The sequence below is a fragment of the Phyllopteryx taeniolatus genome, chromosome 3 (assembly GCF_024500385.1).
Source record: "Phyllopteryx taeniolatus isolate TA_2022b chromosome 3, UOR_Ptae_1.2, whole genome shotgun sequence".
NCBI classification, from domain to species: Eukaryota; Metazoa; Chordata; class Actinopteri; order Syngnathiformes; family Syngnathidae; genus Phyllopteryx; species Phyllopteryx taeniolatus.
The window spans coordinates 26,363,195-26,507,373 of record NC_084504.1 but is presented as its reverse complement, the minus strand read 5'-3'; the positions used below and the strand labels follow the sequence as shown (position 1 = coordinate 26,507,373).

General features: G+C 40.6%; 3 protein-coding genes across 20 annotated transcripts in view; 2 read left to right on the top strand and 1 right to left on the bottom strand.

Annotated features, from left to right (window-relative positions):
• The window catches only part of agtpbp1 (ATP/GTP binding carboxypeptidase 1), a 33,754-nt gene extending 11,490 nt beyond the window's left edge, over positions 1–22,264 (top strand). The window contains exons 1-25 of one of the 7 annotated variants that reach the window (XM_061767956.1): positions 643–963; positions 2,224–2,291; positions 2,945–3,008; positions 3,337–3,483; positions 4,604–4,735; positions 4,834–4,927; positions 5,097–5,134; positions 5,673–5,881; positions 6,720–6,897; positions 7,014–7,055; positions 7,952–8,052; positions 8,147–8,263; positions 8,504–9,126; positions 9,493–9,576; positions 9,667–9,756; positions 9,819–9,967; positions 10,850–10,937; positions 11,869–12,013; positions 12,094–12,244; positions 13,485–13,665; positions 13,744–13,873; positions 15,450–15,581; positions 15,648–15,824; positions 16,881–17,032; positions 19,757–22,264. In XM_061767956.1, coding sequence (XP_061623940.1) covers positions 912–963; positions 2,224–2,291; positions 2,945–3,008; positions 3,337–3,483; positions 4,604–4,735; positions 4,834–4,927; positions 5,097–5,134; positions 5,673–5,881; positions 6,720–6,897; positions 7,014–7,055; positions 7,952–8,052; positions 8,147–8,263; positions 8,504–9,126; positions 9,493–9,576; positions 9,667–9,756; positions 9,819–9,967; positions 10,850–10,937; positions 11,869–12,013; positions 12,094–12,244; positions 13,485–13,665; positions 13,744–13,873; positions 15,450–15,581; positions 15,648–15,824; positions 16,881–17,032; positions 19,757–19,982 — 3,570 coding nt within the window. In that variant the 5' untranslated portion in view covers positions 643–911 and the 3' untranslated portion in view covers positions 19,983–22,264. Of the gene's footprint in view, positions 1–642; positions 964–2,223; positions 2,292–2,944; positions 3,009–3,336; positions 3,484–4,603; positions 4,736–4,833; positions 4,928–5,096; positions 5,135–5,672; positions 5,882–6,719; positions 6,898–7,013; positions 7,056–7,951; positions 8,053–8,146; positions 8,264–8,503; positions 9,127–9,492; positions 9,577–9,666; positions 9,757–9,818; positions 9,968–10,849; positions 10,938–11,868; positions 12,014–12,093; positions 12,245–13,484; positions 13,666–13,743; positions 13,917–15,195; positions 15,242–15,449; positions 15,582–15,647; positions 15,825–16,374; positions 16,468–16,880; positions 17,033–19,756 lie in introns of those variants that run through there. The other 6 variants (XM_061767954.1, XM_061767953.1, XM_061767957.1 and 3 more) reach the window with 6 other exon arrangements.
• A 16,928-nt stretch (positions 22,265–39,192) lies between these two features.
• ntrk2a (neurotrophic tyrosine kinase, receptor, type 2a) lies at positions 39,193–109,521 on the bottom strand. 12 transcript variants are annotated; one of them, XM_061767939.1, is made up of 20 exons: positions 108,948–109,521; positions 106,166–106,240; positions 104,494–104,565; positions 103,231–103,299; positions 102,831–102,979; positions 96,771–96,904; positions 96,126–96,258; positions 95,878–95,949; positions 94,553–94,801; positions 94,374–94,403; positions 92,783–92,794; positions 92,631–92,668; positions 92,460–92,559; positions 71,016–71,204; positions 65,876–66,006; positions 58,174–58,346; positions 57,624–57,779; positions 54,206–54,296; positions 44,936–45,094; positions 39,193–43,147 (listed from the first exon to the last, which is right to left on the bottom strand). In XM_061767939.1, the coding sequence occupies exons 1-20, from the start codon at positions 109,184–109,186 to the stop codon at positions 42,962–42,964; spliced, it is 2,457 nt and encodes an 818-aa protein (XP_061623923.1). In that variant the 5' UTR covers positions 109,187–109,521; the 3' UTR covers positions 39,193–42,961. The 12 variants fall into 12 exon arrangements, with proteins under 12 accessions (XP_061623923.1, XP_061623924.1, XP_061623929.1 ...); XM_061767940.1 differs by having other exon boundaries at positions 94,374–94,400; XM_061767945.1 differs by having other exon boundaries at positions 94,374–94,400; positions 94,574–94,801.
• A 3,853-nt stretch (positions 109,522–113,374) lies between these two features.
• On the top strand, positions 113,375–126,185 carry LOC133474938 (solute carrier family 28 member 3-like). The gene is given in 16 exon segments (XM_061767124.1): positions 113,375–113,546; positions 115,047–115,123; positions 116,666–116,757; positions 116,868–117,057; positions 117,839–117,983; positions 119,948–120,061; positions 121,127–121,204; positions 121,289–121,369; positions 121,466–121,546; positions 121,633–121,679; positions 122,329–122,497; positions 122,577–122,774; positions 123,870–123,951; positions 124,024–124,122; positions 125,115–125,229; positions 125,933–126,185. Coding segments are annotated over 16 exon segments (1,767 nt in total). The 5' UTR covers positions 113,375–113,468; the 3' UTR covers positions 126,054–126,185.
• The last annotated feature ends 17,994 nt before the right edge of the window (positions 126,186–144,179 follow it).

The following is a 144,179-nucleotide window of genomic DNA, read 5'->3' as shown; positions in this document are numbered from 1 at the left end:
TATTTAGTATTCATTTATGTATTATTACAATTTATTTTTATTTTACAAATCATTGTGCAAAAATTACACTTTTCATAACAATTCTTAAATTATTACTCTTTTCTAAGTGCTATCACCACAAAAAAAGCACAACACACTTGTGGAGTTAACTATTTAGATGCCAATGAAGTCTCACACACAATAGCCTAACCTGTTTTAAAATTTTGTGTGTTTTTTTTTTCCCCTTTGAAAATTTTGGTTGAATTTGTAGAACCTTTTAGGTTTAGGTTAATGTAGTAGAAGATGGTGATCAAAGACGCTGCTCAGTTCTTGGATGTGTTCAAATGGGACATTTTGAGCCCTAAAGGACACCATCGCACTTGTCACTTTTCCTGAACATCGTCATACCGCCCTCCCATGACGAATGGGCGCCGCAGAATGCGTGTCTGTCACCCCCATTTACTCCCCCACACCATCTTTCAGCTGTTCCTCTCAGCTGCAACACACTCACACACACACACACACACACACACACACACATAAATACAGCAACACACCCCGAGCAGGGTGTGTGATGCGGGTACTGATCCGTCCAGTGGTAACTAAACCCCGGGCTGGGCTCATGTTTAAAGTGTGCGAGGCTCAGAGGGCAAGAACAAGGGCGGCAGTGGGCACTTACAGTGAGAGTTTTTTTCTTTAGTGGACCATCTCACACCATCTTTCAACTCGTTTCCCATTTTATTCCCCCTCCTCCTGTTCCTCGGTGCTGATTGGGAAAAATGTGTGAAGTTATGTTGTCGGTTTTCTATAGCAACGCGTGGTATATTTTGTGCAGGGGTGATTACATGGGTCGTAGTGTTCTGTGCACAGTGTCGGGCACGCCACTTTGGAAATACAATTAGCAAAAAAATAAAGTGTTTGAGGACCTATAAATGGAGCACCGCTACACCGGAAACAACTCCAGCGATGGCCAAGATTTTCCAGGTAGAGCTAGATTTAACTGGATTTCTACAAAATGTGTGACAGTCACAGATGATTTATTGTCCTCTTGTAAGGTGACGAGAAAGACCAGTGTCAATTGAAAAGAAATAGTAATACAATAATACAAACTGTATTGTTTTTTTTTTTTTTTTTTTTTTTGGTACAACCTCACAATCAAGACCTATATATATATATATATATATATATATATATATATATATATATATATATATATATATATAAATATAAATGCCTTTACTCAGAAAATAATGTGTTAGTGTCAAAGGCAGATGCAGTGGGTTGTGAAATGAGCAGTTTCCCCAAACATTTCCAAAGTTGGTAGTTCGAACTGCATTCGTGCATGATCCTCAGATCAGTGAACATCAAAGGTTCGACTCTGTACGTTTGGGCTTGTATTAAGTGCTTTAAGGGCAGCTAGTTTATTTTTACACTTGTATGAGAATTCTGAAATTGCCTGTACCATTTTAAGGTTTTATGATGCTGACAGTTTGACTCCGGAACATATTCATGTCGCTGAGATTCTTTTAGTTGTCTAATCACACGATGCATGCAATTGCTGCCACGGCATGCCTCTCAGGCTATATGCTTTGTTTTGTATTGCTTGTGTACGTGTGTGTGAGTGCTTCCCCCTTGTTTTTTTTTCTTTTTTTTGTTCCAAAAGTCTGCATGACTGAAGTGCTCCAAAAGGTCAACGCACGGAGGCTGCGAGTGTTTCCACACGTCAGTTGTGCTCCTCGTTGTTAGTGAGGCTTTCACATACTTTGTGGGGCACACCCCTTGGTAAATGTAATATCACACTGGGTTGCTCATCGGAGTGGGCAAAGCCTCACACTAAAAGCCCAATCAAATAGCTCAAGTGTGAATGGAAATACGTGGTAGCAATTAAAAATGCAAAAAAAAAAAAAAATTAAACAAAATATAAAATGTAATATAATATCTCAACATTATTGTTTATTATTATAACAATTTGGAATTTGGGTACAGATTTTAGCAAAATCGCGGGCCGCATAAAATGATGTGGTGGGCCGCATCTGGCCCCCGGGCCTTGATTTTGACGCCTATGTCTTAGGGCAAGGACCGAATGATGTCATAAAAGCAAAAGGAGCTTCAACTATGTAGCTGAATTAGGGTGTAAACGTTCTCTCCTCTGTGGACCCAAAAATGTTCTTCTGGATGAATGGACAAAAAGCCAAATTTCCCAAAACTTTTGTCCAAATAGTGTGTATCATGCGTGTCTTGCAGAGAAGACGTCGAAGGAGGTGATGTCCAAAGGCACCAGCGGCATGGAGGTCATTCTTTCTTCACTGGAGGTCGGTCGGCACCACTTGATGCACCTGAGTCTGTCTGCCGTTTTGTCTGTCTGTCTGTCTGTCTGTCTGTCTGTCTGTCTACCGAGCGAACTACCTACCTACCTACCTACAAAGCCTAAACTACCTACCCTATCTTCCTAACCCACTTACCTAACCTACTGTATTTATTATCTTGCCCAAAGAGTGAACCTGTTATCCGGCCCGGGCACCTGAGCTCTCTCGCTTTCAGTACGTTGGGCAAGCCGGCTGACGTGCCAATGTTCACGTGGGAGGTGGAAAGTACCTCCGTAAAGCCGCAGTGTCAAAACTAAACACTAGGGTGGATCACAGCCTCATTACTTAAACACATAACATAGGGTTAGATGAGTTGTAGTATTTTAAATGTGAACCTAATAGAATGTCAACTTTGAAATCACAGGATTTAAAACTAATGTATTAATTTTCTAAAACACATATAGCTCATTTCCTTGTGAAGGAATTTTCTAACTTTTACTATACCTGTGTATAATATGCACTATTGACTTTTGAAGATTTTCTTAAGAAAAAAATACTTATTATACAAAAGAAATTACGGTATTATTGACATTAACACAAACTTATAGCTAACTATGCACATTTTGGTAGCTGATTTATGATAATATGACTCTTGACAGAGCACCCGGGACATCCCAACAATCCTGAACATCCTTTGCATACTGAGTGAGCTGCTGACCTTGGGTGAGTACAGTTGGATGTTTTTTTTCTATCCTCCTATCCATTTCCTATAGTTTGTGTCGGTGAGCTGAGACGTGGCACGCCCAGGGCACCTATGGACAAGCAAGAATAAGCTTTTATCATACATATAATAAACAATTGGAGGATGCCTGGTGGGATCATTTGTGATCCATTTCTAATTAGTAATGTCTTCTGCTACTGGTCATGCCGCAGCATTTTACACTGGGTTTTTCCATCTCTCGCGACCTTTTTATAGACTATGTTTCACCGTTACTAGTTATTATGATTCAAACATTGTTTTTAACTTGCTGTTGTTTTTTTGCTGGTTTAGGCAAAGGACGCAGGGTGGGGGTCTTCGTATCGAAGGGAGGAACAGCAGTGTTACTCCGCATTCTAATCAGTGCCAACAAAGAGTTTCCCCCCAACGAGGAGCTCATGTTGCAGGTTCACTCCCTACTGGCCAAGGTGGGCCCAAAAGGTAGGACATACACTCAATATGCATGCCATAATTTCCCTTGTATAATACATTCTCAAGTATTATACGCACCCCCGAAATCGCCCTTCCGCGCCAGGATTTTCCCTCTATATATGTATAATATGCACCTTAGAATTGCTGGTATCCATGCTCAAAAAATGAAGTATTATCCGTAATATATTTTCAAATAAATATTCAATTATAATGGTGACCCTGGTCCTTCTACACTGCAGATTGCGCAGCTGCTTGCCCTCCGTTATGCTATTATCTCCTGCAGCTCCTTCTCCTTCTCCTTCTCCATCTCTGGAAACTGGGCCACTTTCCCATGTTCTGAAGCTCTTGAATGTGGTTTTTCTTGCAGGAGCTTCTCCTTGGATTTCCTCCAGAATCTCACATTAGCTTCTTTATGTCGAACTGCCGAGCTGCTTCACAGTTCGTAACTTATTCAGCACGTTTTTCTTAAAAGCTGGAGAGTTACTTGCACTTTTATTCCACATGTTTTACCCTAGGTGTAAGGTATATTAGAAATTCTCGTGTGAGCATTTCCACCATCCGGTAGACTAAGACACTTAATTCGATGCCCTCAAACAGACGCGGTAGCAACAGAATATGATATGATAACTGATATCAATAAGGCGGCGCCTGCGAGGCCATCATGACTCTAGGTGAGCAGTGAAAATTATGTTACCGTATTATATATAAATTTGTAACATTAGACCTCGCTTATATATTGAAATGAACGTACACCTTTTTTTACAACCCCCAGGTATACATCTATACAACGTGACAAACATTTTTCATTTTCCTTCTACCTATGTATAATACGCACCTTTGATTTTTAATGAAAATTTTAGGGGTAAAAATGCATATTATACACAAGAAATTACGTAGTGGTTGTAGTAGTACTATACTGCATTGTAATTTTGTGTTTTGCAAAGACCATACCGTGAACCCCTCGTCGATCGTGGGGGATATGTTCCAGACCAACACACAATAGGTGAAAATGACCAAAAGTATTAGAACAGAAAGATAAATTCCTTTGTTTTTGTTGTATACTGAAGCCATTTGGGTTTCAGATCATGTGCGTGTGTGTGTGCATGTGCGTGTGTGCGTGTGTCTTCAGACAGGAAGTTGGGCGTGAAGGCACGTCTGACTGGCGCTCTGAACGTCACGATAAACCTGATCAAGAAGAACCTCCAAAACGTCAAGCTGCTCCTGCCCTGCTTGCAGGTTCTCAGGGTTTACTCGGCTAACAGTAAGTCAAAGACAACTTTGCTTAATTGTCATTCATTATCCACAAAAAAAAACAACAACATCATGTTTCATATCTGTTTTTACCTGCACTCTGTGAAGTGGTGAACGCCATATCCCTGGGTAATAGCGGCGCTATAGAGCTGATGTTCAAGATTGTGGCACCGTACAGCAAGAAGAATACAAGTCTGATCAAGTACGTACATGCAAGAAAGACACTTAAAGGAGACAAATAATATAATTTTTTTGCTTATATACAAATAGTTGGGCCTGCACAGTGCCAATATATTGTAATATGGCTCTTTTAAAAGTAGAAACAACAAGCTAGCTGCATTTGTAATTATCTTCGCTGTGTTTGACTGCAGGGTCTCTGTGGATGCACTCGTTGCTCTGCTGAAATCCAGTGAGTATTGATTATACCGGGTGCACTGCTTTGATTATCATGCCGCTGTAGCGTGACAGTCTGACGTCAAGCTGTTCTGGACTGGGACTGGGCTTTCTAAGCAATTTCCTTGATCGATAATTAGGACAAAATTGATACAGTAAATAAGAATCACTGTTACCGGTTTTCTGCATTTCTGGATAATTGCTCTTCTTACCATGACTTACTGGAGTCTCAAGGCATTGAAAATGGTCTTATTAGCTTTTTCAAACAGATTGATTTCAATCACTTTGATTGTCATTTGTTCCTGAATTTCTTTTGTTTTTGAGATCTTGTAGCCTACTTCATTTTATATGACCAGTACTATATTAGCGTTTTCTTGATTCAACAAATCTGATGTTAATCAGACCTGGGTGTGGCCAGTGAAATTGGACTCGGCTGTCCTGGGTGTTGATTTGAGTTAGGTATATTATTGAACAAGGAGTTCCGAAATCAGGAACTGAGAAATTAGTTTTTCATGGCACTATATCTTATTCGTATCCTCTCATCCTCCATCCAGAGACAAATGCTCGGCGGGCGGTGGAGGGCAGCTATGTGTCCACCCTGCTGGCCCTGTACTTGGACTGGCACCGCAACGACACGTGGCATCGTCACACGGTGATCCGTAAGGGGCTGCTGGCCTGCCTGCGCAACGTCACCAACATCAAGCTGGGCAGGCGGGCGTTCACCAAGGCTGATGGCATGCGCATTCTGTACAACTCTTCAAGTGTGAGTAGGAGCGAATGAATGACAACACATGCTATTGCCTGCAACCTACACTATGCACAAAAAGTTAGGGATACAGCAAACCCTCGTTTGTTGCGGGGGTTTATGTTCCTGAAAACCACCGCTATAAATGAAACCTGCGAAGTATCGACCAATTTTTTGTAAATGTATGAGTTTTTTAAGTTTCATATATGCAATTCAATGGCAATATGTGAAAATCTAGAGGGTTGAATGTATTTTATATGTGCACTTGAGGTCACCATCCACACACTTTACACAAGCACATGATTATTAAAGGCGCTACTTGCAAACATGGTGTGAATAGGTGATTTCCTGCCCTAAACACTGGCTTCGTCCCTCACACTGACGGTCCTGGCAATGTAGTCGGAGAAAAGCATTATGGGAACCCAGAATTCATTGCGGTGATGTTGTTAACTACAGTACTATAGTTCAAGAAAATCTAACTAAACATTCCTTTTTACTTCTATTTGTTCCTGTTGATATTGTTATGAGTGTGTACAATAGCTATTTGTCGGGCTAAGGTTGGTGTTTGTGAATTTATTCATTCATTCATTCATCTTCCGTTCCGCTTATCCTCACTAGGGTCGCGGGCGTGCTGGAGCCTATCCCAGCTATCTCCCGGCAAGAGGTGGGGTACACCTTGAACTGGTCGCCAGCCAATCGCAGGGCACCTATAAATTAATTCGTAATGTTAGAGGTCAAATGAAGTTCACTTGTAAAGGTTATAGTGCATTTTCAGTTCATCCTGAAATGTTACCCGAAAGCCGAACATCCCTAACTTTCTTGGACTAGTGTTACTTCCACCGTGGTATTTTTCCAGGAGTGTCTCTCGGTGCGCACCCTGGATCCTCTTGTCAACGCCTCAAGTCTCATCATGAGGAAGTGCTTCCCAAAAAACCGCTTGCCTCTGCCTACCATCAAGTCGGCCTTCCATTACCAGCTGGAGCACGTGCTGGCTTCAGGGCCGGTCGCACAGCTCTACAGCCAACCACCTGGAGGTGAGAAACATGCGCAAAAGCATCACATAAGGGGGTTGACATCGATTTCAACACCTCATTGCACGGACACACACACGCACTCGAATAATGCTTCTCACACACTGCTACACTTACAGGAAGAACACAGGCTCAGCTCTGCAGCGAGCCCTTAAAGAAGGGTAAGACTATTCCAGACAAGCAGAGAATAACATTTTCCGTTCATCACACGAGCATGACTAATCACTAAACAAGCATTACACATGCATCATATAATGCTTGTTTCATCCTCTCAAAGATAATTTCCGCATCAAACATTGCAGTGTAAAATTGATAATGAACACTGGTCTTCACTCAAAGACTCCTTTTATGGATCTTGGTGGATGTATCGATACATTGATCTAAAACCATAAACAGGTACAGTATCTGTAATAACAAGCATTAATGCAAATAGCAAAGACAGACAAAGTTATTGGGTGACCACTCGAGTCTTTTTGAATGCAAGTCTGTGTAACTTGCTCTGTATAGATGACCTGAGATGCTCCTCTGACAGGTTTTATGATCTACATTCAACAGTAAGGCAAAAGTTATGTGTTTATTTAGAAATCTTTTAACCATTTTACACTCAGTCCAAGGCTCTTAAAGTGGGGATTAAGATGCATTTTGCACACTGGAACAGTGGGCAGCTTTATAGCAGCCACAGAGAACAAAAAGAGGGAGTTGGATGCCCTGATCAAGGACACCAAAGATTCACTAACACAATCGAAACTGTGGCTCCTAAAATAGCTCAGCAGATATCAAATTTCTATTGGTATTAATTTAATCAGGAGGACAGTGACATCATCATTTTCCTACTAGTAGTCAGTCATGTTAGTCATCATCATTGTGATGTACTTGAAGAAATGTTCCCCTTTCTTCAAAAAATATCATTTGATCATGGTTGCTTGGTCTTTGTGTTAAGAGACTTCCTGGTGTGATAATCCCTCATAGGAATAATATATTCACGTAGAGAAACAAATAAAGATGTACCAATTTTAAGGGTAATAATTGATGTGCTGTGTGCGTGGGTGCCCCCCAGTGGACGACGTGGTGGATGACAGTGACGATAACGAGGACACAGAGGCAGACACGGAGAACGATACGGAGAACGAGGAAGATGAGAAGGACTGCCGCTCCCCGGTAACTCTCGCACTTGAATGTTTTTTTTGGTCTTGCTTCTACATATTTAAATTAGTGTTTTTGCCCACATACTGCATGTATGTCATTGAAACAGAATGACGACATTGAAAAGGATATAAACAAGCTCCACCCGCAAAAGATCCCGAGCCGACCTTACGAAGAGTTAAGAGTCTATGAGAAGTTTTTTGTGGAGCTGTCTGAAGACTTCCAGGTCCGTATGTCAATCGCAATGTAATCTTTGGACAGAACATGATAAGACATTTAAGGACGACACAATTATATACATCCAATATTTTCACAGTCACAAAATTCCACCTTCATAATGAAAATACTACTTCAATTTAAACTTAGTCACGTAGCTCCCTAGAACACGATGAACACAGAGGAGGGAGAACAACATTGTGGAGTGACCACGTGAGAGTAACATTGTCCACATGTTCCTCCTCTCTAGGGCTATAACTTTGAATCCCCCACCACATCTTCACCGGCTCAATCCGCTCAGCCCATCGTCGTGCCCACACCTCAGGCGCTGTCCCCGAATCACGTCACTGCGCCCACAGCTCAGAACGTCAGCAACGCCTCTGCTCCCGCGCCCACCATTCCTCCTCTTCAGCTGGAGACTAGCCAGTTTGGCAAGGACTTCAACAAAAAGGAGGAGGCACATAATCAACCAGCGGAGCAGGAATGGTCACAAGCACCTGAATATGGCGCCCTAAATGCGGATGAGATGAGAGTCAAACAAAAAGCATCTCCCATCAGTGCACCGAAGCCCACGCAGTCCCCTCTGCTTTTAGAGGGCATCGCCATTCGCTGTTTAGCAGCAGGAGGAGCAGGAGGAGGAGGATCAGACTGTGGCTCTGAGGGCGGCGAGGATGAAGGCGGCGAAGGAGCTGTCCTGGAGGTGCCCGACACGGCTCAGCTTCTCCCGCTGCATGACCTGGACCTTTATGTGGAAATGGTCAAGGGGACAAAGTCTGTGCCGCACTACACCGAGGTGGCCTATCCGGACTACTTTGGACACGTGGCCCCCACGTATCGGGAGTCCCTTTTGGAGAGGTTGTACGGGGTACAGAGGTGAGCAAACGCAGTTGGTGAAAATAGTTTGACAATTTTAGTACAAATGTTGTAATCCATAGGTAACACAAAAATCCATTCTCTGCATATGTACCTCCTTTCTATTAAACAAGGCTTTGGCTTGACTCCTGCCTTCACGTCAACCTAGTTCCTTGGCACCAACGTGATGCCAAAGCAATATTTCTATATTAGACACAGCTTTGGCCTGAGCACAAAACCAGCAACTAAGTGAGCTTTTCAGCGAATAATGGAGGATAGGTTCCTGCGCAAATCAGCAAATATGTTAATTTGCAAATGCTAAATTGCAAAAATGTGACCCTTGAGTTAAGATAAACACTTCATAAATCTGCTCATGTAACCATGCAGGTCTAAGATTTTCCAGGATATTGAGAGGTTGATTCACCCAAACAACATCATGGATAAAGTTGTTTACGACCTTGACATGCCCAGGTTCGTTTTTATTCTAAATCTCATATCTTTTTTTTTAGGTCAATTCTGAATGTCATATTTTATGTTTTTTCCCCCCAAAATTTTTTGCAGCTGTCCCGTGATTGAAAGCGATGGCGAGTCACTGAGGTTCAACTCGAAGTTTGAGTCCGGCAACCTCAGGAAGGCCATCCAGATCCGGAAGTAAGTGTGGGGAAAAAAAATCATTGTGACGAAAAGGTGTTCTGACGCAAATTTGTGCGCAGGTACGAGTACGATCTGATTCTGAACTCGGACATCAACAGCAACCACCACCACCAGTGGTTCTACTTCGAAGTGAGCGGCATGCGCGTGGGAACCATGTACCGCTTCAACATCATCAACTGTGAAAAGTCCAACAGCCAGTTCAACTATGGTGAGATTGCCACCATATCCCGTCTTATTGTGAAATAAAGGCATAGCACTAAATATATATACAGTGGTGCCCTGAGATACAGGTTTAATTCGTTCCGTGACGACACTTGTAACTCAGAACACTCAACAACAATCATCTTTCCCCATTGAAATGAATGAAAATGCAATCATTCCTTTCCAGCCACCCCAAAAAAACAACAATTTCAAGAAAAAAGAAAAATAGAACTGGATAATATTTTACTTTATAAAAACATTATGATATAGAATGCAAAGAATGAGACATTTTTTTGCTTCAATTCAATGGACATTTTGCTGCCTCTTTTGGTGTGTGTGCCATGGCCACCTGGGGGCAGTGTAACACCGACATATGGATATACATGGAAAGGGTATATGCCTGTGAGTATTGTTATATTAACTGTCAGCATGCGTTGCTCGTCTTTAAATATCTGTTGCTTAAAGGGTTCTAACACCGGGACACCAATGTAATTCTTCCATTGCGTTTTGCATTGTTTGTCAGCATTAAGCGAAACTGACTTCACCGAGGCGAATCTATGTGGCTGTTTTCAATATGCAATGTGTAATTCTGTGTTTTATGCAATGTGTTTTATGTTTGGTTCGACAGTCGACTTGAACTGGGCCAGAGCGATAAACAGCTTGAAGCCTCTTTTTTGAAGAGTTATTCACTATCTGCCGACCTGCTGGTTGTTGTTCGTCGATTTCACTCACTACCAACATATAGCAGTCATATCTCAAATTTTTGCTCGCATGTTAAAGGAAAATAGTCGACTTAACGAGGAACCACTGTGTATATATGTGTGTGTTTATGTGTGTATGTTGATGCGTGTATGTTAATGTACGTGTGTGTGTGTGTGTGTGTGTTTAGGCATGCAGGCGCTGATGTACTCGGTTCAGGAGGCCATCAGTGGCAGGCCTCGCTGGGTCAGAACAGGAACAGACATCTGTTACTATAAGTAGGTCGGATTCATATCGAACAGAATACAGTGACAGAAATCAGTTTGTTAACCCACCACCACTTTTGGTACATGTGCACAATAACTTTATTTGGCCAAAAACTACAACTTTGTTCTCATGAAACTTTTTTTCTCATGACTTTATTTGCGCTGAAATTACAACTTTATTCTTAGAATGTTTTAAAAACAAAAAAAAGGATTTTCTGGGACGTTGTTACTATGTTTGTACTAAGAAAGCAATTTTGTAATATGACGTAATATTCCCCTAAAATTAAATATTTAGTCACATCAAATTATTACTTTTTTTTCTTTCAAATAAAAAAGACAACTTAAGCTCCATAAAGTTTACTTTTTTTTTTACTTGTCATTATAAATGATTTGACCTAAAATTACAATTTTCTTCTTTGTGAAACAAAAAAAAACCCTATACTATTTTCCCTCGAATAATGACAAATAAAGTCTTAATTTTCACAACTTTGTTTGTCTTAAAATGATGATAATTATATTACAACTTCTGTATGTTTGTCCTAAAATTATGACTTTATTCACATTAAATCCTATATTTGTATCTTGTAATATTACAACTGAGGTCACATAAAATTCCGATTTCTTTCCCCTAAAATGAAAAGATTATTCTCAGGGCATTTCTATTGTTCTTTCCTGTGGGTTGCAAAAACTCCATTCAGATCAAATGACTTAAATGACTTAAAAAAAATTATTATTTTTTTTTTTACTTGTAATATGATTTATTTATACTAAAATTGCAACTTTTATCGCAAATACTCGTATATATCCATACATCCAAATGAAGTGCTCATCAAATGCTGTGCACTCTGCCTTCTTTCATAGGTGAAAGAATGGAGCAATTATATAAACACAATGTTTGTTGTTGCTCCAGTTTTTAAGGCACTTATTTGACGTTTTTCCTCAGGAACAATTTTGCCAGGAGTTCCATCGCAACCGGCGGTCAGAAAGGGAAGTCCTACTACACAATGACCTTCAGCACTAGCTTCAGCCACAAGGATGACGTGTGCTACTTTTCTTATCACTACCCTTACACGTATTCCTCTCTAAAGGTATTTTGATCATGGCTCACCCAGTATTGGCGGATTTTTCAGGAAGTGAAATGCTCAAATGTCGCGTCGTATCTCGGCAGATGCACCTGTCGAAGCTGGAAGCTATGAGGGCGCCCGAGATTTACCTGAGACAAGATGTCCTGTGTGAGACGCTCGGAGGAAACAGCTGCCCGTTCCTCACCATCACCGCCATGCCAGAGTCCAACTCCAGTGATCACATCTGCCAGTTTAGTCAGTCAACCTACCGATAAATAACCTTGTTTGTCTGTTTTGGTCTTCAATCACATATAATGAGGACTTTTTCTTCTCATCATATTAGGACTATGTGTATCCTACAATTTTTGACTTTATTCACATAAAATTCTGAGGTTTTTTTCCATAATATTACATCTGTTATTGTCTTTTTTTCCCCCATTCTATTATTATGTCTAGTAGGCGTCGAAGTCCTGTTCCCTCTAAATGATTCACATTTTCTTGTAACATTCCAACTTTGTTCACATGAGGTTCAAACTTTTTTTCTTGTAAGACAGTGCTACGTATTTATTTGTCCTAAAATTACAACTTTGTCACAAAAGATTTTTCTTTTTTTCATGGATAATTTTAACTAATATCCTAAGGACTTTTGACTTTGTATAAGTAAAATTAAGAACTTTTTCTTGTAATAGTCCAATTTTATTTGTCCTACAATTATGACTTTATTCATACAAAATTACGACCTTTTTTTTATAATTGTTATAAGAGTATGACTTTTGTTCTATAGTTACAATGTTAGTAATTGTCCTAAAATTAAGACTTTATTCCCTTTAATGTACAATTTTTTTCTTGTGATATATTACGCATTTGTTCTAAAATCATATCTTTGTTCTCATAAAGTTTCTTTCTTTTCATGTATTAGTATAATCAATGTCCTAATGACTTATGACTTTGTTCGAGTGAAATAATTGACATTTTTCTTGTACTACTCCAATCTTGTTTGTCCTAAAATTACAACTTAATTTCCATAAAATTACAACTTTTTTTGTGAAATTATGACTGTATTTTTCCTAAAATGACAACATTAGTAACAAAAACTCTTTTGACTTTTTCATATTACAACTCATTTGTCCTAAAATAAAGACTTTATTCACTTAAAATGAAAAAAAAACATTTCATAATATCACAACTTTATTCACATAATATTCTAATTATTAAATATTAAATTATATGTCATAACGTTCCGACTTTACGCACATAAAATTCGGACCTTTCTCATACTATTACGACGTGATTTGTCCTAAATATACAAATGTTGTCTCCAAAAATTCAGATTTTTCTTTTTTTGTAATATTGCAGCTTTATGCACATCCAAGAATAATTTTTTTCTTGTCAAAGTATAACTTTTTTTTGTCCCTGTAAAAATTGCTGCCTACCTCTTGTAAATAAAAGAAAATAAAAGTCTCAAGAAATAACAATTGATCTTCCCTCTTTGCAGGAAATCGTCCATTCATCTTCCTGTCGGCCAGAGTGCACCCTGGGGAAACCAATGCCAGCTGGGTGATGAAAGGCACGTTGGAGTTCCTGATGGGCACCAGCCTGCTGGCGGCCACCCTGAGAGAGGCCTACATCTTCAAGATCGTACCCATGCTCAACCCTGACGGTGTCGTCAACGGAAAGTGAGTGTGAAGCTGTGCAAAATGGAGGCTTAGGCTGGACTGGCGCCTTTTAAAAGTTGTGCTTTTGTTTTGCTTTAGTCATCGTTGTTCCCTGAGCGGGGAAGATTTGAATCGGCAGTGGCAGAACCCCAATCCTGAGCTGCACCCCACCATCTACCACACCAAGAGCCTGTTGCAGTACCTCGCACATACGCAACGAGCGCCACTGGTACCATCTCTTATAGGATCCATGTGACAATATTACCGGTTAGGTCAGTGTTTCCCAACCTTTATTGGACCAAGGCACATATATTACATTTGACAAATCTCACACACTGCATTATTACTGCAATGATGATGAGCTCGTATCAAATGACTCACAAATTTACTTGAGCCTCATTAGGTGCACACCAAGCTATTATTCTGTTGTATGACTGGCAGCAAGCGGATACACAGGTTCATTGTACCTTCTCCAATGTTGTAGAAGAGCATTGGATTATTTTGCCTGCCATTATACGTTGCTGGCAAAGATAGACAGTAAATTACCACTGTATCTTACTGACTGATTTACGAGTTTCAGTAACTCCCTCAACGAGCCCGTAACTCAGTTTACTCTTAGAGCAAAATAGCAAATCAATTTCCCCCCCATTGAAATGAATTGCAATGCCATTCATCTGTGCCAGTCCCCACAAAAAAACACTGCAATTAGTTGAAAAATAGCACTGTATTGGAAAAGATGAATATAAAAACTGAATAAAAGAATCCAAAATAATGTCAAGAAATTTACTGGTTTGATGAAGTGTAATTAAAGACACTGTAAAGTGAATTCAGATTTCTTCCTAAATACATTACATATGTTTGAAGATATTAAATGAAAACATGTACAAAGACTGAGAATTACTAAGTACTGTGGAGCTGTAACGTTAAACTGTATTTCAGCATTTCAGTTTTCTGGATTGTTTTTTTGTGGTGTGGCTAAAATGGTGCCTATTGACATACTACGGCACATGCATGAGTTGCCCCTTCCAATAGCGCCTTCGTACTCATCAGTGGTTATCCCATGCAGTTGTGAGTTACTTATAATTGCTTGACCCATTTCTACCACTACAGCATGCAGTTGGGTAGCTACTAGCTATGCCTGTAACTAAGGGTGTCAAACTCATTTTTTTGTAACGGGCTACATTGTAGTTATGGTTTCCCTCGGAGGGAACCTATGAATGTGAACCTGTAGAAATCTATGATTGCCTCACATTATTACATAGACACAACAAATTGATGGATCACTAGTACAGAAATCAGAAGCCATTCAAAAAATTTCAACTCATTTTAAAAGGAGGATTCTAACAAAAAATGCTAGCAATGCCTCAATGTTACTAAAAGCTAAAACAATTTGCTGGTATTTTCTATTTTAGCAAGGAACATTAAGTCAACGCATATAATTAGCTTTCGCGGACCACATCAAATGATGTGGCGGGCCGGATCTGGCCCCCGGGCCTTGAGTTTGACACCTGTGCTACACCCTGTGAATAACGTCAGGATCTGTTACTCCAGCTCCATGCAGGTTCGTCTGCGTCTTGGCGTCTGCTCAATGCTCTTTGTGAGTAATTCCTTTTTTTTTTAATTTAAAAAAAAAAAAAGTAAATTGTATAGAGACAGATACAAAAACATAAACAACCGAAAACAAGCATCCCATGCGAGTATCATACACTAATGTGCCGTGGTGGAACAGTGGTTGGGAATCACCGATTTAGGGTGCGCCTCTGTAAGTTGTGGTGTGATTTTTGCGTGCGTCTGTGTGTGCGCAGGTGTTTTGCGACTACCACGGCCATTCCAGAAAGAAAAACGTCTTCATGTACGGCTGCAGTCTGAAGGAAACCATATGGCAGTCCAACATCAGCGCGGCGTCCAGTGACTTACAAGAAGATCTGGCATACAGGGTGAGCGCGCGCACACACACTCAGACACACATACAGCGGTCTGTGGTCAATTCGCGGTGTTTGCAGGCCCTTCCAAAGATCCTCTCCCAGATTGCGCCGGCCTTCAGCATGGCCAGCTGCAGTTTTGTGGTGGAGCGCTCCAAGGAGTCGACGGCGCGCGTGGTCGTGTGGCGGGAGATCGGCGTGCAGCGCAGCTACACCATGGAGAGCACCGTCTGCGGATGCGACCAGGGCAAATATAAGGTAGCAGCCCGCGACCTCTCTTTGCCGCACAGCTGTGAGATGAGGCCAAATTGCATTTTGTTTCTCATGAGGAAAGAGTCACAGTGTTATGTGATTAAGTCAGAAGTGTGCAAGAATAAAGACATTTTAAGTGGAAAAAAACATCGATATTTTTAAGACAAAGATTTAACACTCCCGAAAATTGTTTTTTATTTTAACCTGAATAAATTCATAATTTGTAGGATGGATAAAATCAGGTCGAGAAAAAAGTTTTGATTTGATGTGAAGGAAGTTGTAATTCAAGTAGAAATAAAGTTGGGTTATAAGAATAACTTTTTCGTCACTTTTTTATTTTTTTTTTTACAAATAACTTCATAATATTACGAGAAATAAATAGCAATTTTATGTGACTTAAGCTAGAATTTAAGGAAAAATAAAGTAGTGATACTATAATAAAAAGTGATAATTTTAGATTGATAAATTGTGAAATGAATAGAAAAAAAGTCATCATTTTACAAGGTTCTAATTTTTCTCTCGCTCATCCTCTGACTAAGATGATAATTTCCGGCAGGTGGTGCCGCAGTCCTTTTTATGCCCCCTACCGCCCTCCTTCATCAGCAGCCTGCCAATGACAACAGAGGAACTCTTGTGATGGAAGTCTTTGGTATTAAAAAGCACCCCCGTCGTTTTATGCGTGGAAGCGTTTGTCCAGATGTCTAGGAGCACACGGATCTGGCCCGGCATTGGCCTTCCTGCAGCGAAGGAACAAAAAGCGCTCTGTGCATGTGAGGTTGACTGCTGTGTTGTGTGCGTGTGCGTGTGCGCGCGTGTGTGTGTGAGAGAGAGAGAGACCACTTCTCTATGGAGATTTCAAGGACTCATAACAATGCACATAAATTGGAACTTCCTGTAATGGGAATACAGTAAATGACTATGTATTGATGACAAAAGCCTTCCCTCAGGTTGGTTGTTATAGCACCGAACAAGGTCAAATTAAACTCAATGTATGCCCGAGTGATTGTGTCACAAGCTATCTCGATCTGCAATTGATCTTACCATGAATCTTTTTGTTTGCAGGGTTTTCAGATTGGCACCAGGGAGCTGGAGGAGATGGGAGCTCAGTTCTGCGTGGCGCTGCTGAGGCTCAAGAGAATGACGGGGCTCCACAACCATCAGCACCTGCTGGACCTGGAGAGTGACCTCATTGGGGCGCAGCCCAAAGTAGTCAGGTTCGAAATGACACTTAGGCAGAGGACAGAACCGTTACTTCATTGCTTACAAAGAGAGCAAAATGAGATCAGATGTGCACAAAAGTTGCTCAGTACAATTGGACAGAAGCGTGTTCGGGTGACAGAGTAAGCATTCAATTGGAAACTATTTCGTTCAACATTAGAAAACGCACACATGCACTAATAGGACCACATCAAAACACACGTACACGGTAGTTCTTCGTGGTAGAACTTGGTCCAAGGCGGTCCTCAAGACCTCCTCCGCCTTTGGCAGAATTTTGAACGAGTGGGGGGAAAAAATGTATTTGGGATATTTATCACGAGAAAAAAGTCATAAAAGTCAGGATATTACAATTAAAAGGTCATAATTTTATGTGAATAAAGTCTGACTTATAGGACAAATGTTACTGTAATGTTATAATACAATAAGACATACTTTTATGTGAAGGAAAACGGAAATTTATAACAACTCAAACAAGTTATAATAATTTGGAAATTAGACCTTTTTGTACAAATTTGTAATTTTCAGAGGAAAAAAGTTGTAATTGTAAAAGTCAGAATTTTAGGATGAATACAGTTTTACTATTAGGATGAAAAAGTGCATTTTATGTGCATAAAGTTGTAATTTGATCACAAGGTTGTAATATTATGACAAAAAGGGAAATCATTTTTTGTGCATGCTTATAATTCTAGGACAAATTAGGGTGTAATGTATATCAAATCTGTAATTTTATGTGAGGAAAGTTGTAATTTTAGGATGAATAAAGTAATTTGCAATTTCATATAAGTTCAATTTGAAGCACTAAAGAAAAAAGCTTTTATTTTATCCGAATAATGTCAGAATTTTAGACTTTTTAAAAAATGATCCTAGAGCAAATAAAGTTGTATTTTATAGGAATAAAATCTTAATTTTACACCAAGTTGTAATTTTATGAGAAAAAAAGTCATAATTTTAGGACAAATAAAGCAGCAAAGTTCTAACATTTTTGTGAATTAAATAAAGGTTATAGGACTAATAAAGTCATAATACCACAACACAGGAAAAAGATGGAACTGTGTATAATTATTCGTTGGAATTGTTGTTGAAGACAGAAACCCTGTGGCCATTGCAAAGTGGAACAATGCACATTTAATAACGCTTATTTTAAGATTTCACGTGTAGAAAAAGACAATTTACTAACTGTGCCAAATTAGCCATCGTTCGCGGCTCTCTTCAAAACATCAACAGACGACCAATGGCAACAACAAGCTATTTGTTTACGTAATCATTTGGATGTTTGCTGTCTCTGTTAAGACAGTCGATGGCTTTATTCTCCAAACCACTTAACTCGGGCCCTCCGCCGCGCCACCGGCACCTTCCCACGAGCATCTTCCTCATGCCTTCTCCCCCTACTCTCATATTGATAGGTGTTCATTCATCATTGATGCCTTTGATCGTTAAGGGACTCGCAATGTTCTCTCCTGTGAGATTGGATGCTCTCAGGCGGGCCCGCCCGCCCATGCTAGCACTTAGCATTTAATAGGTCGCCGTTGCAATGATATTGTGGCCCGTTTGTAAAAGGCTAGATACAGTCAGTGTGTGGGTGGATGTAGATGATGATGCACATGTGGAGTGTAGATTGGAGGAAAGAGTTATTGGAACCCAAAGAAAAGGACATTTCCTGTTCACTCGCAACTCTCATCACCATTACACGCACATATACACACGTACGCACGTTTACAGCGCGCCATTTGTGTGTCTGTCTCCCACTCAGACTGACACGACACTGGAGCGATGGCCCGTGATGGGCTGTCTGCCCAGGATCACATTTCAGACCATTAACACCATTAAAAAGCCACTAAAGCCACTAAAACCTCAAAAGATCCAGCAAGCGTTTAAGCATTGGGACCCACGGGGAAAGAAAGAAACCAAGCCATTTTGGTTCCAAATGATCAAATATCTTTTTTGTCTAATAATGGATAAACATATTTAAATGTAATGCATTTAAAAGCTTTTTGGGCCCGATAGGAATATGTAGTAATATGTTTGCCTTGTATAGCCTTCTGTATGAATAATAATCAGTCAGATTATTTTCCTTCAACTAACTACAAAAAAGTTTTGTGTTTAGAACAATTCAATGTTTTGATTTCAAATTGCCCCAAATATGTTTTTACATCTGAAAAACAACAACCATATTGTTTTCTTTCTGTTTAAGAAAAACAATCACTCAGAGTACTTTTTGTATCTGTAAAACAACAAAAATTGCGTTTCATATCAAATCAATAAAAAATCGAAATTACAGCAATTACTTTTCTTTGCATTTCAGTTCAAATACCCCCAAAATCACTTCTATTTTTACCATAAAAACAACAATGTTTTCCATATATATTTTATGGTTATTTATTCTTACAGGTGAAATGTATTTTTCAAAACATTTTGCCTCCATTCAGCTAACAGCCCAAATTATTTTGATTCAGATCCAATAAAAATAAGAATATGAAACAATATTTTGAATCCCAACATTCTTTTCTTTTTCTTTATTTGTGTTTGAGATCGCTATGATCTTCTTTGGATGTTTTGATTGCGCCCTCGCGCTCGATGTGATCCCAACCAGCGGGCACATTCGTGCGCCATGAGATGGGCGTGCCGCGGGAAACGATCCAATTTCATGTAACTCGTCTGAAAACTCGACATTTTTCTATGTGCCAGTCGCGATGACGCCGCATGTCTGTGTGGTCCCACAGCAGCTGCCCCACCACATACGTGATGGACGAAGATGAACCGTCCTTCCTGGAGGCGGTGGATTACAGCGCCGAGAGCAACGACGACGACACCGAGGTGGACCTCGAGGCCGTCGCCTCCGCCGCCTCCGTCGCCGGCGCCGGCGGCGAAGTCCCGGACCGACCGTCAGACGCCGAGAGCAACAATCACGACGCTTGGAAATCTGAGCCTGTCACCGGCAGCCAATGACTGATTTAAACAATATGTATCATTTATGTATTTATTATCTTTTTTTTAAGCAGTTTAAATTCCAAAAACACTGAAGGAAACCACACTCACAGCTTCCATTATACACAGTGTACGTACTACCTGTTGCTGTCTCTAAGGCTGGATTTATACTGCAAGTGTCCAATTCCCTATTTACATGTATTTTCATAGAAATATTTGACTGCATCTACCTTCACTGTCTACTGTAACGCACATAAACCACAAGTGTCAACATAGGGCAATGAAAAGGGTAATAAATAAATAATACCAATGTTAAACGTTCCATACACTTTAGTTAGCTTGGGCTGATTGGCCCTCCAGTTGGGTTAAATGCAAGCGACCTCCTTGCTTTTGCCAAAAGGCTTCTCAATTGCTCTCACCTTACAGTTATACATTTTGAAATCATTTGTCTTATTTTAAATCACAAAAACCTGGCATTTGAACAGGCGTGCATTTTTTTATATCCACTTTAGATTCTTCTTCATTTTTCGCGCTCTCTCAGTAATATCTTTATTCTTTATTTTTGATAGCATAAAATTATGTCTTTTAAAACTAAAACAAATCCAAAAATAACAACTACATTAACCAAAAATGAAATGTTTCTATTGGTATATTCTGACCTTATTTGTGCTAAAATTGCGACTTTAATTATATGCAACACCTTTTTTTTCGTTATGTCGCAACTTTTATTTGTCCTAAAATTCTGAATTTGTTTGTTTAATATGTATCTTTTTCTTATGTGACATTTTTATTTGCCCCAAAATTTTACTGAACAACTTCTTTCTCGTAAAATGATGACTTCATTGATACTGAAATTATGATTTTCACATAAAATGTTTTTTTTCCCCAGTAATATTAAGATTTTATTTGTTCCACAATTATTATTTAATTCACATAAAATTCAATTTTCTTTCTTGTAATAATCCAACTTCATTGACATTGACATTTTTTTCCTGTTTAATCTTTAATCTACATAAAAATCAGATTTTATTATCTTAAAATGATGACCTTTTTTTTTTTTTCTTTCCCCCACATTGGATATTGTTTCTGAAAAGGCCTTCGAAAAGGCACTGAAAACCCATGTCGTGTAAATCCAGCCTTAAAGCCCGTCGCACCGTAAACTTCCAAGCGTTGAGTTCTGGGGCTTGTGGGTGAGTTCCACCTGCTGTTCGGCGCAACAGTTAAGACAATCCACCTGAAGGCTGGAGCAGTCGTGTACGCTCCAGCGATCACTTCTTAGCGCTCCTCACGAATTCCCCTCCATAATGACACTGCGAGGGCATCGGAGGCTCACACAGGCCTCCATGTTGACACAAAAAGCTACCCAGACGACTTCCTCCCTCAAAAGCCAAGCCGCCTGCCTTCTCATGCTCACCCTGCACTTTAACTTGTTTACTTCCCACTTCCTGTCTTAACATGAGCTGTGGTCGAAACCTCACTACGGAACTCAAGTGTCCCCCGTGTAGGAGGACACTTGACAACACTTGACCTCGCAAGCAAGCGCCCCCCCACCCCCTTCACCTTGAAGTGCAATGCACATGCAGTGGAACCTCGAAAGCGGACTGCCTCTTAAGTCCTAAAATTTGGAATTCCACCCTATATTTGGGGGGAAAAAATTCAAGTCGCATCTTGCATCATCTCATGTGAGACCGACCTCACTTGATATAAACATTTTTAAATCAAAAGTTTAAAAAAAATCACATTTTATTCATCGTGATAAAATATTTCCCGACATTTTTAATCATCTTTTAATCACCTTTAAAGCATGTTTTTAAACCATAGTTTTCTTACATTTAAGTCAACATTTTTCAAATCTAGAATTTGTAATTTTTCTAATAATTGTTTACATCACAATTTTTAATGGAATTTTGGTGAAGCTTGTTTTTTTTTCATGTCGTAATTTCTCAACTTGCAAGTTCTTATTTCTGGGTCATTACATTTTTTTCAATATTTTTTTGTGAATATTTACATCATCATTTTTCAAAACATTGCTTCCGTCCTCATATTTCAAGTTATACTTTTTTACATGTCTGTCATATTTCTTCAAATTATATTTTTTAAATACTTTTTGTGAATTATTTTTGTCCTACTACTTCAAGACATTTGTGAAAATCTTTTTTTTTTTTTTTTTTACATCATATCATATTGTTTGTCTTAATCATTCAAATCATACTTATTCAACAATTTCCAGATTTCTTTTGTCAGATTTTTGCTTTTCTTTTTTGTCTTCACTAATTTCACTGCTAAAAATATAGTACTTTTTTTGTTCAAATTGAAATGATTTTTTTACACTACAAAAAAGGACTTCAAACACTGCTGTTTGCCATCTGTAAATGCACGATGATGGTCACAGTTTGACCCTGGCACGGAGGAATTCACTCCCCCCTTTGCTGCTTGGAAACAGCACCAAATATGAGGTTCCACCTCCAAGGCTCCACTGGTTTGCCCTCGTGCTGTCAAGCTACCAAAAAGAAACATTTCTATGTGGCAAATGTTGAATGTTCGCAAAGACAGAGCCACAAATATTGCGCTTAAACGGACCACAAGCAGCATAGAACACACACTCACGATGTCTGTACCTTCATATTTACCCACTGTATCCATGTATATATACAGTTAGTGTCCAAGATGGTGCTTTTGTGTATTGAGTCAAGCTAGTAATCTGTTTCACTTGCTTGTGACCATGCATTTTCTTTCCACTCGTTGCTTTTTACTAATTAATGGAGCATTATTTCTGGGATGCAATATGTGTGTATGTAGATGAGGCATCTGAGCATGGGAGTGCCCGCGTGTGTGCCCGTGCGCGTGTACAATTTTTAAGTTATTCCATTATTCACCCGCGCTAATGCTTTGCTACTGTGTGTTCCCTCTCTCAATATGATTACATCCTCTTCACTCTCGCCATTTTCACCCTCCATCAAAAACCTTTCAATTTTTTCAACTCTGTCAGGGTGTGTGCGCCTGTGTGTGCGCCTGTGTGTGTGTGTGTGTGTGAGAGAGAGAGATGGTAAAAAACGTGGAGATTTATTTGAGTGTTAGCAAAGAGTGAAGAAGAAGCCAGAAATAAAATGTGAATCTGACCAACAGTTTTGTGGTTGAACAGCCTAAGGTCAAACGGGTCGGATTTCGCAACCCATTCTCTCTTTGGAAATAATGGAAGTCCATTTAGTCCGTTCTCGGGTCAAGCTGTGGCTGTGTAACTTTAGTCATGATGTACAGTGGGTATGGAAAGTTTTCAGACCCCCTTAAATTTCCCACGCTTTTGTTGTATTGCAGCCATTTGTTAAAATCATTTAAGTTCATTTTTACACACGGCACCCCATATTGACAGAAAAAAATGGAATTCTTGACATTTTTGCTGATTTAGTTCAAAAGAAAAACTGAAATATCACACAGCCATAAATATTCAGACCCTTTGCTGTGACACTCGTATATTTAACTCGGGTGCTGCCCATTTCTTCTGATCATCATTGTGAGATGGTTCTACACCTTCATTGGAGTCCAGCTGTGTTTGATTATACTGATTGGACTTGATTAGGAAAGCCACACCCCTTTCTATAGAAGACCTTACAGCTCACAGTGCATGTCAGAGCAAATGAGAATCATGAGGTCAAAGGAACTGCCTGAAGAGCTCAGAGACAGAATTGTGGCTAGGCACAGATCCCGCCAAGGTTACAAAAAAAATTTCTGCTGCACTTAAGGTTCCTAAGAGCACAGTGGCCTCCATAATCCTGAAATGGAGGACGTTTGAGACGATCAGAACCCTTCCTAGAGCTGGCCGTCCGGCCAAACTGAGCAATCGGGGGAGAAGAGCTTTGGTGAGAGAGGTAAAGAAGAACCCAAAGATCACTGTGGCTGAGTTCCAGAGATTCAGTCGGGAGATAGTTGAAAGTTCTAGAAAGTCAGCCATCACTGCAGCCCTCCACCAGTCGGGGCTTTATGGCAGAGTGGCCCGACGGAAGGAAGCCTCTCCTCAGTGCGAGACACATGAAAGTCCGCATGGAGTTTAAAAAAACACCTGAAGGACTCCAAGATGGTGAGAAATACGATTCCCTGGTCTGATGAGACCAAGATAGAACTTGTTAGGCCTTAATTCTGAGCGGTATGTGTGGGGAAAACCGGGCACTGCTCATCACCTGTCCAATGCAGTCCCAACAGTGAAGCCTGGTGGTGGCAGCATCATCCTGTGGGTGTTTTTTTTCAGCTGCAGGGACAGGACGACCGGTTGCAATCGAAGGAAAGTTGAATGTGGCCAAGTACAGGGATATCCTGGACGAAAACCTTCTCCAGAGTGCTCAGAACCACAGAATGGGCCAAAGGTTCACCTTCAAAAAAGACAATGACCCTAAGCACACAGCTAAAATACCGAAGGAGTGGCTTCAGAACAACTGAATGCCCCAGCCAGAGCCCTGACTTAAACCCAATTGAGCATCTCTGGAAAGACCTGAAAATGGCTGCCCACCAACATTCACCATCCAACCTGACAGAACTGGAAAGGATCTGCAAGGAGGAATGGCAGATGATCCCCAAATCCAGGTGTGAAAAACCTTTGCATCATTCCCAAGATGATTAATTAACCCCCCCAATGCAATCATAATGGCCCGGTCCATATCCCTCGCAAATAGCGGAGGTCCACTGTACAGGTACTCTAAAATAGAAAGGTGCTTCAGAGGTTCTATATGGTTTTGATGTATCCTTTATTTATCCAGGTAAAGCAATTGAGAACAGATTCTCATTTGGGACGCCAACTTGGCCGCAGAGAGCCGACAAAATACAAACAAATACATAGACAACAAATGTAGTTAGATAATACATTAGGTCATAGCACATGGCAAATCAAAACATTCTGAACAGGTGCAGTGATCACGTACTGCGTCCCTCGCTAATGTTATAAATGATGGTATTGGAATGATTGAAGTGAGTTTGATTATTTGTTGTAACGTTCCAATCATCGGGAGCAGAAAATTCAAAGGAAGATCGACCAAATATGGTTAGTAAAACTGCTGGAGCAAAGAGTGCGGGTGGTGGTATTCATGGTGAGCAGAGAGCCAAGATATGGTGGGCTCTGACTGATGAATGTTTATGAATAAACATGGACCAGATACTACAATACAATATCCTTCACACTGTAGACTGTATTTTATCACGAAAATGGAAAAAAAAAAAATCTATATTTTCCGATTTTTACAAAAAAAAATCATGAATAGGCAAGTTTTTCTGCAAATAACTGAGGCTAGATTACCCCCCTAAATATCTGCCGAATGAATAAAAGAGTGCCAAACTGTGAAAATGTAATTAGCTTCTGGGTGAGGGCTAGAGTCAGTCTTTAGGGTTACCGTTTGGGGTTAAGGTTAGGGTCAGAGGTGGATTTCCCCTGAAAATGTGAGTTGCATTCCAAATTTCACGATGTCATTGAACTTTGGAGCTTCCACTACTTTATATTCGCATAAACAAAGTTAATGTCTCGGCTTTTGCAACAGCACTTTAATGCATGTCGTATAGAACAAGTGAGGATAAAAGCAAGAACGTTCACTCACTTCATATTTTGCTTCTCGTTTATTTGGGCCCCGTTAAAATTATACAGCCTGCTTTTCGTCACCGTCTTAAAGAGCATAGTCGACTTTTTGCGACGCGTGGAGGACCGCAATGAATATGAGAACAGCGCACTTCTCCAAGCACAATAATAGCTCAAATGATATATTGTTAAATCTATTTTGCGTTCATTTTATTTGTACAGCTTTATTAACTCAGTGGAAAGTGTTGACTATTTGACATTCTTTTCAAATACGTGTATTTGTTTATTTTTCACAACACTACACACACCAAAAAAACGCTTTGTGCGAGATAAGTATCCTTTAAATGGCTTGTAGGAATTGATATTAGTTGTATTATTTATTTGTTATTATAGATTTACTAATGCACTGGCAACATTTATGGCTATTTGCACAAAAGTGTAGCTGTTGTCTTATTATTAATGTTTCCCCCTGGGAGGGAAAGCATGCATTTGAATGCCGAAATGAGCAAGACAAAATGTCTCCATAAGGTGCCCATTGAAGGCATAGAAAAGCGGAATGTGGAGAAATACATACTCTTCAGATGCCACGCCCCCCCCGCCTCCGACTTCCGGTCCTTTTCGTCAGTCACAGCAGTTGAAGTGCACTTGACACCCCTTCTGCAACCCCCCGGCCAACCATCTGCCCACATCATCCATGAAGGGTTTTTGATGGAAGTATGGAAATGTGCACGCTTGTTGCCAGGAGGACTTTGAACCCCCTTTTTGCTTTCATTTCAAGCTTCCTTTATCTGTGTGAGTGTGAGTGTGTGTGTGTGTGTGTGTGTGTGTGTGTGATGCAGTGTGGGAGCTCGCAGCGGGCCAATTAGCGCAGTGGTCCGACTTGGCTGCTCGTCAAGCGCTCCGGTGGTCCGACTGAGGGGACACAATGGCTCCTGTGAGAAGCTACAAGACCGCAAGGAAGACGAGGCCTGCAATGCGTGTGTGTCCAGTGTGTGTGTTGCTTCATCTCACTGGAATTAAAAGGAAAACTCAATTTATATATGAGCTATTTGTCAGTTAATTACAGTTTTACCAAGTACATTTAAAGACCCTGTAAAGTGAATTTCGAGAGTTCTTTCGAAATACGTTATACATGTTTGAAGATAATTGCTGAAAAGACCGAGAACTATACAGTCGAAATACAGAAGCGCCAGGAGGGACGGTGAGTAAAAAAAGCCAGATTTCAAGGCCGGCATGTGGACCAGGGCTTGGGGCTGGCATGGCTGCTTTAGAGCGCCTTGTTGTCACGGCGTGGAAAAGCCCCGCAATGACCCACCACACGCTTTAAGTGGATATATCTGTTTAATGTATTTTTCAAATGTATTTTAATGATTAGATTCCCTACTCATTAAAGTTTCAAATAGATCCAAAATATAAAATAATATTTTTAAATGAGTTTTCTAACAATTTATTTGACATATTGAAATGTATTTCTATGCTGCTATTCATAATTACAATTGTTCATCATTTTATTATACTTTAATTTTAAAAAAAAAGGACTGAGTGGGCAGATTATGTACATATTCTTTTATACAGTTTACAAGTACAGCGTACATATTTATTTTAGAGTATCTATTTTTAACATTAATTTTAGTCTATTTCATTCAATTTCAATTCAATATTATCTTTTTTTTATATAAATCATTATATCATGATAGCTAATGTGAACAGTATGAGTCAGTAGGGTGAATCAAAAATGCAAAATAAAAATATGAAGTTAGCATAATTGAGACACATGCAATTTTCTGGCACATCCAAATCATGAGTGAATATTTTGTCTGCAGCCAGCGAAGTGATGGAGCATCCTCATTGTGTGACCTTTCATGCACTTTGTTCTTTCATTGAATGTGATTCAATGTCTCTTTTTGCAATTGATGCTTCAAACATTTTGCTCGACGAAGCCTCCGAGCGAGAACAGGGCGTCCAAGACCAGTGGGAACAGAATGTTTCTTTTGTGGAGGGACGTGGATTTGTTTTGTTTTTTTTCCACACAAAAATATCTCTAATGCAAACTAAACGATGGGGAAAAATGTTGTCGGGCTGTCACCGTCACCATGGCAACAGCATCCACTTGAGCCATGAAATTTACGCCCATTCGGTTAAAGACAGCATTCATGCATCTTGATGGCTGGAACTACAGTTATAAAACATTAAAGATAAAATGGAAAAGTACATGTAAAATTAAATAATACATAATAATACTCTACACCAACTAAAAGTAGGGAAAAAAAATAAGGAAGAAAATGAAAAAATGGATCGTGGATTAAAAAATACAAGTAAACAATATGATATAAATACAAAATAATATAATTTTAAAAAAAATACAAAAGTTAAAGAGTTGGAGTGCATGAAAAAAAGTTAAATTAATACCTAAATCAAAAGTGAGCCTTATTAATTCACAAATTAAAATGTAAATATTAAAGAAACAAATAAATCAATTAATAATAATAACAATGCATTTTATTTAAAAGACCTTTAAAGCCACTCAAGATCACTATACAAATAAAGTTAAAATAAATCAAGCAACACAATAATAAAAAAAAATAATATATATATAACTTCAATTAAAATGGCAACTGATATGGGAAATGTTAGAGTGAATAGGGAGTCTGGAATTGGTGTGTCTTGAGTTTGGATTTGAAAGGGGTCAATGAGTCTTTGTTTCAGAGCTCAGGTGAGTTCCAAAGGCGGGGTCCGGAGCATCTGACGGTGGACAGACGGGCAGAAGGGATGGTGAGGTGGATTGACGACAAAAATCTGAAAAAGCGGGACGGTACGGCAACGTGAATGAGGTCAGCAAGATATGGCACGGCGAAGTTATTGATGGCCTTGATGGTGCAAATCAGTATTTTATATTGGTTCGGTGGAGAGGTAGGGCTGGGTGTCATCCGCGTAACAGTGGAAGTGGAATTTATGAAAAATATTGCCAAGAGGTAGGATGTATGTGATAAAGAAGAGCAGGCACAAGAAAGAGCCCAGGGGGACACCAGAAGAGACTGGGGATGAATGTAGTGCTACCGGTCAAAAGCTTTAGAACGCTCCAATTTTTCAAGTTTTTTATTTTCCGTACCGCTTATCCTCACTTAGGTAGTTTATTTGTTCTGCGCTTTCATTTCAGAGTAAAATAAAAAATTGAACTGCATAAATTTCAATCAAAAAATAAATAATAAGCAACCTTTTGACCGGTACTATATGCCCGCCCCCCTCGTTTGTATGTTCAAATAAAGCAACCCATCAGTCCAACATACTGTATTAGCTTCAAAGTAATGGCGCCATGCATATGAGGTGACACGAGGTCAAGCTTTGCCTCATTACTTTTTCATCTGCAAGCAAATGTGTCACAAATGTGCAAGCGTGTGTGCGTGTGGAGGCGCCTTTCATCAAATATGGCATGAACATGGCAACGTGTGTGCGCTTGTGTGTGTGGGAGAAGCATGTTTGCATCAAGATGGCTGAGAGTGCCTGTCACATGGGCCCACTTCCTCTTTTGCATATCAATGGTCGCCACATCGTAGACACACACACACACACACGGCAACATAATTGGCTGCATTGGGAACCGAGCAAAGGTGCACCTCGTTGCCGTGGCAACCGGGAGACAGATTTGTGTTGTTGTTGTCAGGAAACACTTACTCACATCCTGTCTGTTCTTCACGTTTTTGTTTTGTTCATTCATTGGCACTCTCAAAGCTTTCCTCCAATGAGACGCCCCGCTGGCAGGCATATGCAAATGAGGTGGCCATCCACACCAATTAAAACCAACAGAATAGCTCACGTTGCTGTGCCCATTCGGAATGTCGAAATAGGCTAGCATGTCTTTAAAAATCCATTATATAACATATTGAATTTAAATGTGTTTATGTTTAACATAGGGGAACAAAAACAGATTAAAACGTGTTGTTTTGGCAGCTCGCTTATATAAGTTTTGAAAAAAGCGCTTTTTTTTTTTTTTGAAATGTTGAAAACGGAATACATACAAATTCACCCAAAAATGCTAAAGTCACACCAAACTTCAGCGTCACATGGCGTCACGCATTATGACCGAACTTGGCTAGCAGGCAGCATTACCTTAAAACACACACACGGAATTGAAATACTTTCACATGAAGCCATTTTCAGTTAAAAAAAAAAAGAGCAAAATCCAATCCATTTTTGATCATTTTCTGAAAACAAGAAAAAACAAAATAAATTGAACAAAGAAGATGAGTGACTGAGAAACTACAGACATACTGTAAAGACAAAACACATTTTTTTTAGTACACACATCGCTATTTTTCATTGCTATTGGGACAGTAAGTGAAAAGTTACAAAGGCAATTATGAGAATGTGAATTTTTTTTTGGATGGCCACGGTCTGACCTAGGGGCAAATTATTTCTATTACCATTATTTCTCATGGGAAATTTTTTTCCCCTCCTAAATCTGGACACATCTTTTTTTGCAGTTTTTTTCTCCTTCTCCTGAATTATTCTTGTTGGACATTTGACCGGTGAACCTTGGAGTTCCCACTGTATTTACAGATTATTTGTGTTTCTTGGCCAGATGACATCGCCAACTATTTGCACTGGGTGAAACTCTTTATGAACCCAAAGAAAAGAAAAAAGATCCCTGTTTAAACTGGCTCAGTGTGCGAAAGTGTGTGTAAAAGTACACCCTGAAAGATTTCAGCTTGACTTCCTAGTCGCTTTTTGCCGTGTTGGCGGCGGCCTCCAGGGTGTATCAAATTATCATTGGCCAGCAAAACAGGAAACAGGAAGTATTCCGTACGGGTTTCTGCAGAGGGTCACACAAATCAAACGCGATTCATCACATCGCACGCAGGGAGTGATCAGCCTCATGTCAGCTGTCCATCAAAGACACAAGCTCAAATAGTCCCGTGTCAGCGTCCACTCAGGTCTCTCGCTGACTGATGAGACGCTGAGTCGATGAGCGGACGGCGGTCCGGCTGACGGCCGTGACCTTGAAATCGTGTTGAAGGTCACACTTGGAACTAGTATGGACGAGTAGAGGGAAGCGTGTGTTGTTAACCGCAGCTAATGGGATGCCAGCGATGCATTGAGACGGGCAGCATGGAAACACGAGCAAAGTTGAGCCCCCATTGACTTTTGGGGGGGGGGGAAATAAAAAAAAATAAAAATAAAAAAATAAATAAATATATATATATATATATATATATAGATTTTTTTTTTTGTTGTTGTTGACTTAGAAAAATAAAGCCTAATAAGAAGTAAAAACGGATGTTTAAAAAAAAGTCAATGACTTACATAATATCATAATTATATTATGTATTTCTATTTATTTAAATGAGTAAATTTCTCCTGCATGCTCTTTTTTTACCAGTTTTTTTTTTATTCATTTATTTATTTATTTTTTTACTGCTACTTACACCTGCTAATGTTGCTCGTTTATTGCTCCCGAAGAAGAGAAGGCCTCAATTAGCTGTCCACGACCCTTGTCGGAGTCATAAGCACACGCGCGCGCACGCACACACACACACACAAACTGTGGTGTCCCCCTCAGGATTAGTCAATTATTAAACGATCTAGCCCACTAAGAAAGAGTGTTATCGATTGATTATTATTATTACAGTATGTCTTGAATAATTCAGTTGTTTGAATAGCAATATGGAATCGAGGGGATCGGAGATCACAACATTCGCAACGACTGAGGATGTTGACTTTCAAGTGTTTGACATGTAGCGAACCCGATGTTTGCAACTACAGTGACTAGTAAGACATCCAATAACGGTACAGTCAGATTGTGGAGTAAGGCAGTATTGGAGCAGCAACACAAGCTATAGCCAAGTGGAGTAATACATACGGACTGAAGTATGGTCAACATGTGGAGTGTTCAATGACTGCATGAACAGTAACTGAATGGAAAGTTGTTGAATTATGGCAAGGACAGATTGTATGATTGTATAAACAATGACTAGCAAAGCTACAGTCAGATTGCACAAGGCAGGACTGAAACAGAAATACAAGCCACAGCGAAATGGAATAATACATGCAGACTGAGGTGTGATTGCCATGTAGAGCGTCCAACGACAGCATGAACAGTAACTCAATAGAAAGTTGTCCAACCACGTTAAAGTCATAATGTGCAGGGAGGCAGGACTGGAACAGTGAAGTAGAGGAATACGTGCTCACTGTAGTAGTGCAATGTCACGACACGTAATTCGGTCGACATGTCCAGAAAAACAGTTCTCACGAAACTGAACAGGAAGTCGGCCATTTTGTTTGGACGCAGCCATTTTGGAGGAATTTCAGGGCTCCAACTTTGATACACTCCCACTAGGACTAAAAGAGCCATAAATCGAAACATGAACCACGTTAACTTGCCACTCTTTTTTTTATTTATTTTTTTTACCTACGTGACGTCAAAGTTTGATTATTGTCCAAAAAATATTGGATCAAGTGGTTATGCGGGTGCGCAGTTTTAATGAAGGTTACAACTGCCTTCTTTGAGCTCATATCAACATCCACAAAAGGCATTTTTCAAAACGTTTTGAGGGGCAGAAAGGTTATTATTAAATAATATACATTTAGACAAGCTTCATGAAGCGATTTGAAACAGCGCAGGTGGTTGTTAGCCCCTGAGTCAAATGCTCCGTTGATGTCTTCAAATCAGTCTGCTGCTCTACCACGACCACAAGTCCCAGGTGCCGACACACACGCACACAAAAACTTCTTCAGCACTTTCTGCAGCGTTCTCTATTCAGGCTCCAGTACTCTGCAATGACCTAGCTATGCAAATTAGAGTGGCTACTTCTTTACAAATGTTTAAATATCGACTTGAGAATTATTGATACAGTCTCGGGTGTGATTAAACCACAACTAATATACAACTAGTCTCTCGTTCTGCCTCACCCCCTGTCATCTGGATTTTGGCCTGTTTTCCTGTCGCTTCTCCTCTTTCCTGACCCCCCCTCCCCCCTTTTCTCCTGCTCAGAAAGTACGCTAAGTGGCGACGAGCGAAGTGAAGCAGTTGTGGTGGTGGAAGATTCTGCCTTGACCGGGTCGGGCCCCGACGAGAACCGCTTCCTCCGAGGCGTCTACCTGTAGCAGTTCATTGCATGAAATGGACTCTCACGCTGATTAAATGAACATTTGGCGACGAGGGATCTCGTGGATTTTTTGTGAACTGTGGGCCTGCGACACCCTTTGAGACTCCATTGTGATTAAGCATCATATAAATAACGCACATTCGCACACAACTTCCATATGAAGTTCATGTAGCGTAAATACGTATTCGATTTCAATACGAATCAAAGCTGTCATGGTTGTGACTGACGGTTGGGATGTGTTCTCTGTTTGTTTCTTACGACCGTTTAGCGACGGCGTCAATTAGTTCTGTGTTAATGTAGGATGTCAAAACAAAGCTATTGATCGTGCGGCCTAAGCAGAGGGGATTGATCCGTCCGTCAACTCATTACGCCGGCTGGCGCTGGGCCGTCATGAGCGCTCCACTGGAGACTCCATCAAGAGCATCCGTGGCGCTGTCTGAAGCCCTGCTTTATTCGTTTCAACAAATAGCCCCTTTATTGTTATGTATGATTTGCTCTTTTATTCCATTGATTGTTTTTCCTTTGCACGCTCCCACGCCCCGTCTTGTCATAAACATAGCGGAGCCTTCCGTGAACAACAACCGTTTCTTCAGGTTCCAAAATTGTCACCATTACAGGACATTTTTACACGTGCAAAAAAAACGTTTTAACATGATCCCAAAGTTTTGAAAACAATTCCCATGGGAAATAGTGGAGATGGAAGTTGCAGTCACCGTATGCCCCGCCCAATATATGCTGGGCCAATGGCGAGCCTGGCTCTCGTTACCATGACGACTGGGTGTGGTTTCTGCTTGTGGAGGCAGAGCGCACAGGAGGGGTGGGGGGGGGGGGGGGGGAAGTGTGACAATAAAAAGCATTTTCACTCGCGGCGGCAGCACTTCATACACTACTACACTGTGTGTATGTGCCGCAGAACAAAATGATACTTTGTACCAACTTAAAATAATTACTAATGTATAACAACTCGAATGATTAGTTTGTTTCAAACATTATATTCCCACAACTGCAACATACTTTTGCCTGTGACAAAATTTGAAATGAACACAAAGTCCGAATACACTTTATGATGAAGACCATTTTGACTCATGTTTCTCATTTGATTTCTTCCTTTCTGACTTGCCTTCTTGTCCTTCCTTTCTTTCTTGCTTCCCAGCTCGGCATTTGAAACCAGAATCTCGAATTGTCAGGCAGATGTGGAAACCATTCGACCATTTCCTGTGCTTTCCATCATTGATTCCTTTCTAATTTCCTCTATCCATTCTAACGTATTTTATTGTCCTTTATTTTCCTCTCTTCCTCATTTTTCTTCTATCCTTGCTTCTGTTTTTTCTTTCTTTCTATCTACACAAAAGCAATCTATAAAGTAGCTGTCAAAATAAACAATGAACTAACAAGACAGCAGTTGACATAAAAGTCACGCCTAAGTAAATGTTTGCAAACAAACAATTCTAAGATGATACGAAATCTTAAAATTGAAATCTCTACGGATAAAGCCTGGCTGTTTTGCTATCATGGTGTTCTGCGAATAATATATTACACCAGGTGATTTCCAAGAGTGGTTAACGTTGCGCCTAACATTGCTTCTTGAGCAATTTGGATTTGCTTTCGTGGGTTATTTTGGCCATTTCCACGGGTCCTTCAAAGACAGACGCATTCCAGATTTGGTCCCAGTGCGACCACATTTCGACGCACGGCTAATGTTAAACTGCGAATCATTTGAGCTTGCGTAAACGGACATGCGTGTAAAACGCAAAACTCAGCTCCACAAGATCAGACCCAGTTTCAATTTGCTACATGAAATGTGGGAGGCATGTCTATCACGAGTAGACACTTAAAAGAAGGCCGTGAAACTTGCCAAGGGTTGTTGAAAGATGGATTTGTCTGATTGCTACCGAATTTAAAACACGTATACTTGACAGACGAGCAACGCTAAACTGCGAAACATTTGAGTTTCTTTCATTGGATGGAGTGGGAGCACGGCGACTCAGTTTGATGACTCGCCATTTCAGGGTCCTTCAGTGGCATTTCCTTGGGTCTTCCAAAGATGAACTCAACTCCAGCTTTTGTCTGATGGCTGCCAAATTGGAACTTCTCGTGGCAGACAGGTGGGCCACGCTAAATTGCAAATTTTCGCCATTGCAAGTAGCGTTGAAGTTTGACACATATTCACACTTTCACATATTTAAAAAAAATATATTTGCACATATTTTAAAGCTGTATGAACCTCCCCAGGCTCTTATTAATCTTGCCCACACTATTAACCTCTACCATACACTTATACAAACTTACACAGATTTTAAACTCATAAGCATACAGTAATGCCCAGTAATATTGTCCACTACATACATTGTATTCCTTGTAATATGTGTTTTAATTAAATGTTCTTTTGTTTTTTCTTACATTTTTTATGTTTTAGGCTAGGACTCGTTTACTTTTCCACAAACAAATTGACATCGTCCACTCAAAATCCTGCGAATTATGCGCAATGTGAATATGGGAAAACAAATCTGCAATGCACTGACTCTTCAATTGGTGAACCGTGATACATTTCCCCATGTTTGATGTGTTCCATTCAGCCCTTCATCTCAGCTGCTCTTGCGTACTTTTTGATGGCCTAACAGCATCCAAATGGCATGTCAGATTGGCATCAAAGATAATGACCATGATGGCATCTGGAGGGAGCGCTTCTTTGTCTCTTCGTGGTGTCATCTTCATCTTCCCGCCACCTGCTCCCCCCGCCTCCGCCCCAACAACAAGTGTCTTATATATCCAAGCTCATAAATCTTGATCACGCTGCTGGCTGTTCCGTTCGGCTGGAACAGGAAACACGAGCAGAAGAGCGGAGACCACACAGCATGAGGAATGATTCTCGTTCAGCAGCTTGTCCTTTTTTTGCAGCCTTTTCCACTCGGACCGTGTCCTCCGGCAGGGTTCGCCGTTGTGTGTCGAGAGCACGCTCACAACTACGAACCTCAATATTGTTTGTCATCACGTCCACATCTCTTCAGCCATCTTTTATATTTGTCCTTCAATCTCCTGGACGCTGCATGAGCTCGTTTTTATACACCTGTAGCATTAACCTGTAATTACATTGTAATAGCATAGTAATAACGACATATTAACATTTTAAAATGTAATACCATTATAATAAGAATCTACAAACTTCGCAATAACATTGCAAGAATACTATAATAAATTATTGTTATAACACTGTAATAACTGCTTTGTAATAGCAACAAATGGCAGTTTGGACTGGCAGTATATGGTGTTTCTGTATCGGAAAACATTTACATGGCAATTTTTTTTTTTAATTTCCCCTATGTTTAAAAACATATTTGTATGTTCGAAACAAAAGTTCACTTGTCAATAAAAAAAACAAAAAAAACATGGAAAATCCAGAGAAAAAAAGCTCTAACTGTAAGAGAATGACGTTTCGAGTGAACAAGAAATGGTACTGTGTGTTGTGAATAATATTGTTCAGAGGGAATACAATGTAAACCACATACAGCACACATCGTCACACACACAGACACACACAATGTGAAGAGTACACAAGACACATCCGCCCTCCCCGTGGCGTGGCTGATGTGACCCACAGGTGCAGCGGGGCCTGTTGAAGCCTTAATAAGCTCGTGCGGTTCCTTTGACTGCGGTGACTGGATAATTGGTGCTGGCGTCATTACAAAGCATCCGTCCCACACTCTTGCCTCACTGTGTGTGTGTGTGTGTGTGTGTGTGTGTGTGTGTGCGTGTTCTTCCTGCCTTCAACTGTTTCTCTTCCCCACAGCTGTGCCGTCTCCAGCACGAGGTGACAAGTGTGGAATTAAAGCAACCTGCAAGCTATCGTTAGCAGCAGGCGCATCAGTGAATGCCAAGTCCCACATGACGAGCAGCAAAACGAGTTTGCACAAACATGTGCATTCATTCCCCAACATATATCGGAACGACAATGGAAAATTCTATTTTCAAATTAACCCAACAAAATTCGAAACCTAACCTTTTAAAACCCTAATTCACAACCAAGCCCCTAATTGAAAACTTTAACGCTGTCTAGAAACCCAAATTTGAAACCCTTTCGCTGCCTTTGAACCTTAATTTGAAAAACAAACCTCTAATTTGAAACCCTAACCCTGTCTTGAAGCCCCAATTCAAACCCCTAACCTTTAGAGTTATACATAAAACATAAACTTGGACATACATTTAGAATGGCCCTCAGGGGACTTAATGTAAACTGTAAATGGCCCCTGATATCAAAAAGCTTTCCCGTCATAGTTTCTTAAAGCACAGCTTCATCCATCTCTTGTGCAGGAAGCACCGAAGCTGAAAAGTAATCTTAAGCGCTACCTTTTGTGGTATTTGCGCTCTGTTAACTAACGCCGTCACGTAAAGGCTGTGAAAGACGAGGCGATTAAAGGATTTGGATCAGGACACGTGGAAATGTCATCATGTGTCTCTGGAGTACTTCCATCATGTGATGCGATACACGCTGCGCAGTACCCACGCAAAAATCACAAAACACGCCGCCCTGAACGCATCAGTGGGAACGAAACGCGCTAGCATACGACAATGGAGGAGAACAAGTGTCTCTTGTATTAACCTCTGGAGACCCATTTTATTCGAGAAGAGACTAAGGGCCACTGCAGCAAAGTGGAGACTGTGGAAACCCTAATCCCTTCTTTAAAACTTTACGTTGAATTCCTAACGTTTGAACTAACGTTTGAACTCTTCTTAAGGCGCCCCAATTTTATCCAAGAAGAGACGAAGGGTGTCTGCAGCAAAGTGGAGACTGTGGAAAACCTCATTTGAAACACTATATCGTTTCATGAAACTTTACTTTGAAACCCTAACCCTTGTTCGAAATCCTTCTGTTGGCCACGGTAAAGAGCCCCATTTTTATCCAAGAGGAGGCGAAGGGCCTTTGCAGCAAAGTGGGAGTCTGTGGAAACCCTAATTTGAAACACTAATCTTGTGACGAAACCTGACCTTGAAACCCTAACCCTTGTTTGAAACTCTTCTGTGGACCACGGTAAGGAAGCACGTCGTCATCATCATGGCGCCGAACCGTGTGGCCGCCTCGGCAACGAGCTCTCCGGCTCTGTTTATGTTTTTGTGTCTTTTGTTCGTCTTTGGAGACATTACTCGACTTACTTCCACAAGGGAAAACTTGCTAAACATTAGGGAGTCTACCCGGGACTTTCTTTCACAAATTTGTTTTCGGAGTTACTCACCGGTGGAGTGGCTTTGATCTGCGGCGCATGGAGGCGACGCCACAGGCGGAAGCGAGCCGGAGTCCAGGTCAAACTCCGGGAAGAGGATTCCGAATGCTGCTCCCATCGATCCGCCTCACAAATCTACGCTCTCTACCCAATAAAATTGACGGGTTTCATCTTCTCACAAAGACCAGTAAAGACTTCGTACGTTCCGCTGCCCTGTGCTTCACGGAGACACGTGAACGCGTCCTTGACGGCGCCGTAATACTTTTAGGCTTCCAACTACACAGAGCAGACCGCGTCACGGAGCTATTGGGGAAAACAAATGGCGGCGGAATATGCTTCTATGTCAACGAAATGTTGGAGCTCATCACGCAGCACAGCCCGGACTTGGAGTCGCTGTTTTTGTACTGTAAGCCATTCTACTTGCCACGCGAGTTCACCTCTTTCATTCTCACCGGTGTCTCGATTCCTCCCCACAGGGGCGCCACAAGGACGTGTCCTCTCGCCGCTGCTCTTCTCTCTCTACACGAACGACTGCACCTGTCGTGGATTACGCTCCAGTATAAAGCCAAACTGACGAGTACAAAGAAGCCTTAAGTGACTCTCCGTAGTGTCCTTTTATGTTTTTATGCCTCAAAAGTATTTATTGTCACAATGGCTGTCTACAATGGCTGTACGAGAGCGACTCCAACTACTGGAGACACATTTCTTGTGTGTTTTTGACATACTTTGCAAATAAAGAGGATTCTGATTCTGAAAACTGCGGAGTACAATACAAAGCACATTTCGCATGTTCACAATTATTGAAATTTATGGTGAATACGAGTTCTTCTTGTACGGCCTTAACTGAGCCTCATCGTTTACAGCGACAATGCGTAGAGATTGATAGTATACCATACTGCAGATATCGCTGTCCAAAAAGGCGTTAATAAAGCTGTGTAGGCGCCATATCAATGCTCCTCCAGGAGGTCGTTTGTCATGAAGTGGTGCTCAGTGACAACAAATCAATTCTACGATCCCCACCCACCACTCACACAAACACACACGAGGGTAAGGAGGCCGTCCTCGTGAAAGTTTAGGCGGGCGGAATTGCCGCATCTCCAAAAGCGTCAACTTTTCAGGAAACCCAAAAAATGCATTAACATCGCATCATCAAAGAGCGCAAGACATTTTCAACACTTCCGATTGGGCAATCATTTGTAAAGATACCAGACTTGGGTGAGGACTGACTGGATATTTGCATGTTTGGACAAATAGAGAAATCTCAAATGGTTGCAACGCTGATCACTTCACACTCTGAAGCGCCATTTTGTGTCTTTGTGTGTTGTGGCGAGATTGAAAAAGGACATGGCAACACAATGTCAGACATAGTGAGCAACTCTTGGTTTCTTTCGGCAGCTTAGTCACATTTATATCCAATTTTTTTGTTCTTGTTCATTCATCGCCACTTTGTTTTTCCGTTTTACAAAAAGAAAAGAAGAAAAAGAAGCACTTCTAGAGACGTACACGTACATTATAGGCAGCATAGAAGAGAAAAAGGAGTTTATGGTACAGTAGGCCACTTGAAGAAGAGAGAAAGTCCAAAGTCTTTGATTGTCACTCCCTCCGTTCATACAGAAGTTATCGCCTCTATAATTGTCTTGACTCAAAACAGCGCCATTGTCCCCTTTGTCCATTGGATAGAAACAACTTATTCAAAACATAATGTCACTCGGCAGAGCGCAGACCTCTGCCAAGGCTGGACAGTTCACTAAAGTGAAAGAGAAAACAAACAAAGCCAAAAATCCCAGAGAGCCATTTTGCATTTTTGTCCGTTCGTAGGCAAGCAGGCTACTTCCTGGTTGAGGACAGGACCGTACCATTTTTTTTACATTTTTTTTTTATTCCAAGGTGAGGCGAGGGGCATGTTCTTTGTGACTAAAATGTATTTCGTTAGGTTGCCAGATACTTCCCGGTTCATGGAAAACGATGTAAGACATCAGGAAACGACAGACCGGACTCTAGGGGGAACAATCCATTGTGACATGAAAAAAAAAAGAGAAAAAAAAGAAAAGAAATTCCTCCATCCATATTTTCACACAGATTAGTATCAACAAGTTGCTGACTCATACACAAATAACCAAAAACCTACATCTGGCCCTTACACTTTTACACTTTGCATACTGTAAATAACAAAGCAGTGGAGTCTATCTGACTTCTCTTTTTGTGTGTGTGGGGGGGGGGGGATTTTTATGTTTTTTACCCAGCATGCATTCTGCCTTCAACATTGCCCAGAGAGGCTGTGATTGGCCGGGGCTTATACTTAACACTTGAACACGTTGAAAAGCATTGAAAGCCTTCATCAGTTTCCACGTCTGCAGAAGGCAACCATAGAAAAAAAAAAAAAAGTACAAAATGCCTCGAAATATTCTCTATGATTATATTATATGCATATATACATATTTGTTTGTATATATGTATATAAACCAAATGACTACAAGCCAACTCAGTGAAACAATTCATCAAGTCAAGTTCACAAACATGAATACCATCAAGTGCTGCTGTCATGAAATGAAGTGAGAACCTCTCGTTCCACATCATATTATCATTATCATCATCGCTAGAATTATTACTACATGACGGTTTTGGACACAATATGGACGAGGCTATGATTTGATGCTTGTTTTTGCCCTTTACAGTTAAGGAATTTTAAAAAAAATAATTGGGGGGGGGAAAAAAATGCATGTTGTATTTACAGTGTGACTCGTAGTTGCATGCAGGTGGCCGTGTTTGTGTGTGCGCGCGCGTATGTGTGTGTGGGTGTGTGTGTATAGCAGGGGTGGGCACATGTACATTTAAAAAAAAAAAAGAAAAATAATTTGTACTTACTTTAAATTTAGATTATTCATTAATGTCAATTGTATATTAGTAATTGTATAGAGAAAACAGTTTATTTTACCAACATTTAGTAATGTATGAGTCAGTCAAGCAATGATTTAATGAGATAAATGAATTGCAAATACAATACAATGTTACAGAACTTTCTTTTTTCTTACCAATCACTGTCTGGCTCTCCACTCCTGTCCTTTAGGACTTTTTGGATGGGGGGGATCAATTCCGAGCAGTTTCCCCAAAACAAAACAAAAATGCTTTGCCTAATCCCGGTGTATCCCGGCGTGTGCGTGTTGTGAAATGATGGCCGCTCACGCTCACCGACTCCCCGAGGTCACTCGCGCAATCACACCCCCACCCTCGCTCCTCCACTCCAGCATCTTGGCTTCAAGCTTTTCCTCCCTCGACTCCTCTCTCCATTCCCCCCACCGCGTTCCCCTTCATCCCTCCCCGCCGTCCTTTCCCCTTTCCCCTCTGCGCCATAAAACAATAAGTCTTGAATGTCTGCGAGGAGGCCCGCGCTAATGGAGCCCATTAGGCCCCGTAATGAAATATACATTACACCATTACAGAGGACTGCAGCGCTCAAATAATAAAACATGCACAATTCAATTTCCTACTCGGACCGGCGTGAGTGTCTTTCAGCGAATGTGTGTGTGCGCGCGTGTAAAGATAAGGTAAACAGTTTGTGTAACACGCGCACACACAGTTTTGAAGCATGTCTGAATGTTAAGAGGCCTGAGCATTTAATATGAGTTGACCAGAAGAACCGCACCTGCCACGTGTCTCTCGCGACGTCTGAGAGCTTTGTTATCAAGTAAATATATAAAGTTGACAACATTTGTTGCATTATTTAAACAAAAATGATGTATTAAAGTGTCCCATTCTACTTGTGTCGGAAACAGAAACCACGGGGAAAAAAAGCTTTGCTGCCTGGACTCCCTGTAATATTGTCCTTATTATATATTGGAAGCATTTTGTTTATTATTTTATGACAGTTACTTCGAGATTTCGTTTTTAGAACTAGCTTAAAGCCCCCCCGTCTGCAACGACCCCTTTAGCCGTGAACGTGGCGCAGCCGTTGCCGCGTCAATCAATCGACCCCCGACACCAGCATCTGTTCCTTTTTTTTTTTTTTTTTTTTTTTTTTAAATGCGGGTGGGGGTCGGTTTTCGGCCGGTCATCATATTCCCCTCTATTAAAAAAAGTGTAACAACACAATGATTATAGCAGGCCGAGCAGTTCAGTCATGCCGTGAAAAGATCAACAGGAAATGAACAGAGTGAGGTTCCGTGGGCCGGCGAAGATAACGCGTCGCTACTTTTGCACTGCCTTAATGTATTTTAGCGACACAACTGCTTTCAGAAGTTGACGAGCTCGTACTTAATTAAGGAGAGTGCGAAGCAAGTGCTTTCGCTCTGAGCCTCAGCTTGCTATTCCTGTCTGGTCGGCGTTTCCGGATTTTGTTTTCTTGGGTAGATCCTTCAGTGTTGTTTCTTCGGTAGTTTCTACCGTCATTAATAAGAAGAAAAAAAAGAGAAAAAAAATAAAAATAAATCAAATAAAATACAAAAATAAATATATAAACAATCTGTAACATTAAAATATTTGTAATATCATTAAATAAAAAAAAAAAAGAATACATGATAGTTACTTGCCAGTTTCCCAAAAAATGTTTTCTTTTAGCACACTTTGTTGGGCGAACGTTGACATGTGCTGAGCACGTGTGCGTAAGGTACAAATTAATCACATACAAATTAAATATCTAAAAATATATACAATTGAAAATATTGACTTGAGCATTTTTTAAAGGAATAAATCCAAAGTTGGATCAAGCAAATTTCTTCGACTGTCCATCCCTAATCTTCATTTCTTGAGGGCTGACATTGAATGATGAGATGGTATGCGCGTGTGTGTGCGTGCGCGTGTGTGTAGAGGGTTGGTTGATTAATGGAGGGGAGGTGGTAACACAGTGTCATTGAGGCTCCATATCACATGGAGCCAAATCCTCACACACAACGACAAACCTTCCTCCGGTCTCGTATTTACATGGAAAAGCGCCACGAAGCGTTCCTTGTAGAACTGAGTCAGTCCGTTAAGTCCAGCAAAGCGTTCCAAAAGGAGCTTTTTCCAGGAAAGATGAAATGGGAAATAGCGGAAGGAGGTGTTTGGGGGATTGTTTTTCATTTTTCATTTTTTCGATTGCCTTTAAAAGTTGTTTTCACATCCGGTACGGCTCTTCTTCACCCCTCGTTGCGTTCATCCCAGAATGTCCAGGTAGACGGGCGAGGCTTTGGCCAGGTTGAGGAGCAGGCCGTGGATCTCCTTGATGTTGAGTCTCATGTGCGGCTCCCTCTGCCAGCAGCCCAGCATGAGGTCGTACACCTCTTTGGGGCAGGTCCTGGGGCGCTGCAGCACCCTGCCCTGAGTGATGCACTCGATCACCTAAGGAGAGCGGGGAGGCGGGAGACACAAACACGGGCGGTTTGTCGGCGTACAAAAAAAAATAAAAAAAATATGTCAGCATACATGAATTATTAACCCGCGTGATGAAGTCAGACCCAATCGGAACTGACAAGCGCACGCATCCGACGTCGGGGCGAGGTGCAAATCTTCAAAGTGGCTTTGAAAGCAGACGCTTCATTCATTGTCGAATTCCAGAGATGTTTCAAATAATCCCGCGACTGGCCACGGATTGCTGTGGACCAATTACTCTACGCGACCTTTTGTTTTATTATTGTCTTTGCAAAGTCAACATATTTGATACAGCTCTGGTTTTGGATCACTTCAAGATTATGCAAGTCTACCTAATGGTTTGGCCATTAGGTGCACACCTGAAGATAACAAATGGATCCAAAAAAAAAAAAAAAAAATGCAGTGTAAATAAAGGCAATCATATTTGACGACCCCCTTAAGGGATTCAAATGTGTAATTTGACATTTTTTTTTAAAATTTCAATGATCCAAATATATGAAATAAACTAAGTATAAATAATAATAAATAATTACAATAAAAAAGAAAAGAAAATTGCATAATTACAACAGATCATAATAAAATAAATATAAAAATGTACTTACAATTTTTACATATAGTTAATATTAGTAATTTCAGATATTCTAAATGTAAATATGTAATTATATTCTATGAAACAATGAAATACAGTAAATGATAAAATTATGATTCATAATAACAACTTAACCATTTCTATTACGAATGATCCATTCGTAATAGAAATGGTTTATATTACTAATGGGAATATAAACCATTTCGGTTTATATTCCAAAGGCAAGAGAACCACTTGAGAGGTCAGAAGGGTTGAAGGCCAGGCCGAAGGGCTCCAAATGGCAGCCCTCCCCCGAAGCTGGGTCACGGCCCAAGAAAAAGGAGATTTGTAAATCCTATTCAATATTCAAAGGACTCTCAATGCGTGCTCGTAAAGTGAGCATATGAGCCCCCATCTTAGAATGCCCTTTCGAAGTCAAACAGAAACCACAATAAAAGCAAATTAATCCAAAATGAAAAACGGTAATTATACAAAAGTGCTGTTATTATTTTCATTATTATTATTATTATTATTATTATTATTATTTTTGAGCGAGAGAGGAGCCTGTGTGAGCTAATCACAATATTAAAGCAACAATTGAGTGCAAATTGTACAAAAGCACAAGCATTCCGTTTCCCAGCAACGTTAGCCTGAGTGTGCCTGTGGAAGTTCCAATTCTGTAAATTGTACAAAAACTCATCCTGTATATTTTCACCAGAGAGAGTTGATCCACAAATTCTAACCCAAAATAGTAGGAAATTGTGCCAAAACACTAAGATTCCATTTAAATTGAACTATATTTGAAAGCAAGAAGAACTTTTCCACACTCACCTGTGTGAGCTGATCAAAACAATTTAAGACAAACTGTACAAAAGCACTACCAGTATATTTAAACTGGACTATTTCAGAGCAAAAGTAGCATTCAGTAAGTTCAATCATCATGTGCTCACGATTTTATTTATTCATTGCAAAATAATTAAAACACATTGGCGCAAAAGCTTTTATGTGTCGGAACGGGATTAGCATTTCCCAGATAAAGAACATTTATCCATATCATCAAAGCTATGGGGGTTTAGTTAGGGCATATTATGTACAGTATGTCCATTGTGGACTAATTACAGTTCATTACTTTTGGTATGAATTCCTACTTATAATTCTGACCACAGCGTGACGAGAAAGCAGTAAGCTACCTCGTTATTGGAGAGCTGGTACCAGGGCTGTTTGCCGTAGGTGAAGATCTCCCAGAGGACCACACCCAGACTCCAGACGTCACTCTCTGTGGTGAACTTCCTGTACATGATGCTCTCGGGGGGCATCCAGCGGATTGGCAACATGGTGTGACCTCCCACCTGAGGGCGCAAAAAGCAGGGGAGGAAGAAAGAGTATGATGAGATGCGGAGAAAATAAGAGAGAGTTTGCAAATGTCAAATTTGCACACACACCAATTTCAATGGGGATATATCAAGTGGGGTGAGCGCATTTTCAAAAGGGCTGCAAACATTTCACTTCTCCAAACGACTTATTGACACTTAAGAAGTCAATGGAATTTGATGCTTTTCGTGACGATCGCAAAGCTTGCGCCGCCTCTAAATCAAACGCACGTACGTTTCAGTCGAGCTCAAGAGGTTGTCGCTCTCCAATGACAACTTTTAATAACCATGTATCCATGTTTAGCGCGGGGGATATATGTTGCAAAATCCAAGATACAGTTGCGCATCTGAAACCATCTATCCCTCTTACACACTGTAAACATTTAATATCAAAAACCTTCTAAAGCACAGTGGAGCCTCGGTATACGAATTTCCGTGTTACGCGACTGCGTTCGCGAACCAAGGAAATGTTTCCCATTGAAATGAATGGAAACACAATTAATCCGTTCTAGCCCCAAGAACAATCATTATTATTTGCTTTATTGGTGGGTGATTAAAATAAATATAGCACAGTATAGAAATGAGTGAAACATTTTTACCAAGAAATAACACGTTTGCTAGCAAATCACTATACAACGTTTTAACCTTTTTGCATACAGTGCTGTAGTCTTAAACGTAGATAACGTAGGTGAGCTTGTGCAAGCTAAACAACAAGTTCTCACAAAAAGGTGGAATATTGTACAAAACTGCAAATATGTTTAAAGGAGCCTATTTTCTTTCAATATTAGCATGGGTGATTCTGTGTGAGCTTGTCAAGTAATCGCAGGAAATTTGCAGGAAACTGTACAAAAGACATTTTAAGCACTTGCCAGTCCATTTATTATTTCGAAAGAAATTGTACAAAATCATTAATATTCCCTTTAAACTGGACTAGATTTGAGCAACATAACAATAACAAATAACCAGTTAAACATTTAAAATTGTTTACCGGCATCATTATTTATAACTCGGATCTGCATTTGTTGCCGGAAATGCCCTTAAAAACACATTTCTGCACCCAAGACACACGTCACACTAAAACAGAACGCTGTCACTTAGTTTTAATGAACTGACTGTCAACAATATTTATGATGAATGCAATGTTTTGAATAGGTGATTGACAATAAAAGTATATTTCAGTGAAGCGAAAAAAATTGGTCAGCTAACTTCGCAAAGAAATATTAATCGCGATAAAAATAGGTAGCAGTGGATGTGCGTGCCATTTGCGTCAATAGCAGTTTAACTAAGTTGTCCCAGGTTAGCGTAAATAATTGAATTCTGACTTACGGTCACCGGCGACAACCAACGGCAGCGTCGGCGAGCCGAGAGCAGCAATCAGCCGCTAATGACAAACTCAGAGGGACTTTTGCTCTTTTCATTAAACGCTAATCACAAACGAGCCTTTGGAGAATATTTCTGCTTAGTGAGGGTGACTGTCACACTGCAGAAGATGTCATTACTATATTCGGGATGGGCATGATAATCGCTTCCAACTTTTAACACTCGCATTGACACCTGTGGACAATTTATTTAGTCTTCGATGAGCCTAACAGGCATGTTTTTGAAATGTGGGAAGGAGTACCCGAAGAAAACCTGGACAAGCACATGCAAACGCCTGAGAAGGGATTTGAACCCAGAACATCTGAACAGTAAGGCAGCCGTTCTCACCACCGCCTTTGATTTACTCTTTGAATAATTTAAGAAAAACAAAACAAAACAAACACAAAAAAAAAAAAATTGCACAGAATTGTACAGAAGCACTTTTTGTTCATTTCATTTTGTTAAAACTGGACTGTGTGCTAGTCAATATTAGTATTTAGTAGGAAATTGTACCAAGAAAAAACTTTACCAGTTCACCAGGGTGAGCTAATCAACAAAGACTCGCATAGTATACAAAAATAAAAAAAAAATAAAAAATCTCATTCAAGCTTATCAACACATTTAAAGAATTTAGAGTGAAATAATACATAATCTCCTTTAGGTGAATTTTAATGTCATTGCGCGACGTCGATACACTGGAAACGTCAGTACTGATGTCAACTGAGGACACTCCATATTTCGTTGTTGTAATGCGGTCATGTTACACGCCATACTAGAAAGTGAGTAATATTTGACAATCTCAGCAACACACGTTTCAATGCATTATTCAGCATATCCGCAGAGAGAGCACCAAACCATTTATTGGAGTATTTTACTGTGTGCTATATGAAGACGCCGCTCGAGTCTTTCTTCTTCTTCAACCTGCACAAAAAGTGAATTAAACCTCGCTCGGTATCAGGCGTCTCCTCGATTGCTCTCGGCGAACATGAATCTCGCCGGCGATCGTCGCGCCGTCGCGCCCCGCCGATAGGACAGTCCATTTTCCCAGGTTTATGTCCGTTATTAATGGCCTGCGCGCCGCACTCGGCCCGTTTCTGTGCTAGTCAGCGGCTTATTTAATGGCGTCGTAAAATGCGGACGCTCACATAGATAGCCATCAGGTTCTGCCTCCATCTCTGGAGTGCTAAGTCTTCGCAAGCAAACCTTTCTTCTTCTTCATCTTCTCCTGTCAAGACTGCTTTTTTTGTTGTTTTCAGTGTCCACTTGTTGGCTTACATCTGCTAACCGCTGTCTAGCGTGGACACCAGCGAGAATATAACATACTTTACTTGATTATTTCTCTCGGGGAAACCATCCGAGTATATTGTTCTAGTCCACGTTTCGTAGTCGAGCACAAATATGCAGCATTTCTTCTCTTCCTCTCGTTCTCGAACATCATCGAGTCACTTACGTGTCTCCAACTGGTCGTACCCATTAGATGTTTTGTTTTATTCATCGTGGCTGATCATTTCCCCTGAAGGTCTGAAATATTAATAGCTCAAGTGCTCGGCCACCTTCTTTTAATGTTTGTTACGCCTGCGTTTGGTTTCGATGTTTGTATGTGTTTTACCAGCATAACAAACATCGACTGAACGGATTTCCAGTCAACTCTAAAGCGGGGCGTGGCACCGACCAAAGAAGAAACCATTAGACTTTGGTGCCGATCCAGTACTTGATGCATAACCTATCCTCGGGAAGACTCCGAAGTCATGGAAGGCAGTGAGAACGGCAACATCGGTGTCACCTAAATGATAAACGTTTTAGCGTGTGAAAGGTTAAATATGAGTATTTCCACATTCAAATTCTTTCGAAACAAAACCAAATCCAGAATGGCAAGCAACACGCAAAGCCTCGAGGCCCCCTCTCATCTCGGTGAACCGACCCTTACCAACTACTTGTTCAAATGCCAAACAGTAATTACACATTTGTCAACTATGGCAATGTTGTTTACTGCGTCGGTAGCATTTTTAAGACCTACGAAGAGCGGATTTGGGGATTAAGTGTCATTATGAAGGATAATAAAGACTTAATTCAGCCTTAATTATGGAAAATCAAATCAGGATCCACAGACACATTGCATTTGTCTGTGTGTGTGTGTGTCATAAAACTGGAATATATTATCGTGTCCATTCAAGTACATTTTGGCTGCAGCGAGGTTGTAACGATACTTAAGTTTTCGCTATGTAACGTTCGGTAGCGTGCAGAGGTGTATCGAGTTTCCAGACCGAACATGAATGCAATAATTCCCAACGACTGCGCCGCAGCACATTAGGGTGCCGTGAGAGATTCAGTTGTCATTTATTTCCGACAATTGATGTATCTTTGTTCATCTATCAATGCCAGCGATGTACAATTAAATGCTCTTCCATTGGATGGCAGACGGTCCAATTAGCCTGTGGACACACCTGTTGCCATGCATACGACATACGTCATGGCTTCCTGTGGGTCCAGCGGACCGCAGCTAATTCGCGGGGGATGGAGACTGAACCGGACCGCGAATAGCGAAAATCCACAGATATTTGACGCCAATTATGATTGCAAAAATTAACCCCAATAAACCGGTTGGTTCCCCCCTCAAAAAATAAAAACATTGCAACAAAATTAGATTTTTTTTTTTTTTTTGTGTGTGTGTGAAAAATGAACCCAACAAATTTGCAGATCGTCGAAAGGTATGCGGGGGTCCATTATTTTTGGATCAGCTTTGTGTTTAATTCAACAGAAGCAGATTTCCCACCAAGTTCATTTGCATTTCAGTGTGTTTGAAACATTTTTGTTACGTCGTGCGCCCTGAGAGTTTCCTAATGTAAAATATGTGCCTCGGCTCAATTAAGCTTGAGGAACGCTGCTTTACTGTGCCGAATGCGAACTGAACTCTGGCCTTAAAACCACGATACGTACCAAACCCTGATTTTTGGCCTACCCCCTAATATATTCTCGATTATTCTCTCGCTAGGCATGTATCCATCTCTGCTGGTCCCTACATCCTTCCATCCATCCATTACGGATCAGTCTTTCCTGTTACATCTACACATCAATCTATCAATTCATCAAGAGTCCAAAATTTCTCACGTTCCTGTCTCTCCCTCCTCCTCGCCTTCCCGTCCGTCTCTCTCCCGGCCTCGTGAATATGCATCGTTGCAGCCGGACGGCCGCCTAAGTGTTCCAGGAATGACTAAAATAAAAAGGGGAGGGGTCAAATACAGCAGTGGAGGAGATTCTTGTCACTCAGCGGTGACCACCTGGAGCCTGGCGTGACCATGGCAACTAGGGGGGGGGGGGGGGGGGGGGGAAGCCAGTGGAAAGATGCTGTGTGGGTTGGGCTTATGTGACAAACTCCACCCACTGCTTGATACACAGGAACCTTAATTGGCCTCAGTGTTGCCATGGAAACAAAAACGAGTGAATTTTTCTTATTTTTTTATGAGCGCGTGTGCGTATGTGTGTTTCTTTCGCCTGCTGAGAAGGAAAGAAGTCGCTCTCCTGATGCACTCATTTAATATATTGCGATTATTCTACTTGTGGAAAAAGTCTTATGTAACCGCCTGTCGAAGATTAAGAACACAATTTGAATGAGACTAAATCTTCCAATTAAAAACCACCCACACGCAATTATCATACAGTAGATAAAACACCAAACATAATTAGTTCAATCTCCGTGAGCTTTATAAAATGTTTGCTTAACACGTGTTTAAGCATCGCCTTGGTGTTAATGTGTCATGTGACAGCATTGTGCTCGCTCATTGGGAAGGGCTCATCGCTGCTCTCCTTGCAGTCGGCTTCTTCGTTAAGATGCGGTTTGTTTGCTTTGTAAAAAAAGGTGACAAATATGGAAAAAAAGTCTGTCTGTGCTTTGTTACCCGGAAGAGACAATACAACCAAATCAGACATTTCCTTTCATTTCTCATATTTATGCATGAACGCCGTTTAGGGAGCGAAGGCATTCAAAGTCCTTTTTGAAGTGTTTGTTTTCTTTTTTATTTGTTTTCTGTCATTGTTTGTTCAGAATCAAGCATTCACTAGCACTGAATCTGGGGAAGGTTATGATATTCTGTTATGAATATCAACTTTTATTGCACTACTGTAAAAATAACGAATGCATTATTCATCTGGTGTGAAATTCAAGGCCCGGGGGCCAGATCTGGCCCGACAAATAATTTTATGTGGCCCGTGAAAGCGAAAAATGCAAATTGTCTTTACTTTTAATTAGGGCTGCAACAAACAATTACTTTAATAATCGATTTATGTGTCGATTAATCGATGAATTGGATTAAGAAAACGTTTTAATTTCCATCCCTTTGTTTAAAAAAACGGCATTATTTCACTTTGACACAGCATGAAATACATAAATTGATTATGATTCAATTACTGGTTTGGTCTGTAAATTGTCAGAAAATAAAAACAAATGTTGCTCATTGTTTTCCAGTGTAAAAGTAGATGTTTGTGTCAATGTCTTATTTTGATAAAACACAAAGATAATCCAGCTGCTTTCATGGAAGTCTACATAAATCTAAGAATATTTCATGTTGAGAGGCTGAAATTTGACAGAAAAATTGATAATTTTAAGTTAAACACTGACTCTAAATGATTATTTGGTTATCACAAGAATTGTCGATTATCTTGATAATCGATTAGTTGTTAATTAATCAATTTATTGTTGCACCTTTACTTTTAATAATGTTGAGATAGTGGAAGCATTTTTTGTTGTTGTTGTTACCAAGCCCCCTTTTAAAATATATATATATTTTTTTAAAACTGGATTCTGATTTCAAAACTAGTTGTCCATCAATTTGTTGTGTATATATAATAATATGAGACCATCATACATTTATTTATATGGGTTCACAGTCATAACGGCCCTCTGAGGGAAACCATAACTATGATGTGGCCCGCAACAATAATAAGTTTGACAACCAAGTTATATAAACAACTAAACATCTTGAAGCCTAACTTACTTCTTTAGACTTTTCTCCTCAAGTTGAGCCGATTAAAATTAGACAACTCTAAATCCCCCAAAAGTTGCCTAAATTAAAATTAAAGCGCAGTATCCCCCAAAAGTTAAAAGAACACTAATGTAAATCCCTCCAAAATTGCGCTGGTTAATGTAAATCCACTAAAAGTTGTGCATGTTAAAATAACATTATCAGGAATCCCCCAAAGTTGTGCAGGTTAAATCATGACAATTCTAATGCAATCCCAAGTTAAAATGAAACTACGGTAAATACCTCAAAACTCATGCAGGTTAAAATAAGATTACCTTAAAACCCCCCAAATTTTCATCGATTAAAATAAGAGTACTGTACAGCAAATTCTGAAAAAACTGCACTATTTCAAATAATAGAACCATAAATCCCCCAAAGGTTGCGCTGGTAAAAATAAGACTACTGAAAATCCACCTGAAAATGGTTAAAATGAAACTACTGTAAATCCCCCCCCAAAATTGTGAAGATTAAAACGAGACTACCACAAATCCCCCCAAAATTGTTGTGTTTAAAAAAAACAAAAGACTACAGTTAAATCCTGCTGGTTAAAATAAGACTATAAAGCCATCAAAAGTTGTGATGGAAAAATGATTATATTAGTAAAAATCTAATAAAGATTGTGGGTCTGCATAGAAATTCATCTATACTGAATTAGCATTAGGAGCACCTGGGTGGAAATTTAAATTAAAAAAAAAAAAAAAAAAAATGCTTTGCAAGGGGAGTCTATGAATAAAGGCGAGAATGGAGGCATCAAAAGCGTCTGCCAGCCTCTTTTTTTTTGTAAGCGGATGCTGTGACGTTAAAGCAGCCTCGTCAGTCCTACGCCTTTGCTTCTATTTCCTCCCACACACACACACACACATGCACACACACACACACTGAGGTAGGGGGCTGATTCCTTTATGAGTCATCTTGGCTCCTGTCTGACGTAAGCGGATGACTGAACACGCTTACCCCCCCCACACATGTGCGAGCACACACACACACACACACAAACACACACACCACGTCCCCTGACTCTCCTGGATGCCAAAGCACGACTTAATTCTTGCACCTCTTCTTGCGTCCCCGACATTTCTGTCATTTGCGATAGAAGTATTCACTTGATGCTCAGTTGTGTTTTATTTCTTCTGCGACTGTGTTGTACATCGCCCCCATCTGATTCTTTATCCTTCCATCACTGACCGCTTTCTCAGCTGGTGTATATTTACTCGTTTCTTGTTTCCGTCCCCTCCGGCATCCAACAGTTTGCGCCCCCAACACACACTATCCTCCTCCGCCATCTCCAGCGCTGTTCCAAGCATACTAAACAAGTTCCCTGATTACTTTTCTTCCCGAGAAAACGTCAGATACAACTCGGCGGCTCACCGGCGCTGCCTTTGTGTGTTGCCATGGCTACAGCCTCAGCACACTTAGCTCTATTGAAGAGAGGAGGGGATGCGAGGGGAATTGGGGAACAGGGATGTGGGGAGATTTGTGGGGACTGGTATTTTGCCATCACAGCGCACAAAAGAAAGCCAGAGGGAAGTCTTCGTATTTGCACACCTTTCATTCCGAGCAACGCTGAGATTCCACGTTTAATCCGGACAACATTTAAACAATTTACAAGGGCATTTTCCGGGCGGATTGGCTGTGTAAACTGTGTAATAAGATCTCCTGTTGTCACAGACACGAATATAAAGAACACAATGCATTTGGTACGCACGTTTGTCAATTCTTCCCCTACAATTGCGGTTAATTGGGGGCACGGCCTTCATCAGAGCGGAGGCCAATATTTGAGGACATTGGAAACAACTCTCATTGTAATGCAATCAGATTTACACCAGCGCAAACTACACGCGCAATAATAAATGTACTTAAATCAAAACCTTTCTAAGCATTATTATATGTTCCCTTATATCATGTCTCTTCCACTATAATAGATGCTGTGACCTTCAATAAGTCTTTTCTACCTTCGACTGGTGGGCTCATTACAGCACAATTGCTAGCCAAAACAGCAGCCCTCATCAAGTCTCTCAGATGAATTAAAGATCAGTTTTACTGCATGTTGCAAGCAAGTGCAAAAGTCCCAAAAGAAGTTTGTTCAAGGTCTCCTGCTTCATAAACGACTGCAGCCACTGTCGTTGAGTCGTGTGGTCGCAGTTCACTTTTCCCAAATTCACCTATTTTCCTCCGCCTTTAGAACTTATCAGCTGTTTGCTGAAAAACTATGCTTTGCATTTTTGTGTGCTCCTTTGGTTATGCCTTAAAAGGCCACAAGACGGCGCTAGAGCCTTGGCCATACAGGAAAGTAGTAATTGGTACGAAGGACATACATTGAAGTGATACTTCTGCACTGACAAAAAGGCTTTGTATGATGGGGAGGAGCTAAGTTTAGCCTGGGTTGTTAGTGGAAGTTAGTCTTCACCGCATGTGCCTATACAGGTGCATTTTTGGTGCATTTTTGTTTTTTTTAAATCAAATAATCTGAAAGTTATTATTTTTTAAGGATAATGTTGCAAAAAGAGTTTGCAATTATACCAACTGTTTTGAGAACACAGTTTATTGTATAGTTACGGTCTAAACTATGAATATAGGAAATTATAAACATTTTTTATTTCTTTATTTGTTTGAATCATTATTTGTGACAACCCTTGGCCCCCGGGGTCTCATGCAGCAGGGATGAAGGGTTTGGAGGCGAAAAAGTGTAAAAATAATAAAGTTGGACACATACACCTACCCTGTAGTAGTCAGTGCTGTAGACGTCTCTGGACATGCCAAAGTCTCCGATTTTCACCAGCAGATTCTCACCCACCAGGCAGTTCCTGTCGGACGGCAGGCAAGACGCGTCAGCCGAGAACCGCCGTGTGCTGGCTAGTCAGGTATTGATTTGAAGCTTGGAAGTTGCAGTGTAACTTTTACATTCGGTTCCGCTGTGGGCTGTGCTGCGTGTTATTGATTAGCAATAGCATGCACCCTGAATTCCGGATGCAGCAACACACTCAACGTTATCGGACGACCTGAGAAAGCGACATTTGGTGCAAGGCATGGTTGATTTTGCTGATTCGAAACATTTGAACGAGATTTGTATCATTCAAATGAATATTGTCATATGTATGGATTTGTTTCCATTCAAATGAATATTCAAATTGCCTTCTCATCCAGTTGTCCGTGAGCTCATGAAAATCTCATACTCTTTGCAGACACTATAAGACCACTACAATACTTTGAAAATGTGAACAATTGCTAGAATGGGTCATTTCAAAGGCTATTATAATAGGGAACACATAGGAATGAATATTTTTGATGAGTACTATTATGTGGAGCAGGTACTATTTTTGGTGGGTATTATGATGAGGAACGGGCTATCATTTTTTTAGCATACAGTATAATATCGCATGTAATGGTATTTTTAATGGCTATTGTTAAGAGGGTTAGCATTTGCAGCAAATATTATAAAAAATACATATATTGATTAATTGTCACCACCGTTTTCACCAAGCTAAATCTCAGAATATTTTGTAATACAAGAATGTTACAGAAACGATTCTAATTCAAAACATGATTTCCTAGCAACGCCTGGTTTGGTCCTTGCTAATATATGGTCTTCTTCTTTTCCTTTGGGCTTGTCCCTTTAGGGGTCGCCACAGCGCGTCATCCTTTTCCATGAGAGCCTATCTCCTGCATCCTCCTCGAACACCAACTGCCCTCACGACATCCGTCAACCTTCTCCTTGGTCTTCCTCTCGCTCTCTTGCCTGGCAGCTCCATCTTCATCATCCTTCTACCAATACACTCACTATTTCTCCTCTGGTCGTGTCCAAACCATCGAAGTCTGCTCTCTCTAACTTTGTCTCCAAAACATCGAACCTTGGCTGTCCCTCTGATGAGCTCATTTCTAATTTTATCCAACCTGGTCACTCCGAGAGCGAACCTCAACATCTTCATTTCCGCCACCTCCAGCTCTGCTTCCTGTTGTCTCTTCAGTGCCACTGTCTCTAATCCGTACATCATGGCTGGCCTCACCACAGTTTTATAAACTTTGCCCTTCATCCTAGCAGAGACTCTTCTGTCACATAACACACCTGACACTTTCCTCCACCCGTTCCAACCTACTTGGACCCGTTTCTTCACTTCCTGACCACACTCACCATTGCTCTGGACGGTTGAAGTATTTCAAGCCCTCCACCCTTGCTATCTCTTCTCCCTGTAGCCTCACTCTTCCCCCACCACCCCTCTCATTCATGCACATGTGTTTTGCTTACTTCGGCTAATCTTCATTCCTCTGTTTTCCAGTGCATGCCTCCATCTTTCTAACTGTTCCTCCACCTGCTCCCTGCTTTCAGTGCAGATCACAAAGTCAATGTCTGCAAACATCATGGTCCACGGGGATTCCAGTCTAACCTCATCTGTCAGCCTATCCATCACCACTACAAACAGGAAGGGGCTCAGGGCTGATCCCTGATGCAGTCCCACCTCCACCTTAAATTCCTCTGTCACACCTACAGCACACCTCACCGCTGTTCTGCTGCCCTCGTACATGTCCTGTATTATTCTAACATTCTTCTCTGCCACTCCAGACGTCCGCATGCAGTACCAAAGTTCCTTTCTGGGTACTCTGTCATAGACTTTCTCTAGATCTACAAAGACACAATGTAGCTCCTTCTGACCTTCTCTGTACTTTTGCATCAACATCCTCAAGGCAAATAATGCATCTGTGGTACTCTCTCTAGGCATGAAACCATACTGTTGCTCGCAAATACTCACTTCTGTCCTGAGTCTAGCCTCCACTACTCTTTCCCATAACTTTATTGTGTGGCTCATCAACTTTATTCCTCTATAGCTCCCACAGCTCTGCACATCAACCTTGTTCTTAAAAATGGTTCTCTGCTCTGCCTTTGTCTTATTGTAATCTTCCTCCCCACCACCAGAGTCATCTTACACACCACCATCCTATGCTGTCTAGCCAAACTCTCCCCTACCACTACCTTACAGTCGCTAACCTCCTTCAGATTACATCGTCTGCACAAGATGTGCTTCTACCTCCGCTCTTCTAGGTCACCCTATGTTCCTGCCTCTTCTGGAAAAAAGTGTTCACTACAGCCATTTGCATCCTTGTTGCAAAGTCTACCACCATCTGTCCCTCCAAGTTCCTTTCCTGGATGCCGTACTTACCCATCACTTCTTCATCACCCTTATTACCTTCACCAACATGTCCATTACAATCTGTACCAATTACGACTCTCTCTCTGTCTGGGATGCTCAGAACTACTTCGTCTAGCTCCTTCCAGAATTTCTCTTTCACCTCTAGGTCACATCCTACCTGTGGGGCAAAGCCACTAATCACATTATACATAACACCCTCAATTTCAAGTTTCAGCCTCATCACTCGGTCTGATACTCTTTTCACCTCCAAGACATTCTTAGCCAACTCTTCTTTTAAAATAACCCCGACTCCATTTCTCTTCCCATCTACACCATGGTAAAATAATTTAAACCCTGCCCCTAAACTTCTAGCCATAATGCCTTTCCACCTGGTCTCCTGGACACACAATATATCAACCTTTCTCCTAATCATCATGTCAACCAACTCCCGAGATTTTCCTGTCATAGTCCCAACATTCAAAGTCCCAACATTCAGTTGTATGCTCCGTGCTCATTCTGCCGAAGAACCCGCTTTCCACCTCTTCTTCTTCTTCGACTTAGACCCACAGTAGCAGAATTTCCGCCGGCGCCCTGCAGGTTGACGGCGCCGGTGGCGGACGTTGTTAACCCGGGCCACGACCGATCTGGTATGGAATTCTTTGGATGAACGCTCATATTTGTTTGGCAAAGTTTGAAGCCGGATGCCCTTCCTGACGCAACCCTCTGCATTTATCCGGGCTTGGGACCGGCCTACAGTTTGTACTGGCTTGTGCCCAACACAGGGCTGCATTCTTGCTAGTATATGGTAATAGAAGATCATTTTCAAACTTTTACTTGAAAACGTGTTTAAATTAGATTTTTCTTAATTTGGAATTTAAAAAAAAATAAAAAAATTTCTGATATAAATCAAACAATTGAAATCAACTCAGGTGAGGGTGGACAGTATTGTCTATGCTTTAATGGGCCTCTTACTGTCAAAGTAAGTCATGAGATACGTAAGTGCTCAACCTGGTGGCCAAGTCGCGGTGCACAAAGTGCTGTGACGCCAAGTAGACCATTCCAGACGCGATCTGCTGAGCGATGTGTAGCATCTGCGACTGTGTCAGCTCCACCGGTCTGGTGGTCTGGCCTTCTGCCATGAGAACCGCATCCGGACCGTGAGCCCTAAACGGGGGGAGCATGTGGAGAGGGCCGGTTAGGTTTTTCCTGTCATGCTAATGCTTATCTGCACAAAAATTTGTAGGACACATGCCATAAAGGATGGGAAAGTGCAAGAAAATATGGAGTTGTTCCAGTCTTTGCAGCTATAACTGCGTCCAATTTGCTGGGAAAGCTTTCTACATGACAGGATTTGACCACACTGATTGCAGGATGCGGTGTGGCTGTGTTAAACTGTGCACAATATCCTGCTTCACTGCGTTCTGTGTAAAAGGCACAGGTTGACAAATGCCAGGTCTTCTGTTGCAACCATTTTGCGGAATCTCTTTGTGAAATAGACTGTGTATAGTGTAGTCGACTCAATATGGGAAGGGATAAAAAAAAAAAAAAAGATTCATGCCTGAGGAACTTATTGAGGTCTCCGTGTTTCATGTACTCGAACACCATGATGAGGGGGTCGCTCTCCACGCACACGCCGTAGAAGGTGACGATGTGCTGGTGCTGAAGGTTGGTCAGCAGCTCGGCCTCACGATGGAAGTCCTTCCGGGCATTTTCGCTGGCCTCTTTAAGAGTCTGACACACACACACACACACACGTGTGCGCACACAGTGACATTTTATTAAACTGACAAATGGAAAAACATTATGCCACACTACACTATGATCAATTAGTCATGTCTGCTGAATGAAGAAAAACAATTGTCCTGCCTTGTAAAAAGTGAGTTACGGTAAATTAGACCGAGTAATGATTGATTACAAGGAGAAATTATAACTGCGAGCAGCAATAAATGTTGGAGAGTTGCGCTCAACGTGAGTATAGAGAGGAAATCGGAGCATCAGGAACGGAGTTATGCATCCGTACATTTCCTTAGATTCTCTTCAGAGTGGGACCTCCATCGAGCAAGCGCATGACCTTAGCTCTAGTGTTGTTGAGTTATTAGCAGTTTTTGTTTGATGGGCGAGTCATCCCACTTCACTGGCACGCTTTTCTGACAATAAACCAGGCTTTTCTAATGTATTGAATACATTGACAAATAGATATAATAATCATAATTATTATTGTTATAAGTGGTAAGGCTAGCCCTATTTGGGGTCGCCCACAGAATTGTAAATTTTTTCAAGGTCTAAAAAGTTTGATCAAATTTCAGTGTGGTACTTTCGAAAATTAAGTGATGGGCTCAGCCCACCCAAAGTACTTGCCCTAGACTCGCCCCTGTTGCCAAGTGAATTCAAACAAAAAAAGAAGTACACTTTCCTCAGGGTGATTATGTTTTTGAGTGGGGGGGAAACCCTTAAAATGATGATTTATTAAGCCAAAGAATAATAACAATAAAGGAATGAAGCCATTTCAACAGTCTTGGCGCTGCATGCTCAGACCCTCAGATTTGCTGATTACATTCCCAGCTTGCCTTGAATCCAATCTGTCATCATCACATCAGCCAGGGTTACATAACACGTGCATTTGTGACAGAGCAAAAACGTCAACTCAAAGACGTGGGCGACAGATATCAAATGAAAATGATACGGGTTACAGTATGTACGCATTTCGCATCCCAGCAGGAAAAATACATCCAATCGCTTTCGCCCTACATGAATAATAGATGGTCTTCCCACTGTAAATGCCATGTATATACGTTCCCCCTTCTGCAAAGACATAAAAAAAAACAAAAAAACAGTAGCTCCAGTTACAAATATATGTCTGGGGCACAAGGACAAGTTGCTAAAAAAGCGCCGGGAAGACGGAAGAAAATGACACGATGACCTCGTGGCAGCTGGAATGCTGAGATGCCAGAAAATGAGCTGGACCATAGCCCCGCCCCCCTCACCCTTTATCAACCAATCAAGTCTCGCGCGAGACCATTATGGGCTGTAATGCGAGCCGTCGTGACAATGGAGATTATTACAGTGCAAAAGATGGAAATACGATATTGTGCACATATGGGAAAGCTGTGAATGAGGTTGAGTGTCCAGGTGTGGCCAAAGTCCGGCACCGGGGACCATTTATATGATATACACACTATTAATTACTAAATAATGCTTAGGGTTGGGCGACGATGACAGATTTATTTCAACAGTGGGCATCCAAATCTCTTAATCATTATAGAAATCAATTAATTGAATGTATTATTACAAACGGTCGTCCATGGGTTGAGACAGATTCAAGAGGTCGGCGGCCATTTTTAAGTCACCGACGGGTATCGCCAGCTCATTCTGTATTCATGTAGTAAGGCCCCTTTTGGTTTTCCAATTGCACAACACTGGTTTCTTAATTAATAACCAAACGGTGCTCACGTTTCATGATGAGAAATCTTCAACGGCAACTCGGAAACCACTAATGTGCTTTGTGTTGTGTGCATAAAACATTCATGAAAGTGTAAAACCTGATTTATTGAATAGCGTGGCCTCGCCGGCCGCGTGTGGGTGTTTTAGTTTCTACGGCACATCGGTCCACCGAGGCCGCAGCAAAGACGCCGTGAAAAGAGAAACGTGGGATACAAAAATCAGATTTGATGAATTTCCGTTCGAGTGAACATTCACTGCTCCTTCGGGGGTCGGCCAATGATGTGATAACGGCATGGAATGAGAAATGAAATCGGTCATCGGCGCACATAGACAATAACACGAGTGCGGGACGCTGCAAAGTTACAGCAGAGACCACGCGGGGTGACGGCAGTAGAGTGTGATGAGTCCCTGAATGCATCATCCTAGCCTCACACGCTCCCCGTATACAGTGAATACGGTACGCGTGATGCATTCGGCGACAAATAAAAGCAATCGGCATCCTCGGTCCCGGCGGAATGTAGCGACTCGCATTTACATGTGTTGAAGGATTGACGTTCCTGATTGATGAGCTACAACTGGGGAAGCGTGCGCGTGTGTGTGTGTGTGTTTGTGTGCGCGCGCGTGTTCATGTTAAAGAGTGCCTGTGATCAATGCCACCTAGCCGTATATAATTCAGTACGAGCCAAACTTACCTTCGCGTTATGGGCCCGTGGCCTTAAGCCGGGATCATTAAGCTCTGCTGGCGTGCGCATGTTTATTGTGACGATCTCAACATGTTTCTGTAGTGTAGCATACGTGAGAGCGTGCCGGGCTAATTATGTTGGCAGCGGTTATGAAAGTGAAAATGGATGACAAATTGAAAGGTTATGCACTCAATGCCAATGTGAAGCTGTGTCATTAATGATCTTCTATCACAATGGAGGTTTCAAAGCCACATTAAATGGCTAGAGTATTCCTCTACATATTCACGGTTTACGAGTTACAAATTCACCGACTCGCTATGTTTTGTTTTTTTTCCCCCTGTGGAGCTTATACCCAGCTATCTGCTACAAAACTTAATTGGCTTTTTTCATGCGCTTTCTGTAATGCACTAGAATGTCACAAGATGGCACCAAAACCCTGACTAAATAGGAAAGTAGTAAAGTAATTGGTCCAAGGAAGATACATTATGACTAAGAGATAAGAGCGCTGTGTATCAGGGAGAAGCTACGTTTAGTCTGTGTAGTTACAGAGAGTTTTTGTGCTTTTACACACGGATTTAGGGTGCATTCCCCCCAAATCAAATCATCTTCAAGCCATTTATTTTGAAGGGTTTGTAAAATGAGATTGAAATGGTATTAAACGGTTTTGGGATAATAGCTTGTGTGATATTTACAGTTTGAAGTATTAATAGAGGCAAAAATGTATGTATGTATGTATCTCTCCAGCGTGTCCTGGGTCTTCCCCGGGGGCTCGTAATAACTTTACCAATTTTACCTGCATCTCTGCCACCGAAACAGCAACCTCAGCTGGCTGATCTACAACCCCAATTCCAATGAAGTTGGGACGTTGTGTTAAACATAAATAAAAACAGAATATAGAATTTTATGGCTGAAACATGTTTCAAAAAAGCTGAGACAGGTGGCAAAAAAGACTGAGAAAGTTGAGGAATGCTCCTCAAACACCTGTTTGGAACATTCCGCAGGTGAAGAGGCTCATTGGGAACAGGTGGGTGCCATGATTGGGTAGAAAAGGAGCTTCCCTGAATTGCTCAGTCATTCACAAGCAAAGATGGGGCAAGGTTCACCTCTTTGTGAACAAGTGCGTGAGAAAATAGTCGAATAGTTTAAGGACAATGTTCCTCAACGTACAATTGCAAGGAATTTAGGGATTTCATCATCTACACTCCATAATATCATCAAAAGGTTCAGAGAATCTGGAGAAATCACTGCATGGAAGCGGCAAGGCCGAAAAGCAACATTGAATGCCCGTGACCTTCGATCCCTCGGGCGGCACTGCATCAAAAACCGACATCGATGTGTAAAGGATATCACCACATGGGCTCAGGAATACTTCAGAAAACCAATGTCAGTAAATAAATCCGTAAATGCAACTTGAAACTCTACTGTGCAAAGCAAAAGCCATTTATCAACAACACATCATCGCAACATCTGTGAAGGCACCATTAATGCTGAAAGGTACATACAGGTTTTGGAGAAACATATGCTGCCATCCAAGCGATGTCTTTTTCACGGACACCCCTGCTCATTTCAGCAAGACAATGCCAAACCACATTCTGCACGTGTTACAACAGCGTGGCTTCGTAGTAAAAGAGTCCGGGTACTAGACTGGCTTGCCTGCAGTCCAGACTTGTCTCCCATTGAAAATGTGTGAATTGTAAAATACTACAACGGAGAATTCGGACTGTTGAACAGTTAAAGCTGTACATCAAGCAAGAATGGGAAAGAATTTCACCTACAAAGCTGCAACAATTCTAAAAACTCTATTCCCCTCAAATAGTGGCCTCCGCTCTAAAAACCAAGTACCAATGATTTGGCAAGCATGTCATCAAAAAATAAATAAATAAAAATAAAACGTCCTGCTTTAAGGACCATCTGGAATTAATTTACACCCAGAAACCTATTTTAAAGTACTATATTCCTTCAAATAATCGCATCCGTGCTAATAAACACCGTGCCCCAATGAATTGTTGCGTCATCACAGTGTTGGTTTTAGGATCTTCCAGTATGGGATTTAACACCTAATCGAAAATCTAAAAAGAAATTTCCACAAATAGTGACCTCTCCTCGAATAGAAGCCGTGCCCCAATTAATTGCTGGTTGTGTCATAGACAAAGGGGGAAAAAAAACATTGCTGGAAAGACCTTCCGGCATGTGAATGAATGGCTAATTAGCAAATAACAAATAAAGTAAAAATACAGTATACTGTATTTCTTCAAATAGTGGCCTAAATAAACGCTGTGTCCCAACTGCGTCGGGTGCATCATCCGCAAGGAAAAATGGCTGCTGTAAGGGCAGAATGTGGATCAATGGCTTTTTAGCACAAACACAGCTAAAATCATCTCAAATTAGCACATTTCCTCACATAGTGGCCTCCGTTCCAGTAGACACCCTGCCCCAATTAATTGCCGAGTGCATCTTACACAAAAAGGCGGCGCTTTAAGAACCTTCCAACCTGTTATTCAACGGCTAATTGGCATACGACCAGAACAACCAATCTAACGCAGCGCACTTCCTCAAACAGTGGCCTCCGTTCTAATAGACGCTGTGCCCCAATTAATCATCGGGTGAGTCATCCATGACGAAAAAACAAAAAGGATCAAGTTTTCTGGCAGCCTTGCTTCAAGCCACCTAGAATGTGATTCATTGTCTAATAGCGGCTTGCCCCTAATAGACACCTAGTACTCTCTGCAGTTGAGTAAATAAATGCCTTTCGGCTATTAACGACGCAGTTTGGGAAATTGCCTACTTCATTTACACAGTACACGACCATAGCAAAGAAAGCAGAAACAATACCAGCACCTGACTTCACATTTAAACGTAAAAACGGCTCACTTGATTGACAATTACATCCGCCGGTTGAAGTCATTTCATCTATTTCCGACAGCCTGGTTTAATGTTCCAATGGTTGATGCAGCAAAAAAGGGGAGGAGGAGGAGGAGGAGGAGGAGGAGGAACCCTGGTGAGAAATGGTGACTCACAGCATTCCAGCAGAAGGAGGAGGAAGGGGAAAGCGCGAGAACATGCCACATTAACTAATTGAAAAAAAAAAAAGAACCTCTGTGGAGTCTAATCAATGGACTGCCTCGAATTATTTCATGATGGATGCACATTAGTGAAGCAGCGGTTTTCAGAGCATAACATTAGGTACACTTGCACAATCGAAAAGGAACACAGTAGTACCTTGACTTACGAATTTCATTTGTTCCGTGAACAAGCTCTTGACTCCATTTGCATTGTATATCAAATCCATTTTTCCCCATTGAAATGAATTGAAATGTCATTATTCCGTTCGAGTAGCAACGACTCAAAAATGACAGTGCGTCAGAATTCAGAGTCTGGTTGGAACGGCCACTTCGACCTGAGTACAAGGCACCAAGAATTTTGAAAATCGGACGATTGTTTCTGAAAAAGTTTCTTTTTTTGTGTTGGGGGGGAGAGAAAAAAAAAAAAAAAAAGCCTTTTTGGGGAACATTTTTCGTGATGTCGCTTGTAGAAAATTTGGTTAAAAAAAAAATAAGACACTTCGACTGTCTGCTGTCGAAGTGTCCTTGGGCAAGACATTGAACCCCAGCGGGCATAGCAGCAGCCGCCCTTGTGTGTATGAATGGGTGAATATGAGCCTCTGTAAAGTGCTTTTTTTTTTTGTAGATAAAGCGCTACCTAAATACACTCCGTTTACCATTTTGGTTTTGCACTTCTCTCGAGCAATTCACTTGTAACTCAAATTTTGGCTGTGAACACAAAGCCAAATACTGAGCGAGCGACAACTTGCAACTTGAAAAACTTGTACGTTGGGGGCACTACTTACTTACTCAAGGTACTACTTACTGTATTGCTGTAACAACTCAAGCGCATGTTATTGTGACTGAAGAAGGTAATGCAGGTGAAGGGGAAGTGGAAGATGTGTAAGTGGCGGAATCTCTTGCAGGTCATGTATTGTTAATGAGAAGCCTTCCTCAATCGGATTGAGTTTCGCACCGCTGATGGAGAGACGGATGAATAGATAAATCGGGATTTCCGAGGAGGCAAAGTGGCTCAATTTGACTCGGAAGCCCTGCGGCTTAGGTTCTAATTCGACGGCTTACTGGCGACAAACTGCAAAGTGAGGAGGGTGAACCAACCCGGAGACCACACAGAGCAGAGATGGAAAATAAAGGATGACTATTTTCAACTAAATAAATACAAGGGAGGTGTTTATTTGTCTTCTTGACGAATTGGAGAACAACATCTACAGAGAACATCTCGTGGCCCGTCACATCATTTTATGTGGCCCGCGAAGGCAAATCATGTCAACGGACTTCATGTTTCTTGTGAAAACACTAAAACTGCAAATTGTCTTCACTTGGAATAACTTTGAGATATTGCAAGCATTTTTTTTGGTAACAAATCCCCCTTTTAAAAGAAATGTAATAATAATTTTTTGGGGCTTGTGATTTCAAAGTTCTCCATCAATTTGTTGTGTATATGTCATTTTATGAGGTGATAACTCATTTATACGGGTTCACAGCCATAACGGCCCTCCGAGGGAATCCAAAACTACAATGTGGACCGCGACAAAAATGAGTTCGACAGCCCTGGTATAGAAATATGACGCTGGAGTCCCAAAACTTTAGAAACGGGGGGGCACTCACATTTTCACACATAACTATGTAGGTTTGTTTATTTTCGCCCTTAATCATTAAAACCTTCCCTTAAAGACTGCACTCTGTATTTACTTGTGTTGTCTTTGATTCTAATATTTAAATTTATTTGATGATGGGAAACAATTAAGTGTGACAAACATGCAAAAAAAAAATAAAAAAAAATTTTGACACCGCTGTGCATTGGATTGATTCGATGCAGTAATCTGTTTAATATTCCCGAACATGCTGCGGGGGATGCAGGTCTGCTGCAAAAAAAAAATATTGTGGAGCTCGCAATAACTTCCCCCTCCGTCGATAACAACATTACTGGCTTTATTATTTGTGTGCCAACAGTCGCCTTCAATCCCAAAATTAATTTGACATGCAGATCTCTTCAATTCCCGCGCAGTAAAGAGAATAAACAGAATGGGTAGTTGGCAGGTCTGAATATTAAAAATAAGAGTCGATCTACTACCTTGACAGCCACCAGAATCTTCTCCTGGTCAGGTGACAGGTTGTAACATTCGGCGAGGAAGACTTTGCCGAAGGCGCCCTCTCCCAGCTCCCTCTTCAGCACGATGTTGTGTCTCTTGATGTGCTGGACAACTAGCGCAGGTGACAAACATTTTGCATTAGTGAAGAGCAGTCGTGGGGGGAAACCTAAATCACAGAGAGAACCGATATTATGGCGTGGCGTTTACGAAACATCCATTCATATTGCGCTGACGTCATCCCTCATTAAGTGGAAATTTGCAATGTGTTATCTTGGAGTCCGCAATTTATGGTTAATTGAATGCACACAGTATCTTCAAGAGACAAAACACTATGGCATAATACTTGGACTTCATTTAAATTTGATTTTAGTTTTGGGATATTTTTCACACAACCTTTTTTCTAGAATTGGGCATTTGCCAAACTGTATTTGTTCATATTTATCAATTACTTGTCATTACATATACTGTACTAATAATTCAATTTAAATTGAATAAGTATTATTATTACATATTTTGAATTCAATTGTATATTAAAAATGTATCTAAATATAAAACAGGGTGTTAGATAGTTACTTTAAGTAAGTTTCGGTTTGAGTAGCCACTCTGTCGGAATGTTCCCCACTCTTGTTTCCACGCGAGAGTCATATTAATCTGAGGACGAGTGTATTGCGGCATAGACGAGGTTGTGGCTAAATATCCGATACCGGATGTCATATTGTGGCTTCTTTAGACAGCAAACTAGCTGAGAGCAGTTGCAGTAGAATGATAAGTTATCCGTTATTTCAAAACGTATATACATACAACATATCTGTTGTTGACCTGAGTAGCATCTGCACCATTTGCACAATCGACTGAGTAGTATCTGCAACATTTGCACAATCGACATTGTCCCAGATTATCGCACTACGCCTCACTTTTAACTGCATACATTTCTTGCACCGTGGTCATTGCACCAGACTATTGCGAGATTAGTCATTCAAACTGCTCTCATTGCTAGACAACTCTGCATCTTTTTGCACAATTATAAAAAATAAATAAATGTACCGACCGGCATTAGCTGATTGCTAGCAACCTTATATTGCTCAGTGATTGTTTTTCTCAATGTCTTTATGTCTCCAAAGTATTCTCGGTCAATTGAGTGTCTGTTGTCGCACTTGAGCGTCTCCAACTACCGGAGACAAATTCCTTGTGTGTTTTTGACAGACTTGGCGAAATAAAGATGATTCTAATTCTGATTCTGATAGGATGATCAATTCAATCATTTTTATTATGGCCATCGCTAGTCCTTGTGAAAGGTATTTTCTCTTTTTAGGGGGTGTGAGGAGTCTTTGTTTGTTTGTGTGTGTGTGTGTGTGTGTGTGATCCCTCACTGCCTTCTGCTCTCCCACAGCTGAATCACTCCACAAACCTGCTTTCTGTTGCTCGGCGACCTGTGACTCCACGTCGGCTCATTTTGACAACATTTAACGTTATTCTATTTTATTCCGCGCAGCGCTTAAGAATGTGGTTGCTGTAACCTCGTACAGGCAGATGTGTAACTTCCTGCCTGTATCGTAACACCCCATGTGACCACCCCAAGCACACACACATGGACACACGAGCTGAGATTCATCTGTGATGTGATTAAGAGGCACATTTGAAGAAAAGCTGTCCTCTCAGAATATCACATTAAGATCCAGCCGGTCTCTTAGAGGCAGCATTGATTTATGAGTGAGAGCGAGAGACAAAGGATATCGAAATTGGAGAGCGAGAGAACCCCCGTCATGCTGCCTGCAAAAGCCCCAATTTTCGCGCTGCTTTTACGTGTCACTCATTTCATGTACAGGGGTACACGCGTAATAGTTTCTAACATCTTAACCGACTTTTCGAAATGTGTGTACGTGTGTTTGTGTGAAAGGCAAAGGCGGAAAATGCGGGATCGTCCTTTACAGCTCCGATTTTTGCGGGATCCCGAAAGAGGCTCCCGAAAACGTTATGAGAGACACGAAACAGTAGCAATGTTAATTTAAAAGTTGACATACAGGATAGCAGAAGTTAATTTCGGACATTGATTTAAGAGAGCAGGTGCTGATGATCCCGCCTACTGGTGGTGAATTTGGAAGACTCAAGAACTGGCAAAGGCGACCATCTTAATGCGGAATAAACACACATTTGAAAAGGCCTGAAAGTAAGATAACTTACTTTTTACTGACGTTCTTAATTGTCATTCCTAGCGCATACGGCATCAGGCGGCACCGCACATTTAAAGATGTGCAAACAACCTCAAGCAGTGTCTACACATCATTGAGTTCATGACGCGAGATGTTGATCCAAGAGAAGTGCAAAGCAGGGAGTCTTCTTCATGGCCAAGTGCGGCGAGGCGATCGGCGCGTTAAATCGGGGGGCAGAGAAGCGGATGTGTCGGTGTGTTTTATTCAGTACTAGCAAGGTATGAACCGAAAAGGACGATTGTGTAAGAATGCCGATTAAAAGAGTGTGAGGGAGCAGTAGCTCGAGGTGATAAGCGAGCCAAATTTGCCCTCCACGCCCCTTCTGATCAAAGTCAACAAAGACCCGATTATCAGATGTCTCTGAATGGAGGATCCTGCGGCGTGGGGCGTGTTAAGAGTGATTTTTCCTCCCTGATCTGCTGGAAAAATGCTCATCTTGTTCAATATGTACAAAGGGAAATCCTTTGTGTGTGCGGTGAACACCGAGTTGAGCGGGGTCACAGACTACGGGACTGACATGAAACAGAACGATAGCCAATTAGGCGGGTTTCAGTGGCGATATCGTTATGTGCGCGGTGTGCTGCCAACACGGCACTGCTGTAGCGCAGTTCAGCAACTAGTTTTCACGAGCGGCCGTTGGTTTTGCCGCGATTCGAAATTGATATCGCCGCTGAGCGCCGTCGCAATGTTGCAGATGTAACGGCCAATCAAAAATGCATGAGCTTTCAGAAAAAAAGTTTCCAGATTTTAAGCATAAGCGAGACCTAGACAGACAATGCAGTACAAAAAGTATATAATGTATAACACTTGTAGTTTCTAATATTTATAAATTCTAGCAAGCAAAATGTAGGGAGTCTCTGGAGACGAACTGCACGCGTGCAGCCAGCGAAGGCTCACGATATCCACACTTTCTCTGCTATGCTCGCCCAATTCCTGTGTTTGTGACAATCCGCTTCTTGCCTGACAAATGATTTTGTGGTTCAATAATAATTTTTTGAAAAGTGCAGTGCAGTATATTGTACGCGTAGCCTCAAAACCCGATGCAGAGTCGCAGTTTCTCTGTTGCAACACGTCGGTAGACGTGGAGTGCTCAATTGCTTCGTGTGCGGCGAAAAGTCGACAATTGTAATTGTTTTTTTTGTTTTTTTTGATGGTCCATTTGAGTTGCTCCTCGTTGAGTGCCGGGCTTAAAAGCAGGAACGTCTGTTCATATGTTAAAATTTGGAATGTGTGTATGCGGAGAAAATGGAGAAACCGATTTGACGCCTTAACGCAAAACGCGTTGCAGAGAGACACCAGGAGCAGTTCAAACGGTTTGGATCGAATTTGGTTGTTTAAGTCAATCCAAAATCTATTTAATATGAAAAACAGGTCATTGTGCCAAAGACTGGGTAATATTGTGTACAAAATGTGTTTAAGCACGACGAATGAATTGTTAAGCCTTGAATTGAATTCTAATTTGTATTTATTATTCATTAGTGGTGCCAATATGGGATTTAGAGATGTAACCATAAGCCCCTTTGAAACGGTTCCGGCAAAATTGTGCCATCAGAGCCGAAAGAAACATTCATCCATCCGCCTTTGCCTTTCACACATAACGCAGCGAAGCACACAGCAGACAAATGGCGGCTTTTACAGGCAGGGTAAAAGGTACCTTTGCATTTCACTCTGTCTTTATTGAACATCTTTGTGGCCCCGTTGTTTACTCAGGAGGGAGTTTAATTAACATGCGCCCTTCGCTCCCTGCAGATCATTTGCACGCTGCCACATTATCGCCGCCATTCTTCAACTCCGGCAGTCTATTTGCGTCAGGTGTTTTGTGTTTTGCCCCTGCTTTGACATTTCCCATCAAGCACCCTCCATTTTTTTCCCAATCATCCCGCCTGCTCCCTCTACGATCTGGCCATCTCCATGCGCACGCGCGCGCGCACACACACACACACACACGCGCACACACCTTTCACCCGACTTCATCAACATTTATTTCCTGAATCCCCTTCCGCAATTGCTCTCCCAAATCTTTCCGTGACCTGACCTGAAATAAAAAAACGTACATAAAAGCTATGGACTGAGTTTAACTTGGGCGGTTCCAATGCATAGAAGAAAACACATACATACGTATACACACGCACACACTAACACACACAAACACACACGTATATATATATATACACACATATACACAGTATGTATATATATGGTTGAATGTATTGCTTTGGATGGGAAACCACCACTAAACATTTTCAAAATGTTCCAAAAAGTGTAACTGTAAGATTCTGTAAGAGGTCAATCCCACATTTGCAATTATTATATAACCCCCCCCCCCCCCCCCCCCCCCCCAGCCCACCCCCCACACACTCTCCACCCCACTCCGCCTTGCTTTGCTAATGTACTACACAAGGTCACAGCCTGCAAAAGCTTTTATGACTTGCCAATAATCATAATGTCACATTGATGGAGCAGGTCAATATCTGAGTGTATACATACGTGTGTGTGTGTGTGTGTGTGTGTGTGTGTCAAACCTGAAAGCAATGTGACGTTAAAGTTTTTCTGAACGCTAATGCCGCCTTGTGTGTTCACGTGTCGCTCACATGTGTGAGCTTGGTTTTTATTCATCCCTCAGAATAGACAGCGGCTGATATGCTACAAGGTCATCGCCATGACAGCAGCGGCAGCCATTTCGTCATGGCAACCTCAACACAACTTTCACATTTAAACTTGGCGTCGCCACTCGTGTAAAAATGTCAAGCCTTTTCAAACTCCACCGAGGAGGTTACAGGCCAAAATTTGATAGCTGTCGCAAAATGTTGTTTTTACCATATGCTGTGGGACATAAAAAATCTACATAAAAAATATCAAATGGGCGGGGCGCCGGACTTGGTTTCGTGGTTGGTCTGGAGATGCTACTTACAGGTGTCCGTCTTGAGCAAGCTGTTTGAGCTCCTGAAGTACTGAGGGTTCTCGATGACCGGGATTTTGGTCATGCCGATGATGACGGCGTCGGGACCCATCTCGGAGGACGACGGCGTGTTGCTGCCGTTGGAGACGTGGTGGAGCGGCGAGGCAGAGTCGTCGTCGTTGCTGATGACCGAGGACGGCCCTGAAAGAGGACAGAGACGGGTGAATCGCGTCTTTACGAGAACCGAACGCCGAGCCATGACAATGCACACGCCCGCCACAGCCACTGGAATTGTACGAGAGGCACAGGAGACTTCATTGGGCAGTTAAGCTGTCATTAGCCAAGATGGAGGGGATGGAATCCTAAGGAGAGGTGCTTATGTTATGCTATTTGATGCTAACAGGCTCCTGTAGGAGAAAAGAGATGCCAGTCAATCAAATGTTGGAACACTTGTTGGGTAGATTCAAAGGGTATTACTACGGATTCTAAATAAATAGCGTATTTCCTCAAATGGTGACCTCCGCAATTAATTCCTAGGTGCATCGTCCACTTGAAAGAAATGGGTTAATGGGAAATGGCACCTCAAACGGGTGCTTGCGTTTTCCCTTCAGGAAAAATGACTGAAAGTGGTTGGAACTACCTTACCCGGACTTTAGGCCTCATGTTGAGTGTTAGTGCCTCTCTAACCATATTATGTAAGATGCAACAACTTCTGCAACGAAGGGGAGAAAAGAAAAAAAAATCCTTTTGTTTTGGCAACAGCGTAGATGTGTCATTAGCATGTAATTAAGATAGCGAAAACAGAAAATTGTTTTCATACACCTTCCCAACATTGTTGCCAAGTTTGCGTGCTAGTGACGTGAAGCACAAACAACATCACAACATTAGCAGTGGGGGGGGGGGGGGGCCTGACTAATTTCACAAAGAGTGAAGAATTATTCCAACACACACACATACATCCATATTAAAAACAACAGCGTGGCTCAAGGCCAGTGCATTATGAGCTGGGATTGATTTCCCATGAGCATCCAATGACAATGGATGTCTTTCCTCTCATGCGGCCGCTTCAAATGAATTTTAACATCCAGCTGCAGCCGACGGGACGTGACTGAGGATGTGTATTTATTTGGGTGTGTGTCAGGCTTGACCAGCTGGCTTGTGCGCGTGCACGCCGGTGACTCATGCGAGGATTGAAGGAGTCTCCATTGGGAAGCGGAATGAAAACAGATGGGTTTTTATAGATGATCTGCGTGTTGCTGTCGTTGTGCCGGAAGCTAACGCCGTCTTTGACACAGAAACACTGCAGAGTCGGTGCATCGAAATTGTAGCGGAGGATTTAAAGTAGCCATATTTGCCTTTTACACACGCAATAATTGTGTTCAACACTGGAGAAGGAAGGGTGTGGTGTTAAACTCGCCACCCCTGTTCACTGACGAAGAAAAGTGCAGGATCGACTTCAGCCCCCAATTGTGTATTGGTGCCTTTTACACAGAACAATGACACGGGACAAAATGGTGGAAAATTCCGGATTTTACGGACAGTCCACACAGGGTACCTGCAGGCTTAAAGATTGAATGGTTTTTTTCTTGATAACTCTAAGACCCCTTTACAAACTACCACTGCCATTTCGAAGTGATTATATAGCAGATATACGGCACTTAAATCGATACATTGGATGAAGAATGCGCCTTCATACCGTCACATGGAGCCAGTGGCCACTCTCTTTTTCTGTTGTACAGCAGCTACTTGGCTGCTCGTCGTCGTCACTCGAGCGTGTACGCTTTGACGATGCCAAGTTCAGTCGGGTGCTCCTGTACGTCGAAGTCCTCCCCCTCCACATATTCCAACACGTTGCTCGTGTGCAGCGCGCTGTGTTTGGCAATTGCCGGTGTCTCGAGCTTCGGGTATGTTCGGGGAGGACTCCATATGCGCATAAAACCCTCATTTTTAGCTAAACTATGGCTGAAAAATTACGTGCATGTATTGCATAACAGAAACAATGCAAATATGAATTTTAACTGACCCCATAACATCTTTGTCATCTGACCTTTAAAGAAAACAAATGTAATAATTTTTAAAGGCCACCTTGATCAAATTTAAGACCTCTCATTAAATGAATACGACCACAGGTAGTGGCCGACATGGGCTCAATCTTTTACGGGAGTATTTTGTAATAATAGTTATGATATATCCAATATGTGGATAAATGTTTCGAAGACCTTTGAACGGCGGCTGCAAAGATTAAGGGCTCAATTTTCGTCGGGCGGGCAGCGTGATCTGCTCGGAGGAGGGTTAGGCCGTGTTTTCGTAAGCTCGCAGACGCACATTTCAAAAAAAACATTGTTTAAAAAAGGCACTCTGCGCCCTTTTGGGCGTGAAAAGGGCTGACTTTATTCGCTGCCAATCAAACCAGCTCCTCTCATTCCCTTTAAAAAATTGATCTGCAGTATCCCACAACTTTCCCCAAAATGCAGAAACCTGACGTCACACAAAGCAATCAAAGAAAAAAAATGTATTTTCAATTTAACCTGCGCAACATTGATGGGATTTACGGTGTTTCAGGGCGTCTGCACGTTTCGGGAAGCCACGTTTAAGACTTTTGAAGACCCACTTAGAACAAATTTTAAGCCCTCTCAATTAAATATGAAGACGGGCCATATGTGCTGTCAAATCTAACAAATCATCTGTATGAACTGCAATATTATTTAACTATCACCCCCACGCCCCCACCCATTAAAAAACAACGGAATAATTGTTGCTGGTTCCATTCATTCTGATGTTATGCTAAAATGTAAATACTGTATGTTATTAAATGCAAATATAACAGTTTTGTTTGTTTATTTTTTTTTTTACCCTCATTTGTTAAAGCCTTTCAGTGGGTTTAAGGATTAACTGTTGCTTTTACGGATAGTAAGGACCTTCGTGTCATCCAAAGACTTTTACAGAATCCTCGGATAGCCTGCGAGTGGCGTTTTCAAAGAGAACGAAGGCCTTCATTTGGACAATCCAATTTTTCTCTCCGACAAAGAACAAGCACAGGGTTTCTAATTCCTTCAAGGAACTGAGCTGCTTGTTTATGTCCAGCCAATTCCTCATTTGTTTAGCATTCGGAGGTTTTCTGTGTGTAACGAAAGGAAGGGGACACACACCCACGCACACACACAGATTATTCTCAGGGGTGTGTGTTTGTGTGTGTGTACTGGGAGGAGCCGAAGATCATTAACATACAGAGGTCTTGGGGTCAGATCGTTATAAATACAGTTAAGCCGAGGGGCAAAAGGAGGCCGTGTGTCTTGTGTGTGTGTGTGCGCACGAACGTCTGAAGACAGAGTGAGGTGGCGTCAGGTCCACTGGGAGTGACTTGGTAAAAAACATGAAGGACAAGACGGAAGGGTGAGGTGGAATAATAAGTGGGGTCAGGTTAATAGACATGGAAGCCATGTTTAAACTGGCCTGCCGGAGGGGGATGGAGGGGGAATCCCCCACTTAACGGTCAATACATCAGTAGTGGTCCTGACTGAAAGCTGGGTGCTGATTGTGCGTTACCGTCAGACGTATTCTTTTTTTTTTTTTGCACACTCAGCCTACAGGGTCAAAGGGCGGTGTCGTAGAACACAGTAAACATGTTCCCTAAGTGAATTATTCTTACCTTTAAATGTGTGTTCCATCGCGTCATCCGCGGAGGTTTCGCAGCAAAAAAAACATTTTTTGATAGCGATCAGACAAAAAGATGAGCTGCTGTTTTGTCCTAAAGCAAGGCATGAAGCCTGTTGATCCAAAATGGCTGACAAAAAAACTAAAATGTCTGACAAAAAAACAAAAAACCAAAAACAATATTGATTTCATTATTAGCTTTCAGATTGGGTGGAACTAATACATCCGTAACATCAACATGGAAAGAAAACATCGTGGAGCAAGCGCAAAGGCGAGAGTAAGTCACGTAAGTCAAGATAAGTTTTTATCTTGAAGTTTCAAGCAAGTCTGCCCCAAAAAATTTCAAACAAGTCAAAGTCATTGCTTGGTTTAAGCAAGTCGAAAGTCAAGTCTTCCGATCTTGCTCAGTCACAGCATACAGTATATCGGCGTGATGGTCAAAAAACATTTTGCCCTCACGATAACACAAAATCTATTTACACCGATAAAAGTTATATGAACAAAAAGAGAGTAGGAAATAAATTTGAAACAAAAATACATTTCTTGTTTTGTATGCAACACTGTTGAAATATAACAGAAATATTGAAATACTGGATAAATGGGAGTAGAAAATTTATAATCAACAGATTTGAAAAAATACATCTGTTCTTTTTGTTATGCCTATCTGTTCTAAGTCTTGGGAATCATTCCGATGTTTTATTGTTTTTGTTTTTTGTGCAAAAGTAAGACAAGCCTTGATGTTCCTTTTGGTCAGCAGTTGTTTTTGCCTTTGACCTCTGCCACTTTTGCCCAGTCTCTTCCACATTGTTGAGTAGTAAACACTGACCTTAACTGAGGCAAGGGAGGCCTGCAGTTGTTCAGATGTTGTCCTGAGTTCCTTTGTGAACTCCTGGATGAGTTTTCGCTGTGCTCTCGAAGTAGTTTTTGGAGTCCGGCCACTCCTGGGAAGGTTAACCACTGTTTTATGTTTTCTCCATGTGAAGATAATGGCTCTCACAGTGGTTCGCTGGAATCCTAAACCTTTAGAAATGGCTTTGTAACCCTTTGCAGACTGACAGTTACTTTATTTCTCATCTGTTCTTGAATTTCTTTGCATCGTGGCATTTTGTTGCAACTTTCTGAGCTTTTGGCTGACTTCATTTTGTCAAACAGGTTACATTTTAAGTGATTTCTTGATTGAATCGGTCTGAAGGTCATCAAGTTCTGGTGGAGTCAGTGAAATTAACCAATAATTGTGATTAGCTATAGTTGATTCCTGATTTAAGAAGGAGGGGGCGTTACGTTGGGGAAAGGGAAGTCTGGACGTCCCTGCTAAAGCTACTACCCCCGCGACCCGACCTCGGATAAGCAGTAGAAGATGGATGGATGGATGGATGGATGGAGGACGTTATCACACAGGGCCAGGTAACTTTGAACAGCTTTTTCCTTAATAAATAAAATCACCATTTAAAAAACAGCATTTTATGTTTACTTGGGGTTATCTTGGGTGATCTCAAACAATAAAGTGGGGAAACTAAACAAAAATAAACATTTGAGAAGGGGGCAAGGCAAATACTTTGTCACAGCACTGTACGTGTTTTACAAGGTGCTGCTGTTTTAGTTAGCAATGGAGTTGAAGTGGACTTAGTTGGAAGCACTTTCATGTCCGTGCGAACAATGGCGTCTCTAAATGGAGTGCACTCAATTACCATTTAAGGGAGGCGTTTATTTGTTGTGTGGAAATGGACAAGCACTTGAGCGTAGGGACCAATATTTCAGCAAATACGATACTGTAAATGTGTGACACACGATGTCTGGGCCAATTCTTTAAATCCGGGGTGCATATTATTCAATATCAAAGCAGCAATCCTACATGTGTTCTTCATAATTCCACACATGTATTTCTTCTTCTTTTTTTTTGTGCCAGTGCTGTACGGGATGTCATTTTAGCCATTCTTCCTCATGCGTTGAAAGATTTAGGGTCAACACAATTATTTGTGTTTGCCAATTCTCAATGGGTTCCCGATTTGGACCATTCCATCTCAGTTTCGGGGATTTCATTTCCTCGAGTGAAGACACGTTTCACTCAGTCAACAACGGCAACAATTGTCTGACAGAGCAGCTGCGTTGTGTCAGACGAGGTCGGACGACTGCGGCGCTTTAATCACAGTACATCTTGTTCGCAGTCGCACTGTCAAATTAACACGATGCCATCCCGGCTGCCTGCTTCATCGGAGATTTGTGCTCAACAATACAATTAGCCGCTTAGTAAGAAAGTGAACAGATGGCTTTTTGTACATCGTAGATAGAAACTGTGATGGGAGGTTAAGAACAAAGCAAATAATAGCAGTGAAATGGAAATGTTTATCATGCTACACAGTGAGTTTACAATTTTCTTCAGGGGGAATGCAATTGATATTCGTTTGAGTATTGCCAGCTGGATATCAAAGGTAGAATATTTAAGTTCTGGAAAATACATCACGTGAATGAAAAGAAAAGAATTTTTCACTCAGCTTTTGTATTGGTTCTAATTAGATTGCGCAGTGTGACTGCAAGTCAGCTACAGTGCTAATTGGGTTATGTAGTGCGGGTTCATTTGTGAAGTCCCAGTTGCCGTGAGGGCCTTGGGGGGGGGCTTTGGATAAGAAGTTTTATGGCCCGCGCTGGAGCCCGATGGAAATGACGACCGTGAGCGATGACATTGATCTGCCTCGGGCTCGCCGGGTACACCGCAGACAAAGTGTAGCCATTTGCCAGCGCCTGTGCCTGTGGCCCGGGGCGATAGATGTCGAGAGGCTATCGTGGGATTCAAGAACATCAGAGCCTGTCAGTGAGAATCTCAAGGGACCCGTGAATGTCACATGCCCGGGGAGGAACAAGGACAGTTATTAGCGGAGAACGGTGGATTTTAAAGATTGAAGATGACGTCAAACCGTTTGTCAGTTCGGTTGGCAATCAAAATCCTGACCTGCGATTTGGTACACAGCGTTGGCATGCATATTTCCAACTTGCTACTCCATTATTTGCCGAAGAATTGACCTATTCACTGTATTCATGCTGAGGTTAAGCACTGTCTAGTACACAAGTATTGCTTTGGCGCAATCGCGCGGCATCTCGGTGCCAAGGAACAACGTTGAATGGAGGGGAGAAGCTTTATTGAGACAGGTCATAACCCTGTCTGCGAGAAAAGCAGTGATTACAAACCTTTTGGGGGATGCAGAAAATGGTAGTTTCAAAATAAAAGTTCCCATTGATATCAGAATTCAAGCTGTCGCCATCACAAAAAATGAAATAGAAAAATTGGAATATGAACTCAATCACTAATGTCATTGAAACATAACTTACACATAATATACTCCAGCGTTTGCTCGCAAGTTACAAGCGTAGCTAGCCCAGGAAGCTAATGTAGCAGTCTACGTTTTCAGTCAGTGGCACTACTTGTCTAAATAGAACCAAAAAAATGAACTCAAATAGCACATGCAAATCAGTCCTTTGTATGCAAAAGTTCATCAGTAGTATCAAGTCCAGTCAAGCCAACACCAGTGGGAACAAAGACGGGAAAGACAACAAAATAGACGCGCAAGGCTACGGCCACGGAGAGTTTTTCTACCTTTAAATGTCTGCATGCTTCACGGTAACTTCTTCTTCCCTTACCATCGTCCTCGTTTGACAAGTGAGGAAAAAGCCAAAGGAAAAAGGGTCACACAGGGTCACTCCCGTTTTCTTAGCATTAAGCCCACTTCAACCAATGTCACAATTAACGAAGTGATGGAAAAACGAATATGGATATCATCCGAAACATAATACCTTCACGTAAACAAACCCCAAGGATGCGGCGGATGAGGAGCAGGCACTTCTACCCGAAGGAAAAAAAAAAAAAAAAAAAGAATCCTCTGTGACCCATTAAGCTCTTCTCAAAATGCGCACGCACGCACGCACACACACAAAAACACGGAAACACGCGTGTGGTAACGTGAACCCCAATGGTCTCTAAACTGCTGTCACCAAAGGGGACTAACGGCAGGAAGTCAAGTATTGATCCTGACCAGGGAGGAAGAGTCTGCGTCGGTAGAGGTGTGCACTGTACCAAATAGACCTCCTAAGCTAGTTCATTACAGTCTTGATCAAGTTGAATCACCAACAGTATTGCCCCAAACGGAAATTCTTTTGTCCAATACAATATTTTTGCCAATAGCGACAGTATCGCCATCAATCTATTGCGCGATAATCGATATTCAGTATTTGAATACAAAACACCTTCGTCCCATTATCTATGTAACTGAAATAGTTATTCAAAATACAACCATGTGCAACCAAATGTGAAAATAATGAAATGATAAAAGATGGGGGAGACAGCGGTAATATCGATATTTGATGTTTGTGTATCAGTAGCATAAAATGGGAGCTAAGGATACAATAAATGACAACATCGATATTTTGCTCCATTCCCAGGGTTTTCGTATATTATTGATACACTAAAGTCGAACGGCGACAAAGTAGAATGCCCCAAAAGCAGCACAATTAGTAGTTAAATTGGCAAAAAAAAAAAAAAAATATATATATATATATATAAATTGAACAGCAATTACAGACTTTTGCAATCTGTGTGAGACCTTCACCAGAGTAACTAAAGGATCGATTCCGGAAAAAAACCTATAAAATGCCCCTAGGTAATGGTATTGCTCTGCAAGGACCTTACTATTCTATTTGAAATCTCTTTCAACAGATATCGGCGGGATGGCAAATAGAAAACTGTAAGCTTGGCATCAGTAGACGGACGGTGGCTCCTTAACATTGCACTAGGGTAATAACCTGATGAATCGGCCTCCTCCACTTTGGGCCTGATGCAGAGCCTCATTGCATTTTCTCTGCAGCACACCTCCGCTGGTGAAAAATAGTCATTCCCTCCTCTCCATTCCCGCTTACGTTTGCTACTCTGCCATCTCTTGCATCGCCGCCACCCCGTTTTCTTGACTCACCCTCTTGTTTTGTTTTTTTTAATCACCCACATCCTTCTCACTCTCTTTCTTCCCTCGGTTTAATCCTTATGCTTTTTTTTAACATTCCGCCCACATTCAGGGGCGCTGACGACATGCTTGAAGACTGATTCCTCCTCCTCCGGGGCGCTCTGTCGTGACGAGCTTGAGTGTGAGTGAAAAGTTGGTGGTGATGCTGACAAGTAGCATCTGCGACGCTAGCTGGAGGTTCCAGGCGTGCTGAGCCTGGAACACCGTAACAGTCCAGCAGATTCATCATGCAGCATTAAGCAATGAGGCGGCTCCAAACGACAATCACTAACACACAATAATCTCTTGCGTCTGCACGCTACGGCATGATACGCCAATGTTTCCATTTTGCTGCAGGCCTTAGTTGGCTCTCAAATAAAATGAGTCTCCTAGAAGTAAATACAGAAGATCACGGTTATCCTCCATTGTGGTTGTTTGTTAGCGCTCCATGCAGTGTGGTTTCCGCCGTTTGCCGTTGTTCCTGCTCCGCACGCTGCAGTATTATAATCCACAGTCTCCATTTTGCTACAGCAGCCCTCAGTCTCTTATCGATCCATCCAAGGTGGTACTCTGCAGTGGAAAAATGCATGCCGTACCGAGCTCGGCCATTCTGTACAGCTTGGAACAGAACTCAGGTTGACGCAATTACACGGAGACCATGTACGCTATTACTAAGGGGCGCCAAGAGGAAACCCACACAACCACTGCATCAACCATTAAAACACCCAAAAGACACATTTTCTTTGCCGCAAGCAACTGCAATAACGTAGCAGTCTGCACTAATGCATCAGTCAATTTTGACCTCTGATATGACACTTAACATCTATCTTGAGCTTCAAAACAAAACAAAACAAACAAACAAAACAAAATCCCAAAACAACCAGTGTTTCCTTGAGCAATTCAGGTCTTCACAACAGCAAAATTATTCTGAGATGCTTGAACTTAAACTGTGGCCCGAAGTTTTCAGGTCACAACATGACCTAACACGCTCCCTCGAAAGCATATCAACACACTCCGTGTAAGCCTGAGGCAGATTGTGCACTCGTCGCCGTTGGCAACAGTGTTTTTAAGCAAGCAGGTGAGGCTGGAGAGCCTATCGGCGACGAGCAACGCTTTCACCGCGCATTGTTGCCGCGGCGTATTCTTGCGAATTTTGTGGAACTAAAGAAAGGAGCCGTGGGTACAAAGTGTTCAATGCACCGATGAATACAAATATACGCAGACGCGCGCACACACACACACACACACAGGCACGCACAACTGTACACCAAATGCCTTTATTGAAAGAAATGCCTCAAAATGAAGGAACATTTTTCAAATGAAGGCAGCTTTAAAAGGCGCAATATGCATTTTCTGGAGGGGCTCCAGGGCCACCAAGGTCCTTGAAACTCAAATGCAGATTTTCCAGGAGTAGGACACTACTTCCCATACTACTGTTGATTGAGGCGTATAAAATGATATATGGTCATGAACAAATAAAACAAAAGAACCTTTTAGAATCTCACATTTGCCATTGTTAGCATTTTTTGTTTTTGTTTTTAGAGAAGTGTATAAATTACAACTGTCAAAAATAGTGTTTATATACAATCGTGCAAATAAAGGAATGATAAAACAAATGTGTTGAAGCACATAAAATACCGTTATGTATAGACCGAATAATCCTTTTATGGCTGAAAACACAACAACAACTTTGCAGTAGGCTATAATACTTTGAGCTTTTTCTTTTCTCCTAATAGGAGACATGAAGAAGCCACGTTTCTACAAAATGGTGCCGCTCTGTTTAGTTTGCCACAGTAAATCTTAATGGGGATGGAAATAACCAATGAACTCATCATTCAAAGTATGCTAATTTTGTGGAATTGCTTGATGCTAACATGAAGAGATTCTCCCCATATTTGCAAAATTGATCGTTAATTGATTGTTAAAATGAAGATCATTTTCACCCATTCTGAGTTTGCACTAATGTGTATAGCTGTGTTACTTTTGTAATTAGTATGATCGCATACACTTCATTTTATGGCACATTCTGTGTTTACGTTATAGGGGGGGATTTATGAGATTATGGTTTTGATATTGGAAGCACAAAAAGGAAGAAAAAAAAAAAAAACATACTAAACTGAGATGTGCTGAGTGGTGAAAACATGGCTAAACCGTGTATACTGTGAAAGAGTCAAAAGCGCTGCATTTGCTTGTGTTGTTTCGCCAACACTGAGGAATCTGCCAAAATCATCACTAAGAATTCTGAGGATCTCCAACAACAAACAGAAGATATGCTAAGTGTGACATTTTACCACAAAAACATGACAATTAGTGGCCTTGCTACTACTTTTTGACAGATATTCTTCTGGGTCCTTGTGAGACTGATCATGTTTCTGCATGTTGTTGCCCCCCCTAATATCTTCTCATATACACCCACCAACATAACAAATGACTTCATTTGTCATTCTTGTGTCACTGGAGTCTAATTGAATCCATTTAAATTACTATTCTATTGCTCAAATATTAGGTATCGTGAGTTCGGGATGTGATTAGTTTTTGGGGTCTAATTAGCACTTTGGTAGATGGATTATTTGTCGCTCGGCTTCCCGGGCCTTGACGATAAACAAGATCTGAGCAACGCTACCCTCGGAATCAAATATTCCCCGCGCATCTGCCTCGGGCGGAACGTACAGAAAACATTATTTTACAGTATATGAACAAACAATTACAAGCAAAATCTGTATTTCATATACTAACGAAAAGACACTGTTGCTAGATGAAGCATCCAATGTGCTAACGTCCTCTCCATGGACATGGAAGTTATGCCTAATAACTCTGTATTTATATTGGGGTTGCGTTATAAGTGTGTACTGTAAAAATAACCAGTTTGTTGATGTGCAGTGGGGACAAATGTTGACCACAGCAGACGTGATGGCAAGTAGACAGAGGAGGGAAAGCTTCCCCGGAGCCGACGTCCGGGTGCAGTTTATGCCGAGTCCCTGCAGAGCTAATTTCATCCCGGATTTACCGACTTCCTACTGTTAACCGTACGGTCCAAAGACATTTCAGACGGCAGGAGTGCAAGTGAAATCAGCATCAGCCAGTATTGATCTGTTTGGAATGAATGTGTTCTCGTGAGAATTGAGTCGGAAATTGCATGAAAAGTTTGGGAATGGAATGAACTGCTCTGAAAACAATACAGTCTGCCGTGAAAGTGATGGATTTTGGCATCATTTCAAAGTGATTGGGTATAAGTTTATGGTATATTATTTTGAAGAAACCCCAAAATATGTTGCTTAGACTAATTATAGCGCTGGGAATCGGGATCCGATATTTTCCCAACATCTACTTGTATATGATCATGAACTATACAATTCTCGAGTCACTGGAAGAAAACCACTGACTGATACAGTACGTTAGAATATCGATAGCCGCTTTCATACTATTCATAGATATGTACAGCAACATAACGTTGATACTAAAACTGAGGTTTTAGTTCATCTTTTTTCCAGGTAGCAGGAACGAAGAATGAGAGCATAAGTTGCACGACCAACATTCCATTTTTTCGGCGGTGATACCAAAGCTGTAAGAGATGTTGAATGATGATACAAAATCTTACAGTAACAATGTAAATCCGACTCAAATCTGTAACTCGGTAATAGTGGTTGCTTGTACAGTTACGTTCATTGACATCAGGAGAGCGGATGAGTGGAACGTAGTGTGTGTCTGGGCACCTGGATGAGTCGGAGGATGGTCGATGTAGGTTAATGGCCATCTGCGTCCATCTGATGTGAATAATTCATCCAATGGGGGAGGCTTTTCGGCCTCAAGGTTCGCTACGATTGGTTAATGAGGTTCTCGGGCCTGGAACCGGGCTACTTTGCAAGGATTTGAGCGTTTTCGAGATTTGTCAATAGTCGTACTGTCCCCAATTCTTTGCCCTCCGTCTTATGTGCAAACAAGAACTCTTTCGGTCTTTCTTTTAGCCTCGCGTGTGTCCACGTCCATTAGTGTGATATCACCTCCACTGGGATGTTCACACATCCTGAAGGGAAACAACGACAACAAAAAGAATATCACAGAAACATGAACAGAAATAATAATAATAATAATAATTAACTGTGGGGTCAGTATTGTTGAGACTATTCTATAAGTATTAGTATTTGTTATGTGCATGATAGTCTATGGAATGGAGAAGGTTTTCAGTTCATACAGAATTTCCTCTAATACAGGGGTCCTAGATTTATGACAGCTTTGCACGCAAGTCCGAAACTATAAGTGTCGTAGTCTATCACTAACCTACGCTGATGTAAAGTCATAATTATAGTGATTTATTTGTACGCAAAACACTTCTCGGCCGTACGTATAAATCAATCCAATGAAAATCAGTTAAGTACGCCAGTAACTGAGCGCGCCTTCCGGTGTCATGTGACAACGTATTCTTACTCACGCAGCTGTGCAAAGTAGTTCATTGAGCACCTTTTGTAACCTGGAAAGGTCATAATTACAGAAAATATTGGGAGGAAAAAAACTTTTAAAAAGACAATGAATCGAAAACAATCCAATGAAGAACAGTAAGTCCGGCGGTAACTGAGCGTTGATGTATTGATTGCGCGGCGTTTTTTTTCACAGCAAAATGTCATATGCCGTGAATGCCTTAAAGCAAGGACCCCCTGTGGTGAGTCATGTAGCTACTGTAGCCCAATTCGGGGTTAGGTTAGAGTTAGGTTAGGGAGTTAGTGTTAAGATTAGCGTTATGTTGCGAAATGAACAATAAATGCAACCTCGCGATCTATAACAGTACAACGGGATATCTAATTGAAAAAAACCAATCTCGAATCCTCGCCACTACGCGACCTACGTTCCCTCTTCTCCATGACTGTTGCCGCTGAGGTAATGTACAGAAATAAGGAAGAACAAGCACCAAGTGTCACTGCGAGTGAGTGATAATGTCAAGTATATTTATGCGTCAATTATTCAGCAAAGGTCACCGTCTCTCTAAACGTGTTTGACAAATTCACAGCAGAGTGGCGGCGCAGTCAAGAGGATGTTTGAAACAACAATTTACTCACAGCCGGGGTGAGGTGACCTTTTAGCGCGACTGCCATGACACAGCCTATCAACGTCACTCTGGTAAACACACACAGACACACAGCAGAACTCCCCTTCACAGTTTTCATCCGACCAACTGCGCTACACGTTGGTTTGTTTGTTTGTTTTTTAAATAGCATTTTCTGCCAATTTGCAATCTCACGCCAGGCACCCGGCTGGGAGGATTAGCGCCAGCTTGACAATTTCCGACAGAGGCGCGGCACCAAGCGGTAGAAGTGACACGTCTCAAGTTACAAATGCACTGGAAACATCAAAGGAAAGAAAAAAAATCAATCAGTCAAATGAAACCGAGTAACCGAGTCAGAGCACCTTACGAGAGCTCATTTCAGCCGAGTTTGGCTTCTGTATCCAAGTACTTTTGGAGTATTTCAGCATCATAAGAATTTTGTTCCAATTCCTGTGCTTGCTTGAAAGAACTCTTAGTTGGATCCTGTACTAACGAGCTTTTGTGGGAAAATGTGTTGTTGTTTTTTTTTTTACATTATGGCACTGGTATTGTGCATTTGAGTCCATCTGTTTTGACAAGAAAAATGCAGAGTTTGCTGTATGCTTGTCACTAGTTCGGATAAAAAGTTGCTTGCATTGGGTGTTTTAACGTTTTACACTTCATTAGTGGTTGATTTAATTTTAAGCTTTTATGACCATTAATAATGTTTAAATTATTGCTGATGGATTCAATGCCCTGAGAAGGAAATGACCTCGATGAATGAGAATATTAAATGTTAAAATTCAACTTAAAACATTGTCTGTAGAGTTACTAAAGGGTTTTTGAAGGTCGAGGTATAAAGAGAGAAGAATGCTGCGTCTGGTGGTGTTATCATCACGTCCGGCCCTTCAGTTTGATTGCAGGCGGCGGTGCACCAATAAAAGCAGGTCCTATTTTGCCACCGTTCTCCACACACAAACAGCTTTGTGTGTGTGCACTAAAGCACTAAACTAAAGAGTCGCTGGAGTCAAGTGACGCCACCCACGCAATCTTTTCTCTAATTGTTTTACAAAGATTCTGCAAGGACAAATATGATTTTGTTTGGGAAGCAACAAGCAAACCATTGAGCAGTTAATCTCGACTATGGCTAAATTATTTATGAGCAGGTGAATTCAAACTATGACCATAAAGATAATGGGGTTAATATTTGACGATGTTGCGTTTTCCTCAGTTTTTGTGTGTTGGATGAGGACAAATAAAAAACTGCAAAAATGTGGTTGACGGTATTAGGAAAGAATCTATTCCAATGCGGCGTCTGCTCAACGTGCAATTAAGGAGCATGCGCCGCGGAAATAAAGTGAAGGCGAGGTAAACTAATGGCTGACGCATCTGTCAGGAAAAGAACGCAAGGAAGAAAACAACTCCAGGCTGCTGACACTTGGTGATAAAGGACACGGCGAGACGAGCCAAAAACAACAACTTGCTCCCCGCAACTCGCTCGCGCCGGCTTTGTCGTTGCTGTTTCGCAAAAACAGAGAAAAACAAAACAAAGCAAGTTTACAAGTTAACAAGGCGTACAAAAAAAAAAAAAAAAAAAAACGCACATGCTGTCAACTGGGAAGCATGAAATTTCAGACTTAGACGACAGGAAAAGTTCAAAAGAAAGCCACTTGAAGTTCCGACTAACGAAGCAAATTGATTTGAGATGCAGTAGTTGCCCACCCACTCATTGTTGGCTCACTGCTCCTTAAAAAAAAAATAATAATAATAATAATAAAAAGTCTTCAGTGACATTACGACCAACAATATGCCTTGTGTGGACAGATTTACCCTTATATTTCATAATTTGTATCATGTGTGTAGTTGGATGCTGTCAAGCTTACCCTGTCCACGCTATCGTAGTGAAATAGCAATAGAAATATTCGAAATATATTTGTTAAACTGTACACATTTAGCTTGCTAACTGAATCATGTTGCTCAGTGAAGGGCCACCATGTGCTCATAAAGACGCTAACATTAGCCTAATGGCCACCCTGTCCGCTAGCTTATTTTAGCATTATATAAGCATATTTTATTGTTTGCTTGTTACAGGACGATGGTCTGCTTACAGTTTATTTAAAAACAAAAACAAATCTATTCTACTTAATATAATGAATATAATATATATTTATGATATAAAAGACGTTTTGGGGTGACATGGGGACGTTTCAAAGGCACTTTAAGGTGATGTTAAAACACACTTTACACACCCTATTTTATTTTTATTTGGTTATTATATTTTTGAGGGGGTGGTCCTGCCCACCGAACCACGGGACCAATGTCGATTCCAACTTTCTTGAGCCTTTAGTCTAAAAAAAAATAAAAAAAAAATATATATATATATATATTCGTCTGAAAAAATAAATAAATACAAATAAATCACAAGGAGAACTCCACAAGCGGCACAGACTCAGCCACAGCATTTTCTAAACACTTCAAACCACGGTTCGACAATCTTTTCGGTGTCCTGTCCCTTTAAGGAATAACTGCCAGACTGTAATTTAACAATCTCACGTTGCATCAGAGATAGGATGCTTGCCTTGCAGCGCAAAGTGTTTGACGTGTGTAGCAAAGCCAGAGTTCAGGTTCAACTATTCTGCAGCAAAGAAATGCAGTCATTTCCTCATAGTGGGCCATAACAGATGATCCATCGGGGTTGAGAACAGGTGAGCATCTGCTTGTTGTTTGCCTTGGAATGAGCAAAGCGTGTAAATATTCCAAAGTAATACATAACAGATTTGGCTTGAGATTTGCGCTTGCCCCTCGCGTCTCACATTCTCAGTAGGAATACACAAATTGTTATGTCTGACGCTCGGTTGCCAGTCATAAACGGATGGAGTGAATAATGTTTTGTTTTCCCGCCCTCCGATGACTCACTGGATAGGCAAGAGCAGCAAACGGGGCCGAGAAGATTTCCGGTAACGAACGCAGCGACGTTTGCTGTCCTTCGTTGGCACTCGGGTCCTCCCCAGGTGACGTTTCATGCCTTGACGTCTGCGCGTCTGATTCACTCCTCGCGATAATGACTTCCTCCTCGGCGATGGCGGGGGATGCGTGTTGCCGTGGCGACCGCATGCAACGAGTTAACAGGAGGTGACTGAGTCAGCGACGCACAAAGTCTACGGGCTTCGTTGTCGGGGGTTGCCCGATCTCATCTGGCCCATCAGATAAAGGACGGATGTCAACGTCACTGTTATGTTGCAAAACAAACGAAGCCTTTTTAAAGTTTAAAAATCTATAAAGAAAGTGTTGAAGACGTGGCCGTAACAACGGAGCTGTGGAGGATTTCATATTATTCTTACATATGGGAAAAATGTTTTGGAGTTAGAACAACTTGGAAGTCAACCGTGTCACAGAACTGCGAGTGTACAATGTTGGTGTATTCGCACTGCATTTTTGCGATCATTATGCAGTATTGGGCGCCAGCATCCTCTCGGTTAGCCGATGATGCCAGTGGAGGGCAAAACAAAGACCGCCCTTTAACTTGGCCCCAGACCGTGAACAAACATGTGAGAGGTGAAACCAAGTGACCCTTCTCGGAACTCTTTAAGAACGTGTCCCACACGTGGCAGGAAAAAACTAAATTTAAACCATGCATCATTGGCCCTCTATCACTTCTATTTTACTTCATGAAGTCTCCATCTTTCAACACTTATCGTTAGCCTGTCAGTCATTCGTGTTCCTCCACACGCACGGAGAGATGCTAACCTTAGCATTAGCCAATGAGGAGGGGGCGTGGCCAAGTTGAGAGACGCATCCCGACCGGCGTGCAATCAATCGATCAATCAATACAACTATTTGGTAGAGTGCTATCCCCAATCACTCAGTACTGCTGCTGCCACCACACGCACGCACACACACACGCGCACACACACACGCACACACACACTCCTTGCTGACAAAATCTCCAGCGCAAAGTAAAGAGCTACACTAAATGATATTGGCACTCATCTTTTGCCAATGCTTAGCCACATTTAGAGAAGCAGCATGGCGCCATTTGTGTGTGCGTGCATGTGTGTGTGTGTGTGTGTGTGTGTGTGTGACTGCAAATACTGCAGTCGATAGACTCACGTCATGAATTTAAATGAGCGGTGGTGAATTCGATCGCCATGTTGAGGACTTTCCCATACATACACAGTCACCAAATATTCCCGCCGTGTTGCCGATGTTCCCGTGAACACAAAATTAGGTCACCGGTAGTAGTCTAGCTGACATTTTGGTTTGAAGCGGACATTTGAGGTGTTATTCAATCCATCCATTTTCCGTACTGTTTCTTGTCATTAGCGTCACAGGTGTGCTGGAGACTCATCCCTAGCTGGCTTCGGGCAAGAGGCGGGATACACCCTGGAATGGACACCGGCCAATCACACGGCACAGATTAAAAACTGAGACAGACAAACATGCGGACAAGCGCTATCAAAAAATGGACGGCTGGATAGCACAACTTTAGCCACAAGGCCACTGCCATCGACAAAAACCGTAGCTGACTCGTCTGCCGGGAGCGCAAGCGTTACGAGGAGGCGGCTGTGCCGAGCACGCGCAGTAGCGCCTTCTGGCCTACAGTGGAGTCGGGCTGACCTTGAGGGTGTCACGTCGATCGATCGAGAACTCGGACAAGTTCTCCAAACGAGGAGAAAGCCGAAACCTCCGCTAATGATGAATCATTGATGGCGTGTGGACAGCGCGAGACCTTCTCTCCACGTCCCGTTGGCCCCGCAACTTCACTTTCTAATCGCTTGTCTTTTTGCCGTCCGTATTTTTGACCGTCTCGCTTCTCCATCGCAACTCGCACGACGCGATTTGGATCCAGAGCTTGGGCAGTCGATCGTTAATTTCGATCATTTGAAATCTTAAAGGGCAACTCAAGCCACAACAATTTTTTTGTCATACAGGGACGTCTCAGCAAATTAGAATAGTGTCGAAAGCTTCATTTAATTAGGTAGTTTGATTCAAAAAGTAAAACTTATTATAGAGATGCACTACACGCACAGAGTGAAATTATGATTTAGTTTTTTACAATATATATATATATATATATATATGCATAATTTTGATTATAGCTTACTGCAAACAAAAAATCCACCATTTCTAAAAAACAAGAATATCACGTTAAAAAAATAAATAAATACAAATAAAAATTTTCAAAATAAAATAAAATCAAGAAACAATGGAAATTATTTTTTTATGTAGATATTAGGCAGGTTTTCCCAAGTGTTTAATGAATGTATAAAATGTAGGAGTACTGAAATTGACCTTTCTGGCATATTCTAATTTATTGAGATGTATCTGTATTTTAAATGTGCATATCTTCTTTATCAACTGCTGTTTATGTAAAAATACACCAGAAAAAAAAGACCAAACGTACTTAAATCGAACATGTACATGGGTTGAACATGATTAAAATGTGTTCACAAATATGATTATTTTTTAGGAAAAGATGGGAAAATTCCATCATTTTACCACATTTGAAGCACATGCAGCCAAAAATTAAGTCGTTTGAATTTTTTTCAAGTTTGTTTTAGTGTACTAAGTACAGTATGGGTCAGACACACACACATCCAACGTGAAATTGAATTGCTTATTTGTGAAAATCGCATCAAGCCATTCAGAAATCGTATCGTGACAATTCGGATAAACTGTCATGTCAAAAGCCAAACGGTAAGCAGAGCTGCAGTGTTACCACGGATTAGCACTGGCTAAGAGTTACAGCCTCGAATGTTTGTTGGGAAGCGATTATTCCCAATGTTTCTTTTGCACCGGAACAGACTGTGCTGGACTTGAGAAGTTGTTCCACTGCACCTCGGTGGATGTGACTTAACACACAGACACGCTCGCACAACACCAACAACAACATTACTGTGAGGCAATAAAAAGCACCGGCCAGGTGCGTCAAGAATCGGGCATTGCGTGAGAAGAAACCCGCTACCAAATGTTGCCCATTTGTTATGGATGAGAGATAACGTCACACTTATGAATAATGTAAACATCAGCGCCAACAGCAACATGGTTCACACGCACACACACACATAGGGGGGGTTTTCTCACACGGTACACATCTGTACAGAACACGCGGCCCCGCACACTCACTTCACACATTCCCAACTTGACTGCCATCAATGGCTTAGGTTATGTAATAATGCTCAGTTTAAATTGACACTTTCAGAGAGCTGCTAATTTGTTTATCCTTCTGGTGGTAATTTGCTATATTGTGTCACCATTGCGTATCATTTTTTTTTTGCTGGAAATTGAAGTTCTGCTTCCTCGCTGGGACTCAACTCACGGGAAACCCTAGTCCGCGCCGCACAATACGCCTCGACAGTGTAATTATTCAAAACAAAAACAAGGAAGCTGTAAGGTCTTAAAGAGGCCACGTTTGTAACCCCCTGGTGAAAGAAGACGACCCCTAAAAAACCACAAACGCACGAAGAGCTCAGGGCGCATGTGTCACGCTTGAGGGCCATGAATCAATCACTGCCAAAATACTGCACTTCAACTGTCAGAACGGCGGGACTCCAGCACACATTGTTTATTTGAAATAGTGTTGAAGGGTTACGTCGTGTTTAAAGGCTTTATGTATAGAACCTAAAAGTGCATGTGGACAACACAACACATGCATGTTATGTGCAGCAGTTATGGTTAGTTTGCAAAGAATGAGAAAGCCAAGCAAAGAGATTAGCCAAATCTGCACAGCAGATCACATTAGAAGGACTCAAACAGTCTTTGACGGCCATTCTCAAGACATCAGTAAAGTTGAGAGGGAAGAAACAAGAAACGGGCTCCTCGGTGGATGCCACCACCTGGACTGGATGGATTCATGGACGCACATCATTTGTATTAACATTGTGTTAATACTCTACAAATGCATTGGTGAAAATTACAGTGGAACCTCTAAGACTGGAAGTCACTTTTTTTTTTTTTTTTTTTTTTTTTTTAATAATGCACATACAAGTATTCAGTTCTGGGATGGAAAAAAAAAAAAAAAAAGATGATCTGCGTCACATTTTTTTTTATGTCTCTTAATTTATACAAGTAGAGAAAGAAATGAATACAAGAACCTAACGTAACGCAATTACCGTAACGCAAATTACTGTAACGCAACTTGACATAATGTAAATGACTCCATAATGTAAATATACTGTAACATACCGTAACGTAATGCACTCCGCCGTAACGCAACCTTCTGTAATGCAACATACCGTAACGCAATGTACCGCAACGGATCGCACCTTAACGCAACACACGTTAAAGCAACATACCGTGACACAACTTAATGTACAGTAGGCTAATGCAAAGTACATAACGCAAGGCAACGCACCACATAATGCAAAGCCCAGTAACGCGACACACCTAACGCAATGCACCAAAAACGCATTGTAATGCAAAAGTAACGCAACTTAACACTGCTTAACACGCCAGACCGAAACGTAATTACTCAGGAACGCAATACACCACAAGGCAAAGCAACGCATCGTAACACAACATAACAGAGTGCAAAGTTGCATAAAGCGACTTGCTCAAAGCTACGCAACGTAACTTCTAGTGGATATGAAATGATTGCTAAGCACACCTCTCAGAGGCGATGTGTCTTGTTTTTTGCGACAACGTGTTATATTTCTTAGAGAAGGTCCCACTTCACAATAAATAGAACTTCTTGGGTATCGCCCTGCGGGATAGCTGATATATTGCGTCTTCATGAAGCCATCCGTTGTACACAACAAACAATTCTTCTCACGTCGTCGCCAAGCGCCAGCGCGGACTTACCTTTGATGCCGAACTTGGAGTTGCCCCCAAACTTGAGGATGGCCAACATAATCAGGAAACCGAAGAAGGCAACGGCGGCAATCCCCACCACCACGTACACCTGCAGGGAGGACAAAATTTAGCACATTTGTCAAGTGCACGGGCCGCATGGAAGCCTGATTGAAGACTTACGGCGACTCTGTCCTCTGGTGGGTCTGCAGTGGGGCCATCTGTTCGAGAAGAAACCAATCTGTTAAACAAGTGAACGACCGTAGGATTCTGCCCTTATTTTACACCACATCGTAAGTGTGGCACACACAAAAAAAGACATTTGGAGCAAGTACCTATGGGGAAGTCTGCAGCCAAGAGAAGGCGAGGTTAAGAAGCAGCAGGAGAGAGACAGAAAAACAAATTAGACCGCAAAAAAAGTCAACACATTTCAAGAGGATTTTCTTTGACATGCAGCTTACAAATGATGTCAACTATCTTGCATTGAAGCGCCAAAATACAAGACAACAATGGCTCACATCAAGCATGCAAAGATAAAATATAGATCAAATAAACTTGGGCCACAATGAGGGCATGAGATACACTAGCGTGCGCTGTGTTCCCGGCTGCGAGGTTGTGTAAATAGGCAACGCGCCCTCGCCGAAATGAGGACGAAAACGACACATAACACATAAAAAAAAAATGAACAATGAGGCACGAAGGAAACACACAAAAAAAAGGGGGGGGGGGAAAAATAAAGTTACATGGGGAAAAAAATATATGAAAGTTTAAGTGGGTAAAGTTAGTATTCTGGTAGTATTCAGTTTATTTTTTATTAAAGTCTGAATAGTACGAGAATAAAGTTTGGATTTGAATGAGTAAATGTCAAAATTGTCAACACAACAGTGTGATTTATGATAACATTATGACGTTACCATTGTAAAAATATGACGCCACTTCCGTGATTTTACAAAAAAGACAATTTAAAAAAATAAATCCCAATCCATCATGACTATATTCTCAAACTTAAAAAGGACACCATTGTTAAAAACATGTTTGTTTGTTTGTTTGTTTTTTTTGGGGGGGGGGGGGCATATTACAACCTTAGTCATCTTTTATATGTCATGTTTGGTTTTTTTACATATTACAACGAATCAAGTTGTAAAAAAAATGACTTTTTCCTCATGAAATTATAACTGTTTCGAGAAAATGTTTTTTCGTAATACTTTAGCAAAAAATATGTAAATTGTTAAGAAAATATGTAATTTTATGAGAATAAAGTCATAATGTTATAGTCGTACATAATACGAAAGAACATTATTCTACGAGATCATAGTAATTTCATGAGAATGAATTTTTTTTTTTAAGTCAGAGGACAGAATTTGTAACAAAGCCAAGTGCTGTACAATTGATATAAAAAGTCTACACACCCCTGTTCAAATGCCAGGTTTTGGTGAGATAAAGAAACAAAATGTACCAAAATAAATTATTTCAAATCTTCTTTGCACCATTAATGTGAACTACAACCTGTACAACTCAATTGAATTATTAGTATTATTATTTTTCTCTTCTAGAAAGGGTCAGTATAAATAAGTCAAATAATGTGATTTCACAAGTGTGCACACCCTTTTATAAATGGGATGTGGCTTTGTTCAGAATGAACCAATCACATTCAAACTCATGTGAAGTGCACAAACTTGCCACCATTTAAAGTGCCTCTAATTAACCCCAAATAAAGTTGGCTTTTCCCAACATTTATTTTTGTACTATTTCTAGCAGAAGGGGTGTTTTGTGCTAAGTTTTATTTCAAATTGTTAATAATTCCTTTAAGGCCAGGTCAAGCTTAAGAAATTCAGCCCCAAAGATTTTTTTAGTTTGGAAGTTTTTTTTTCTCTTTTCTATCATTACAACTTTATTCAAACGTTTGTATTTTCACATTTCACTCACCGTAGTAGTAGGATTCTTTCTCAGTTCCTGCTAGAGTACAATAAAAAAAGATTGAAACACTTGAAAGTGAGATCAATGGGCGAGTAAAGACAACGCCTGACAGGAAGGCTTTTTTTTTTTTTTTTTTTTTTTTTTTCCCCCCCTCAGCAGAATTCAGATGTGGTGTGCGCCATAATGACCTGTCAAGTGTGACTCCTCACCGTCCCAGGGTTTGCGCATGAAGTGGGCCTCGACCCGCTTCCGGTCTGTTCCGTACTCGTTCTTGGCCACCAGCGTGTAGAGGCCGTTGTTGAGGTGCGTGGGGCTGTCCAGCTGCAGACAGCCGTGATACTCGCGCTCCGTCACGTCATAGATCATGGTCTTGATGAATTTGTCCTCGGTCACCGCTTTGTCGTTCAGAAACCACTGCATCTGAGGTTCTGGGTTGCCTGGTAAACACATAGATTCAGTTTTACCTTCTTAAAATCAGTCTTGCATCAGTTATAGATCATTTGTCGTTTGGCCTGCTAGAACCTCTCACTATCGCTGACAATTTTTTTAGAAACATTTCATCACATTACAACTTCATTCTTGGAAAATTAGGATTTTCTCATGTTACTAGGACTTTTGTCCATGGTAAAATACAAAAATAGTCTCAGAAAATGGTGCTATATTTTAAAGAAGGGTGAATTTATTGTAAACCAGTATTATGAGAAAAAACATACAATACCCTTCCCATGGGCTGACCACCTGAGGGAGGGGCCATAAGGGTCAGGTGCGGTGTGAGGGATCTTGGCGATCCGATCCCCAGCTAGAGAAGCTGGCTCAGGGGATGTGGAATGTCACCTCTCTGGCAGGGAAGGAGCCCGAGCTGATGTGTGAGCTCGAGAAGTTCCAACGAGATAGAGTTTTTCTGGCCTCCGCACACAGCTTGGGCTCTGGTACCAGTCCTCTCGAGAGGGGTTGGACTCCCTTCCACTCTGGAGTTGAGAGGCGCCAAGCAGGTGTGTGTATACTTATTGCCCGCCGGCTCGGCGCCTGCACATTGGGGTGCACCCCGGTGGACAAGAGGGTAGCTTCCCTCCGCCTTCGGGTGGGGGGGACGGGTCCTGACTGTTATTTGTGCCTATGCACCAAACAGCAGTTCAGAGTACCCACCCTTTTTGGAGTCCTCAGAGGGGGTGCTGGAGAGCGCTCCCGCTTGGGACTCCATCGTTCTGCTGGGGGGAGTCCAATGCTCACGTGGGCAATGACAGTCTGATTAGGATGCCTCCTGGGCTCCTTCCCGGTGAGGTTTTCTGGCCATGTCCCACCGGAAGGAGACCCCGGGGATGACCTAGGACACGCTGGAGAGACGATGTCTCCCCCCCCCCCCCCCCCCCCCCGGAAGAGCTGGATGAAGTGGCTGGGGAGATGCAAGTCTGGGCGTCCCTGTAAAGCTACTGCCTCCGTGACCCGACCTCAGAAAATGGATGGATGGGGGAACATACGATACATGAAAAGCAAGAGTCTAACCCCATCTTACCTGCCACACTAAAGGGGATGCACCAGTGGTGGTCCGGGATAGCGTCGCTCAACTTGGTGATATTGGGAGGAACTAGGGAGATTAGCGGCAGCGGGCACACACACACACACACACACACACACGCACACACACACACGCACAAAGACTTAACGCGAGCAAAGCATTAAAAGCAAAGAAGGTCTATTTTGTCCGGCTCCGCGTGAACAGCTTTCATCTAATTGGATTTTTGCATAAAAGGGCAAACGTACACAGTATGTCCAACAGCAGCGAGGCCTCTTTCTCGCCGACGATGTTCTCTGCAGTGCAGCTGATCTTGCTGTTGTGGTCCAACGATGACAAGTTGGACAAGTGTAGCACGGAGCTCTGGCCCGATCTCTCGATCTGCCGACAGAATTTAGCGTGAGCGGATTTGAGTAAAAGTCGGTGCTCTGAATAGCCTTCTTCACGGCACTACCGAGAATACCGCCGGCTTCATTCCTGCATTCATATGCGGTATTGTCGATCCGTGTGGTCCCCGCATACAATGCTGCTGACGACTCTTGCCGCATTTGTTCACATTCATCTATGCATATATAATATAGTATTCTGTGAAGTTTGATTTTCTCGATACAATTCCTTCCAAGGCCCCTTCGATAGTCTTCTTCAATTATGCCCCAAATGCAAATATTATCAGTCCATCAGACAAGCTCAAGCGATACAAAAGTGTATAGCTAACCCTTCGAAAAGACATTTTCAATTATTCCCACGAGAGCGCCATTCATTTCCTAACCCCGAAACCATTATTTTGATTCAGTGACGATGACTCCATGCAGCGATGCTTTATTGCGCTCATTTCCATGACTTGTGGGATATATACAGTAAGTGTGTGTGTGTGTGTGTGTGTGTATACGGACCTCAGAGCTGGTGACGAGCGCCGTGTTCCAGATGAGGTCGGGCGAAGGCACACCCGAGGTGGCGCAGGACAGCTGGATGTTCTCGCCCTCCATGACGGTCACTTTGGACGACATCAGCGTCGCCATGGGAAGCTCTGAGTGAAGAAGCGATCGAGGAAAAGTGAGGCAACACCAACTTTCTTTTCTCTCCCATTGAAACACTTTGCACGTAAACACACACAGAGAGAGCGAGTCAAAAGAAAGACCTTGGATTCAAACTCGGCGCCCTCGCCTTTCATGTGTGCACGCTCACCTCAATTCCACACACACAAAGAAACACAGAGAAGCGGTTACACTCATTAGCGATGGAAGACTCCAGCACGCAGACTGCTAATAAACTGATTAGACACAGTTCCCTTTGTGTGTGTGCGCGCGCGTGTGTGTGTGTGTGTGTGTGTGCACGTAAACAGGAATCATCAGGAGGTGACCTGTGAATGACAAAAATCAGCTCATCGGACAAGACCAGACAACAGAAAAAAACTCATTTTTCAAAATCACTTTTTAGTAACCAGTGCAAACAAGGCACGATATGTTGCCTTGTCCTTCTCTTAGTAGCTTTGCTTATTTGTCTGCAAGACATTTGAGATTTGCTACATCGATTCAAAGAGGCAGGCACTTTGCCACCACCTCCTAATTTGAACTGAACTTTTTCTTCATCCCATCATCTTCATACTTAGTAAGCATACAGTTGATGGATACCCACTCATCTATTTTTTTTCCTTTTCTTTTTTTTCCAGTGGCAGCTGACTTTGACCTTGCATGTGCCTAATGTCAAAGTTCACGGCCAAACGAGGTAAAAAAAATATATATAATAAAAAAATTAAAAAAAATTTTTTTTGCCACAAACAACATCAAGTCACACATTAAATTACAGCTTCTGATGTGTACTCTCCTGTTCTGCAATCGTGTCAATGTGCCCTCACATCAAGGTGCAAAACTTGTGGCTCGAAGATGCCAAAAATATTTATGATAACAAAACAGTCTATTGTACAAGTCTGGCATGTACGGTACTATAATTCTACTATAGTAACTACGAATAAAACACATTAACTCTAAGTATTTCGATCAGTGCCATATAAATGGTGCATTAATAAAAATGTTTTCCAAGCTGCTTGTCGATGTTTAAATCCTAATCAGGTAATGAAAGTTATGCCTGGTTTATTAGTTATTTAAGACCACGTAAAAATAAAGAGACAGTCCTCGCAGGCCTTACGTCAGTCAGCCAGAGGAGATGGCGAGGCGTTGACAGCAAGCGCGCATTAAACTGGACAGATTTCTTATCAAGTCCTTTTGTCCGTCGGCCTGTCACCAAGGCAACCCACTTATCACCACGGCAACCCGTTCAATCACCACCAGAGACATGAAAAAGACAATGGCTTCCGCGACGCCAGCTGCTGCGTTACAAGCGCATATCTTCTGAGCCATCCTATAAAACACACTTTGTCCAATTCAAGTGTCGATACACCTAAACATGAGGCCGCTGGTACTGTAACGTGATGATTCTGCAGGGAAATTATTTCCACGCTCAGCTTTTGGTGGTGAAACCAGCCTTGACATTTGGTGACTGCAATCCTTTGGGACGTGATCAGGAAGGAAGGAAGGAAGCGCTAATTAGCATTGGCGGCGCAGCGCGTGACTATTCTGCGCGCATCTCCAGTTTACAGCCTGCGTGTAAACATCTGGAAAAGTCACACAGTCACAAAATACACTGCAAATGCAGTGTATTTTCCCATGCGTTTTCTTATTTACTGCATTGTAAATTCTATGCATACCAAAGTTGTCGTCACAGCTGCAAGTGGGGGGGTCGCCAGCCCACTTGCAAGAATGCGAGTGGGCGATAACTGCAGTCAGTCTGCACCTTTATCGGCACCAACTTTTAATGGATACTAATAACCGACCAACTTTTTAACTAACTAACTAAGTCCTGCTTTTCTGTGGGGATATTTTTGAAAATAGTGGCCGTTTATTTACTCAACTGCAGATGGGGGAGGCGTCTATTTTTGGATTCATATTACAACCGATGTCCTGTGAAAGTGTCGTTTTACCGGTAAACGGCAAAACGAGGTGAGTGGGCAGAACAAAAACCAGTACTGAAGAGGTAGCTTGTTCGGGCTCTTTAATTCGCCGGCGAGACCAACATCTGCGCTGCTGTTTTGGTGAGCAACATAACTCAAAAGGGCTCAGCATTAATAGCTATGTGAACAATACTCAAATAACCACATGATACGACGTGACGGAAAAAGAGAGGAACCTATGTAATGGAGGTGTACATTTTCTTGGAGTGGATCACAATCTGCTGTTTTGGTTAGCAACAGACTTCAAATGGGCTGAACAGCAGTTAACTTCTTAATGTCATGACGTGAGTTGATTATAAGAGATTAACAGGTGACTAATTGGGGCGACAAAACCGTCATCAATGTTTACATGCTTTGGTATGTGCTGCTGTTTTGGCTAGCAAATGAGTTCAAATGTGTATGAACAAGGGCGTCTATGGAATCATGAGATTTACTGTATGTTTGTTTTTCCCCTAAGGGGGAAAAAAGGAGGCGTAAGAAGACAACTATTTGTGGGATGGTGTATTTGCAGAAATTCACATCACTCTTTCGCAATGGGTCCACTTGGTTCATTCCATTGTAAATTTGCCTCATTGAACCTAATTAGGCTTTATAAGTATGTTGGCATGTTTAAAGGTCAGTCGCCCTTCTGTTTGACAGCAACCCATATAGTTTGACTTGAGGTCATTACTCTTAAAAGACTTGAAATGAAACATTCGCTTTAATAACATCCCCCATTTATCATTGTACCTGCTACTTTTACCTCCGTCCCCTCCCTTTGTGTTCAACGCGCACCATAAAAAAGCGCGTTATGACGGCGTTCGCATCCCGCTGGTGTCATTTACTCCTATTCAACCCGAGCGCTCTTTCCATTCAGATGGCAGCAATTCACCCAAAAGTATGAATGTGCTCTGTCGACACTGGAGCACATCTGGTCTCCTCAGCGGCTTGGTTCAGCCGTTTGGCTGCCTCCATGTCTGCTTTATCTCCGTACACAACATACAGTAGGTGCACAGGGAAAATATTGTCTGCTTCCACCTCAGACACCGCTGCAAGTTGGAAAGGGGACCATTTTTGTGGAGCTTATCCACTCAGTTACAAATGGGAGGGGGCATCTTTTAGGGCGGAGGCCTTGCTTTCTTGGCGTATTGCAATGTATGTAAAGTGAAAGCGCAGTTTGAAATAATGATTATTACATAGAAATACAGTAAAATAGAACAAATAAACCACGCGTGGTTAGCGCATCTGCCTGACATTTCTGAGGTTCGGGGTTCTAATCGCTCTCTGTGTGCACGCTATAGAAAATGAAAAAAAAGAGATAGATGGAAATATTTCAGGGGAGGTGTTGATTTGTGTTAAGTGGGTGACTAATTGGGGCAAAGCATCTATTAAAGGGATGGAAACTATTTCAGAAAAGTATGGTAATAATGCAATTCATGTGCTTTGTTAGGTGTTCGTGTTTTGGTTAGCAACAAAGTGCAAATAGGCTCCAGAATATGGGAAAACAGCATCAATAAACTGAGCTCATTATACTTTCATTTATTTTATTTTTTTTTTCCTGAGTGAGGTGTCTATTTGAGGCAAGCGTTTGTTTGTTTTGTTAGTTTTTTCGTTTTGTTTTTTAATCCGATTAGGACCACGGAGCTAAAAGGTCTCGGCATCTACAAACTTGTATTTTTCATACAATTTACGGCTAAATTGTAAACTCGGAGAAATAGAGTAACTTTTCTGACACGGATAGTACTGGCTTGGGCGTGACGGTGCCTTTGTGGTTACCCCGACTGCCTCATGGTCAGGAGATCCGGGTTTGAATCTTAGCTCTTATGGCTGGCCGCCATTTCGGGGGATTTGATGGAAAATGGGAGATGTGGGCACATTTCCTACATAACTATGTCACATACCTGCATGTGACTCGCTTAAAACTGAATACTTAAGACCAAGACCATCTTCCTGCGATAGAATGCAGTCCATGTTTGAAGTATCCTTTGCACAACCGCCTTGGAAGCTTCTTTTGCTCTATGTTTGCTTTTCCTTCTTGCAAGAACACTAAATCATCTTTAAACTCATCCAGATCTACTAGAAAGCATTGAAGTATTTTTTTTTTACTTTAGAACAGTGTCTATAATGAGGACAGGCGCGATAGGAAATGGATGGATGGTCTCGGCTCGTCCGTTCCCTGGTGGGAGTGCAGCACCAACCAGAGTGAGACATATGTGTGAGATCAGCGCGAGCCTGAGGGCACGGCCGCTGACAAGCGCACAGACGGACAGCGGAACACGCCAGCAGACAGACAAACAAAGGCTAAGCGTCCAGCTGGACTTTTTCTAGTTCTCGGCGTAACCCCCGACAGCCTCGGGGCTCCGACCGGACCGTGCCCGCCTCCTCGTGCGTCCCGCGGCCAAAGAGGAGTTGAGGTGGGCTTCCCCCAATGCCAAAAATAACCTCCGCTAATGGACAGAAGGAAGAAGGAGCGGATCAATAGGAATTATCAAGGACAGCGTTTGTGTTCTGTGCGTCCCGACTGCCCTGAGCAATCGCTGACCATCTCACTCAATCCGCCATTAAAAGCCTCTTACGCCCGGGGCCTCTTGCTTTATTATGTATATTTATTTAGTCAGTTAGTCAGTTAGTTCATTGTTCTTTGTTGTTTGTTCATATTAATTAAGCAATTGCATTTTGCCCATCTACATTTTTTAAAATGTGTATCAATGCAGCGGAAAAGCTACTAGGCAGCATATTTGCATGCTATCCAGGAATTGCTATGAAATCCTTCGGTCATCAGTCGCATCGCTCAGCGGTCGCACACAATTTTCTTTTCTTTTTTTGTGTAATTTTGATGATAAGTGGCATGGAAAATAGATGGATGGCATTTCATTTTGACATTTTTTTTTAAATGTACAAAGGTTTTTACAAATCAATCTTTGGGGGAGAAAAACATGCACGAGGCTCACAAACCGTTTACAACTTATCGAAGTTACTGTAGAATTGTTTTTTTTTATTTTTTTATGCTTGTTTCTTAACAGCACTGAGTTACTTTTACACTCGTGTGACAGTTCAGAACATTTCAAACAAATTATGCCTTTGGTTGAAATGTGACTGAAAACACTACCTGTACAGTTTTGTAGTTATTTTCTTTTCCCTTTTTCTCCCATGGGAACAATTGTTTTTAAATGCAAACCAATCAGAGGTGGAAGTACGTCAGCCGTTTACGAACAGTGTCTAAAATAGAGCCATTCATGAAAAATTCATCGTGTTGGTACAAAGGAGCCAAAGAAACAGTGTGTCAATTAAATGCAGACGTTTATATACTCCAGCGTGATAAGTACGCAAGGAGGGTTTGTGGTCTGCGGCGGGGCGGCATGGTGCTTAAGTTGACATTGCGCTCGTTAGTATTGTAAATAACGACGTGCATCGCTGCGGGCTGCCTTTCGCCGCCTTTTATCGCCGTTCATCTAAATATTCGGGCTATTTTAATTTTAGGGCTTAAATATCTTTCTTTGCCTAGATAACGTGTCATTCCTTCAGGGAATAAGAGACTTTGCACTTCTGCAATGCATTAATCCAAACCCAAAATTGGGAAAAAAAAAAAAAAATGTATCAATCAGGGATACATTTGGATACATTTCCTCAAATGCTGTCCGTCCCTCAAATAGACAGTTTAAGTTATGAAGTTTGCTTGTTCATTAGTTTGTTCTTTGCTTGGGTGATATGTGAGTGAGTGAGTGAGTGAGTTAGTCAGTCAGTCAGTTTATCTGCGCATTCAATCATTAGCTAGTCAGTCAGTATGTCCCTTTCTAAGTGTGTGTTTATTCATTTGTTTGCACGTTAGTTTATTCCTTCCCTGAAAAATAATCGCGTGCTATGCGTGGCAGTACATTATGTGCATTACCGCCACCTACAGGACAGGGGTGTAACAGTTTTAGCGGCGTGTGTGTGAATGTGTGTGCGTGCGCCCGCGCGCCCTCACCACAGTTGGAGAGTCGAAGTCTGGACAGCGGGCTGCGTCCTCCGCCGTCCTCGATGCAGCGCAGCTCCTGGGTGTCCGCCTCCTCTCCCAGCCACAGCTTGATCCACATGTTCTCACAGGAACAGTGCAGTGGGTTTCCTGTCAGGATCCTACACACACACGCACGCGTGCGCATGCACACACACGCACACACACACACACATTTAATGCACACAGTAAAGGACAGCGAGAAGCAGAGCTAGACTAGAATGATGTAGGGTTTTTTTTCTATGCAGTTTAAACAAGGACACAGGAGGGCTAACTTGCATTAACCTACATCTAAGGGCATAATTATATGACATAAAACATCATTTTCCCCTTAATAGCCATTCTGTATAGACAAAGCCATGAATCGACTCACATGTAAGAGATGTTGAGGTGTCGGAATAAGGTCCAGGACAGCGATGACAGGTTGTTATCTTTCAGATTCCTGCCAATCAAAGGATGATATTGTTTGAATTGTCACAAAGAAAAATCATAAATTAATCCTAGTGATGGTGACGGTCATTATTTTGTGCAGTCTGGACCTGTACAGCTAGTGAATGTTCCTCTAAAAGTAGCATTTCTGCCAACAACAACATTGTGGAGCATCAGATTCTAGTCAAATGCTAATAATGTACGTGAAGGTAACTCGTTTACATCGTGATAAGACTTTCTTTATGTGCCTCGATCAGTGCTGCTTTTTTGGTTAGCAACAGAGTTCGGATGTTCTCATCTGTTAACTCTAAACTCTTTCAGTTACTAAGAAATGTTTTCCCTGATGGAACAGGAGAACCGCCTATCTGCGAAGCTAATAAATCGCATATTTTGAAGGTAAGTTTGCTAACATCGGTTGCTAGCTTACTCCCATGCTGACGTGGTGTGGTGCTCACGCAATATAGACAAGTGAGGATGAGTTGTGTGCTTGTGTGTTGATCCTTCTCCCATCACTAATGCTCTAAGGTCATTACCAAACATTGTAAATATGATCAAAATGTTAAAAAATGAATGTTTAGTCTGAAACAGATATAATGGATGCCAACCCTCAGGATTGAGGACTCAAGTCCGGAGCTGCAAGAAGGCAAAGCAGGAGCCTTGTAAAGTCATTTAATTTAAAAAAAAAGGCAAACGAGGATCATGGAAGCACACTAAATTTAATAAAGTCCAAAAATCTCAATTCAACATAACAGGGAAACAAAACACTCACCACTACAAGAAACGCGAGGGTACTAAGAAAACATGGCAAATGACGACAACGCACCAACACAGACTGCAAGAAAGCAGGGAACGAAATGCAAACAAACTGACGAGACAACGAGGCACACCTGGACTAGACACAAGTGGGCGGAGAGAGCTGATTGGTAGACAAAAGGAACAGGGTTAATGAGAACAGGTGGACAGGGGAAAACTGACGAGCAAAACACGAAATGAACATTCACAAGTGACATCACATGAAAAACAAAAATGTTATCCAATCAAAACAAAGTCAACAAAAACACGGATTATGACACGAACGAGTTTGTGATAGCATAGATAGATAGATGGCGGTTGTTTCCTCATTTTTGCAGTCTGCTCATATTTATAGCTGACATAAGAAAGAAAAGGAAATTGTCAAACAAAATAATCTGAGGTTGTTTGTACTTACAGGTATTGTAATTTGACGTTGTTCTGAAAGGCCAACTTGGAGACGTACGTCAGCCTGCTGTTGGTCACCGTTCTGACACACACAAACACACGCATCGCATTCACCACACCAGTACACGAGTGACAAATAAAATAAATAATGCCTCTTTATCAGTATTTATGCGCTGTGACGTATTGTCACACAAATCAGAGGTCATGTCTCCCCCCCACACACACACACACACACACATGCTTTCCTACTTGCTGGGACACGCCCACTCAGACTTCGTCCAATCAGTGACTGTCCTTTTTGCCCTCCAGATCTAGTGACCAGCCATTGGTGCTGGAATTGTTTTTTTTTTTTTTTTTTTTTTTAACTGTACCTTTAACTGTTTTTTTTGTTGTTGTAACTAGATGTTCCTCTGCCTGCTTGCTTGGATTTTGGGATCTTATGTTAAGTTTAGCATAAGCACCGAAAATGCGAGTTACATTAGACACTTTTATTACGCTGATTACAACCTTTTTGTGTCATTGGATATTTGGATGTGATTATATTTACAGGAACAGGAACCGTTTCATTAGGAAGTGTCTTCCTATACAAAACTGGAATTGAACTGTATCATGAACGTGCTTGGCTCAACATGCACGCTCACCTGTTATTTTATTAGGTCCACTGTTCCTGTGTTTTGTACCGCTACCTGTGCAACAAGATTTGTTGGTCTCGTTTTGGATCTGGACTAAATTGTCAGTTGCACAAGATCCTTTTGTCAGGCTAATTACATGAGTTCTTCGTTGTTCAGTTGGATCAATACCATTGATGACATAAAGTGACTGCGTGTGCAGGAGCAGCAAATTTGAATCTGCACTGTGTGTGTATGTGTGTGTGTTTTCTGGATCCAAGTGACTGGTGACAAGTGCAGGGACAGGAACAGCTTCAGTAGCATTCATATGCGAAATGCATTTTATTTATTTTTTCGTCCAGAACAAAGTAATTGGAAAATATACTTTTGTGTTAAATGAGAAAATAACATTTAAAATGGACAATAGAAATAATTTATAATATGTATCATGCGATTGGCTGGCGACCAGTTCAGGGTGTACCCCGCCTCTCGCCCGAAGATAGCTGGGATAGCCTCCAGCACGCCCGCGACCCGTGTGAGGAGAAGGAGAAGTGGATGGATAATATATATAAAATATGTAAATAACACATTTAGAAATTATTAATAAAATATGAATTCATGTAAATTAATCAAAATATTTAAAATAATGGTGAAATAAATGCTTAATACAGATACATACATATATATATATATATATATATATAATTAATAGTTTAAGTATGAAACTATTTAATTACAATTTAAATAAAACTTTAAAACAGGGCAGAAAACTAAATACTGTACATCCAAATAAAATACAGATTTTATCAAATATTTTTTAAAAACAATCGTAAAAAATGAACAAGGACAAGTCAATAAATTGAATCTCAAATTAAAAATTCACTTTCAAGTGAAGTGTTCTGTAGGGCTTATCCTCTCTCAGGTCACAGGTGAGCTGCAGCCTATCCCAGGTGACTTTGGGCGAACTATTAGCAACTGTGCTAACCATTCGTCCAGCGTGCCACCCCAAGCGAACACCATTCTAATATTTTCAGCACATTAGCGACATCCATTATGCTGTTGCGAGAGACTCACAGGTTTCTGAGGTTCTTGTAGTCGTGCAGGTCCTTGTCGTTGATGGACGAGAAGCTGCTCTGGTTGGCGATGTAGCTGTCGGGAGATACAAACAGCGTGTCGGGCTGCTGCCTTATTTGCTCGGGCAAGCAAACATTCCCGAGCGAGACAATGCGCCGCTGATAAAGGGCGTATAATTAGCAGTCAAAGTGTAAAAATGAGCGTAGGGAGGACATGCATGCATCGGAGCACAAAGGGAAAGCATGTGCCTCTGCAAGGGGCGCTTGAAGAGGAGGCTTTTTCAGTACGATTGAGTGCATTTCGGCCGGGGTCGGACCCATAAACGAGGTCTTACTGTTGACACCTGAGAACACTCCGGAAGGATCAGTGTCGGAACATCAAGAAAATAAGCGTCCTTGTCCCTTTTATGTATTCAGAAGGGCGTCCGAAAAACAACTCATTCTGATAGGATTGGAAAAGCTTACTGAGCGCGGTGATTGGATATGACTAAAAGTGACGAGATACAGTCACAGTCGAATAAAATCCAATCCAAGAGTTAGTATCACAAATTCTGCATTTGCAACGAGTACATCGTTGCAAACCAGGCGACAAACAGGTGATTCAATACCTGCCAGATGAGCTAAGGTGGATGGTTGGCATGTTTGGGACCCCCCCCCCCCCCCCAAAAAACACTATTAGACAACAACAAACAGCATACCCCAGAGGACGCCTGGATTTTGTCATGCATTCCCCCCCCCAAAAAAAAAAAAGCACAAAAGCACAAATACAATCCCCAAGTGGGATTGGCTATATTGGTGATAAGAAGGCTTTGATCTTGTTGAAGGAGGTGCGTCGTTCAAAAGTTTGGGAAACACTGTTATAGATGACGACAGCATACCTCAAAACACCACATTTGGATTCGCTACGCAAATCAGAGGATTCCCAAAGAGGTGCGTGAGAGTCAATGTGTAAATGTGGTTGCAAGGCTTTTTGGCTTCTTCTTCTTTTTTTTTTTTTTCAGGGAAGAAAGAGGGTACGCTAACAGTGTCAGCACGGTGAAGTGGCTTCAAATGTTCGGGAACGGCGACACCTGATGTGTTGTCGTCCATTCCAATATGCATTTCGGCAAAATCAAAGGCAAAGGTGGGCCGGTATCATAATAAACAACGATAATCTCCTTACCTCGAGTCGTTATGTCGAGGAGAAGTCGAGATGCTGCGTGAGCAACAATATAATCACCGTTTATAATAACAACATACATACTGTAGTTGAATTTTTACTTTTTTTTTTTTAACCTTAAAGTGTGATTTGCAAAATTCCAGATAAACTGTTAATTTTTTTGTTTGTTTTTTTGGGACTTTCAAGATTTCTTTTTTTTTTTTTTTTTTTCACTTCACCATTGCGGGTTCAACTACCGCACTCATCGACTGCGGCAATGCATGCTGGGTAAAAAAATAAATAAATAATGTTTTTACCGAATGTTGTGGTTATGATATGATTCATAACCGGGGCAATTAAGGACACTATGATGATGTATATGATTGACAGCCTGTTGCCCGCTTGCACAGCCAACTGATATGATTTGCACTGATGTAAAGATAACAGCAGCTATAAAACCCGCCGTTCGGGTTTTTGACCGGTTTGCAACCAGATTTCAGCGAGGTTAATCTGACTTTGTGAGAACGCATTGGCTGCATGTGGTTAGAATGTGTTAAACTCACATATTATTCTATTATTTTCGAGGAGAAGAGGGGAAAATTATGTCAGTTTACCGTATTTTATTCGTACATGATCAAAGGATGTTGTTGTGTTTTTTTTTTTTTAAAGTGGAGTCGTAGAGTTTGAAAGTTCAACATTGTATATTTCATTGTTACGATACTTAAAATAAATATTCTCATAATACATATAATAGATATTCAAATCCAAGTTTGAATTTAAAAAAAATAAGAAATCAATAAAAACCAGTACAGCCAGAAATATTACATAGAATTTTGTAAATATTTTTACAAAATACATTAAAAAGTACATCTATAAATAACAATTATAAACAAATACATTATTATTTCCAAAAACTAAAACGAGGACATTTTTTTAAATAATGTAAATTTCCAATTAAATAAGTAATAACAAACTCTCCCAAGAACCTGTCCAAGGTCTTGGGATAAAAAAGATCCATTTATCAGCATTGATAACAGAAAGTTCATCTCGTGCCAAGTCAGATACTGGCAGCCAATCTCCGCTTGAGACGCTCTCGCCAGTTTACACAAGCTTTTATTGTTGTCCTATTGAGTTATCTTTTTGGTTTTTAATAAATCATGGCTTGATGGCTTTTTACTCTCTTGCCCTGTCAAATTGTTCACCATCATCTCTACAGGTGAGCTTCATAAATAGACAATCACGGCCATCCAGTGTCTGTGCTAATATTGGGACAGCACACACCGCACGGCTCCTGTCCATTAATATGAATCAATTCGATTTTTCCACAGCGATCGTCCTCACCCTGGACTGGTCGCCTGCCAATCGCAGGGCGCATATAGACAAACACTTCGCGTGCACCCCAGTGGACAATGAAGTCTCCAGTTTCCAATGCACTCAATGAAAAATGCTTGAAATGACCATGAGCCTCACTATATGCAAAGTTGACTCCTTGTAACATCCGTTTTCATGCATGTAGATGCTTCTGAAATATATTTCAACGCGTGTTTCAATGTTGATGATGAATGCAGATGTTTGCCGCAGACGTCAGCTGCCAAGCGGAGGAGGCGATGAAAATAAAAAAAGGAGGAAAGAAAAGCTGACATACATGTCTGTGATGTTCTCCATCTCAGCCTCGCTCTGCAGGATGGGGAAGGCGGCGATGCCCCTCTCCGGGTCCACGCAGGAGATTCTGGTGTTGGTGCAGGCGCAGGAGGACTGGCATGCCTCGGTGGGCAGCCACGGGTCCCCGGAGCCCACCGCCAGCCCCAGCAGGGCCAGCCACAAGCACACCATCCGGGCCGACGGCGACCGAAGAGCCCCGCTGCCGGCTGTCTGTGCGCTCATGTCGGGTTACAAATGTCAGCCGAGGCGCGCCGAGCAGCCCCCACCGCGCCCCGCGCCCAGGTCGGCTGTAAGGATGATGAGTGCAGCCAGGCGAGGGGAAGGGGCGGCAGGGGGGGTCAATTACACACACACACACACACACACAAAACCCCAAAAATGAAATGAAATCCTCGACGGGAGGTGTACAGGCAGGCTAGACAAAGTGTGAAAAACGAGAAAATTGCCCAATTTGCTCCTTTGATCCCCACACACACACACACACGCGCGCGCGCACACACACAGAAATCCTCCTTCAGTGCAGCTGAAATCAAACTGACACACTCAGTGCATTGTGTGCCAAGAAGACTCTCGACTCTCTCCCCTCTGTCTACTCGAGCCCCCCCCCCCCCCCGCAACCCCCAACCTCCCATGATTGGATGGATGGATGGATGAAGCCACAAGGCAGCTGACGTCACAGCCAGCATGCACTCACTCCTTCATGGTTGTCCAGCCTGCAGGTGAAGACGTTCCCACAAAACCTATTTCGACCTACTCATCTATTTCGTCAAAGACAAACATAATTGTCCCCCCCCCCCCAACAATAAAAAACAATAATGCAAATTTTCCACTAATGCAAAAAATACATGTATCTTGTATTTGGGCGTCGCAAAAAAATCTGAAATCATCTTTCACCATTGAAATGAATGGAAAGGCCGATAATCCTTTCCATTATATATATTATATATATATATATATATATATATATATATAAAACAAGGAAAATAACACAACAGAAATACTTCAATTGAATGAAAATAATCCGTTTTTTTGTCACATTTTTTGCTTCAGTTCAATGGACAGTGTGCTGCTCCTTCTCCTGGTGGGCGTGCGTGGGCACCTGGGGGCGGGATAATACAGATATTGATATCATAGATATCACAACTGTTCAGTCAGCCGCAGTAATACTAGTTGTTGTTCGCATATACAGGTTAGGGTTATGTGCGTATTGTCATATTGTCTGTCTAGAAGCACTGCTCCACCGTTCAAATATCCAATGCTTAAAAGATTACAACACCACGACACAAATGTTACACATTAGCCCGTCTATGGCGTTTTCCATTGCGGGTCAGCAACTTGAATAAGGTTGACGTCTATGCCGTTTGTCGTTTGAGAGCGAAAGCCTCTGAACACCAAATGACAGGATTTGAAATTGAAATTGGTGGATACAGCGATTTGTACACAATGTCGTTGATGCGCAAATGAAGCGAACGCGGTCGTCTTCAGCGGGTCGTCTCGCCGTGCCGTGAGAAACCGACGGGCATCGTGGAATTTGCCATGGAAGACGCTATTGATTGCTACAAACGCCATTTGGACCCCAAAATGTGCTTTACCAAAAATACCAAATTTTGCAACAAAATGCTGTATTTTGTTAAAAAAAAATAATAATCATTCGCCAAGCGAAATGTTTTATTTGGTCACGTATCAGCAATAATTTGCCGCCAAAGTCGGTATTTCGCCACAAAAATGCTGCAATATGCAACAAAGAAAATGCAAAATGCTGCCATAGGTGCTGCGTTTTATTATGAAAATGCTATATATTTTGCTACAAAATGCTGTATTTTGACGCAAAAATTGGAATTTTGCCATACAATGCTGTATCGCAACACAAAATGCATAATTTTGCCAGAAGCTCCGATTGATTGCCACAAAATGCTCAATTTAGCCACCAAAATGTTATATTATGGCACATAAATACTGTATTTTGCCATTAAAAAATGTCTTTTCTTGCTCTTAGTCTGCTCTCTTCTTCTCTTCCTGAATCCATGAAAGATGGATCCAGGATGCAGCCCACATACGGTAATAACCAACTTGCACTGGCCCAGTCTGCAGGCCAGAGTGGAATGGAAAGGCTTATTTGTCTGCACCGGACTTGCCTTGGGCAGTGAAGGAGGAATGTCCTTGTGGAAAAAGAAGGAGACCGAGGAAGAGGAAGAGGAAGAGAGGGAGGAGGCGGTAGCGGTGGTGGTCATGCTTTTAGGACGTTACATTTTTGCCGGTGGGCAGCCACAAAGATGCTGTTGTGTCCCAGACAAAACAAAAAGTCTATTTGTATATCATCGAATGTGCTATATTTTTGTATTAAAACAATTGTCTCTTTTTTTCATACCATGTTATGTCACAAAATGTATAATGCCACAAAAAAAATGCTGTATTTGGCAACAAAAAGGAAATCTACGTCATCGAAAAAAATGGTTTGCCGCAAGAAGCACTAAATGCTAATTTGCCTACATTTTTCAGGAAATGTATTGCATTTTGCCATAAAAATACTATGTATTTTGAACACTTTTTTTCTGGAAAATATATAACCTTTTCTCACACATCTAAATCTTTTATTTTTATTTTTATTTTCCTTAAAGAATTTTCAAAAGTACACAGCCTTTTTGTAAGATACAGGATTTTTTTTTTCTCAAACATCTACATATTTGAATATTCTCAAATGGATGCCTTTTTTTTTTCAAATCTATGTGACTTTTGTGATATGTACTACATGCGACTCCTGATCAGTTTGCACATACTGTAGGAAAAATAGGGACACACCTACATGACGTGAGGACAGGGGTTTGTAATTGCCTATAGATGCCACAAGATGGAAGCAAAGCACTTAAAACAGAGAGGATCATAAAGCATCAACACCATGCATCGAGCATGTCCACAATCATGCAACCATGTCACATAAATGACTGTATTCTGAGGTTAAATTATTCAAAACAAACAAAACGATGATTCGTGACTATTAGTAGCTGTAGCAGAAAGATACCTTCACTTTCACTTTTGACTGTGCAAAAGGTGCATTCAAGGACAGCCAACAAAACAGGACATCTCAAATGCGGATGAAAAAAAACACTATCAATAAATGAAACCTTGCACCAGGTGCCGATGACGAAATAATACTTTCAGTGTGTCAGCCTGAGCACAAAAATAACCAAAATCCTCCTTCCCCCCCCCCAGAATGCTGGTGTTTGCCACCAGAATAAGATGTTATGATTCCTTCTCAAATCAGCCCTGCTCCATGTTTCACCTTTTGTGTGACAGCCAATGACGTCACACGTCGACACGCTTGCTCCTCTTCCTCTTTTTTCCTGCTGCTGTGGCTTTAACATGACGCTTGTGGTGACGCACGGACACTGCTGCTGAATAGAGCAGTGTAATTATGGACGGACACACACACACACACAATACACTCCAATGTGTGTCCATGGCTCTAATTAAAAGGTTGTCACAACAAGAGAATATTGCGACTAATCGTGTCCTTCCTGGTGAAAAGTGACGGCTGCTCCAGCCATAATGAAGTATGGCCGTCCATCACTATTGTCACTCCAAGGTCCTCGGTGATAAAGCTTTGCAATCATTTTGCCAGTGGAAGTGCAATTGGCAGCGGCCTCGCACACGTGACCTGTATTTACAGTAAGGTGTCGTAATTTCTGCAAACAAATCATCCAATACGTCGCTGTGCTCCATTTAGCACTAATTGCATTTTGGTATTGATGCAGTGCCTTTACGCGTGACACATCAGGCCAATTTTTCCCTGCCTATATCATTATATACCCTGGCAGGAGACATTTTGATTTCTTTTTTTTTTTTTTCAATTCATACATTTATTTTGTAAAATATTTTTCCCTCCCCAAGTAATATTATTTTTGCTGCATACAATTTTGTAATAATGACATTTTATATTCATTTGCATTTTATTTCTGCTATTTTCATTTCTTTGTCAATGCTTTGTCAATTTTAATATATTGAAAGTATTTACAGTATAGGCCAAATATGACAACGTATATTTAAAATTTTTTTTTTTTTTTTTACTTTATTTTTCTCCTTATTTTAGATTAGCTTTTAATTAAATTTCTGTGCAGTACTTTTAGTCATTTAATTTAATATCTATTCTTATACATGTTATGTTATGTTATGTTATGTTATGTTATGTTATGTTATGTTATGTTATGTTATGTTATGTCAGTGAATTGATGGCATGGCCTTGAGTGAAATGAACTAATGTCAACAACTCTTCGCCTGAACGTGTTTGTTTGACAATTACTGAGAAATTATGAAATACTGCACTCTTGTGGTGGTTGATGACATCGCAGGAGGTGGAAAGAAAATAACCTGAGCGACAAGGAGGGTGGAGAGAATAAGGATAAGGGTGGAGCGGGTCGAGCCGATATTTCGAGAATGTGCGTTTGGTTTCTCCTGCGCTGCCAATTAAATGTTACATTTTGAGCAAAAATAAACTAAAATAAACTAAATGAATATTAATATAAATATAATGGAGTTGATTGGGGGGCAAAAAAGCGGCAAACACAACAGAGCCTTTGAGGCAGAGGTAGGAACATTACTACACTCTTGTCAACTATTTTTTGGGGAAAACAACATGAACATGGCTTTTTCTTAAATATACATACTTTCTGTCTTTAGGCAAGTTTTTTTTTCCCCTCAAAAAGATAACTTACTGAAATATTCAGGTTTTTTTTGTTGGTGGAAAATGTTTTTTCGAGGAAAAAAAGGTTTGATATCATATTTTTCTTGAAAACTTACAACTTTCTTTCGCAATAAGATTTGCGTTGAGATGTGACTTTTTTCCGAAATATACAGTCTTTTTTCAAATAAATAAATAAATGCCACTTTTGGGGGAAACTATCCAAATTTGTTTACCCTCCAACATATAAATAAACAAATGCAAAATATACTGCTTTTTTCTATAAAATAAAATATATATATGACTTTTTAGAAACTTTTTTTTCTTAAATGCACTTCCGTTTTTCTTGGGAGAAAAAATGTTTAAAAAATATATGCAACATTTTTCTGGAAAGTACACCACATTTTTCCTTAAAAATATATTTTTTATTCAATACAAGTGCAACATTTTGTTCCAGAAAAAAATAACTTTTTTCTCCCCAACAGAAATCTTTTTTTTTTCTGGAAAAAAGAAGACAATTTCTTGCATGTTTGTCCATTTTTCTTAAATATACTTCTTTTTTCCTTTAAAAACAAAAAAGTACAGCTTTTTCTAAAAAAAAAAAAAATAATAATAATAATAATAATAATAATAACAATGATAATAATAATAATAATAACTTTTTCTGGAAAGGGGAAACTTTTTTCCAACATATTGATCTTCTTGGTGGAGGGGAAATATGCATGTCTGTTGTTTTCCCCCCTCTTAAATATACTTATTTTACTCATGAAAAAATACCCTTATTCTAAAAGAAAATACATATTTGTCTGGAATGCAGACACATTTTCTTTCATTGAAAATATGATTTTTGTTCTTAAATATGTATTATTATATATTATATATGCATAATATACATATTTTTTCTGTTAAATATACAACTTTTTTGCACCATGAGCATCTTTTATTTGGAAAATATACTTTTTTTTTTTCTTGAAGAAAAGGCAGTTTTTATTTTTTTTTTACTTACAAATTGGAGTTCTTTCTTAAATACAGGCACATACACGATTTCTCTCAAACGTCCAAGTCTTTTTTTTTTTCTTAAATGTGCTTCTCCACCCCAAAATATACTGCTATTTTCTTGAATAAAAAATGTCAGACCTTTTATCAATATTTGTTCCTTATGTTTTCAAAAAGACATGTAATGTTAGCAAATGCAGTATATGACTTATTGTACAGTCTGCTCGCTGATGTAACAGAACCGTTTGCTGTGTAGTCACTCATTTGCCTTCTGTGTATCTATCTGCAGCACATGAGCCAAAACCTTGTGTAAACATTGATTACTCCAGTTTGTACACAGACTATCCTCAGGCTCTGTGTGTGTACGTGTGTGTGTGTGTGTGTGTGTGTGTGCGTGCGTGTGTGTGGCAGAAGCAGGTGCACGTCGATATGCACGCCGACATTGGTGAAGATGCTGAGAAGACGTCGTAAGGGCACAACAACAGTTTGTGTATCTTTATTTTTGAAGTTACATTTTCACAGGCCCCTTCAATATGTACACCATCATAATGAGGATGCAATACAAGAGCTGTATCGAACCTTCAGCCTTCATGAAAATCATGATGATTCTAACCTTTACATGTAGACAAACAACAGTGCACACACCCTCCGTGGGGTGTGTGAGACTAAAAGTCTCGTTGCGTCTGATCTGATAATTCCATATTTAACGAGTGTAATTCTTATTTTAGGATTTGTGTTTGATGGTGTGCCATTGAGATGCCATGTGCCAAAAGCATGATGCTGTGTATCACCAAAATAATAAAGAAAAGAAATATTTTTTAAAAGGACTTTTCCTTGTAAAGGCAAAAAAAAAACAAAAAACATTGTAAATAAATGAAATAATAAAAGATTATCTACGTGAAGAAAAAAAACAAGACATACATTTAAAAAAAAATACATGACAAAAAGTAAAACTTGTCATTTTTAGATGAATAAAATGATAAAAATAGTATTTGAAAAGTCATAACAATTACAATAAATAACATTAACACAAATTTGTTTTAAATGATTCCAAATAAGAAAAAAATTTGTAAAAAAAAAAAAAACAACAAAAAAAAGTTTTTTAAAACTCAAATAGGAAAGAATAAAAAACAAAAAGAGAATACAGGATCTTTTAAAATGGAAATAAAAATAAATAATATTTTCTAAAGATATTATTGGTCATGTTTTTAAAAACCTCAGAAAATAATTACAAATCAAAAAAGCATTTAAAAGTAAATGAAACAATATAAATATTGATTCTCTATGTAACTACATATACAGGTTAAAAACAAAAGGACAATCTAATACAAACAATTTATATTTCTGAGGACAGAATTTAAACTGAAAACCACCCTCAAGTCACATCGGTTTCCTTGCAGTGGAAGGACACTAACAGTTGGTGGCGCTAATGCACCTTTAAGCTGGTTTGCCAACCACAATTAGACCCCAAAGAAGAAAGAAAGGAGGAGAAAAAAAGATAACACAATACACAGGGTACCACAAATATGAATAAAATGAAAGTTATTCCAGCGTACTGTAGCAGCTAATCGACACGCTTACGTGGCGGCCACATTGGTGGGGGCAACGTTCCCATCAAATGTACTTTGAAAATAAATCATAATGTGCTCATTTCTCAACCGATTTTCCTGAAGTTGACTTTTTTTATTGACATCATCATGTGCTATTAATTCAGAACATATGAAAGCTTCTTCCCAGTTCGCTTGCTGTGGCTGAACGGCACTGTGTGCAACCGTATGCGACTGTACAATTTGCAGGCATTCTTGTTATTTTGGTTTTCATGCCATTTACAATTGTGGGGCACGCAGCACAACAGCTGGTCGTCAAGGCACGCAGTTGAAAAGGGGCGTGTCGTATCTACCATTACCATTCATTTCAACAGGGAAAGCTGATTTGATGTTTGAAGGGATTTTTGATCTCATGAGCTCACGCAGGGGTACCTAATACTGTTAGCTTGTCCCTCGTTTGCTATTCTTCTTTTGTGCATGCAGCCTCCTGTTAAGGAAAGCGGCGTCACTGAAAGGCTTTTGCATGCAACGCCGAGACGCATTGGGGCTGCTTCTGAAGCTGCTAGCTGCGGCAGGTGAGTGCTCTTTGTTCAAACTGGAGGTGTTACCTCTGCTCTAAAAGGAAGTCAGTCACTCCAGGCATGCCCCTGCAGGTGATTATTAATGAACTGGGCTTGTGTTCCAGGCTGGGTTGCCATGGTGATCGCGGCCTGCGTGCTGAACTTCCGGCGGGCCGTCGGGCTGCTTGTCATCTCCTTATTGGCGCTGTTCTTCCTCGTCTGGGATTGGACGATGGGGCGCTATGGCCACCGGATATGGGAGGGGCTTCTTCCTGTCAGGGAGTTGGTCAGCCCACACTGGATACGGGTCAGATGGTGAGAATGTATTTGCTGTGCAGTAAAGTATTACCAATAAGATGATGCAAATGATCCGAATCATCAAATTCGATTTTGTATTTGGGGTAAGCGTGGTAGTGCCCCATCTCATCCAGCAGATGGTGCTGTGAGGAAAAGCAATCATACAGTGTCGTGATTCATTTGGTAAATTCGTATGTATCATAAATAAAAGTCTCTTACAGTTCAGGTTTTTGGAGTAATTTTTCTCTTGCAACTATTCATCTTTTTTTTTTTTTTTACAAATTACAAAACATTTTACCTTATGAATATACCATTGCACCCCCCCCACCCCCCCCCCACACACACACACCCCCACTCAAAAGTACAGTGCATGACTGTTTTCTCGAACATAAACACATTTTTCAAAAAACCATTATGACTGTTGACATTTTCTTATCTTGGAAAAGAAGCTTTTTTTCTTTAAAAACACATTTGCTCAAACATATTGGAGGACTATTTGTTAAAAAAAAAAAAAAAAAAAAAAAAAGAATGAGAAGTATTTTCCAGAAAATCTGTTTTGTCTTACTCAAATATGACACTTTTTTAACATACATCTTATTCCTCAAAAACATGTGCCTGTTTTCCTGAGGTACGCAAAATTCTTTTTGGTTTCCTGAAAAGTGATTGTGTTGGAGATACGAGGATTCCGCCTGACTCTGGCGATCTGCAACTTTCTGTCAAAAATAAATGCCTGTTTTCTTGAGAATCCTCAAAATAATTCTGTCACTTTTTGTTTTTCCTTATTATGTCGTCCCTGCAGGCTGATATACGCGTGTGTGCTGGTGGGCCTCGTGTGCTGGCTGGTACTGGACACAGCCAAGCGAGGAAAAAGACAACTGGTGTCTTTCTTCGGTCTGCTTCTGCTCATCTTTCTCATGATGATCTTCTCCAAACATCCTTTCAGAGTAGGTGGCGCGCACACACGCCAAACGAGACACAAAAAAATGGCTATTGCAACAGGGTTTTGACAGGTCTTAACAAAAATACCACTCGTGCTGGGTGAGTTCTTACTGGTGCCAAGAAACTGGACCGCGTCCTAAAATCTTTCCACTGGCTGCCTGTGAGTCAAATGAATCGATTTTAAAATCTTACTGTTGGTTCACAAAGCTTGGAATGATCTTGGACTTGAAGAGCCCTCACACTTACTGAGCGTTTCTAGACTCAGAAGAAAACAAAGTGAAGCAGCATTGTGTTCTCTCTGCTCCCCCGACGGTGGAAAAAAACTTCCAGAACACCCGAGATTTGCTGATAGAAACCTGGCCGGAAAACTTTACTGTTCACTGCTGCTGTTTCATAAATGAAAAATAGGATTTCAGCGTTTTGCTTTTATTCTGTGATTTTCAATGTTAGTGCACAGGTGTCAAACTCGTGACCCGGGGGCCAGATCCGGCCCGGCCCATCATTTCATGTGGCCTGCGAAAGCAAATCAAATCCGTGATTCTAAAATGTTGAGATATTGCAAAAGCATGTTTTGTTACCCAAACCCCTTTTTTACAGTAACTTGAACAACAGTAAAAGTATTATCCTTGAATTCTGATTTCAAAACTACTTCTATGTAATAATATGATGAGGCAATTAGACATTTAATATTCAACACGTCCCGCTGAGGGAAAGCGTAATCACGATGTGGCCCGTTACAAAAAAAAAAGGAGTATGACATCCCTGTTTTAGTGTTTCTCTTTTCCTTCATCCTGCTTTTACGTGTGGGTTTATCTTGAGTTTCAGCTTCTAATTCAATGGCGTTTTGAATTTCTTTGCATCAGTAAAGCACGATGGATTTGCCTTGTGTAAGAATGGTGCGATACAATGGTGTAATGCTTAAGTCTTAAAGTGCAGAAATGAACAGAGAAAAAACATCTTTTCGATGAATGAAGGTTTAGTTCCAATTTTGACATATAGGGGGCAGTCCATTATAGCGTTCATCACTTTTCCTGAAACCAGGCTTCACCTCCTACAAAAAGCTCCCAGAAAGTAAGGTTCAGAGATTGATACAAGGCCAAGAAAATAAGTGCATTTTGGCATAAGTGAATGTTATCGGTCATCTTTCATGAAATATTGCTAGGTTTGACAGAAATAAACAAAATTGAAGAAAAAAACTAATCTGTAAAAACAAGTGCAGGTATCCAGATGAAGTAATCTTTGCCCTATAAATCACCAAGATTTTATTGTGGCCATAAAATACCCTAAAAGACCCTTTAAAGTCATTTTTGTGTTTTGATTTTCAATACATTTCATATGTTTAAAGATGTGTGCGGAAAGCATGTGCTAACACTGAGAACAGTTTCATACTGAATTATAATAATTATAGGGTAAGCTCGTTCACCATCTCAGTTGTCCGGAGTTTTGGGGCGGTGCTGAAAACGTACCAGGCGCCCTCATTTTAAACTGCGGCAATTCGGTGTAATTGCAACTTCATTCGGAACATTTCTACCACAACAGCACAACAGTTGGTCGTCAAGCTATGCGTCCAACCCAAAAAAAAAAAAATCGATCAGACTGCCGCAGTATGCGTTTTGTGTATTTTGGGCTCGTCTCTGCAGCCCGTGAGAGCGTGTGCATGGACCGCAGCGAGACGGCACGCATTTGACTGACAGCTGCAACAATGTGTCGTTCCTTCAATATTTGAAAGCCTGATTTCTTATACGGAATTTGCCGATTTTTTTTTTTTTTTTTTTTTTTTTAAATTCATTCCAATTCGGTAGACTTGTTAACAACACTCTTCTTTGTGGTCTGTGAAATTTACAAGACATTTTTTGGGGTCACTTCACAGCGTCTTTCCTGCAAAATGACCACCAAAACAAATGGAGTTAGCCCACTCTCGGTCTCAGTGGCTCAAATGAACCCAATCTGCTGTATGCGTGTGTTCTAGTGGTCCTGGCAAGCGTTGTTCTGTGGAGTCGGGCTTCAGTTTGTTTTTGGGCTTCTCGTTTTAAGGAACTCCTTTGGTTTAAAAGCGCTGGAGTGGCTCGGCAAAATTGTGGAGGTATGCGCACACACACACACACACACACACACTTGTGGTTCTATGTGTCAAGTAATCCAGGTTATTGGTGCCAAAACGCTAAGTGAAAAAAAACTAATCATGTCAACACAATCTGTGGCTGATCAAAGATTCAAGGAGAGATTTGTCACTTTTGAAATCAACGAGTCCACAAGAAAAAGAAATAACAGGAACAGAATGGGTTCATCATTTTGGTCAGGCGTGGGAAAACCTTTGCGCTCAAGGGGTTCACATTTTATTTTGAAGACTGTCATAGGTCAAGTCATTTGAGAGGAGCTACAACAATTTAAATACATAGTAAATAACCAAATATTGATTGAAAAAAGGTATTATGGTATTTATAGTGCATTTATTTGTAATTAATTAAACAATTATGTGATAAAATACTGTATAGTCAAAAATGTAAATGTACTATATATGTAAAATGATCTCTTTTACTTTTTCCGATTATTTACAATAAATTCATTAACCAATTATTTATTGAAATAAATTCAGATCATGGGATGGACAAACATTTGTGTTCTCGGGCCACTCTTAATTTTTAAAATGGATAGATGGGTCAGGTAATTAGTAGATGAGATTATTTTTAAAAAAAGTTTAAATAATAAATAACACCCCAATAATTACTATATTTTTATTTGATTGTTTAATTAATGTAAGCATATTTAATTCACAGTTTATTTTCATAAAAATAAATAAAATAAAGTACATATAAAATTATTTAATTCAGATTTTTTATTTGAGTCACACTAACTAAATTAACCAATTAAACAATGAAATAAATTAATAGAGAATAAATAAAACCTGTATCAATATATTTTAATGAACCAATTTTAGGCAAAACAGCAAGCAAATGAATGCAACAAAAATGACAGGACTCACTCTTGATACTATCATATTCAGGGAGCAAAAACATGGTGCCCGCGCGCCTGTTGTCTCGTAATACATGACGATGATGCGTTATATAAAATCTTACAAATATAAAATACATTTTCAAGTGCAGTTGATTATTGGCCATAAACGTGTGACAAAATGTCCTTTCCGCAGAACTTCACAGGCTACACAGACGTTGGCTCTCGTTTTATCTTTGGGGACAATTTCCAGGAGCACTTCTTCATCTTCAAGGTAAGCTCAATATGACATTTACTCATATAAAAATGGGATGAAAGCGTTGTGTGTGGGGTTTTTTTTGTTTTTTTTTGTGTGCAGGTGATGCCCATCTTGATTTTTCTGAGCACCGTCATCTCTATGCTCTACCACCTGGGCTTCATGCAGTGGCTGGTTAGCAAGGTGAGAAAGCGGTGGCGCAGGCCAATGGGTGAATACGAAAGCAAAGCGTTCGCTCAGTACGCGAGGGACACCGAAGATTGTGCTTCCCGTCGACAGATCGGCTTCATAATGCAGGTTACCATGGGAACGTCTCCCGTCGAATCAATGGCCGCAGCTGGAAATATCTTTTTGGGGCAGGTGTGTCGCCATGACAACAACAATACGCCACCATCAAATCCTCCTCCGCCTCATCGTCATCACCGCGTCAAATTAACGTGTTTCAGACAGAGACCCCCCTGTTGGTCCGACCCTACATCAGTGCATGCAGGACGTGCATGTTTACTTGCGGAGAAACCTCCCCTCCGTCATTTCCGCTAACAACCCAGGCTAAACTTAGCTCCTCATAATAGTTGAGATGTATCATTTCAACATTCTTCCTCCTTGACACCAATGACTACTTTCCTATTAGCCACCTTGTGTCATCTTAGGGTGTTACAGAAAGAGTACAAAAAATGCTAATATGTTAGTTTTTCAGCAAACAACCTAGGATAGGTTTAAAAAAATGCGAATAAAGGAATTTATGAGTCACGGATGGCAAATAGGCAGGAGTTCACTATTGTACACACTTTAGTCACACGTGGCAATCGCGCCGACGGCACCACCAGTCAACAAACTCTTCTGTCATTCGACCACGCCAGAGAGATTGAGAGAACAGGTTCAACGGCTCGAATCTTCTTCTCGAATCATCTTCCCTACCGCAATGGTGTCAAGTGACAGTCAAAAAGATAATGGCGGCCATTATTCACATGTTAACACGTTGATTGAAAAATAGACGTGGTGGAAATTCAAACATAGTTAACATGATCATTGAAGGACTGCAATGAAAAGGAGAGGAGAGGATCCACAGAAACAAAAACAAAAAAAAACAAACAGGTGGTTTGTGTGTATTTTATTTTTCTAATGTTGACTGTTTCCTTCAGGGGGAGCACTAACCTGCTGGAGGCAGCGTCGCAAGGGGCCATCTTCGCGGTGAGCCTGGTGGCCAACGTGGTGGTCAACCTCTTGTCCTTCATGGCGCTGTTGGCCTTCTTCGACGGCGCCCTGTCCTGGCTGGGCGCCATGTTTGACTACCCGCAGCTCAGCTTCTCTGTAAAGGACGCACGCAAAATGAGTTCAAATGACCGTCGGTAAAAAAAAAATCAAGTCAAACGACTCCCCTTTCTTCCAGCTGATGTGCTCGTACATTTTTATGCCCCTGGCGTTGATCATGGGAGTTTCGTGGGAGGACAGCTTCGTGGTGGCCGAGCTGGTTGGCCTTAAGACTTTCCTCAACGAGTTTGTGGCCTATCAGAAGCTGTCGACGTTGATCAAGAGGCGCAAGGGGGGCGGGCCGGAGTACGTCAACAACGTAAAGCGATACATTTCTGTAAGGTTGGCTCTTTTTTTTTTGCTCTCTATATACCATACCTCTAACCCCAAACCCCTGACTCAAAGCCTAACACTCTAACCCTTTACCCTTTAACCCTAACCCAAAATCTAACCTGAAACCTGAAATCTAACCCTACCATATCCCCTAACCCTAACAGCAAGTCTAACCCTAACCAACCCCAACAATAACTGTAACCCTAACACTACCCTAATTTTTAACTCTACAGTAAATCTACAGCCCTAAAAGCAACAATACGTTGAACACTAACCCTACCCAAATCTCTTATTCTCTCTCTTATTATTCATCATAAACCCCCGACTCTAAACCCAAACCTTTAACCATAACGCTACCCTAACTTTAAACAATACACCTAACCTAACCTAACCTAACCTAACCTAACCTCTAAACCTAGCACTACTGTGACCCACAACCAAATTCCCGTGCCCGGTGATTCTGATGCAGTGTGGTACCACTAGTGGTACAAGGGCTCCCACTAGTGGTGGTACTTGGAAGAATCACTGTCTAAGTAGAGTTTGGATTTATTTAACTTTTCAATTGAATATATATGTATTAAATCTTTAAGAATTGTTTGTTTGCAAACATTTACTTATAATTTTTGGGATTTGACTTTACTCTCCGCAGTGTGTTTATCTGTGTTTATGTCCCAAAAGTATTTTCTGCCTGCTGTCGTACTAGAGCTTGCTCCAACTAGCGGAGACAAATTCCTTGTGTGCTTTAGACTTACTTGGCAAATAAAGATGATTCTGATTCTGAAGGTGCAATACATTTTAATTGAATTATTATTTAAGCACAGTTTTGTATTTTCCTATATTCAGCCGCAGCAGTAATGTTCAAACTGTGCATAATGTTCAAGTGGCTCCAAAAAAATGTGAAACATACTTAGGAATAGACTGTCGCTCTCGTTTTTAAAACACACAGGTCTACTACACTACTATATCTTAATGTTGGTCCTGTTGACGGTACTTGGAGAGGTAAGTTTATATTTTTCAAGGGGGTACTTGGATGAAAAGATTTGTCTTTGTATAAATGTATTGAATTACATATTAAGACAGTATGGATTTCCCTTCACAGGTCCACTCTGAAACTATCGCCACATACGCTCTGTGCGGCTTCTCCAACATCGCCTCGCTGGGCTTGTCGATCGCAGCGATGGGTGAGATTATTATGATTATTAATATTGTCGTCATCATCATCATCATCATTATTATTATTATTATTATTGTAGTGTCGATGGCTCCCGAGAGGGAACGTGACATCTCCTCTTGTGGCCTGCGATCCTTGATCGCAGGCAGCGTTTCCTGCTTCATGACGGCCTGCGTCGCAGGTGACTGCCGACGCTTCAATCATAGTTCACGCTTTATTAACAATTCATATCATTTGTGAATCCACACACGGCGACGGAGGCTTCTTAGTAAGTGGGAAACAAAAGATTTACCGTTGGGTATGCGCCATCACTTCCTACAGTCAGATTTGAATCATCCTATTGGGAACATATTTACATGAATATTCACACGCATATGTCATATTATTATGACTAGACTGAAGACATGAATAAATCTGGGATCCATTTGTCCCTTCACTTAGCGTCCCTTCTTTGAATTAATTACTTATTATTACTTATGATGAGCTTTTTTTTTTTTACTTTTTTGGAACATAACAGCCCATAATTGCAGCTGCGGCGATTCAATGATCATTTAAAAGCACGACAACAACAGTGTTATGATTAAATAAAACAAACAATACAAATGATTTTGGTTTTTTTTAAAGCAGTGCATGCCCTTATCCACAAAAATAGTAATACAACAAGTACATAAATTCTATGTACTGGTTTTCACATGAAAGTTTAAAGTATATGCCGAACAAAATATACATATCATAGTCCATTTTATATTAGCTTTTATGTAATAAAACAAAATAAAATTCCCACATTGGACTCTATGTTCCCAATAGGATGATTCAAATCTGACTGTAGGAAGTGATGATACATTACAAGAAGTTTTTAATAAATTGCATATACTCTCGGTTTAGTTACTTCATTTTTTCCATTTTCTTGATTTCAAAAAACAATCACATTCATGTCGACCTACAATTTAAAATATTACTACATATTTATTATTAAAATATTTACAACAATTTAACCCCAGTATATTACAAGATTAGTTTACAATTGTAGTAACTTCATTTAAAATGCAATTTGTACGTTTGCATGTGTTTAGATATGAAATAATTGAAAGAATTTTAGCTTTTTTTTTTTTATGAAAATGATTGTTACATGTATATAGTACTGTACTGCATTTGTGTGTTGTGTGTTTGCAGGCATGCTGTACATCCCCCAACTGGAGTGCCCGCTCTACCTCAGCATCGCGTTCAACGGCACCAACGTGACGGCAGCCGCACAACTGCTCACCTGCTGCACACAACTCTACAACAGGTATGAATATCTATATCACCAAAATATGTAATGCTCCATATTAAATGGCAGGAGAACTGTAAAAAATCTTCCGTTCCGCTTACCCTCACAAGGGTCGCGGGCGTGCTGGAGCCTATCCCAGCTATCTTCGGGCGAGAGGCGGGGTACAAGCGTGTGAATGGGGCCAATTAAAACAGATCGTTTTTTTATCTGGTCTCGCTATATCGCAGATTTTCACCTATTGCCCCGAAACGAACAGCGGATACAAATTGAATTCATTCCGCGACCACACTTGTAACTCAGAACACTTGTATCCCTTATCATCGTTCCCTATTGAAATGAATGGAAACGCCGTTACTTCGTACCAGCTCCCCCCACCCCCAAATTGTTTTTAAATAAGAAAAATACCACTCTTTAATATTGTACTTTATAAAAACATACATTAATGATGTAATTCAATCGAATGTCATGAAGAAATGAAACTGTTTTTGCTACTTTTTTTTTTTGTTGCTTCAATTCGATGTACATAGTGCTGCTCCTTCTGGTGTGTGCCCCTTGACCACCTCGGGGCACCATAACACAGACACCCGGATACTTGGATCCTCAGTAAGCTGCAGTAATATTAGATGTTCAGAGTGTAGACAATACAGTATATGCCTGTGAATATTGTTCTATCTGTCTATGTGTTACCCCACAATATGTGGATATTCTGTTTGATTGTCAGCGTGGCGCTGCGCGATCCGTGGAACTTCACCCTGCAGGAGGAGTTCAATGAGAGCAGTATTCGGGCGTGCTGCGCGCTCACGCCGTCCTCGTCGCACTTCAACTGTAGCTGGCTGCATTAACGCACCAATGACAGCGCGCCTTATGTATGATTTGATGTTGACGTTGCATTTCATGAACTGATTTCACAACGACGCGTTGAGGAATACCCAACATTTTTTGGTTTTGTTAAAAAGAGTTTTTGTCTCTGTGAACTGTGTACTTTTTTTTGTTTTTTGTTTTGTTTTCCTCTTTAAGACAAAGTCACATAGATTCAGGCTAAAAGGTCCTATAGAGAAACTCGTTCTGTCAGACTTGAGATCGTGGAGCATCAGGGCACAAAGCAACTAAAGATGAGTCATGAAGATCAAGAACAATGTCTAAAAGGGAATTGTTGGACATTTTCACCTATCTAATTGTATTTCTGTTCTTCGCTCTGCGGTCCCCGTTTCAATCTTTCAATGTTAGCGACAGAAAGAGGAAACAAAGCTGAGATCTTGAATCATAGATGAGCGTCCTCTGCAAGCAGAGCAAAGTAATATTCTTTGTACTTATACAAGGACAGTTTGAGTGCTTCACTGTATTTTGTCCTGATCTTGAAACTGAAAGTGACGCACTCTTCCAAAAACGTCTCGCTTGTTCAGTTAGCTGATGGACAGCTACAGTCTACATTCGGTGAAATGAAAAACATTGGACAATTTAATACACCTTCCGCCTATCCTCACAAGGGTCGCGGGCGTGCTGGAGCCATTCCCAGCAAGGCGGGCTACGCCCTGAACTGGTCGCCAGCCAATCGCAGGGCACATAGAAACAAATAACCATTCGCACACACATTCACACCTACGGGCAATTTAGAGCTGTCAATTAACCTAGCATGCATGTTTTTGGGATGTGGGAGGAAACCGGAGTGCCCGGAGAAAACCCACGCAGGCACGGGGAGAACATGCAAACTCCACACTGGCGGGGCGGGGCCGGAATTTGAACCCTGGTCCTCAGAACTGTGAGGCAGATGTGCTAACCAGTCGTCCACCGTTCCGCCATTCTAATACACACACACACAATAAAAAATAAACACATTTTTTTTTTTTTTTTTTATCAAAAAATTGAGCCAGTGAAGTTATTATTTAAATCTGCACAATTTTATGACGTAAAAATACAAAATAAATGACAATAGTAATAACATCTGAGATGATTCATTTAACAAATATTTATTGTGGTTGTACTGCAGCTGGCAAAAATTTTAAAATCATTTATTAGACATTTCTAACTATGCAAGTTATTTAGATTTTCTGCAGTTAATGCCAACTTATTGTAATAAATAAGTTGGTTGTAGTAAATATAAATATATACCTTTTAAAAAAAATTGCTCTACATAGAACAATTTGCTCTTTACATTTTTACCTATACTGTATATTATTTAAAAAAAAATGTATTTGAATTTTGTTATTTTTTATTTTGTTTTTAAATATTATTTTTGTAATCACTTGGGCATGATGTAACCACTGGCGTGTTTGAAAACCGTAATGAGATGGCGCTGCATCTTGTGAGTGTAAATATATACTGTATGTATATTTACACTGAGCTTTTTTTTTTTTTTTTTAAATAATACTGCATCTATCTGCATTAACGAACATGCATACAAACACACGCATACAGCACACTAATACAGTAGCAAAAGGCATTGGCATTGATGAAGTTGAGTTTTGAGCAGAGCGTGTAGCTGTAATGTAACACACGAGCACTAGGTGTCGCTAGTGTGCTTTTTCTTTTCTTTTCTTTTCTCTTTCTTTTTTTTTTTTTAATCTCTCAACAATGACACAAGGGCCTGACTGGGTCCTCTCACTTATTAACAGCACCGACGACACGTTCGTTCATTGAGACGACAGCCGCACAAAATAATGCCAGTGGCACCATGCGGCGCTCACACACACCCACATGCTCACACACAAGTGTGACATCAGAGAACGACTGCATTTATTACAGGAGTAGACAACCTATATGAACAGATCGATCGATCGATCGATCGATTACTACCGATTCTGAAAGTCCTGGGCAGATTAGATAGAAATGAAGACAATAAACTGTTGGGAATGAATGAATCCAATTTCAGTCAACTATCTGACTTTGGGTTGTAAATGTAGGTCAGTGCTTCTGCTAGTATTTAGGCAAGCGGAGAAGGCCTCGCTGGCCCTGACCTCTCACCACTGCGTTCGATTATTGGAGAGCGAGCGGTTTGGTGTGTGAGACACATTAGAGACATTTCTACATAAACGCCAGCGAATGCAACACCGGTGCGCCTCGTTTGTAATTCTCAGAAACAACGCGGCCCGTCTTCCCGCTCACGCGCACGCATTTCCCTTTCTCGGAACACGCGTGCGTTTAGCGCCGTGTGCCCTCCTTCCTGTGTGTGTTGTCCCCTGCTGTGAGCACGCACGCACACACACACACATGCACTCTGTTTACATTGTGTGGAAGCCAGGCAGGTGGTCCAGCCAGGTCAGGGATCAGACCAGCAGAGCATGATTCCCGTTTATCCTGAACCCAACCACTTAACCCCCCAAAAGCCTTTTTAAAAGCTACCAAATGCATCCTGAGCACACCCTGGCAAACATCCCCTGCACACTCACACACACACACACACACACAAGTAGACATTGGGGAAGGACTAGTTCTCCCAAAAATTTAGGTTATTATTATTATTATTTTTTTGCTACTACAAATGTCTACATGTTTTAAAGCTCTTGATGTTCGGCGCAGCATGTAGCGATTGTACAGCACACTGATGTGTTTAGACCGCAGCTGCACTCACAATCATTCAACTGCCCTTGGAAATGACATTTAGGAGGAAAGCAACTTGTGCTTTCACCAAAATAATGTGGCTGTGTTATTATGAGAATGGAGTGGTTGTACAACCCGTATTCCAATGAATGTTTCTCCAAAACCTGTATGTACCTTTTGGCATGAATGGTGCCTTCGCAGATGTGGAAGTCGGCACTAACACAGCCCCATACCATCACAGATGCTGGCCTTTGAACTTTGCGTCCATAACAGTCCGGATGGTTCTTTTCCTCTTTGGCCCAGAGGACACGACGTCCGCAATATTCAAAAACAAATTGAAATGTGGACTCGTCGGACCACGGAAGACTTTTCCACTTTGCATCGGTCCATCTTAGATGAGCTCGGGCCCAGAGAAGCCGGCGCCGTTTCTGGCTGTTGTTGTTGATGCTTTGCATAGTAGAGTTTCAAGTTGCACTTAGGGATGTAGCGCCGAACTGTATTTACTGACACTGGTTTTCTGAAGTGTTCCTGAGCCCATGTGGCGATATCCTTTACACATTGATGTCGGTTTTTGATGCAGCGCCGCCCGAGGGATCGAAGGTCACGGGCATTCAATGTTGCTTTTCGGCCTCGCCGCTTACCTGCAGTGATTTCTCCAGATTCTCTGAACCTTTTGATGATATTATTGACCGTAGATGATGAAATCCCTAAATTCCTTGCAATTGTACATTGAGGAACATTGTCCTTAAACTGTTCGACTATTTTCTCACACACTTGTTCACAAAGAGGTGAACCTCGCCCCATCATTGATTGAGCAATTCTGGGAAGCTCCTTTTATAACCAATCATGGCACCCACCTGTCCCCAATCAGCGACGTTCCAAACAGGTGTTTGATGAGCATTCCTCAACTTTCTCACTCTTTTTTGCCACCTGTCCCACGTTTTTTCGAACGTGTTGCAGCCATAAAATTCTTAGTTAATGATTATTTGCTAAAAACAATACAGTTAATCTGTATGAACATTAAATAGGTTGAACATGGTTTGAAAATCATTGTATTCTGTTTTTATTTATGTTTAACACAACGTCCCAACTTCATTGGAATTGGGGTTGTAGAAAGGCGAAATAAGGCATACTTTTATGAGAAAGAAGTTGTAATATAAGGAGGACAAATAAACATTTTAGGCAAATAAAGTCGTAATGTTATGACAATAGACATATAGTCATATATTTGCTTTAAATGACAAGTCAGAATATTACAGTGGAAATGTTTTTACAAGAATAACGTTTTATTTCAACAGGGCAAACAAAATTACTTTAGGAGAATAAAGATTCTGAGAATGTTATGAGAGTACAAATCTTAATCTCAGGAGAATACATTTGTAATAGCATGACAATAAAAAGTAAAGTTTATAAGAATAAACTTAATTTTACAAGAACAAAGTTGAAACATAACTTACAATACATATTTTAGGAAACTAAAGTCATAACATTATGATAATTATTTATAAAAGAGGAGAATAAAGTCAGAATATTATGAGAGTAAGCATCATGATTTTACAGGTTTAAGGTTGTCATTTTATGAGGAAAATAAACTCGTCATTTTACAAAAATAAAGTAATACTATTACTGAAAAAGTGAAATTTTAAAGGAATAGAAAGGTTGTAATACAGTGATGAAAAAATACTAATTGTACGAGAATAAAGTCCTAATATTAAAACAATTACAAATAATAATTTTACAAGAAAAAGGTAATATATTTGGGGAGGGAAAATACCTTATGAGAATAAAGTAGTGTTATGAATAAAGTGGAGTGGTAACATAATGAGGAAAAATATACTTGAAAAATAAATACCATTAATATTTAGAAAAATAAACGTCTTTTACAAGGAAAAAAAACGTAATCATTATGAAAGAATAAAGTTGTAACATAAGGAAAACATTTGAATTTTAGGGGACTAAAGTCATAATATTAGAAACCAAAAATCTTAATTTAACAAAAAAAATAAAGTTGTCAGATAATAAGAAAAAAAATATTATTCAAGGAGAATAAAGGCATATTGCAAGAGAAAAAATTAGAATAAAATTGTAACTTTACAAGGAAAACATTTTGACGAAAAAGTGAAGAAAACCAAATTTTACCAGAATGAAGTTATAATAGTAATATAATGAGGAAAATAAATGTTACATTTTTGGAGAAAAGGTCATAATGTTATCAGAATAAAAAATGTAACTTTACAAGGAAAACCTAATATTTTAGGAGCATATAAACCATAACGATTATTGTGAGTAAAAATCTGAATTTACTAGAACAAAGTAAACTCAATTAATCAGAATCAAGTTGCAATATTACAGGAAAAAGTGAAATTTACGAGTGAAGTTGTAATATAAGAAAGAAACATATATATCAATAAATAAAGCTGTAATATAAGAATAACAATTTTTATTTTAAAACCATGAAGTTGTAGTATGACGCAGCAAAGAAAATCGCAATTTTTTGAGAATGAAGTTGTAATGCTATGAGAATAAAAAGCAACAGTTTTTAGAGAGAAATTTATTTAACGAGGAGAGTAAAAGCATAATATATTACAAGACTAAAAATCGTAATTGTTTATCAATTAACTTAATTTCACAAGAAAAGAAAAAAAAATAAAAATAAGCTACAAGAATAAAGTTGGAATATTAGGAGGGGGAAAAAAATTTTTTTCCAAGAGGTGGCATGGCTCAGGTGATAGAGTGGTCGGCTCCCAATGTGGAGGTTGTCGGTTCGATGACTTGCTCCTGATGATGCGTCAGTAGGCGAATGAGGGCAGTGTTGAAGGGCTTTGAGTATTTTGAAGGTTGAAAAGTGCTTTACCAGTAGCGCCCTTTTACATGAACAAGAATAAAGTTGTCATATAATTAGGGAAAAAACATAGGAGAAACAGTACTGATTTTATGACAATAAAGCTGTAATATTACATGAGTACGAAAAGTAATTTTACATGAATAAAGTAATTATATTACGAGGCCAAAGAATATCATCGTACAAGAATAAAGTTGTGATATTATGAGGAATTTTTTTTTTTACAAAATCGAAGATGAAAAATTACATGGGGAAAAAACAAATTTTGCAAAAGTAATATGGAGAAGAATACACATTTTAAAGATATAAAGGCATAATATTATAACAATAAAAACTGTAATTTTAGAAGAATGAACTTGTAATATACGAGGGGGGGGGGGAATTGAAATTTTCACGATACGTCAATGGCATAGAAAGACGAAACAGTAATAGAAAATAATTTGCTTTTGGACAAATTAAATGAAACTGGATACATTTCCGCAGCACACCTGAGGAGCTGTGACGGCACACTAAAGTGCTACAGCACCCTCGTGTTTCCCACTGATGCGCACGATCCCTTGTTAGTTCCTCAATGGATCGCTCGCGGCTGCGACAGTTTTCTTGCCGAAGCGTCTTCTGTTGCTAAAATAAGCAAATCTCCATGGCGACCAACGGCGCAGAGTGCAGGTGGAGGGCCCTTGAAGGTGCATTAGGACCTTCTCCAATAACAACGTGCATTAGCTAGCTTTGTTTCGACTATATGACCACTGAGAGCCTCACTTGAGAAGCATCCTCAAGTCGTCGTACTCTACGCGGCGGACGAGCACTCACAAAAGACGTACATGGACATCACCTACATTATATCACTGAAATATCCATTATAATTTATAAAGAAGTAAGTAATAAGAAGTACTAGGGCACACCGGGGGGAAAAAAATACAATAAGAATAAAGTTGTGATATTACAAGAACGTAATCCTCATTTCAAGAAATGTTATTTCTAATACAGGGAAACCTGATTTATGACTGACCCAACCGAATTTGTGTCTTTAATGCAAGCAAAAATGTTTGTTCCGAGTTCTAACAATGCTGGCATCGAACTTGACAACAAGAAGCAATTTGGCAGATAGTGAACAACTCTTCAAAAAAGAAAGCTGTTTATTACCACTTCCAGTTGACGTTTACTGCAGCAAAAATAAACTTCAAACCGAAAGAATTCCACATTGTGTATTTAACCAAAGCACATTCACTTGGTTTTACAAATGTCCGTTAGCGTAATGTTAATTCCAAATGCAAAACACGATAGACGTGCTCATGAAACTAGCATTGATGTTGCGGTAATTCTAATCCTTTCAACAACTTATATTTTTAACACAAGCGGTAAAAACACATGAGTATGAGTACATAAGTATGTCTGCATGTATTATACTGCCCCTAGTGGCCAAGGTTCACACACCAGAATGAGCAACACAATGCTCATTGAATTGATGCACAACTTTTACATTGTGTTATCACGATGTGTTTTGATAAAGTGCAGTGCTGTAGAATGCTGCTTTTCTTGTTAAAATCTTGCTACAATATAAATGTTGATGTTTTGGGGGCCGCTAGAACAGATAATGGCCACTTTCATATATATATATATATATATATATAATTTATTTGTTTTTTTTTTAACTTTGACAATTTATTTAAATGGTGAAAGATGATTTGATGTACAAGTGTTTTGCGTTACAATCCTGGGCATGGAACAAATTAAACTCGTAAGTCGAGGCACCAATATATGCATAACAAATCATTATTTCTGGAATACAAATCTTCTCATTTTCTTATGATCCATTTTATTCTTGAGACATTGTCACTTTTGTTCTACATTGTGTTCTTGGTTAGTTCTGCTGTTCCGTCTTACATGGCTTGATTTCATTTTAGCGTGTTGCTTCGCCTCATTTTACTTGCCTTGCTAGCCTCCCTCCTGCCTTGACATTGTCTCAAATTACGTAGCGGATGACACCCTGATAACTTGTTTGCTTGACGCGATGACAATCGTGATGGAAAACGGATGCCTACCGAGTGGTCATTAATATCAATGTCAATTGTTTCTTTTGCGCCTCGCTTGAACAACGTAATGAAAATGTGAAAGTGAAATGCAATATTTATTTTTGTGTGTTTATTTTTTTGTAATATGATTTCACGTGTTCAACCTCTTGCATCCGAAACATGAGAAATGCGAGGCTTTGGTGTTGCATCCCAACAAGCAGACAGAGTGTGATTTTGCATTCTAATGGTGCTCCATTATGAAGACGCCACAATGGTGAATGACTTCCACCATGGTTTTTGCCAATGTGACTGTGCATTCATGAAATACAAATGCACCATTATTTGTCTCACTTCGTTCACCAATGATGAACGATACCATACATATATCTATGTGTATATATATTACCATCATATACAGACATGTCAAAAGGGACATAAAGTTCAGATGTTGTCGTAGGCTTTTACTGACATTTTTGTAGTCATCGAGACATCTATTTTTATGTATGTACAGCAGTTTGTTTTTGCTGTGGTTGTTTTCAGACTCATTGTAACTTCCACTAACAGCCCAGGCTAAACTTAGCTCCTCCCCAGCATAGAAAGATGTTAGTCAGTCTCTAGGTTCGAGATAGGTCAACATACAGAACCTCCTTGAAACCAATTCAAACTTTTAGGGTGTTTGGCGCCATCTTGTGACATCTTGGAGGATTATAGAAAAAGAACCAAAAAAAGAAAAAAAGAAAAACGAGACTACATGTATGTGAGTTTTCAACTAACAGCTAAGGATAGGGTCACAGAAAAAAAAATGTTTTTTTTAAAAAGTAGTAGTAAACTGCGGAAAGGCGGAGGTTCACCTCATATCTGTGTCGAATAAGCCATTAATTGCATTTCTTTTTCTTTTATGATATTCTGATAGGCGGGACGGTAGACGACTGATTAGCACATCTGCTTCACAGTTCTGACGACCGGGGTTCAATCCCTGGCCCCGCCTGTGTGGAGTTTGCATGTTCTCCCCGTGCCTGCGTGGGTTTTTTCTCCGGGTACTCCCACGGTTTCCTCCCACGTCCCAAAAACATGCGTGGTAGGTTAACTGAAGACTCTAAATTGCCCGTAGGTGTGAATGTGAGTGCGAATGGTTGTTTGCTTTTTGTTTACCCTACAATTGGCTGGCGACCAGTTCAGGGTGTACCCCGCCTCTCGCCCGAAGATTGCTGGGATAGGCTCCGGCACGCCAGCGACCCTTGTGAGGATAAAGCGGTACAAGAAATTGACGGATGGATGGATATTCTGATGTTAGTTTTTTTCACAGGTGAAGTTCACAAGGTTTCCTAAGCAAGTAAATGTCCTGCGCTCCAGCCTCGAGAGCCACATACCCAGGTGTCTGTATAATATGCGCACACAAAGCCTCCATTAAATTTCATAGATGCTCATGAGTAGACCCTTTCTTTTGCCAACCTTTAGCCTTCAGATTTTGCAAAAGGTCTCTCGTTAGACCATAGCACCTTGTCACAAAATTTTGGAGGCTTTTTTTCTGTCCTTTTTTGTGGCAAATTTCAGCCCAGGGCTTTCTATTCTCCTAACCCATGAGTGGCTTCCATCTCCTAGTGTTGCATCTGTGCTTTATTATCATCTGGGGATTGTTGCTGATGTCCCTAACAGGGGGGGGGGGGCACAAAGACCTTTATGTAAAACAACAAGCAAACGAAAAGACTCTGTTGTGTTCAAATTGTGCAGCCTTCAACTCATAGAAACGGAGGTTATGTCGAACTTTAGCCGGCGTCTTGAAAGAAAACATAAACCCAGGTAAGTTAACATTAACTTTAAGTCACACCAGCAGATAATCGTTTTCTTTCTGAGATGAATACTTCTGGAAAGAGGTTTTAATTCCACCTTAAATTGGTAGAATTATGAGACCCCCACCATGCACGTTTACGTCACAAAATGACATCATTATTGTAAAATGTCCGTTATGCTTCTCAAATGCAACCAAGCTCTTGTTTAAGTTTTCATTTTTAAATCCATACGAGGAGTTATATTTCGCAAGAATTTAGTTGAAAACTATTATTAAGATTTGATATTTTTGTAAGGCTTTGGAATGTTGCAGAAACCATGTTTTGGGCTGACAAGTGTATTTAAAAGAACATTAAAATTAAAGACAGAATACTATTTAACTGATCAACCTTCTCATGGTTTTTAAAATTGATTGTTATGCTTTGGTCTTGTCTGGACTCCCAAAAGTCTAGGTCTTGTCTTGGTCTCTGTAAAAGTATTGGTCTCAGGTAGTGTGGTCTTGAGCCGAACTTGACTTGACTTTATTTTTATTTTATTTGATTTTTTTGCGCCGGCTCTCATTCCTCTCCATATCTCGGCTCCACTTTGAGTTTGACGACGGCTCTTCGCAGCCGTATCATCGTACCAACAAGTGACGAGACTCTCCTCAGTATGTCGACTGCTCAAATATTTCTGTGAACAACTGCAGTTATTTTCCTTTGTCTTCTTCCCCTCTCACATATTTGTGTTGGTTACACCTCTTCTGAAACTGAATGTAGACATTCAGCAAGTGTGTTTTGGGCAACAAAACACATGGAAAATGGATGGGTTCAGACAAAAAGTGTTACCTTTTAAGTTCTGTATCTGTAACCTTACAGAGCATGCATATGAACTTTTACCTATTAAAGAATAGACCGACGTGTTCCATTACAAATAATGCTGTCTTCTAAGTCGGTGGTTCTCAACTAGTGGGTGCATTTTTCCTATTGTTGCAAAGTTGTGACCCACTTTAATAGAAATTAAGAACAATAAAGCATTTCATTGTTTAAAAATAGCCTCTGAAAACATTAGGTTATATTTTTAAATGCAGTTTCAAATGAGTTTGACATACCGCCAAAAGCATATCGCTAGCCAGAGGCTATTTGTTTACGGAGCAGAACCTAGATTAGTGACTAGAACACAAGTAATTAACATTTCTTGTCACTTACCGTAATTGCGTATAATGCGCACCCATGTATAATACGCACCCCCCAAAGTTCACCTCAAAATTCTGGAAAACCCTTCTACCTATGTCTAATGCATTTTTACAATGCATGATTTTGCTCCTACCCATATGATCAAAACGAAGAATTATTCTGAAGTGAAGCTCTTTATTTGAACACAACACTTTTTTATTTACTTACTAACTTTATTCTTATTTTGAAAGTTCACAGCCCTACTTTTATTTCGTAAATGAGAAAACACACAGTTGTGCTCATATGTTTGGTTACCCAAGCAGAATTTGTAAGATGTTTACAATTCTTTAAAGAAAACATGAAGGGCCAGGCGAAACACATTTAATTATATTTTAATGGGATTCAAATTAAAAGGTCAAACGTTTCAGAAAACCATTATCATTAAACAAAACATAACCATAAAGAATTTAATGATGGTTGTTGTTCAGTCATCAGTCATATTTAAAAAATATATATATTTCACACATTCTGCCAAGGAATGTAAACTTATGAGCACAACTGTACTTATATGCAGTCATACGTACACCTGTCATATTGGAATGAAGGTGTGGCTACACCTTTTTCATAACCACTAGGTGGCGGTGGCATATTAGAATGAAAGTGTACACCTTTCTCATAACCTCTAGGGGACGGTGGCATTTTGGAATGAAAGTGTACAGCTTTTTCATAACCTCTAGATGGCGGCATACATTTATAAAATGGGAAAGTTGTTTCCATTTTCCCCTATAACTATGTATAATGCACACTCCTGACGTGACAATTTTGGGGTGAAAGAAATGCGCATTATACACGAGAAATTACGGTATCTAATACATTCCATGTGGGAACTTGGTACGCCTTGGTACTGTAACAAAAAAATCTGAACACTAATACAATGAATGCAATTTTTTACAAGCTGTCCACGACCCACCCAAAATGGTCCACTTTTGGATCCCGACCCAGCAGTTGAGAATCACTGTTCTAAGTTGTGTATCCTATTTAGATACCAGTAAATAAAAGCTGACATGTCGATCTCTTGTCTCATATTGTGTTTTTGACGTCAAACCCAATTGTCTTGAGTCTAAAGCGAAAATAAAGGAATTGGCCAAACTGCTCCAATACGAATTATATCCATCCAGCCATCCATTTTCCAAGCCGCTTTTCCGCAAAAGGGTCGCGGGCGTGCTGGAGCCTATCGCAGCTATCTTCGGGCAGGAGTCGGGGTACACCCTGAACTGGTTGCCAGCCAATCGCAGGGCACACATAAACAAACAACCATTCGCACTCACATTCACACCTAGGGGCAATTTAAAGTCGTCAATTAACCTAACATGCATGTTTTTGGGATGTGGGAGGAAACAGGAGTGCCCGGAGAAAACCCACGCAGGCACGGGGAGAACACGCAAACTCCAGACAGACGGGGCCGGGGATTGAACCCCGGTCCTCAGAACTGTGAGACAGACGTTCTAACCAGTCGCCCATCGTGCCGCCATACAAATTATAATAAGGATCAAAATAAAGAATATTGCAAAGCTGTGTTGTAAAAAGCCTCTTGAGATGTTCACAAGTAATAACCACATTGAGGCCGTAAGATGAGAAAGAGAAGAAGTGAGGAAAAAGACGACACTTGAGAGTGAAGTGCAAATGATGATGGCGGTTGTGTAAACAACACTGTCATACTGTCAGTTTTTCTTTTAATACTAACACAACTTGAGTTTTGCTAATGAGTGGCAGGAAGAAACTTTCAATCAACAAACAGTGCTTCAATGCGGGTCTACTTGTCTGACGTGTTGCGCTCACGTGAACATGTGTCTCATTTGCTCTCATTGTGTATTTAAGCCGCATACATCCAAAGCTATATGAGGCAGGAAGACTTGATTCCCGTCCTTGCGTTTTAAAGCCTCCTTGTCCCGATGGCTTCCTGTGTGCATGCATGACCTTTCCTTTCGTATCTGGGCTCATCAAGCCGAACGCATTAAGTCATACACACACACTCGAGCGCAGACAAACAGGTGCACCCCGCAAATTACGCCGCAAACCAGACGAAGGGTTCGCTCCCAAAAGATCAACTGCAGTAATCTCCCGTATGAATAAAACATGGCAGACGTTGACAGTAAATCATGTTTAAATCATGTTTTGTTCATGTCCTCTTGAAATTAAAGTAGTGTCAAGTAATACTTCTTTCATAGCAAAATATAATGTTTTCAGTGTTGGCCTTTGTGGAATGTGTCACATGTTGCAGGACAAAATATTATCAAGCATATATATCCTTTTTCTACTCTGATATTCTACGTGTGTTCACTGAGAGAGAATACATTTTTTTTTGGTTACACGGAGGCCATATCTGTGGAATGTGTCAGGGCTTAGACTTTTAATTCATGAGAGTTCTTATGAGCATTTGTTGGGCAAAATAAAGCATTTTTAACAAAAAGTTGAAAGTTGTAAATGTATGTCAAAATACAGTGTTTTTGTGGCAGAATGTTTTTAGCGCAGTGTGTTACCCATATTTGTGGAGCGTCGTCATTTCTCTGTGAGTGCATCTTTACGAATAACTTCTGAAATGATGGCAAAATGTAGTTTTGTGGAAGATATTAGCCTTTTGTAGCAAAGGAGGAGGAATGTGTTGCAGCAGGAATGGCAATTGTTGCAGGATGGTAACCACTTTACATTTATGTCAAACTACAGAATATAGGGTGTTTAGCAATTGTTTTTGGAGTGCAACATTTCGCAAAGTGCTAACCACTTGAGGAAATGTAGCCATTTTATGGCAGAATATTGCCTTTTTACCGTGTCGGCCATGTTTGCGGAACGTGTCCGCATGTTGTTCACATGCTCCTGAACTTTTCCCCTGCTTTTTTGTCCATCTTTTGATTTCTTTTCCTGTGCTTAATAATAATAAGCAAGGGCAAGAAACAAGACGTGTTGCTGTTGGAGAGGGGTAAGAAAGAAAAGCACTCTGCACAGCTTGTCAAATTACCTTCCTAATGACTAGCTTGTCAGGCAGCCTCGTCTCGGCGGAAGAGAGCAAAAAAAAAAAAAGGACAAGTGGGGGAGAGAGCCATTCTCTTCCTTGTCATAGAAATCACTCATTGGTCTCTTTAGATGGTCTCCCTCGAGCTCGTCTCTTTCAACGTCTGTTTGGCTGCTCCGCCCGGCGCGCTTGTATTCAAACGGTAGTAATGACTTGGCAGTCTACTGTATGAGCGCACCGCGGCCCCGTTGCATTGTGGGCTTGTCAATCGCTTGTCGGCATTCTTTCAAAGTTGCCCCGTGGAGCCATAATGGACTTTTCCATTAAGCCTTGTTAATGATTACTCACCTGAGCCTTCATTGAAAGGTCACAGACGGGATTAATTGCCTCTCCATAATTGCGGAAAAATTTGATTTTTTTAAATGGCTTATGGCTTTTATACAAAGATTACACTGACAAGTTAATAAAAAAAAAAAAAAAAAACTCAAAGGAAAACATTAAGGGTAAAAGTGGTATTTCTATATGACAAATATTAGTCAAACTTCCCTTTACTTTTGTAAAATGTATTTTTCCAATGCGACTTTATTCTCTTACTTTTTGTCACGCGTAATATTCTGAATTAAGTAGACATTTTTTTCATATTACAACTTTATGCTTGTAAAATATATATTTTATTTAATTTTTCTTGTCAAATGTTTTTTTACTCATCAAATGAAATAAAAAGATTCTCTGAACAATCTTGATCTTTTTCAGATATAAAATTGGACTTTTTTTTTTTTTCCCCATATGTCACTACGTTATTCTTGTACATTGTTTCCCCCTACAATATTCTGACTTAAAAGTCCTTGTAAAGTGCAAATAAAAATGCCTTGTAAATTTGAGACACCACAGTGTTTTTAACAAGCCATATAAAATCCAGCTTTCACACGTTGTGGGCGTGTCTGCTGAATGCGCTGAAATCACACCCTGCTCAATCTTCACCTGTCAAGAGAACAAAACAACTTCTTTTCGGAACACCTTTAATGGCTTCTCATCATATTTTTTTACTGCATTGCTTTTAATTCCTGGATGTTCCATCAAAGAATAAACGAAAATGTAATGACTCTAATGACATTGTTGTCTATATTTCTGCTAGTACTGTGTCCCAATCAATATATAAGATCACGACTATTACTTTATTTTTAATGGACTGTAAAAGACAGTAGTGCTTGTAGTGGAAACTTTTAGACTTAAAAGCAAACTCCATTAAGAGGCAAAAAGGGTCCCTTAGTTCATTCTTTTTTCAAAAAAAATAATCTCCTCCATCCAGATGAGACAAACAAAAAGGGCAAACTTTCTAATAGTTCAAGTTAGATTTCCTCATATTTTTTCCTCTTCCTTTTAATGATTCACGTCCTCAAGCCTCTGGCACATTTGGATGCGGGCCCCTAAAAGAGAGCTTGAGCCATCAGAAAGGATTTTTCATTACTAAATGTAATAGGGCAAAGAAAATTACAGCTGCTTGAGCATAGAGGGTTTTTTTTCTTTTTTTCTTTCCCCCAGGATTGTTCCTGTGCTTTTTACCTTGATGATGGAAGCTGTACAGTGCAGCTGCATTGGGACCATTAGGAGAAATTAGCGCAGTACTCTCTTCCCATATGTGCACCATCCCCTCCCCTACCCCCTGAAGCTTCTCTATTTGCAACTGGCAAAGATTCGCTCCAACTAAAAAAGGGGAACGAGCGTGTATTTTATCTCCGGCCCGACACACGAGTGGACGGCCGACGTAATCACGTAAGTAATATTGCAAATGGAAAGCTATTAGGGACGGACGAGCGCTTCCGTCGATGCCGCTCTTGAAATATGTAACGCGTGCGCCATACGTTTTGAAGGAAAGTGACCATTACATACATTTTAGAACATTCAGGCATGACTGAGCAGTCGGCTACGGCTCTCTTTCCAGCGTGTTGGAAACACTAAAATGTATAAACCAGGAAATATTTGAAGAATATCACAGCGTATCATAACAGCCCCAAGACAGCATACAAAAAGGCACCCATAGTGTCTGTGACCAGCTGATGAAAAGCCGAATAAGCAATTATTATTTTTTTGAATTCTCTTATACGAAATATGGCAATAAAAAAGATTTGTTACACGGCCAAACTGTCGCTAGGTAACTGCACATTGCAATTGCGCTGAATGACCACTGATGCAAAGGTGCCCAAGTTGGTGGCAACGAATGCCAGTGAAGCACTTGGGCCCCATTTTAATTATGCTCAAAAAAATGTGTAAAACTGAAATGCTCAAAACGCTATATTGTATCTCCACATTTGAGTAGTACATAGTTGTCCGTCGTTGCACATGTCCACCAACTGTCTTCACAACATTTTAGAAAAAAAATTCTGAATTCACTTTACAGGGTCTTTAAGCGTCATGTAAGTTTAAAAAGAAGTTCGGTGATGTATCTCGTTTTGATTGTTTCTATTTCAACTATTTTATTTTTTTCTGTTAACATTATGGCTCATAAAATGGAATGTATTGCTCCTAGCATCACATTTTCAATTTGTGTGAATTAGGACTTTTTCTTCTACAGTTATGAATTTTTCTTGTAAAATCCTGTGAACAAAACAAAATGCAAAAAAATTAAATAAAATTAAAACCAAATTTCTTCTGGAATTATGACTTTATTCTCAAAAAATGAGAACTTTTTCCCACAAAAAAAGTATTTTTTTCCATGTGACATTTCGACTGCATTCTGACGACATTGCAAAATTATCATAAAACGTCATGAATTATATCTATTTTTCTTTTTTCTTTTATTTCTCTCTTAATATTTTACCTTAATTCTCAAATTCATGTAAACCTACATCGTTATCTGATGTTTAGACTTTCAAGTTATGACATTTTCTTCAAAGATTCCAACTACATGCTCATACAGTTACAACTTCCCACACAGAAGTAGGTTTTGTTCATAATATTTAAACTTTGTTCTCTTTGAAATTATTATATAGAGAGATAGATTGATAGATCGATTGTTAGATATACAGTATATAGTGAAATAATTATGTTATTGCTGTCATGTTTTTATTATATAGAATTGATTTATATATATTTATAGAATTGCATAGTTGTTTCTTAAAAGTTCATATTTTGACAAAATGACAACTTTTGTCCCACATGAAAGTACATGCTAGTCTCTATTTTATTCTTATGAACTTGAAAATGATGGCAGTCTTGTCATATTTCTACTACTGTACATTTTTGTACAATTTCAACTTTTTTTCTGTTCATATTTCAACTTTATTCAATTATTATTATTATTATTATTGTCTCTTTAGCCATATTGTACGGAAGCGGCCAGGACAAAGACAAAACACAACCATACCCCATGCATAAATATCACACTTTATTCCCTTCGTTTCGTTAGCAAACTGATGCGATTTCCCGCTGTGGCTTGCCTGTGTCTCCCCTCAGCCCTGACCTCTAGATCCTATCCGGACTTATTAGCACAAAACAGGTTATCATCATGCAAGGTCGGGTCTGGAATTAGATGCTCAACCTGATTAGCCCCTAATGAAGAAAGACTAGTGACACCGCCTGTATGGAGTTCGCATGTTCTCCCCGTGCCTGCATGGGTTTCCTCCCACATCCCCAAAACGTGCATGGTAGGTTAATTGAAGACTGTAGGTGTGAACGGTTGTTTGTTTATATGTGCCCTGCGATTGGCTGGCGACCAGTTCAGGGTGTAAGATAGCTGGGATAGGCTCCAGCGCGCACGCCCGTGACGGATGGATGGATGGATATTCAGCAGGCTTAACGAGGCAACATATTGGACACAGCGCTAAAAGCAAACTATAAAATAATAATAATGACACTGATCAATGAATACATCTGACAGTATCAATCAAATATTTTTTTTTCCGTAGATTTCTGGATTGGATTTTTGTGTTAAAATGATAACTTTATTTTTTAAAATTATCACAGCAATACGATTTCATTCTTAAATAAATCTCTATAACATTCATATTTTTCTTGTCCAGCTTTGCCTTTGTTACGTTGTTATGCTGAATTACGACAATTCTTGTAAAAGTTGCATTTTTCATAGTTCGACTCTAGCTCAAAAAATGATTTTCACAGAAAATTACAGATTTTCTCATAAGAATTCTTGTACATGTATGACATTACATACATATTTCAATTTTATTCTAACAAAATTGCACATTTTTAAATGTCTTTTTATCTTATATTTTGATTTGTCTCAAAATTGCATCATTTCCTTTTTAAATGACTACTCCTCTTTCAACTTTATTCCAATGAAAAAAATAATATTGGTAAGTTATTCTTGAAATATAGATATTTTTAACTCTAAATTGTATATTTACACTTTGTTCTCATTCAATTGCAGCCATTTTCTTAATATTGTGACCTTTCAAGACATACTTTCTCACAATTTAGTTGCAAAAATTATGAATTTATGCTCGTACAATTACACCTTTTTACTTTAGATTTTATTCTTGTAATATTTCTACTTTATTCCCGTGAAAAGAAAACATTACAGTTGACAACAATTTACATTATGCTAGTATAATTCTGTGATTTTTCCTTCACCTTTTCTTGTACCTTATGACTTTATTCTTAGAAATTGT

What these genes read in the sequence shown, in the direction of transcription:
- ntrk2a (XM_061767939.1), bottom strand. Translation starts at nt 109,186, where the DNA reads ATGAGCGCACAGACAGCCGGCAGCGGGGCTCTTCGGTCGCCGTCGGCC. An exon ending in AACGTCAAATTACAATACCT is followed by an intron (nt 103,300 to 104,493) that starts GTAAGTACAAAC and finishes TTTGATTGGCAG; the next exon opens with GAATCTGAAAGATAACAACC. An exon ending in CGCTCGTCACCAGCTCTGAG is followed by an intron (nt 96,259 to 96,770) that starts GTCCGTATACAC and finishes TTCTGTCGGCAG; the next exon opens with ATCGAGAGATCGGGCCAGAG.